At 33.8% G+C, this 122,683-nt stretch overlaps 11 protein-coding genes, 1 long non-coding RNA gene and 2 other non-coding genes across 29 annotated transcripts; 8 read left to right on the plus strand and 6 right to left on the minus strand.

The window, feature by feature from the left end:
* The first annotated feature begins 4,592 nt into the window (after positions 1–4,592).
* On the plus strand, positions 4,593–6,879 carry LOC109182060 (myb-related protein 306). The gene is made up of 3 exons (XM_019332084.1): positions 4,593–4,853; positions 5,069–5,198; positions 5,831–6,879. The coding sequence occupies exons 1-3, from the start codon at positions 4,721–4,723 to the stop codon at positions 6,501–6,503; spliced, it is 936 nt and encodes a 311-aa protein (XP_019187629.1). The 5' UTR covers positions 4,593–4,720; the 3' UTR covers positions 6,504–6,879.
* A 16,287-nt stretch (positions 6,880–23,166) lies between these two features.
* TRNAA-UGC lies at positions 23,167–23,239 on the minus strand. Its single transcript has one exon. It is a non-coding gene; the product is annotated as a tRNA-Ala (tRNA).
* An 81-nt stretch (positions 23,240–23,320) lies between these two features.
* Positions 23,321–23,392, minus strand: TRNAM-CAU. Its single transcript has one exon. It is a non-coding gene; the product is annotated as a tRNA-Met (tRNA).
* Positions 23,393–26,899: 3,507 nt separating this feature from the next.
* LOC109181011 (ankyrin repeat and protein kinase domain-containing protein 1-like) lies at positions 26,900–28,968 on the plus strand. 3 transcript variants are annotated; one of them, XM_019330760.1, is made up of 2 exons: positions 26,900–28,625; positions 28,662–28,968. In XM_019330760.1, exons 1-2 carry the CDS (start codon positions 27,130–27,132, stop codon positions 28,777–28,779), a joined length of 1,614 nt encoding a protein of 537 aa, XP_019186305.1. In that variant the 5' UTR covers positions 26,900–27,129; the 3' UTR covers positions 28,780–28,968. The 3 variants fall into 3 exon arrangements, with proteins under 3 accessions (XP_019186305.1, XP_019186304.1, XP_019186303.1); XM_019330759.1 differs by having other exon boundaries at positions 26,900–28,619; positions 28,656–28,968; XM_019330758.1 differs by having other exon boundaries at positions 26,900–28,968.
* A 6,053-nt stretch (positions 28,969–35,021) lies between these two features.
* Positions 35,022–39,467, plus strand: LOC109182089 (5-methyltetrahydropteroyltriglutamate--homocysteine methyltransferase-like). The gene is made up of 12 exons (XM_019332137.1): positions 35,022–35,165; positions 35,996–36,349; positions 36,444–36,531; positions 36,668–36,795; positions 36,893–37,284; positions 37,369–37,532; positions 37,689–37,769; positions 37,861–38,027; positions 38,103–38,208; positions 38,314–38,564; positions 38,659–38,860; positions 38,941–39,467. Exons 2-12 carry the CDS (start codon positions 36,000–36,002, stop codon positions 39,307–39,309), a joined length of 2,298 nt encoding a protein of 765 aa, XP_019187682.1. The 5' UTR covers positions 35,022–35,165; positions 35,996–35,999; the 3' UTR covers positions 39,310–39,467.
* A 7,508-nt stretch (positions 39,468–46,975) lies between these two features.
* LOC109181073 lies at positions 46,976–49,773 on the plus strand. Its single transcript, XM_019330828.1, has 4 exons — positions 46,976–47,386; positions 47,732–47,890; positions 48,836–48,967; positions 49,427–49,773. The coding sequence occupies exons 1-4, from the start codon at positions 47,255–47,257 to the stop codon at positions 49,622–49,624; spliced, it is 621 nt and encodes a 206-aa protein (XP_019186373.1). The 5' UTR covers positions 46,976–47,254; the 3' UTR covers positions 49,625–49,773.
* Positions 49,774–56,655: 6,882 nt separating this feature from the next.
* Positions 56,656–62,306, plus strand: LOC109181662 (beta-glucosidase BoGH3B-like). The gene is made up of 9 exons (XM_019331524.1): positions 56,656–56,979; positions 57,166–57,370; positions 57,752–57,842; positions 58,137–58,282; positions 60,410–60,653; positions 60,752–60,856; positions 60,946–61,128; positions 61,315–61,516; positions 61,677–62,306. The coding sequence occupies exons 1-9, from the start codon at positions 56,748–56,750 to the stop codon at positions 62,159–62,161; spliced, it is 1,893 nt and encodes a 630-aa protein (XP_019187069.1). The 5' UTR covers positions 56,656–56,747; the 3' UTR covers positions 62,162–62,306.
* Positions 62,307–64,937: 2,631 nt separating this feature from the next.
* LOC109181667 lies at positions 64,938–89,947 on the plus strand. Its single transcript, XR_002054245.1, has 3 exons — positions 64,938–65,171; positions 84,120–84,123; positions 89,711–89,947. It is a non-coding gene; the product is annotated as an uncharacterized LOC109181667 (long non-coding RNA).
* Positions 69,818–72,648, minus strand: LOC109181665 (DNA ligase 1-like). Of its 6 annotated transcripts, none has more exons than XM_019331538.1 (3): positions 72,501–72,648; positions 70,787–71,420; positions 69,818–70,693 (listed from the first exon to the last, which is right to left on the minus strand). In XM_019331538.1, the coding sequence occupies exons 2-3, from the start codon at positions 71,333–71,335 to the stop codon at positions 70,022–70,024; spliced, it is 1,221 nt and encodes a 406-aa protein (XP_019187083.1). In that variant the 5' UTR covers positions 71,336–71,420; positions 72,501–72,648; the 3' UTR covers positions 69,818–70,021. The 6 variants fall into 6 exon arrangements, with proteins under 6 accessions (XP_019187083.1, XP_019187082.1, XP_019187084.1 ...); XM_019331537.1 differs by having other exon boundaries at positions 69,818–70,661; positions 70,755–71,420; XM_019331539.1 differs by having other exon boundaries at positions 69,818–70,588; positions 70,694–71,420.
* LOC109181664 (probable glycosyltransferase At5g03795) lies at positions 76,537–82,481 on the minus strand. 5 transcript variants are annotated; one of them, XM_019331533.1, is made up of 2 exons: positions 82,058–82,481; positions 76,537–77,777 (listed from the first exon to the last, which is right to left on the minus strand). In XM_019331533.1, exons 1-2 carry the CDS (start codon positions 82,431–82,433, stop codon positions 76,726–76,728), a joined length of 1,428 nt encoding a protein of 475 aa, XP_019187078.1. In that variant the 5' UTR covers positions 82,434–82,481; the 3' UTR covers positions 76,537–76,725. The 5 variants fall into 5 exon arrangements, with proteins under 5 accessions (XP_019187078.1, XP_019187077.1, XP_019187075.1 ...); XM_019331532.1 differs by having other exon boundaries at positions 76,537–77,780; XM_019331530.1 differs by having other exon boundaries at positions 76,537–77,783; positions 82,055–82,481.
* LOC109181663 (light-mediated development protein DET1) lies at positions 86,278–92,611 on the minus strand. Of its 3 annotated transcripts, XM_019331525.1 has the most exons (12): positions 92,388–92,611; positions 92,120–92,278; positions 91,508–91,941; positions 91,189–91,418; positions 89,964–90,088; positions 88,814–88,882; positions 88,645–88,701; positions 88,215–88,295; positions 87,939–88,103; positions 87,732–87,827; positions 86,744–86,852; positions 86,278–86,624 (listed from the first exon to the last, which is right to left on the minus strand). In XM_019331525.1, exons 2-12 carry the CDS (start codon positions 92,189–92,191, stop codon positions 86,455–86,457), a joined length of 1,608 nt encoding a protein of 535 aa, XP_019187070.1. In that variant the 5' UTR covers positions 92,192–92,278; positions 92,388–92,611; the 3' UTR covers positions 86,278–86,454. The 3 variants fall into 3 exon arrangements, with proteins under 3 accessions (XP_019187070.1, XP_019187072.1, XP_019187073.1); XM_019331527.1 differs by having other exon boundaries at positions 89,964–90,086; positions 91,190–91,418; positions 92,120–92,611; XM_019331528.1 differs by lacking the exon at positions 88,645–88,701 and having other exon boundaries at positions 92,120–92,611.
* Positions 92,612–97,100: 4,489 nt separating this feature from the next.
* LOC109182237 (probable galacturonosyltransferase 7) lies at positions 97,101–103,935 on the plus strand. 2 transcript variants are annotated; one of them, XM_019332350.1, is made up of 10 exons: positions 97,101–97,506; positions 97,956–97,987; positions 98,113–98,169; positions 98,333–98,392; positions 100,015–100,063; positions 100,265–100,311; positions 100,410–100,708; positions 101,651–102,008; positions 102,103–102,642; positions 103,096–103,935. In XM_019332350.1, the coding sequence occupies exons 1-10, from the start codon at positions 97,356–97,358 to the stop codon at positions 103,360–103,362; spliced, it is 1,860 nt and encodes a 619-aa protein (XP_019187895.1). In that variant the 5' UTR covers positions 97,101–97,355; the 3' UTR covers positions 103,363–103,935. The 2 variants fall into 2 exon arrangements, with proteins under 2 accessions (XP_019187895.1, XP_019187896.1); XM_019332351.1 differs by lacking the exon at positions 98,333–98,392.
* A 468-nt stretch (positions 103,936–104,403) lies between these two features.
* On the minus strand, positions 104,404–110,717 carry LOC109181943. 2 transcript variants are annotated; one of them, XM_019331923.1, is made up of 15 exons: positions 110,272–110,717; positions 108,856–108,983; positions 108,478–108,610; positions 107,378–107,534; positions 107,218–107,296; positions 106,884–106,924; positions 106,606–106,722; positions 106,373–106,453; positions 106,105–106,167; positions 105,917–105,968; positions 105,685–105,759; positions 105,520–105,567; positions 105,372–105,407; positions 105,220–105,294; positions 104,404–104,697 (listed from the first exon to the last, which is right to left on the minus strand). In XM_019331923.1, the coding sequence occupies exons 1-15, from the start codon at positions 110,429–110,431 to the stop codon at positions 104,623–104,625; spliced, it is 1,320 nt and encodes a 439-aa protein (XP_019187468.1). In that variant the 5' UTR covers positions 110,432–110,717; the 3' UTR covers positions 104,404–104,622. The 2 variants fall into 2 exon arrangements, with proteins under 2 accessions (XP_019187468.1, XP_019187467.1); XM_019331922.1 differs by having other exon boundaries at positions 105,520–105,570.
* A 4,397-nt stretch (positions 110,718–115,114) lies between these two features.
* On the plus strand, positions 115,115–117,187 carry LOC109181157. Its single transcript, XM_019330912.1, has one exon. The coding sequence runs from the start codon at positions 115,115–115,117 to the stop codon at positions 117,185–117,187; it is 2,073 nt and encodes a 690-aa protein (XP_019186457.1).
* Positions 117,188–122,683: the final 5,496 nt, after the last annotated feature.

Consider the following 122,683-nt stretch of genomic DNA (forward strand, 5'->3'; position numbering starts at 1 on the left):
CTTAAATCTTCTTGCCTTAACTGGCCTACAACCCCCCCCCCCCCCCCCCCCCCCCCTCACACACAAAAAGAACCCCTTTTTTCTTCCTTTGTGTTCTTTGGTATGATACAAACTTTACAGTATACGACTGCTAGCAAAATAAAGCTTATGAAATTATCTGTAGTTGATTAATTGACTTATAAAAGATATAAATAGTGTGATGTGTCTCAATTGACCTACAAGTCCTCAAACCTTCTTGCCTTAACTAGCCTTCAACTCCCCTCCCTCCCCCTCCCCCCCCCCACCCACACACACAAACCCCCCCCCCCCCCCCCCTTTTTTTTTTTTTTTTTCTTTAGTTTGATTCGAACTCTACAGTCTACACTATGTGACTGTTAGCAAAGTAAAACTTATGAAACTATTTTTGATCGGTTGACTAGTGGAGGAGATAAATTGCGAGAATTATGTCTTGATTGACCACCTTATTGCTAGCAAAGTAAAGTTTATGAAACTATTTTTGATTGGTTAATTAGTAGAGGAGATAAATCGTGGGATATGCATGTGTCAATTGATCTACGCCTGAAACCTTCTTGCTTTAACTGGCCTGCAACTCCCCCATCATTATTATTATTATTATTATTATTATTATTATTATTATTGGTTCTTTAGTATGATTCGAACTCTACACTTGCCTGTTAGCACACTAAAGTTTATGAAACTATTTTTGATTGGTTGACTAATTGAATTGCGAACCAGAAGCAATATCGAATCATGATTAAGTTAAGATTTTGGCTCTGTTTGGCAAACCTAGCTGAAAAGCTATAAGCTAGGAGCTGAAAACTGAAAAGCTATAAGCTCGGAGCTGAAAACTGAAGAGCTGTTAAGCTGGCTGTTATGATTGAAAGTGTTTGGTAAAATTAACTTTTTGATAAGCTGATAAATGTAAAAAGACTAAAAATGACATCTTTATAAAATTTAATTTTTTTTTGAATGCTACTAGCTCTATTACATTGTAGTATCTGTTCATATACTTTCTCAACCTACTGAAACACAAAGAGCTAATAACGCCTCCACTGAAGCTCGAACTCATAACCTTCCAAATGGAAGTCCAACCCGGATACCATTGGACCACATAGTCCTGGTTTATAAAATTTAAATTAGTTTGTTTACATATTAAAATTTAACATTTTGTCTTTTAAAAAAAAACATTTTGAAATAAAACTATTAGCATAATCATGATCTAGCATCTCATAATGAAGTAGCAATATTGTTGCAAATCTAATAATAATAATAATAATATTAATATTAGTATTTGCGGTGAAAGTTGCGGATAAATTAAAGGAGAAGAGAAAATGGTTTTAATTGAGATGGGTAAATAATGTCATTTTTTAAAAATAATAAGGATAAAGATGAAAAAAAAGTTAGGAAGCTAGGAGCTTATTTTGGGAACATTACCAAACAAAGCTTATAGTTTATTAGTATCTTAAAATAAGCTATAAACTCCTAAATAAGCTCTCTCAAACAGAGCCTTTATAATATTTAACTCTCAAATTACTTGTCTAAATACTTCTTATGTAATCAAATCAACTCTCTTAGTACATGCAAGCACCGTGTAATGAACATTAAAAAGTTATGAAATGTATTCTTATGTAAAATAAACCAAAGCATTTGCATCATTGTATTTTCTTTAATTTTGATCGATAGTCTATTTTAACATCAACTAGGGAAGTTGTACTTGATATTAAATGATCCGTTTCTAATTATTGTATACTTTTTATTGAGTTATTCCATTTTTAATCATAGATTTATGTGACAGTTCATTTTTAATCATGTTTATCAGAACATACACATTTAGTCCTAATATTATTGTGATATGACTATTTTTTATTATTCGTCAACAAAATGTTGAAATGTTGTTAAATACAAAGGCATTTCGATCATTTTTATACAAAGTGAGTTGACCATGTTATATTTTTATGTTTATTTTATTAAAAAATTCGTAATTAAAGATCGAAATGACTTTGTATTTAATGGTATTAAAACTGTTTTGTGGATAGAGGACTAAAAATGTTCATGCCACAATAATACCATGACCAAATGTTGATAAAAAATGACTAAAAGTGACCACCTATAAATCTAGGACCAAAATGGAAATAACTTTTTTTTTTTTAATTCCACATAAAAGTCTTACTATTTTGTCAATTAAATTTAATAATTTATGATAACGTAATTACAAAAAATATGTAGCTTTCTTATAAAAATTAGTTAACATATTTGATATTTCCTAAAAACATAACAATTAAATTTTATGCATTTTTACTCGTTTGGGGAAAAGATTTAAGAATCCACTGCCTCTAGACTACAATACGTTTTTCACCATTCAAGAAATAACTCTTTAAAATCAAAACATATGCCAAATGACACAAAACTAATAATAAATTTATCACCCTTTAAATTATCAAAAAATTTTAAATTGACAAATTATATTGGGGATAGTTCATATATAATGTATATCACTGATAAAAGTTTATTTTTATGTAGTATATGCTAAAAATAAATTTACAGTACACTAAAAATAAATTTATAATACATTGAAAATGAACATTTAGTATATTAACAATGAACATGTATGCCAACGGTCTATCTTGTAACGTGAACCATGGTACATGATATAATAATTGGTTTAAACTTTTTTACTTTTCAAATCATCTCTGAATGGAGTTATAATCTCAACATCGACGGTACCCTAGCTTATTAGTTTTGAGTGCAATAAAAAAAATATTACTTTATTCAATTAATCATATTCATATAGAAGTCAATAAATGTGAAAATTGAACGGCGTGAAATTATTTTTCTCTTTACGTGTATGATATTTTTCGAATAATTTACAACTACACGTCTACACCTCTTTGCTTATTTTATTGGTTTGAAATGATCTTGACTTTATTTTTTTTTTCTCTAAAATCCAACCTACAACATTTTTAAGCTCATGACTTTAGATATTTATTAATGTACATACAACCCTCAAATATAAACCACATATATAAAGAATTAAATAACAATAAATAAAACAAAACAAAACCAGCTCACCCAAAGTAGATCGGGTTGATCTGACGGTCCTTATGTTGCCCCGATCCAAGTGGATAAAAATTCACCGCCAACACTACGAGTAAGTAGCAAGTATTTACTATACCAACTGGCTGCTGCGAAATAATAAAACGAACAGAAAAAAAAGGGAAAAAGAAAAAGAAAAAGAGGTAGTCACGTGATCAAGGGGAGGCGAGTGAAGCAATTCAACTTTCATCGGACATGGGTTGCCCATGTTGACTTTCTTACGCCGCTGCACAAATATCTATTTTTCTAAGTCTGAAAAAAAGTGGTTGAGGGAATATAATGAAATACAACTCTCGTACTAAAAAAAAGTTTATAAGTTTAATTTTTATTTTAATTGAAAATATTTATAAGTTTAATTTTTATAAATATTTTTTTGATTAAATTTGTTACACGTGACGATTTTAATATAATTTATCTCTCTTATTTGATTTGTAAAGTATTGAATAGAACGAACATAATTTACTTAGTGTAAACTCTTGAATAGTGATTATAAATTTTCTTAATTTATCACACAAATATCCACTCTCCAACTTTTTAGATCACATACTAATTAATCTTAAATTACTTAAAATTTAACATTATTATTCAATAATATTATAATTATTTATGATAATATATACTCCGTCTGTGTGTGTAATACTTTAATTTTGAGAGTTTTTCAATGCCATCTTTTAAAATTAAAAGATTCAATTTAATACTACTATCTAGCTAGCTTGTAAATAAATATTCACTAGTACGAATAATTTATTGATCAATTTTTTTTCACATAATTAAGTTTTTTTTTTCAAATGAATCTAAAAATGAAAAATATCATACACGTAAAGGGAAATAATAACCTATATTTTATTTTCCTCAGATTTAATTTTTGTTTTAATTAAACCCCTAAACCACACTTTCTTTTAAGGAGTATCCCAACCACCTTTTAAAATTACTAAGTATACACTCTGAGATAATAACTACCGAATTCTCTAATCATCAACAAGCATAAAATTTTTCACGAAGTTAGTTTATCATCAGTTAATTTTGGCTTATTTGACCATTATTAGCGCTTTGACAATCAATATAAGTGTTTTGTAACAGTTTATTGCTCCAAAACGTTAAAATTAAAAAGGTGGCTCAAAATAACTTTTTTGCCAAAGTCGTTTTACATTAATCAGCTACCAGCACAGCTAATTTACCAAACATTTTTTTTTTTTATAATCAGCTGATACTATCAACTAGTCAACCCAGTAGCACAATCGCCTAACAGCTATTTATCCAATATCCCATATATTAATTTAAAATCTTAAATGAAAAATCTCTAATAATGTTAAGTTGATTACGTGAGTGTAAAGAGGTACCCGGATCGGAGGTAGTAGAGTGGCAGCAGTAATGGTTGAAGATGAGTCATACCCCTCAATCAATAAAAGCCACCCGGCCTGCAGCCTGCGTTATTATCAATTATCACCTCCCTTTTATTTAAAGAACCCACATTTCTAAGTTCACGTCGCTATATATACCAAGCAAAACCCCTTCTTATTACGACTCCCACACCATATATACACCAGAAGTAGCAAGCAAAGCAAAACCCAATAATAATCCGGCCTTAATTTCTCCGGCCTCCCTCTTCTCTTCTCTCGCGGCAGCCATGGGAAGACCTCCCTGCTGCGACAAGATTGGCATCAAGAAAGGCCCATGGACTCCCGAAGAAGACATCATCTTAGTCTCTTACATCCAGGAACACGGCCCCGGCAACTGGCGATCTGTTCCCACCAACACAGGTTATTCATTCATTCATTGTGTGTTAAGTTCTCTAGCTGTTCTGCAGATTCATGCAGACCAACAACGTTTGTGGGTTGGATCTGGCTAAGGTTTTATTTCTTGGGTGTCGTACTGTGATGGGGTTTTTTTTTTTTTAATTTTTTTATTTATTTATTTATTTTTTTTTATGGTGTTTGGTGGGGGAAATAATTGAGATTTGTACGTATGAACTTAGGGCTGTTGAGGTGCAGCAAGAGTTGCAGACTGAGGTGGACGAATTATCTGAGGCCTGGGATCAAAAGAGGCAACTTTACCCCACATGAAGAAGGGATGATCATCCATCTCCAAGCCTTATTGGGTAACAAGTAATGTTTGTTCATATCCTAATAATAGTCATCTTTTTGTGGCTTTTACCATATTTCTTTGGTTTTTGAGTGACGAGGAAATCTATAGTTACTTGAGAGTGAGTATGTATTGGGTAAACTTTAATTTGTATTGTGATTCTAACTAATAAAGGACTACAAGAAGGTAAATTAACTCAGGAAACCGACTGGCACTACTTGAGAGTGTGCATGGGATAAACCCTCCCTCGTGATCTTAGCTGGCAAAGTACCACAAGAAGGTAAACCAGTCTAAAAAATTTGCTACCACCATTTAAGGGTATTTAGGGGTAAACTTCACCTTGTGACCTTAGCCGGAAATAAACCAGTCTAGGAAACCTACAACTACCATTTAAGGTTGTGCAGTGGGTAAACTCAGTCTTGTAACCTTAGTTAATAAAAGACCACAAAAAGATAAACCAACCTAGTTGCCAATAGTTGATCAATTCAAACCAAGAAAGGTAATAGGCCTGGTTGTATTAGAAGTTGTAACCAAACTAACAAGCTAACCAAGTTAGTTGGTTGCCAATTCTACCAGATTTCTTGTATTGTCGGGTACTATGTAAGGTATTGCAGGCTATAGATACATAGATTTGACAGTGTTATGTCATGTATAGGTGGGCAGCCATAGCTTCATACCTTCCACAAAGGACAGACAACGACATCAAGAACTACTGGAACACCCATCTGAAGAAGAAGCTGAAGAAGTTGCAGTCTCCAGGTTCCGAAAACAACGCGCAGATGGGATCAGAGAATTCCCCGACCAGCGCCACATCGTACCACCATCACCATCATCTTGTCTCCAAGAACAGCTTCACCGACAGGCCACAGATCGCCACTTCTTCATCGTCTCTCTACGCCTCGAGCGCGGAGAACATTTCCAGGCTGCTGGAGGGGTGGATGAGAGCTTCATCCTCGTCTTCTTCATCCAAGGGGTTGACGACGGCGACCTCCCACGGCGGCGGCCGGGAGGAGGAGGAGGAAGAAGACGACCAGAACCGCCCGGAGGCGGCGGCGGGCGGCGGATTAGCGGGGAGCAACGACGACAACAATGGGGTGATCCCGAAGGAGGAGTATTTGGATTCTATTCTGACGTTTGGGAGCTTGATGAATGGGATGGAGAGTGGGAATAATAAGCAGAATGTGCAGGAAGGTAATGATAATGATAACCCTCCGCCATTATCGTTTCTTGAGAAATGGCTGTTGGATGAAAGTGCAGCGCAGGTTGAAGAAGAAGAAGATGGAGAGGATCAAGTTGCAGTCATGGAGCTTCCAACAATCTTTTCATGACAATAAAATCAATACTGTTTCATCATCATCACCCCCGACTTGGTAACCCTAGTCAAGAAACCCGACCTGGTAATCCTAGTCGGAAAACCCGACCTGATAACCCTAGTCGGAAAACCTGACTTGGTAACCCTAGTCGGCAAAAGACCCTACTCATCATCATCATCATTTTTCTTTGTCTTTTATAACTGTGAACTAAATGTTGACTTTAATTGCTTGTCTTTCTAGTTGTTTTGTTAGAGATTCTGAAAAAAATGGCAGAATCTCTTCTCTTTACTTCTCTTTATTACTGTAATTTCTTAGATAAAAATCGAGAATCTGGTGCGATTATATTTCAAGTAGACATGCTATTTAAAAAAGAGCATAGTTTACCATCAAATTGTACTATGAACTCTAGTGGATGTAATTTAATTTCTACAATAAAAGTTGCGTTTTGATTCTCTTAATATATTATAAGTACATTCATATATTATTATCACATATAATTGATCTAGCTAGCTAGACTATGCCCTATACTAGATGAATTATTGTATGTACTATGTACAATGTTGGGGTATATATTATTGGAAATTAAATGAAGAGTAAATGTTTGATGTAGTATTATATATAGTGCATAATCTAGTACATTATATTATTAGTGAACTATAAGTTGCCACCTTATTGAAAAGTCAAGTTAAATAAATGTTTCATCAATTTTGGTTTTTTTTTTTTTTTTTTTTTTTTTTTTAATAATAATGTGTATACGATTCTTAGCTGTTGTATTATCTTGTGTATATATGTGGTTATTGCATCACATCAACCACTACTTTATAAATTAAAATGAGAGTTTTATCTAACCAACACTTTATTGATTGAGTTCGTCGCACAATGTCTTCTTAGTGCAATTTATTTTTTAGTGTAATTTGTGCATTATTATACATAAGTTAAGTTTACTTAGTGTATACCCTCTAATAGTAAATACGGGTTTGCTTAATCGTCTAAAAAATTGAAGCTTTAAAGTTGTTCTAGTTGCCAAAATATTCTATTGGAATATAATAATATAATTATACCTTTTACTCTCTACTGAATGTACATTATCTATATAAAATAATGTACTTTTAGTACTCAAATAATATACTTTATGTATAGAAATAATGTACTTTTAATATGTTAAAAATGTACATTTTATTTATGATCCACATAATTGTATGGACCATGATCCATGTAATAATATATGTTTGTTATACATTCTGCGTAGCATATAAATGCCCAAATTTAATAACACTATTAGACACAAACAAATTTTCAACTCACAATTTATGCAACGTACGTTAGTCTATTAACCCAAAAAAAGGGTTGCAATTTTTTTTTCTTTCTTTATTTTTCTCAAATAAATTAATGTATGTGACAAGCTAAGATTTTTTTTTTTTTTTTTTATTATTTTAACGATCACTATATATACTATATATAAAATTTAATTTTTTAATGTTTGCATTGCATGATGGGGGAAGAAAAATTAAATTTGCACCGTGTTTGAGCAGAGCTATTACATTATGAATCACCGATATAATAGAAAGAATAATTATGAGGAAAATAAAGAGTAGAGATGGTGACACTACTCCTATACTAGCATTGAATGAATTGAAAGCTACCATTTAATGAGGACCCCAAATGATATGATCAATTTCGCATACATGTTAGTAATAATGCAATAATTTTGCCCTGCCCCCTACTCCATGCTGCCGTACCTTCCTAACGTAGTCATAGAGTTTTACAACTACACTCAATAATAATTTGTACTAGTATTCCAGCTTCCTCAAACTAATCATAAACCCATCCACAAGACTCTGTCTCTAGAACTAACCACTACAAAGATAAATAGTGAGTTGCGCAATCAATTACGTGTAATCAGACCCTTGCGCAATCAATTACGTGTAATCAGACCCTTGCGCAATCAATTACTTGTAATCAGACCCTAGTCTTCAATCAATTACGTGTAATCAGACCCTAGTCTTCATGTACGCAAGTCTTCATGTGCGCACAAGGAATGAGGAATCTACATCTTCTATCATCCTAAACGTGAGACTCAAAGTTGCACTCCACATTGTCGCATTTAGTTTTACCACTCTCATCCTAAACGTGAGACTCAAAGTTGCACTCCACATTGTCGCATTTAGTTTTACCACTCTCACTCAAGCTAAGTCTCGAACTAGATAGACCCTAACTATATGAAACACTTTTAGGTGGCACCTTACTCTCACTCAAGCTAAGTCTCGAACTAAATAGACCCTAACTATATGAAACACTTTTAGGTGGCACCTTTAAGCCCGTACCATCCTCAGACTAATCTCCGTTCGCACTAATTAAGGGGCACCTTTAAGCTCGTATGTACCAAACAGGCCCTAACTATAGGACTATAGGTGACACCTTTAAGCCCGCTCGTATGTACCAGACAGGCCCTAACTATAGGACTATAGGTGACACCTTTAAGCCCGTACCATACTCAGACTACTAGACATGCCCTAATTATAGGAGGCACCTTTAGGCCCATACCATCCTCAGACTAATCTCCGTTCGCACTGATTAAGGGGCAAAGTGCTGGACAAATTGATTTTTCCATACGAGACGGGGTTCGAACTCCCGACCTCTCTTAAGGGACGAGAGTGCACAGCCACCCACGCCAACCAAAATGGTTAAAAAACTTGTTAGCTTTTATAAGTCAAGAACCAAATTTTATACCAGATTTAGTACTAGTCTATGGCTCTATATGCACACTAAAAGTGACAACATTTTAAAATTAGGTGTTGAATTTAGTCAATTTTAAAGTCAACAACTAAGATTTTTTTTTTTTTTTTTAAACGAACCTAATAAAGGTTAAACTAGCAAAGACACAACTTTTTTTTTTTTTTTTCAAAAAAAAAAAAACTTATACTTGCATATAGTAGCAGTCAAAACGACACTTCTCAATGGCATGATGCTAAATTCAGTTCGGCCCTCCAAACCTTTGTTGAGCAACTTATAACACTGTAACTCAATCGCGTTATTAGTGTGGTTAGAGATAATATTGAGATGGATATAGGTAGGATTTAGGAAGCATGTTAGGAAGGGAATTGAAGGTGAGTAAGAAAGAGTAGTGTCACGAAATTCTTGCTACCGTTTATGGTAAATGCCTTAGTCTCACAAGAAATAAATTAAAGAGGGAAACATGTGATGATAGATCAGCTACGTGCAGTGCCCTTTCCGTTGTGTATATAATTGAGAGGTCATATTCATGTAAGATCCATAAATCAATATAATGGTGCAATATATATGACTATGGAAACTTTAACGTGGCATTAAATTAAAGCTTCAAGTAAATTAAAAAGTGCATTAATGAAAACACCACCCCATTGAGACGACTTGAGAGTAATTCCGGGTAGGTCAAATAATTCTCGACTTTATATAATATGTTTAAGTAACTCAAATCGTTTTCACTTTAGATAACACTTATCGGTTAAGTGAAATGATTGATGAGTTCAAACTTTGTGGAAAAAATAAAAACTTCTGAACGGATGTAGTCTTTTTGACTATTTTGGGGATCTGAAATCCATAACCAAAAAATAGCAGAATTTTGACGTACCAAAGTACGCTGTTAACATGCTAAATTTTGTTAGAAGACCATTAGTGATGAAATTTTCGACGTCTGAAATTATTGGTAAAATTAACATCGCTCGTTAAATCAAAAATCAAAATAATGATGAGTTTTTTAATTTGTTTTTTTTTTTAAAAAAAAAAAAATTAAAATCAATTTTTTAATTAGATGTACCGGTATGTTAGTAGGTAAATTGGAAAGTTATACTACATTGGAAATTCGTTGAGAATTTATAAGAGATTTGTTATAGAATAGAGTACTTTAGAAATCACGTTCGAAATTTGCTATTATTTGATTATTATGATCTTTAATTTGCTATTACTAATTATTCGTTGAAAGTGATTGACAACATCAATTACCGACAAAACTTGTCAAAAAATATTATCACAATTAAGTTAATAAACATGCTCACAAAGTTTTGACTATCAAACTAGTGAACTCTCTTAGATAGGGTTGGATCAGATGGGATCATTTTTGAGAAGAAAAAAAAGAAGATGAAAATGAATATGATAAAAATGTACAACAATACAACATCAACAACAGTGCTTTAATTGATTTAGAGGCGGGCACCATCTTATTAAATAACTACGTACGATTATGCCATTATGGGGTGTGGTTAGGTTGCTAACTTTTAATTATACTTATTAGTCAAGCTAGTGGGAGAAGTAATTAATGCATATAAATTATTTGATGCAATTTTAAAAATAATTTTTTTTCCAAGAGTGTTTTTGAAATATTTAATGATGTACATAAATGCTTAGTGAATGTCAACGTTTGTAGCCTTGTAGGTAACGTTATTGTTTATCAATGTTTAAGTCTTGATTTCGACCAAAAAAAAAATGTTTGTCTTGATTATGTTAATTAAGAATGCCTTGCTGTCGGCTAGATATCCTATTGGCCATTGATTAATATCTTTTAATTTTTAAAAACGAAAGTCTATGACTAAATAAATATGAATCCGTTAACGTTGATGAAATAGGTTAAAATGGAACCAGCTTGGTTGGCTTGAATGGTCGTGCACCCTCCTTCCTTAAGAGAAGTTGGGAGTTCGAATCCCCTCTCATATTGCCTCTTAATTGGGCCGGTCCAGTATGAATAGGGAGTATCTCCTACAATAATTAGGACCTTCTCATGACAGCTAATGATTTGACAAAAAAAAAAAAGGTTAAATTGGTAGGTCGTCATCTAAACTATCTACGTAAAATTTTTCCTATCCTATAAATATGTCTGATTGAATAAGATCATTCTGGTACTATATAAGTGTTCTACTATATTAATTCAGATATAAGAGTGACACATTTTTTTGCGTATTTTGATTTATCAATGGATTGGCACATACACGTTTTCACGTATTTTGATTTATCAATGGAAGGAAACTCACAAGTCACAACTACTACATGAGTATGTGCAATGGGTAAAATCAGATTGGTACATGCACGTTTTCATGTATTTTGATTTATCAATGGAAGGAAACTAACAAGTCACAGCTATTACATGAGGATGTGCAATGGGTAAAATCAATTTATGTGTAATTGTATGTCTAATGGACTTTCAAGCAACTTAGAGGGTGTGGTTGAGTGGATCGAAGGGACTCATCCATCATTAACTAAAGGTCAAGGGTTTGATCTTTTCCCACCTAAATGAGGTGCCTATAATTCAACGAGGGAATTGGCATACATGTGACTTTTTCATATTTCGTTACACTCTTGAAGGACTTGAATTAGCTTGCATCTCTTGCTGAAAAATACTGCATGGACTCTCATTTCTTACTAGCTCTCAACTTTTATTCTATCTCACAAATTTTTGGAGTATACACTTTTTCTGAAATCCACATGATGAAAATATCCCATCATTGTTTACCACATTATAGAGAATTAAAGTGAGGGAATAGAATTTGAAAATATATGTAGTAAAACTCTTTCTTGATAGCCTTCAAGTAAAAAATGTCAAGACTTGATTTGACATTTAAAAAAAAAAATAGCTGGCCTTTTGTTTTAAAAATAAATTATAAGGATATAGAGAAAATATTAGTAATTTTAAATATATTGATTTTGTAGTAGAATCTACCATAAAAAAAGTGAAACAAAATTATAAGGATAAAGAATAGCTGGCCTTTTGTTTTAAAAATAAATTATAAGGATATAGAGAAGATATTAGTAATTTTAAATATATTGATTTTGTAGTAGAATCTACCATAAAAAAAGTGAAACAAAATTATAAGGATAAAGATAGCTTTAGCCTACCCTATGGTTTATATGTGATCAGTTTCGTATGTAGGTTGTCCTTAGCATTTACATTTACCCAAAGAAAACCATTTTATGAGTGGTCGTCAAGAAACCTAGCTAAGGCTGAAGTACCCCTCCAAATATGGTATTGGCAAAGTGAAGTGGAAAATGACATGGAATATATGATATTATTTTTCTTTTGTTTTAATGCCAACTGGCTTGCAAATTTGCTTAAATAGCAAATTTGCAAGCCAGTCTTTTGGCAGCCGAGCAATTGACTTTTTATTTTTTGTTTAATTTTTAATTTTGTTTATTATTATATTTATAATATAATATGAATGTGGGACCCATTTTTTAGAGTGAGATGAATTTGTAGGGATGTAGTGTGAATAGTAGATGATTTGTAAATGGAATGATGTGAAAGTGGGATCTATTTTTGAGAGTGGGAGATCTTTGCAGGAATAAGGACAGCCTAATATCGAAGTGTCAAAGGCAAAGGTCAAAGTGTTAGGTATCTAAGTGGCCCTATATATATACTTCTGAAATTTGAGGTTTCTAATTTTTTTCTTCAATTTATTTCTTAATATTTTATGTTTTGATTATTTGATAGAAGATTACTTAATTATTTTTTCAATATCTAATTACTTATTAAGTGTATTTTTTTCGTGACTATGAAAACCTATAATCACTATTCGAGAATGTGCACTGGAAACTCTGCCTTGTGGACCTAGCCAACAAAGAAAAAATTAATCTAAATTATTCACTCAAACCAAGAAATCTAGTTAATAGCTAGGTTGTTTAGTACATTTTTAAAAAATAAAATTATACTCCGTAGTAAATTCAATCAATTCATAAATATATTAGTAATGAATATAATGACTTTTATTACCATGTCAAGATGTGAAGCTGGTAATTTTATTTATATTTTTTATAAAAAAAAAAAAGAAGAAAAAAAATAGAAGAAAAACCTTTTTTTTATTTTATTTTATTTTATTTTAAATTTAAATCTCTGTCTACTGCATGAGTGCATGGTCGTCTATGAAGCAACAAGTAAATGATTTTGATCCCACTTCATTAAGGCATTAATTAACGCTGCATTAATGAAGTATTTTGAACTCAACTGGCACAAAACTAATATATATATATATATATATATATATATATATATATATATATATATATATATATATATATATATATATATATATATATATATATAATTTGGTTCAAATAATGTAACGCTGGTCTCCCATGCGATCGTGTGAACCCATATAGGTCACTGGATTCGTTCAGATCAACGGTTGAAAATCAATAAGATTGGGAAAACGCAGTTTCATTTTGATAATTTTCTGCATCATGTATATTTCAGTGGTGCACTAAGTGCTGCGGTGTGATGTATTTGTGAGTGCTCTGTGGTGCACTTTTGAGTGAACTATGGTGTATCACAAAGTGTTGGTATGTGGTGCACTAATGAAAAATTAAAAATGCAGTAACATTTTGATAATTTCCTGCACCATGTATATTTCGATGGTGCATTAAGAGCTGGGGTGTTGTGCACATTATGAATGCTCTGTGGTGCACATTTGAGTGAATTGTAGTGTACCACAAAGTGCTACTCTATGGTGCATTAATGGAAAAATGCAGTGACATTTTGATAATTTCTTGTACCATGTATATTTCGGTGGTGCACTAATGAGTGATTTGTGGTGCATTATGAGTTGATGCACTACCAAGATAGGTAAATGGACTTGGCCGCACTACCACACAAAAAGAAAGAACTAACCGCATATAAATCCATTTCAAGTGTGAACCATTGCTATCATGTGAACTTGTGAACCCCACGCACCTTTGAGAGGTGAGATTAGACGGCCAAGATCTGAGGAGTAGTGTAGTGGTGCATCCGATGCAGTTGTACATTGGTGCAGTGATGTGGTGCATTCACTGCTGAAAATCATGGAATTTCCGACCACCTGAAAGTGATCTTAAATCAAGTCGAAAGCCTTGTTCCGACCACTTTTGGTATCCGGAAAAACCTTTGTTGCTATTTTCGACCATTTTTTTTGCTTTCGACTTGATTAAGATCACTTTTTGGTGGTCGAAAATTCCATAATTTCCAACAGTGATTGGTGCAATGATATATTTATTAGGTCATCAAAATCATTATAAATCACAAGACCGAGCAAAATCAACAGTGCATAATTGTACACATGTTCATATATTAACAGAGGTTCTCATGAAGTTTTATCTAACTAATACAAATAGTTGAGTTAAATATAGTTTGTAAATGATAAATAAATAGAAAGTAACGTAAGACATAGCTACGTTGGATGATGTAAAAAACACTGTAATTATTTAACAACATTAATTTATGAATTTAAATAAAAAGTAAGAGTTAAATTCTCTGCTTCTCAAAATGTTTAAAAGTTGTAGACACAATTGAAGTAGTATGCCAAAAGCATGAAGTGATCTACTTTGCAGCCTTCAAATTGGGCTTCACCTTTCAGATTAGTGTGTGGAATCAATTACTATTGGAGTACTGGGGCTTTGCTAAGATAGGTTTAGGTATATTTGAGATATCACATCAGCATATATATATTTGGATGAATTTATGTTAAATGGACAAACTAATATTAATCAACTTGGATGGTGTAGGTAGGAATGGCAATGTGCCCCGTCCCCGACGGGGATTCCCGATCCCCGCCCCGAAAGAGACGGGGATGGGAAAAATTTTCGGGGAACGGGGACGGGGACGGGGACGGGGAATATGTGTGAATCCCCGCCGGGGACAGGGACGGGGACGGGGATACCCCTCCCCGCCCCGCCCCGTCCCGTCCCCGAATAATTATATATATATATATATATATATATATATATATATATATATATATATATATATGTTTTATAATTAATATTAACACAGTATATATATTCTATACTAACAATATACTAATTAATATATATAGAATATATATTGTATATTGTTAGTATAGATATAATTAATTAACACAGTATAAAAATTAGTATATTGTTAGTATAGAATATATATACTGTGTTAATATTAATTATAAAACATATATATATATATATATATATATATATATATATATATATATATATATATATATATATTTCATTACACACATATATATAGTATACTGTTAGTGTGTGTGTGTGTATATATATATATATAGTTAGTTAGTATTTTAATTTTTGAAACTAGTACTTAAATTTTAATTTTTTATTATTAAAAATTAAAATTATTTAACATTTTGAGTAGGAGTTGACGGGGAATGGGGAATCCCCGACCCGTCTAATTCCCCGCGGGGACGGGGATGGGGAACATTTTCAATTCCCTGCCGGGGACGGGGACGGGGACGGGAATGGGGACGGAGTCGCGGGGACGGGGACGGGGAGTATACTCCCCGCCCCGCCCCGCCCCGTTGCCATCCCTAGGTGTAGGTGGTCACACTCTCTTATTCCTTTAGAGATGTAAAGAGTTTGAACTCCTCTCATATGAAAAAATCAATATGGTCAATACTTTATTTTTTAATTAGGTCGACTTAATATGACTGATGAATGATGATTAATCTGAGTATGGTACAAGCTTAAAATTGTCTCCTATAGTTAAGATTATTTTGAGTAAAGAAAAAGTGATACTCATCAGTAATTACTCTTTCCAGATTAATATGTTATGACTACTTTCCCTTTACTTTATTACTTACCCACATTCCCTTTATTAATTGAAATAATGTTAATTTATTACTTTATTACTTACCCACACTCCCTTTATTACTTGAAATGTTAATTTATTGATTTTTAAGTTGGGATATATGCTGACGTGATATCTCAAAAATATTTAATTTTATCTCTTGCTCACTTATATGTGTGTTACTATTGTCTACACGAGTTTAGTTCAATGGTTTAGTAAACAGTATTTGGGAGAAGATAAACTCTTGGAAGATATTTGATACATAAGGAATGTGAAAATTTTACACTTTATTTTTAATTTATTTTTGGTTATGCATAGGAATCACATTTGAATGCATCACACATCATTTACTAATGAGAATTCGGACTATTATATATGATTTGAGTCAAAAATACATGAACTAGCTTAGTTAGTTTTTGTGGTGTAGTTAGAGTTTATATATGTTTATATTAGTTGATATCAAAGTCGATCACATCAGTGAGCTAGATGCATGCTACAACTCGCTCCACCATGCAAATCACTAACAAGAGGCAACAAGGGTAGTACATGACTTTGATATCAACTAATATAAACATATATAGACTCTAACTACACCACAAAAACTAGCTAAGCTAGTTCATGTATTTTTTTTACTCAAATCATATATATTAGTCCGAATTCTCATTAGTAGCACTGCATATCATCGACTAGAGGCACTTGAGACTTGACGAGGACATGCAATCTTAAGGGGCGCATTCCATATCACCTATTGATGAGAACCTAAACTAATATATATTGCTTTAGTCAAATATATACTCATGAGTTAGCTTTTGTAGTATAGTTAGAGACTTAGAGTCCAAATTCGTATCACATTCCCTCTACATCATTAGGTTATATGAGATTGCCCGCACGTGTTTAGCTCAATGGTTCAGTAGGCAATATTTGAAAGAAGAGGTCAATGTTCGAACCTCGACAGTGACAGTGTGAGGATTATGTTCAAATAAAGTGGACATGCAAATCCCTTCTGCGCACTGACATTTAGCCATGTCTACTGAGCCATTGAATCACTGTGATTTACATTCTCCCAAATGCTCTGTCGGACCGGAGTGTGGGGGGCCCTTGAGGTGGAGAAAAAGGTTATATGACATTCTCAAGAATGTTAATTACCTTATATCAATACATTTATTGAGCCAAACATTCCTAATAAAAATTTCAAAGTGCATGCGATTTCAAGAAGTATTACTTTTCTAAGACCTTGTGGTCTAATGGCACTAAGGTTGCACTTTCATATGAGAATATGAAAAATTGTGGGTTTGAATCTTAATGGAGGCGGCATTAACTCTTTGCTACTTTAGTATAGAAGTATTACTTTAATTAACTTCACGTACTTTGACCCTCATAAATCGTACACTGCAAGGACTATTAAAATTATCTATCAACGTGTATTTTTCATCATCCATAACATTATTTGAGCATGTGAGGTCCTTCACCTCATAACTTCAGTGCCCTGTTAGCTACAACACTAACAAGATGATGAGTATCCTTTTTAGCAGTATTAATTACTCGATAATGTATTTGTAGTTGGATTAAGACATCTCATATCAACATAGGGCTAATTAATTATATATAAATATTTATATCCAACTTGTGTATTGTAGGTGGAAATGCTAGTTCAAGAACTCCATCATCATCAATGTAATATAATTAACTCCATTACTTTGACATGTTCAAATCATTTCAATCGCTATTATATCTTTTTCTTATGTGTCTGGTAATGTTTGACAAATGAAAATTAAACAAGGATGGAAGCCAGGAGAGGATTAGATATCGAAAATGAGGCATTTAGTTCATCAGAAGTTTGTAGAACAATTTTTATGTATTATTTAAAAAGTTTTTAAAAAAAAATTAAAACAATCAAAGTCAGTGTCGAGGCCCTAACAATTAATTTTAGCAATAACTTCTTGACCTAATAAGCTGAGACTCAAAATTTTCCTCTAACGACTCTCTAAGTCATGTTAAATCATTTTCTGATTTTCCTTCTATGTTTTTTCTTTTAAAGTTGATAGCAGTATAGCACCAATAAAACCAACAAAAAAAAAAAAAAATCAAAGATTACTAGATTCAACACTTCAACATCGAGTGGCTTGTGGTCCATTGATATTGAATTATTTTCTTATGTGGGAGGTTTAAGTTTCGAGCCTCAGTGTATGGGTATCCCCCTTTAATAAAAAAAATAAAAAACACTTCAACAAGAAAATAACACTTTTGGTCCCTAAATTGTTAAAGTTTCACTTTTAAAAATTTAGTACCTATCAATTGATTTAAACAACTTTAACCCCTTAATTACCTATTACGTTGCACTTCTAGGCCCTAGTGTTATATAATTATCAAACTCTGATCTGTTAGCAAACTTTTCTATGAGACTATTTTTTTCATTTAGAATTAGGGAAAATGGCACTTTTTCCCCCTGAGTTATATACCTATAGCATTTTTTCCCCCTAAATTATTGAAGTGGTTGTTTTCCCCCCCTGAAATGTTAAATGGACATATTTACCCTTAAACTAAATATTTAATTTATTTTTTTCTCCAACAAATTATGACCATAATTTGGTTCAAACTAAACAAACACTAAGCAACCAAACCGAAATATTCCAATTACAATTTAGAATCGAAATTCGATATTTAGAGTTTATTAAAATCGTGAACCAGAACGGACGGTTCATGTTTCGAACTGAAAAAATAAAATACATTTATTGTTGAATTTAGACTATTTTAAAATAAAGACGGTTCAAAGTCGCAAATCAGATCCGGAACCGCCGGTTCATGGTTCAAGATTCAACTTTTTTGATACATAATTTTAATAAATTGACATTTAAATATTGGGTTCTAGATCTTAATCATAACCGTAAACCATTAATTTGATTGCTTTAGTATCCGGTTCAATTCAAATCGAACCGTGGTCATCCCTACGTATACGCAATAATTTGGTGGAGTAATAAAATAAATAAAATGTTTACTTTAAGGGTATAAATGTCAATTTAATATATTAGGGGGAAAAAGCACCACTTTTAGAATAATTGAGGGGGCTAATGTGCTCACCTAAATAATTGAGGGAGAAAAAGTGTTATAAATATATAACTCAGGGGTAAAAAGTGCCATTTTCCCTTTAGAATTAATATCTATGGTTAAAATTTAACTCTCTTCATGTGACCGTGATTTTTAATAGTGAATATTGATTCTAGATTAAAATAATTTTTTTTTTTTTTTTTAAAAAAAAGAAGAAATAGTTCCATATATTAATGGTGTTTGACAATTATATAATATCAGAGACTAAAAATGTAGTATTATGAAAAATAAAGGGGCTAAATTTGTTTAAAATAATTTATAGGTATGGAAAATAAAAGTGTAATATTATAAACAACAAGGGGCTAAATTTTTTTAAATTAATTTTATTTATTTATTTGTTTAAATTAATTTATAGCTATGAAAATTTCTAAAGTGAAATAATTCAAGGTCAAAAGCGTCGTTTTTCCTATTATTTACATACGTCCATACCATACAAATACTTACGATTTTTATTTTATTTTTTATTTTTTTGGGTATAAAGAACTCCCACGCCCCTCCCCCCTAAAAAACTTTAATATTCCATAATCTTACAATGCATTAAACATATATATCTTTTGCCCCCGGAGAGTGTTATTATTTTTTTTTATTATTTTGGAACAATTCAACCGGTCAATTAACCCAATTTTACCTTGTATAAATTCAATATATTTTTTTGCTATGATGCACCTAACCTACCAAAGATCAAAAAAAGGAATGTATAAATTTGACATTGTTATGGACATTAATGTGCAATCATTTAGAATTTTGAAGGCTATTCACGAACTACAATTTACTCCTCCACCAATTTTCATAACCGGAGCAGTGATGAGCTCTTAAGTATTGAATTCAAAAACTTATTAAATATCATTAGTTTTTTTTTTTTTTGAATTAGTTAACCATCATTAAGCCTCACTAATAATTATTAACTAGAGCGGCGGCTTTGACAAAGGCCGTCTTAAATTAATTGAAACTCTCATCAAATAATTTGGCTTTCTTGCTTCCTGCACCTTAATTGTTTTACTATACTTAATTCCAAGTAGTTTAGGTCAATTACATATGTATGTTGACTTGTTCCAACCAGCATTGATTATGGCATATATTGTATCAATAATGTATATGCTTTGAGAAGTAATTAATTAAATGAATAGTAGTCAATGCATCAAAGATTATTAGGTGTATTCATCAATTCGTTAATAAGTTGTATATAGTGTAATTGGGAATAACTCTAACCAAGTTTAATTGGTCAGACGATTGACTTCATAATCACAATGTTTCAAGTTTGATTCTTTATTAGAGCTGTGGCTATACATTTTGAGTCTTGAGAGTAGATATAACCGGCCTACTCCTTCGAAACCGATTATGTCTCGAGGTGTATATACGGTAGCCTTGATTGCAAATTATACCAAGGATAAGATAGTCATATTATATGCTTGCAGCTAATATATTAGAGAAAATTATAATTTATGTCTTTCACAAATATGCCAGTTATCAATGTCACCAATGAAGTATTAGTTGTGTAAATATTGTCTCCTTAATTTTCAAAACGTGACATATATTGTCTCTCCCCTGAATTATTAGTGGTGTAAATAAAGTTACTCGTCATTTTCCTTGTTTGAAGACCACATTTTTTCCTCTATTTTTCTTTCTTCGTGTGTTATCCTTCCGCCGACAACAATGTTTCTCCTTCTTCCTATTAGGGGATGGACAATATATGTTACGTTTAGAAAATTGAGGGGCAACATTTACACCACTAATAATCAATGGTGACATTGATAATTGACATATTTGTGAGAAACATAAATTACAATTTTTCCTAATATATTATGTACTTAATTAGCTTCTGTTAACAGATTATGCGTACCTGTAAATAAATTGAAGATACATAATATGTTAATTGTAATCGATACATAATTTATTAATTAAATGTACATAATATATTAACTATAAGTACATAATACGTTAATAACTAAATATACATATATAATATATTAAGTGCATATACATAATTTAGACCAGATTCACTGCGGATAGGCATAGTAGACTTTATCCACAATATAACAATTGAGCCTCGACTTATTCTTTGTAAATCTTAATTATTATATAATTATTTTATTGGGTCATACCCAATCGGTGTTGACTATATTTATTATACAACAACCCTAACATTATTTATTCAAAATTGGAAGGTCACACATACAGACATATACGCGGTCTTCAGGAAATCAAATCGTGTGTGCTCCTAACGAACGACCTAACAGGAAACATATATGGATATAATAATTATTTTATTATTTTTGTAGACATCATGTTATTTTTTTTAAAATAATAGTTTGACATTTTCAAATTTAAAAAATACTTTTTTATTACTCAATTAATTATCTTGAAGCCTATATAAATAGGGTGATTCAAAGTTGAAAATACCCATCATTCTATTGCATTATTCCTTCTTTCACCTCCAAACCCTAAACCCTAAATCCATAATCCTTAGCTTTAATAGTTTGCTCTGATCTGCTATATTATATTATTGTAGTTGTAGTGAAGAGAAAATGGAGAAGATGAAGCAGAAGATTGGGGGGTCACGTATGGTTCACAAGATTAATGAGAAGCTTCATCTTGGGTTGGAGGATAAGCTACACAAAGATGGAGACCAGAAGGAGAAAGAGCAGGACGATGATGATCATCATGTAGTTGATGATCAAAGTAAGCCCCCGGAGGATGATCAGAAAAGGAAATTAGTTAGGAAGACGGTCAAAAAGATCGTGAAAAAGATTGTTCATCATCGTGGCAATGGAAGGCGTCAGGGAGGGGGAGGGGGAGGGGGATGGGAGGAAGGAGAGGGCGAAGAAGAGGAGGAGGAAGAAGTGGAAGTAGAGGAAGAAGAGGGGGGGTTCGAATTTGAACTTGATTTTGATTTCTAATAGCTAGGTTTATTGTGATTTGATGAACTCAATCTTGGTCAATTTATGTATGTTTATGTAATATGTTTATTTTCAACCTATATGTAATATGTTTATTTTCATGTTTATACATTGGTATATATAAAAGAAACGAATTTGTTTAAGAGTGACCTTGTCATATGCCCAATGGCTCTTAATTATTATTTAGGTGACCACGAATCTTTGTCTAATTATTGCCATCTTATTAGCGTTCTTCAGACCAGCTATCTCACCCAAAAGAGGTGCGTACAATTCAACGAAGGGACTAGTCACTGTGTCCGACAGAGAAAACCCTAGGTATACTCACAAAAAAAAAAAAAAAAAAAATTGAAAAACCTTTCAAATCCCTTTCTCAGCTCCTTCATCTGTCTCACATAACCAGCTTGAAGGTCCAAGAAACTGAGCCATGGTATATATCCAATCCCCGGCTACCATTGAGAAGCAGCCACCTGTCCAGCAACTTCTGCAAACTCACTACGGATGTCGAAGACGAAGTCACGAAGAAGATGAGCTACCTGTAAGAATTTTCTATTAGTATAATATATATTAAGGACTATGTATTAATTAAGTAGCTAGTTGTGGGGTAAGCATATGACTAAGTTAATAAGTGGGTTAATCAGATAATGTGACTTAGATATTTAGATAGATATCCTGCACTCCTACGTACAAACATCAAGAAAACAATAAATTTGTTGGCATGGGCAAGTCAATTGGTACTTATTATAGATTGTGGAAAAGATATAAAAATCTAGTCCGGACATTAACCGTGTGGAGTTATCCATAATGTGGTGGACATGAGCACAAGACATTAATTTTTCTACCTAATGAACGATTATGTCACTGTGATTTACACATCTACTATCGATCTTGTCGAGTGGGTGTTAGGGAAGGGAATTTGGTTTTTGTGGGAAAGAAGTAACACTAAAAACTTATGCTTAATGAATGATGATGTTTGGATGCTGAAAGTAGTCAGCTCAATGTGTTTGACAAAGGAGAGTGGATATCTGGTTTCATGTGCAAGTTTGACGCACAGTAAATAGTGGGTCAAGTTAGATTTTGCATGAATAATAATTTGCAAAATTCAAGTCACAACTGAATTGATTGGAGATGCGGGGGATCGAACCCCGTGCCTCTCGCATGCAAAGCGAGCGCTCTACCATTTGAGCTACATCCCCAATACGAAATATTTTTTTACCAAATTTATAATATATTTTCATTGTTGAACAAGGGAATGGAAAAAAAACCGGAAGCCACTCTATCAGAGCCAGGTTTCGATCCTGGGACCTGTGGGTTATGGGCCCACCACGCTTCCGCTGCGCCACTCTGATTTGTTGACTCTTGGTTACTTATTTTTCTATTTACCGAGTCAGTATAGCAGATTAGCAGCAAGACTCAAGAAATACACCATTCCATCATCAAAGCCACCATCCCTATCGCCTAAACACAATGACAGTACTTTAACATTTGTAAGAACACAAATTTTTAAAAATGGTGAGTCCCCCGTCTCACAGTCGAGTCAAGATAAAAATAGATTTCATAATATATATAATGGAAAATGTAATACTAATCATAAATAAGACAAGTGTATTACTTTTAAATAAAAAAAAGTAATATTTAGAGGTTAAATAGTTATTTATGAGAAAAAATTTAATATTAATCATGATAGATTGTTATTCATGAGAGAAAGTGTAATACTTATAATAACAAATGTAATACTTTCAAATCAAAATGTAATATTATGGATTAAAATGGTCCTCGAGAGTATGTGTAGGAATCAAATCACCTCATCAACGAAGATATGCTACCTGCAAATGACCCAAGATGATTTACCTTATAAAAATGGAATGACTTAATATAATTATAACTTAGGGTGTGTTTGGTTGGTGGGTTTTGCCCATAGGAATAAGTATGAAAGTGATTATTGTTGTTTGGTTGATAGGTTTGTAGAACACTACTATGGGTTTCGAATACCCCATCAATTGAAAAATCCATACCCAAATACAATAAGGGTTTCATTCCCTTATTCATTCTCAAGCACTATTATTAGTAAACATTCTCATTCCACCCTTGTACCAAACATGTTAAATACTTTCACCAAAACCCATTACCATTACCAAGTATTTCATACCCATTCTGATTTCGATTCCTATGTGCGAACCAAACACACCCTTAGAAGTAAAAAGGGTGCATTCATTTTTATTTTTTTTGGTAAATTATTCTTCTGTGTGCTCAAAGATTTAGACATTATAAACTCAAATTTTCTGTAATAACATATAAATTACACAGAAGTGCAATAGAATGGACCAAGAAAATGTTGAGTAATGGTGCATTAATCTTATATACAGAAAATCAGATGGGACAAATTTTGTCTTTTAATGAATGTAGTAAAAATGTTTGCTGATATCATCCTCACCTCAAGTCAACGTCATTGGAATTGATCAATTCAATGGAAAAGCATGCTAGGGCTGCTTGCGCCTATGAAAAATAAAAGTAATAATATATCAACCCTCATTTTTTATTTTCAGTTGAAATGATATGTTTTAATTAATTTAAAAAAATCACTTTTATTTCCTTAACAATAAAATATAATACGTGATAGAGAGTTTTATTTCTTAAGAGTCCACTTAACATTTTTCACTACAAATTAATTATATTATTCTTGAAGAGAATATAAAGGATTCAATATGGGCTGGGATTTGAAGTGGGTTAAGCAGAAGTCTTTTGGAGAATTGGATATTCAGCCCATTAGAAAATAATTCAATGAATTTTTTATTACTATTTATTATTAAATAGATTATGAAGATAAATCAATTTAAAGAATTAGTCGTCAGAAGTCACACTAGGAATGTGTTAGTGCAAATACGAATATTATGGTCCTAACTCCTAACATAAAACTATAGATAGGTTGGATTCAAGCTTACATCTAATTACATGAAATACTAAAAAACAATGTAACAATAGTATTGGAGAAAAAGAAGAGTTTGAATAGCTTAGAACGTAACTCTCAAAGTTATGAATAAAATGTATCCAAATTGTCCATTCGTTTAGTTACAAAAAATAGTATTTATACTTATTATTCTAGGGTTATAATAATCTACAAATGGTGCATGATAAATGAAATAATTACACGTATCATCTTAATTCAATTCTCTCGTGCCTTCCACGACTTCTTTGATACAATATAATCTCAACGCAGAAGTTGCTAAACATAACTAATTCTAACATCATCAAGCCGAACTTCTAGGTCAGTTGTTGAGTTGGGAGTGAGGCCGAATAATAATTTCCCCAGCAGAATGAGTGTTGTGTTGTATAAGTAAAACAATGAAATTAAATTGTTAGGAAGAAGCAATTAAGTTAATGGTGAGATAATCCAACCAACTGTTGTCTACTTGTTTTCATTGTTGTATAGTAGTCTCTTGCATACTGAGACGACAAAAATAATTCTTTGCTGATAATTCCGTAGTCTGACTGTTTCTTGATATTAATACTTTTATTCTTTTAATAATTGGGATGGTTTTTATGCAGATCCAACACAAAATAAGTACAATATAACAGCTAAGGCATGAATATATATATATATATATATATATATATATATATATATATATATATATATATATATATATATATATATTACGTATCAAATGCAAAGGATTGCTAGGTATAAAAAATAAGGTTTAATATCATCCATTGATCTAGTCCAGATCAAGAGTTTAGAATGAAGTTAATTTTTTTAAAAAATTTTGGTGGCATTATGATAATTTTGTGTAAGTAAGTTCATATGATTTTATTTTTGGGTGCATTTTTTTCTTTTTCAGTTCACATTTTTCATTCTTGGAATGTATATTTTATCTCCTTTAGAGCGCAGTTATTTCCTTCGAGTGCACATTATTGTGCCTTGTAGTGTACATTGTTGCCTTTTAGTGCATATTGTTGTGCTTTCCAATGCACAATTTTGGACCAGTGTAAACTTCGCGAATATATTTTGTTTTACATTTTCATTCTCCTAATGCAATGCTCGTCTATGATTTGTGTTGAAAATTCTGTATTGATCAAAAATTAAAGACCAACATACAAATTAGTAAATGCCATTAATGTTGGCATACTAGTAAGACATTGTTATTATATTTTTTACGTGCTTTGGATGATTGAATTTAGTCTTTTTAATAATTAAATTTATAATATAATAAAATTTGTTAGTTGAACAAATCAAAATATAATGTACAAATGATTTGTAAAGGTAATTGCTACAATAACTAAGTAAGAAAAGTTAATTTAGTTCAATAGGTAAGAAAAATTGTTAAATATAAGTAAATATTCTTTAATAATTTTCTGTAAAATCTATGTCGAATAGTATAATGATGATGTGTGATATGATCTATTCTTTTAGATACAATATAATATAATGCTGTGGCTTATGCAATTGAAAGTGACTGTAGAATCAAATATATACTACCATTATTTCTTTATGTATTTTCGCCATTTATTTTATATATAATAAAATACAAAACAAACGGCCCAAAAGAAATTACGAAATAGATTGAGCATAATTTTTGTATTCAAATATCACAAATTTTATTTTAGCTAACATCCTCTTAAATAGTTGAGTCTGTGATATGAGATCTTTCAAGTGCAGTTTACCTCTCTTTCATGTTATTTACGAACTATAACAGATAGAATATAGAAGCACAACGAGTTAATGCCGCTTCTACTGAACTAAAATCCATTACCTCTTATTTGAGAGAGCAACTTCATGCATTGGCTAACAGAGTATGTATAAAGTTAAATTGGATTTTTGTGTGTACAAAAGTGTTTAGAAACTTGAGTTATTAAAAAGAAAAACATACAATAAACTATGTGATTCCTAGTAGTTATACACAAGCCGGACAGCAAATAGAACAAGTCTTCTTTGTACTTCTCACCCCCCATATGTCACTCCATCGTTAAAGCCGGCACCTCTCCTCCGCCTCTTCTCTCTCTCACAGCCGCCGCTCTGTTTGGTGTCAAGAAGTGGCGGAAACACAGAGAAGATAAGAACAGGGAAGTGAGATCACATAGCAGGAAGATGGATAGGCTAATAAGTTTGGAGCCGTCGAATGTAGTCACTGTGAGAATCGAACCCGGGCAGAAATGTTCCGGCGAGTTAACGTTAAGAAACGTCATGTACACCATGCCGGTGGCGTTCCGCCTCCAGCCGCTCAACCGGAGCCGCTACTCCGTCCGGCCGCAGTGCGGGATTATATCGCCGCTCACCGGCGTCACTGTGGAGATTATTTACCATCTCCCTCCCAACGCCGTCGTCCCCGACTCGTTCCCGCACTCCGACGACTCGTTTCTGCTGCATAGCGTCGTGGCTCCCGGCGCCGCCGTTAAGGATCCGGCGTCGACGTTTGATGCGGTTCCGAACGATTGGTTCACTGCGAAGAAGAAGCAGGTGTTTATAGATAGTGGGGTTAGGATCATGTTTGTTGGCTCGGCGGTGTTGGCTCGGCTTGTGGCTAAGGGTTTGATGGATGAGGTTCGGGAAGTGCTTGAGAAGAGTGAGCCGGCTTGGAAGCCGGCGAACGCCATGGATTCCGACGGCCAGACTTTGCTCCATTTGGCTATTGCTCAGAGCCGGCCGGATCTCGTTCAGTTGCTGCTCGAATTCGAGCCGGACATCGAGGCTCGGAGCCGAACCTCAGGTTCGAGCCCGCTTGAAGCGGCGGCAGTTGCGGGGGAGTCGTTGATCGTGGAGATTTTATTGGCGAATAAAGCCAGCACGGAGAGATCGGTTTCGTCTTCGTGGGGCCCGGTTCACCTCGCCGCCGGCAACGGCCACGTGGAAGTGCTAAGGCTTCTTCTACTAAAAGGAGCTAATGTGAACGCACTCACAAAAGACGGAAACACCGCTCTCCACCTTGCCGTTAAAGGAAGAAGACGGGACTGCGCGCGGCTGCTGTTAGCCAGCGGCGCTAGAGCCGACGTCCGAAACGGCGGCGACGGCGACACGCCGCTGCACATCGCCGCCTCCTCGGGAGATGAGCAGATGGTGAGGCTCCTACTCCACAAGGGAGCCGAGAAGAACATCAGAAACAAGTACGGCAAAACGGCGTACGACGTCGCGGCGGAGAACGGCCATGGCCGCCTCTTCGACGCGCTCCGTCTCGGCGACGACCTATGCGCCGCCGCGCGGAACGGCGAGACGCGAATGATCCAGAAGCTTCTGGAGCACGGAGCCAACCTCCACGGGCGAGATCAACACGGATGGACCGCCCTCCACCGAGCAGCCTTCAAAGGGCGCGTGGACGCCGTCCGGGCGCTGATCGAGCAAGGAATCTCCCTCGACGCGCGTGACGAAGACGGATACACCGCCCTGCACTGCGCGGTGGAGGCGGGGCAGGTGGACGTGACGGAGGTGCTGGTGAAGACGGGAGCGGACGTGGAAGCGCGGACGAATAAGGGCGTGACGGCGTTGCAGATCGCGGAGGCGCTGCATTTCTCCGGCATCACCAGGATACTGGTGCAAGGCGGAGCCTACGATAGAGATGGATTCATGAACAAATTCACCTCAAAATCGAACTTCAACAACTCATACATTTCTGCATTTCCATCTGGAAAAGTGTGGAAAGATGAGACTGAAGTTGAGCCAATGATGAAGAAGAAAGTGAGTAGACCGCCAAGATCAGTTCGACGTAGTAGCTTCGATCGCAGTGTTCCATTGGCCGTCGTCTAAAAATCAGATCTGCAGATTAATATTCTATCAACTCCATTGATGATATGTGTGTATATGCATGCATTCACTCATTCAACTAGCAGCTTATTGAATGAATTGAATTCAACAGATTATGCATGGCATTTATGTTGCATTTTAGTGTTGTAATATTTATTTCCACAAAGCAATAATAATATATATGGATTATGTGTATAATATATGGAGATTGGACTTGGTACATATATAAATGATTGTTTAATATACAAATATGTGTTATATTATGTGTTATTATTTTCTAGCTAGTAGCTATTTTAACTAACTTGACTCTTTTTAATTTGGTATATATATGTATCAAAATCAAATTCTACCAAGTCAGAGATGAATTGGGTTACTATAAGTACAATGTGAATAACGCTTGGAGATGAATAGGGTGCTTCAAGGCTAAGAATTGTGAGCAAATATGTGTTTTTTGGTTTTTTTTTTTTTGTTTTTTTTGTTTTTTTTTTTTTGTTTTTGTTTTTTTAAAGTTTACCCCTTCCCATTGATCTAATAATTAATATAATAATACTCTGTAATAATCTAAGCATACTCTTTTCACTTGATACTGACATTATATTGTTATTATTAATTTATTATTTAATCATATATGTAATATTCTTGTTTGAGAAATATCTCAAAATTTGCAATTAGAAAAATGAGGAATTCTATAAGTTTCCAACTTCCAACTAATCAAAGTATCTTCTTAAACTTCACGACCATATTCCAAAATTTGGATTTGGTAAGCAGGCTCTTTCAAGGTTAAACTTGCATAGTTGCATGAATTGACTATATATATATATAATGAAGTTTAATTTGCAACGCCTGGCCTGGCCCGCCGTGAATAACACCAATCATTATACCAAAGGCTATGATCGACATTTTAAGATAAATTATCAATATACGATTCATTTTTAGTATATTACAAATTTATTTTTAATATATTACTTAAAAATAAATTTATGAAAATAACTGTAAATCTAAGTTAATTAAGTTATTGACTTAGTAACATAACTATATAATTAAAAGTTGGACTCTTAATAGGGGTGTTGTATTTGCCTTTAGTATATATATATAGCACGTTGCCTCGATCCTTAGCTTCCTCTTTATTTGGTAAGTAGAGTAGGAGGAGAGAAAATGACCATCTAACGCGCGCTATTGGTTAGCTGGTGAACATGCATGTTCCAGGAAGGAATCACACCAAATTATAACTTAGGGTCCGTTTGGAAAGTAGGAAAATGACTTCTGAAAAATGGTTTCTGGAAAATGAGTCATTTTCCAGAAAACATTTTCCTTTTCCAGTGTTTGGTTGCATTTGGAAAACTGTTTTGGTGTGTTTGGTTCATTTTCTGAAAAATGAGTAGAATAGTATAATTAAATATTTTATTTTGAATTAAAAATTCATTTTATATTTTTAAAACAAAAAAAAAATAAATAAATAAATAAATTGGCTTCCGGCGGAAACCATAGCTATGGTTTCTGGCGGAACTGGGTTCCGCCAGATTTAAAAAAAAAAAAAAATAACGAAAGAGAAAGGCGGAAAACGACTTCCGCCCAAATTTGGCGGAAGTCATTTTCCGCCAAATTGGGCTCATTTTCCCCAGTCAACGGAAAATGTTTTCCGTTGACTGGATTTTCCAGGTGTAGCCAAACACCAAAAATTCAAAAAATGACTTCCAGAAGTCATTTTCCGGGTTTCCAAACATAGCCTTAGGGGGATCAATGATCATTTATTGTTTGCTTAGTGCAATATATATATATGTAACATGTGTCTAGCTACCAACCCAATTATACTGTTGGTCAAAAGTACCCAACACCTACATTATGAAATAGACATTTACCAACCCCTCCACTATCCATGTCTATTTAATATTTAACTACTTCAACACGTTGGCTTAATAAGACATATCCCAACAACTTATAAAGAAATGAGAAAATTAAAGATTATCTAAGTGATCAGGTTTGATTCATACTCAGATAACTAATAAGTCAATTATATATGATCTAACAATAGACATAGGCGACAATTTCACCTGTTTTTCAAGACCATACATCCTACTAGGGATAGCAAGGCTAGGTGTGGTGAATCAAGTTCTATACCACAAATATTACACCTCATAGCGACCCAAAAGTCAACCCCTTATAATGCCTATTAATAGTAGTAATACCCTATTATTTATTCATTTATGAGAGGAAATAGCTGACTTGAACTCCCTAACTATTGAGGAAGCTAAGGACAGTTTCTCTGTTTGAGATACAAAATAAATGACAGACCACCAAATGCCTTATGGTCCACTGGTATCGGTTGCTCTCTTAAGTAGGAGGTGATAAGTTTGAATCTTTGAGGCAAGTAGTGTGTATATGTAGGGTATTCTCTTCCTTATAATAAGGAACTGACGGACCCATTCTTTAATTTGCTCGAGTTATGGTTGCAACTTTGGGTTTCATGTTATATATTATATTGAGTTAATACCCAAAATCGTCTTCGACTATAGTGGTTTTTCTCAATTTCGTCCTAAACGACTTTGGTGACCTAATATCGTCCCAGACTTTTGTGTTTGGCTCAATGTAGTCCCAGACTTTTTGTGTTTTTGCTCAATTTAGTCCCTCATTTGTTATTCTGTCCATTTGGTGTTAAATAAATAGACAATTCAGTAATTTTAATATTGGCATCTCTTTACTCATAGACATGTGAAGTGCGAAATCCCTTTTTTTTTTTTTACGAATTACTCCCAGAATTACTCCTAAAACTGCGAATATAAAATTTGATTTGCAGGTCCGGGAGTAATTCTGGGTGTAATTCGTACAAGAAAGAGGAATTTCGCACTTCACAAGTTGAAAGTAAAGAGAGATCAATATTGACATTATTGAATTGTCCCTTTATTTAACACCAATTTGACGGAATAACAAATGGAGGACTAAATTGAGCGAAACACAAAAGTCTGGGACGATATTAGGTCACCAAAGTCGTTTAGGACGAAATTGAGAAAAACCACTATAGTCGAGGACGATTTTGGATATTAACTCATATTATATTAGTATCGTAATTAATAGTGTTAGGCTGTCATACTGAATTTATTTTATGAGCATGCATTGACAAAATTATTTATTTTATGAGCATGAATGGGTAAAGAGCTATTTTTTAATTTATGATGAATAATTAGTTGTAAATTCATAATTGGAAAATGTTTAGTGCTGTCAACAACTACCCTCCCAACAATTTTAATTTTTAATAATTATTCTTCACGTCATTATTGTGATGAGGAGAATACCAAACACAAGCTACGAATGAACGAGTGACCAGGTAGAGATTCTTAATGAAGCCTCTTATTTGCACGTCTCAAACATCCAACAACTAACAATATTCTTTCAAGATTCCAAACCCAAAAAATATATATATATATTAATTTCTCATATAAAAAAGTAATAAATTTGATTCTTGCTAACACCATTTTGATAAAGTTTATTATACATGATCTTAATTCAATTCCTAGTGTAATTTACATCTCTTATATAACTTGCATTGTTTACTTAGTGCACACCCTCGAATACAAAATATAATGATAAAAGAAATACCTAATAACATATACAACAATACAAAGTATATATCCATAGAAGTGCATAAAATTAAGGATGCTAAAGAATTAAGGTCGATGGTTTGGTAATCCACCTAAGTCAATTTTAAAAATTATAAGAGAAGAAAAGTTGGTTACAATTAGCTGGATGGTCGAATTCTACTTCAATTCAAATGTTAGAACATGATGGGCTTTTAATCCTCTTATTAGGAATATATCCCCTTATTTTTTTAGACACTAATGTATTTTTTACAAGTTAATATATATATATATATATATATATATATATATATATATATATATATATATATATATATATATATATACACTTTTTATTATATGGTTTTGTGACCACACCATTTGGAATGGTAACAGAGATGCCATTACACTACATGGTAGTTGACAAGAATGACATGAATATCTTATTCTAGTAGGAAAATACTTGGTGTACTCCTATTTTATACTCCGAACTTGTACTCCCTCTCACATGTTCTTGATGTAGATACTTTTCTGTGGGCCCACATGATGAAAATAACCAATCCTAGTTTGCCACCTCAGAGAGTAGAAATGAGGGAGTAGAATTTGGAAGTCCATGTAGGAGAACTCATTTTACTATTATTAAAAATGCATAAAATCTTGAAAGTGGTGATCGAGTGACCAAGTAAAACATGATTTTTGTCATTCTTCACCTTCCTCCCGAGGAAATCATTCCTTTCTTACAGTGTGACGAGAATGGCGTAGCTACTAGAAGGATTTATTAATCTCCCGGGGCCTTTGGCTCTTCGCCCCCCCCCCCCCCCCCCCCCCCCTATAGTGATAATTATTAAAGTCATAATTTTAAATGTAGTAAATGATTAAATATAATTATAATAGAATTAATTATATACTAACAATAGTTTAACGCTACAAAAGTAATTTTGTCCGATAAAAATAATATACAATATTTTTAGCACAATATACAACTCAATAAGTTTAGAAGTACATACATAAATCAATGGTACTAAAATGGATCAACTCTTGTAAGTTATTTTATTTAAAAGATTAGATTATAATATATTATAATTTTCAGTCTTAACGTGGTATAGACTTTTTCTATAAAGTAATTCCACTCTAGTTATTAACCATAATAATAGTTTGAATGGGTTAATACCAGTTGGGATCCTAGACTATTAACATTTACTTAATTAGGTCATTTATTTAAAAATTTACTATATAAATTCCCTTGATTAAAATGTTACCTAATTAGGTCCTTTGTTACCATTCTCGTATGTGGACCATCAAATTTAGAGACAAACTTGTGTTTTTTCTCTTCCATGACTTAATCCTTTTATCAGGAACCCATAGTTTTTGCCACTCCAAATATCAGTCTCTCGTTTGTATTGAAGAGATATAAAGGGTTTGAAAAGTATTTTAACCCTGAAGTTGGGAGTTTTGACTTATTTTTGCCCTTAAGTTAAGTGATTCAAGGCTCCAAGATCAAGAAAATGTAAGTTTAATTTAACCAATTTATTGATAAAAAAAATGAAAAAAATAATAATAAAAAAGAAAAATATCCTAAGTATAGTGCAACTGATGATTTCACGCAAATTTTTACCTCAAAATTAACATTTGCGAATCATCCATTTTACTCATGTATATGTAGTCATATCCTTGCCTAATGCTTTACCTTCAAATACTTATTGAGCTATTTATGCGTTGAAATGAGTTCAATGAACGAAGGAATTAGTGATAGAATAAATGTATTAGAAGACAACAAATTAACTTTTACTGCTAAAATTTTATTACAGCAATACTGAATTCGTAATTAAGAACTGAATCTAAAATGATGTCAAATTTTTTGGTAAAATATGATCAAATGATTAATTAATAATTAAATATAAAAATACATTCATCTTAGGATTAAATTTAGAATTAATTCCTTTTCATATTTAATTACCATATGATTTTTTAATAATATTGTTGTTGGTCCCAAAATGTTGAATTCCCAACCTTGAGGGCTCTCCCCGACTCGGCCCAACAGAACATTTGGGATGATGTAAATCATGATAACTCAACTCCCACAAGGAGCCCATTTCATTTTGAGAGGTTGCTCCTACACTGCCGGTGGTAAGATGTACTCGATCCTGTGTCATTGTTCCCAAACTGCACTCCAGTGATCAACTGAGCTGCTTATGCAGGCAACTTTTTTATTTATTATTTGATGAATTAAAGATTAATTAATTCAAAAATATAATTTTTATATAAATAATGTCATGTATATACGGAAAAGAGGAAAATTAAAATTACCCATGGTTATTTCTAGTAATAGGGTGGGGTTTGATTCATGTCACAGATGTTGAATGTTTGGGTGGGTTAAATTTCTTAGAATTTGATATTACGTCTCAAAATTAAATTGTTTCGATATATCTTCTCATGAGTTTAAAGACAGATTCATAGAATTCAGGATAAGATATGAACTCAAATAAGATATTTACCATATATTGTAAATATATTGATAAAAGAGAATAATAATAATAATAATTGTGGACGGACGATATTTTTTAAAACAAATCACGTAAACAGTGAATAATACGTGTAATATTACTGTTACCTATGTTCACCTGCCGATTTATGGGGCCCAGGTAGAGGTAGTGAGATCTACCATTTCACCAACTCCCCTGCCAAATCTCCAGCCTACATAAACCGTTCACTCTCCCTCCTTCAACCTCGCGTCTTCTTCCTATTTGCCCGTCGACCTATCTAAGCGGAAGAACAAGTCACTCCTCAGTCCTTCCCGTTCTATCTTCTCCTATAAAGGTACGCTGCGTCTCCCATGGACTACACGCTTCATTTCTCATAGTATTTCTGTTGCTCAATTCTCTCCGGACTCTCTGCTCAATCTACTTTCTTCTTCTTCATTTGCTTCGTGTTATTCTTCGTCTTGTTGCTGTAAGTATTCACTTGTGATTCAATCTATATAGGTTAGACATTCCGAATTTGTGTTTGATTGATTGATTTTTTGTGCTGCGTTGTAGTAATAGTAAGCTGTCGTGATTTTTTTTGTATTGGAACGATGATGAAACAGTAGATCTGATTTCTGGATAGTTGAATTTCCAGATATAGATCTGGATTGAGTCGTTCCTCTGTGTGGATAGATCTGATGATTAAACGTGTATTCGGCGTCTTGTGAGTATATATAAGCTGCATTAATGTGATTTACCGCCTGCATTGTGCGGTGTATTGTTTTTCGCCTTGTAGTATTGTCAATTTAGATCTCAGGCTTTGGAGTAGAAAATTCTGATGGAGTTGCTGTTCGTTACTTATACTTTGCATGGCGGTTTTGTTCTGTATTTGTCAGCTTTGTCATTTTGCTATATTGTTTGTCACTAGTTTGGATTTCCCATACTATCATTGGAAAACGTTATGCCTTGTAATTGGTGACATTATATTGCTATAATGTCACATGCTATCGTTCAATTGTTGTATAAAATAACAGCTGCCTGCTCTTACTCTGTATTGCCTAGGATCAGAGGAATAATATTTTTTTTGGACCAGTTTAATGTAATATGTCATGATTTTGCATTGAAAGCTTTGAACATTTTGATTACTGGGAAGAGGAGATAATTCTTATTCTATTTCTCGACCAGAAAAATGGCATCTCACATTGTTGGATATCCCCGCATGGGCCCAAAGAGAGAGCTTAAATTTGCTCTTGAGTCTTTCTGGGATGGGAAGAGCAGTGCTGAGGACTTGCAGAAGGTGGCAACAGACCTCAGAGCTTCCATCTGGAAACAGATGGCTAGTGCTGGGACCAAGTACATCCCTAGCAACACCTTCTCTTACTATGATCAGGTGCTTGACACCACTGCTATGCTTGGTGCTGTCCCACCTAGGTACAACTGGACTGGTGGTGAGATTGGACACGACACCTATTTCTCCATGGCCAGAGGAAATGCCTCCGTCCCTGCCATGGAAATGACGAAGTGGTTTGATACCAATTAGTAAGTGATCTGATTGCTTCGTAATAATGTCTTCATTAATCATTAATTACATACCTATTTACTTATGTGCTGATAATTTCATTTCATGATCCAGCCACTTCATTGTCCCTGAGTTGGGCCCTGATGTGAAATTCTCTTATGCTTCTCACAAGGCAGTGAATGAATACAAGGAGGCTAAGGCAGTACGTGATCCACAACTCTAGTCTAGTGTCATTCTTTGATTTTGTGACAATTGTATCACTGCCATTAATTTGCTTATCAAGGAAATTTTAATTAGTTTCTTGACGATCAGTTGTACTTCATCTTTTGCTGGTGCAGCTTGGTGTAGATACTGTTCCAGTTCTTGTTGGACCAGTGTCATACTTGCTGTTATCTAAACCTGCCAAGGGTGTTGAAAAATCATTCGCATTGTTGTCCCTTCTTGACAAGATCCTTCCAATCTACAAGTATGTATGATCTCTGTTTTTTATTAATTTATATGTGGTTAGGAATTAGTTCACATGGCAGCGCTAGCTTGGCATGACATGTTCATCTTAAATACAGGGAAGTTATTACTGAATTGAAAGGAGCTGGTGCTTCTTGGATCCAGTTTGATGAACCAAACCTTGTAATGGACCTTGAGCCTCAACAATTGGAGACATTCACTAAAGCCTACTCTGACTTGGAGTCAACTCTATCTGGTCTTAATGTTCTTATTGAGACATACTTTGCTGATGTTCCTGCTGCGGCATACAAAACCCTCACTTCTTTGAAGGGTGTTACTGCATTTGGTTTTGACTTAGTCCGTGGATCTCAGACCCTTGATTTGATTAAGGGTGGATTTCCTTCTGGCAAGTACTTGTTTGCTGGAGTTGTTGATGGAAGGAACATATGGGCAAATGATCTTGCTGGATCTCTTTCCCTTCTAGGATCTCTTGAGGGCATTGTCGGGAAAGGTATGCTTTCAAAAACATCCTTGAGAATCATTATTAATTTGTTAGTTCACCCTGAATAGTTCTTTTGATTATTTGAATTTTCAGATAAACTTGTTGTTTCTACCTCTTGCTCTCTTCTCCACACTGCCGTTGATCTTGTCAATGAGCCCAAGCTGGATGATGAAATTAAATCATGGCTTGCTTTTGCTGCTCAAAAAGTTGTTGAAGTGAATGCTTTGGCAAAGGCATTGGCTGGTCAGAAGGATGAGGTATAATTCCATATTTAAAAAAAAAAAAATCAAAATCATTTAAAAAGTCAAGATAGTTTTTGCAATATAAATCAGAGAAATTTGGTTACAAACCATATGCATGATTTTTTATTTATAACTTGTGTGACACTGTTTCTGTTTGCCTTGGATTTATAGGCATTCTTCTCTGCCAACGCTAAAGCCCAAGCTTCAAGAAAATCCTCTCCAAGAGTAACAAATGAAGCTGTTCAAAAGGCTGTAAGTGAAGAATCGCAGCTCCTCTGCTTTCTTTCTAGCAATATTTGCAATTAATAGTTTGTACTGATTTACATACTTTTCCTATTCTCAGGCTGCTGGTTTGAAGGGTTCTGACCACCGTCGTGCTACAAATGTTAGTGCTAGACTTGATGCTCAACAAAAGAAACTTAACCTCCCAGTCCTCCCAACCACCACTATTGGGTCATTCCCTCAAACGGTGGAACTTAGAAGAGTTCGTCGTGAATACAAGGCTAAGAAGTGAGTTGTTTTACTAGTTTTTTGCTGTACATCATTGGCATCATTTAAGCCTGTTCTGATAAGATACTTTTTTAGGATCTCTGAGGAGGAGTATGTTAAATCCATCAAGGATGAAATCAGCAAGGTTGTTAAGCTCCAGGAAGAGCTTGATATTGATGTTCTTGTTCATGGAGAGCCTGAGGTAACTTAATGTTATATATGCTTATAATACGTATTGTTTTTCTATTCTTATTTTGCATAGAAAGTTTGTATTTAGTTTCACTAAATTCGGATGTTGAATATGCAGAGGAATGATATGGTTGAGTACTTCGGAGAGCAGCTCTCTGGGTTTGCTTTCACTGCTAACGGTTGGGTTCAATCCTATGGATCTCGATGTGTGAAGCCACCCATCATCTATGGTGATGTTAGCAGGCCCAAGGCAATGACTGTCTTCTGGTCAAGTGAAGCTCAGAGCATGACTAAGCGCCCAATGAAGGGAATGCTTACTGGCCCTGTTACCATTCTCAACTGGTCTTTTGTAAGAAATGACCAGCCAAGGTAACAAAATGGAAGCTAAGGGGAAACTTTTCATTCTATCTATCTATGTAATGTTTTAACTTAATGCTGATTTGGTTTTGCTCCATATTTCCAGAAATGAAACCTGCTATCAAATTGCACTGGCTATTAAGAATGAAGTAGAGGATTTAGAAAAGGCCGGCATCACTGTTATCCAAATTGATGAAGCTGCCTTGAGAGAAGGTTTACCTCTTAGGAAGGCTGAGCATGCTTTCTATTTGAAGTGGGCTGTTCACTCCTTCAGAATCACCAACTGTGGTATCCAGGACACAACCCAGGTGCTCTACCTGTTATTTTTTACATGATAGTTGATAGTTAATAGTTGTTACTTGGGCTCAAGTTCTACTCTACTTTGCAGATTCACACTCACATGTGCTACTCAAACTTCAACGACATTATCCACTCCATCATTGACATGGATGCCGATGTTATCACCATTGAGAACTCACGTTCCGATGAGAAGCTCCTCTCAGTTTTCCGTGAAGGAGTCAAGTACGGTGCTGGTATTGGGCCTGGTGTGTATGACATCCACTCTCCCAGGATACCATCCAAGGAAGAGATTGCAGACAGAGTTAACAAGATGCTTGCAGTGCTCGACACCAACATCCTTTGGGTAAACCCCGACTGTGGTCTCAAGACCCGCAAGTACACTGAGGTGAAACCAGCCCTAGAAAACATGGTGTCTGCTGCCAAGCTCATCCGTACCCAGCTTGCTAGTGCCAAGTGAAATGGCTTTCCCCCATTCCTTTGTTCTTAGATTAATCAAGGATTTCTCTCTATTGCTTTGATTTTCTGTGTTTGGAACGAAACATTTGTGACCTCATGTACGCATAGTATGCTCCAGTATGCTACGCTATATGGTTTAATATGATTTTTTTACGGTTTTGTTTCCTATATGTTGATTCCCTTTTTATTTCTTCACCTTTTTTCCGTATCTCGCCTTAAAAACGAAATATATTTATATTAACCCCCCACCTAAAAAGCAGCAATACCCAAAATTGTAATGTAATTAGGGGATGGGGATACAGCCTAATCCTAATATTAGACTATGATTAGCCTATAAAATGCCTTTTGGCACAACCAATAAAACATCTCTCATCCTCTCTAAGCATCCTTGAGGTCAAGTTGGGATAATTAACACCAACAAAAGTTTGGCTAGTGTTGGGGATATACCCCTTAGCCCATAAGCATTGTCTAGCAAGGATAAGGCGAGCTAAGAAGTTCCGCAACTCGGAATTACTGGCTAAGAGACTTGGTTTGAATGCTTATTTAGGTGACTAAGAGCAACACATCAGTAATGTATTTGTAGAGATTTTTGATCACCATGGTAGTTATCCATTATGATTTTAATAAGAGTTATATGTAAGTTCTAAAACATTAGTAGAAAAAATAGAGCATGATTTTAAGTATTTAGAATGATTATGAGTTTTTAGGTGTTTAATATATTGTGATTTGATAGTATTACTAGTACTTTTCATAAAGAAAATTTTAGATTTAAGTCTTATTCCAATCAGAGTGTAACATAGTAAAACAAAATAATAATAGCGTGTTTAGTTCATGGAATAGGTGGGGAATCATTTCCTATTTAGTTTGTCTTTTCATAGCTGGGAATAACATTCCCGGAAATGAGTTATTCCCTTTGCAAGGGGAATATATATATATATATATATATATATATATATATATATATATATATATATATATATATATATATATATTCCCACCGCCACTAGCCCCACCAGCACCAAACAATAAAATATAATTCCTATTCTATTTCTTACATATTTCAATCCTTATAGAATATTATTTTTATCACCTCAAAATTCATTCCGTGAACAAAACATGCTTGTAAGGGTGGTAAGTGGTGTGAACGCGGTTGATGTGTCTCAAGAATCCTAAGATCTCTTTTGGGGGAAAAAGAGGGGGGACATAACTGGTCAAAGCCATGTAGTTTTGCTTTTTTGATATATAAATTAAATAAAACCACTGCTTTGTAGGCTGGGCTGCATGCTAGCATGTTTTGTATGGAAATCCAGGTGGGGGATCTCCTCTTTGCGTGTAATTTACAGCAAGTGAAAGCACATGAAAGTTGTAGCCAAAACATAGATTTGACATGTGGTTCTCTATCTGTTTCAAGCTTTGGAAAACACAAAAAGTTTTACCCATCAACAATTGATGCCAAAAACAAGATTTGAATGATGGAATGGATGCAACATAATTTTTTTTTTTTTTTTTTTGACAATAATTTTCTTATTCATCACAATTTTAATTTTTATTAATACTCTTTTGATGATTAAATTTATCATATGTTTTTTCTTTAATACAATTTACTTCTTTTATATGATTTGCAAGCTATTAAACAAGTGTGAGATTTACTCGTACATATCCATAAACAACAGCTACGATTTTCCTAGTCATTGAAAAAAAATAGTGCCAATATTAACAGATTAACATTTTATGAGATTAAACGTACAGTACATTTTTACAATATTTGTACCTCCATTGTAATAATAAAACCCTTTCTATATATATATATATATATATATATATATATATATATATATTAAAGCAACCAATGTGGTCATATATTAGAAATAAGCTGAAATAGAGTTAGGAGGGACAGAGTCCCAATACATAACAGAAGAATGATCAAAAGTTGTAGTAGTTAAAGTATGTGCTAATAAATTTTCAGATCTAGGAATAAAATTGATTAAACAGAAATCAAAGGTGGACATGTAGAATCTACAACTATCAATAGCATAGTCAACATACGAACGAACTGGTGCAGAAGAAGACAGATAATGTTGAAGTGTTAAACAATCCGTGAGAAGCTTGATGGGCCGTTCCCCACGTCAATCCCCTGAGCCAGGACAAGGCTTCCTTGCAAGCAATTGCCTCGGCCATCAAAGGTGAGAAGCAATCCGGGAGAACAGCGTTGAAGGCTGCGACAAAGCGTCAGTCGTCGTCATCGAGGAGCACCAGAAAAACAAAAATATCACATTAGCAGATAAATATTACCCTTAGCTTTAAAAAATATTACTCATTATATCATTATATGTCATGTCATATTAAATTTATTAAGATTGAGAAAGTATAGAATATATACTGATATACTACCTTGTAAAGAAAGTGTTTGAAAAAAATATAACTAGTAATCCTATATATAGTATAAACCATATAACATGGATATGGATTAAAGTTCAATTCAATAAGCAAAACTACAAGTGTGTGGGCAAAGAATAAAGCATGATTGGATATACCAAAACATAGTTGTCTATTGACCTTCTCAATTTGAGTCAATTAATTATGACAATCAAGACTAATTTATCTCAATGTAGTTTTTTGTTGGCTAGCGTCACAAAGTGAACTTCACATTCTGATAGCGACTACATGCTTTTCTCTAAATCAAAGACTAAGTACATCAATATCAATAATTTATTGGGAAGCTAAGTCTTTCAACTTTAGTCGAAAGTTCAATTAGGCACCTTAACTTTTAAAGTGCAAGTAAGTCCATAAACATGCAATTTTGATGCATTGAAACCCAAAACCCTAATTGTGACCGGTAATAGAAGGTCACTAGATTCCAGTGACACTCTGATCCAGCTTACACTGACGATGCTCCGAGGATTAATACCGGCAACCGGCGACCGGCGATTTCAAACGGTTGTCGGTCGTCACTTGCCATCTCCAATGGAGATGGCTTATTGTTGCCTTCTCCGGCGACCAGTGGTCGTCGGAGCTGAGAAGGCAATCAACTGCTCGCCTTCTCCGTCAAACAGGTCGTCGATTTTTTCCCAACCATGGCAATCAACGATGATTTAGGGCGGTCATTGGCGGCTAGCTGACGGTGGTCAACAGACAGTTTGTGGTGGTCAATAATATCCTGTTTATCGGTAATCAACAGGTTACTGGTAAATTGAATTTATTTGCTCAACTTTAATAAGTTAACTGCACTTTTTAAAAGTTAATTAGGATCTAATTTTATTTCGTGTAAAATTAAATGGTCTATTTGACCATTTTTCCTATTTTATTTTTAATATATTGAGGATGATAATTGAGCATAAGTTGATGGTGAAGCATGACAATAGGAAAAGTTTTCACCCATACAGGGCGGTGGAGCATGGTAGGTAGCCACAGTCGTGTGTGTGTGTGTATATATATATATATAAAAAGGTATTTTGGTGCGTGCAGTGGTTGTATTCAGTGGTCTCCCACTTTATTAATTTGATAATTGAAGCAAGGAGGGGGTGGGGGTGGGGGGGAGTGACAGTGGCATTGGCATGTCTTTAAAGGCCAAACCCTAACTACAAATGCACTGTCTTTGTCTGTCTGTGCTTAAAGAGCCTTCCTCTACCCAAAAAGCTCAATTTTATGAGAACAAGACAAATCCATCACTCCAAATTTTTTGCATTTCCTCACCTGTCTATCATGTGCTCTCTCTCTCTTCCACATGCACACCTCCACCTCATATGTGGCTAGCTGATGACTATCCCCTTCATAAACAACTTTAATTTTTCTTTCTTTTTTATTTGTTCATAACATCAACCTGCAGTCCCAAGAGGACATGATCTACGAGGTGATAAATCGAGTCTATGATAGGGTTCAAATTCTCACATTCAATTAGAAACGAGTTATAAGTGAATTAAGCTTTTACTCTTTCTTAACATGTTGATTCATTTAAGAAAGAAAAAAAGTATGTATGCATGGATGAATACTTAAATTAATTTTATTTACAGAATAACATTAAAAATGGTCATATCTCAATAAATAACTAAATTGTTTGAACAATCTAAAGAGAATTGATAGTTAATTTCGTTGGCACACAACCATATGACAATATTTTTCCCTCCCTAAAAACTAAGATAATTATTTTTTGAGCAAACTTCAGTTTTAGTCATTCACGAATAGCTATTGAGGTAATATCATATTTAGTCATTCTTATTTAATTTTGAAAATTAATAATGTAATTAGACAAAAGTAAATTAAAATAATAAAAATAGACATATATCTTCTTGTACAATACAATTAAATCATTATTTGCTCATTGTTTTGCCTTTTTCCGTATATATCTTTTTATTGAATGGTCTTGTCATTTCATGTGAGACTGAAAAAGGAAGCACAATAAGCCTTTTTTGTTACGTTATGTGCTTGTTTAGTTGTGTGTGGAAACTTATAAGTAAAGTGCGTGGTATGATATTTTACATTAAAATAAGATTACAAAATTTGAGTTGGTGAAATATGATTATTAATTTATTATATTTGAAGGTCATAAATTTAACTTTTGCTAATATCTTCTTATTCGAGTTAGTCCATCTTTATAGTGCAATTTATTGTTTTATACAAAACTGAAATTTATCTAATACATGCACACTCTTAAATAGTGCTGTAGGTTAGTCAAATTTAAAAATGGTGGAGTATGGAAGAGTGTGGTACAGTATTCGAAGTGGAGAATAGAATAGACGCTCCCGACCATGCTATTTGGTTAGGTATAATGTTGGCCCATTACTTTTAAGCTTTAACCTAGTAAACGATACATACACATATACATACATACATGTAGTGATTGGGAACTTGAATATAAGCTGGATCTGCAGCTAGCTTAGCTTTGCGTGTATAAATTCTACACCATCATTGTAAAATGATATGAGAGAGAGAGAGAAAGAGAGGATTATATTCCATTGAAGAAAGGAAAAGAGGGAGTTTGGAATGAAGACTGATCCAAGATCCATCATTTCCTCGATCTCATATTTCTTCTTCTTCTTGAATTCTTGTTTTCAGTGAATTGAAGATTATAGAGAGAGAGAGAGAGAGACGCCATGGATTGATCTCGGACCAGGCTTCATTCCTCACGCCTCGCTTTCCACTTTACACTCATACATATATACATATATACATGCATCACCACCTCCATCTTCAATTCCCAGGTTTGTTTCTCATCTCCCTTTTTAACAAAATTTTGCTGGGTTAGTTGGGACTTTAATTTTGATTTTTGATTTTTTTTTTTTTTTAGGAAGGGGTTTCTTAGCATTAACTTTGGAGGTTAAAGGTGTTGATTTGGTTGTTGCAAATTCGATTGAGAAAGTAATTTATTGGCCTTCTTAGTTTGAGTCGATCAGCTATGAACAATTTATACAGAATTTATTCCGTGCACATTCTCAGTATAGCTAATCAATCAATGAATACAAAGGTTTTAATAGTAATAATAGAAAATGTGTTGGTGTGTATCCATTTGCTAACTAATTAGGTTTTAATAGTAATAGAAAATGTGTTGGTGTATCCATTTCAGGGCTAACATGTATATTGCTCTTGATTTTTCATACGTTTACAAATTATTTTTTTATTTTACCCTTTTATTTTTCCTTTCTCATTCTAAATTGTAAATGCTATTAAATGTAATAACTTATCTTTAAAAAAAAAAATTGCATTTCTTTTTTGCTCTTTTATATATATATATATATATATATATATATATATATATATATATATATATATATATATATATATATATAGTGCTCATTATAATTTTACGTGTTAGATATTTATTTAATTGTACAATGTGGTACATTTGATTAGTATTTATAGGCCGGGATCATTTCAATAGTGCGTACGAATATAATATCTTTATTTATAGATAGTGTTCCTTGTTAATAAGTCGCTTTACTAGTACTAGTACTAGCTAGAGATAAATGAAAGATACAACACGTACTTCTAAATATAAAGTATATACTTTATTGTGAAATACGGAGTTCTATGTAGTGTAAAGAACCATACGTATTTCAAAAAAAAAGTATGGGGGTGTTTGGTAAATAGATGTTAGATTGTTAGTTGATTGAGGTAATGAGTTTGACTAGTTGATTTCATTAGCTGATTGTAGAAAGATGTCTGGTAAATAGTTGTTAGCTTATAGCTGATTACATGCAAAATGACTTTCTTAAAAAGCTGATCGAAAAAACTGCTTTGAACAGCTTTTAGAATTTTAGCATTTTGGAGCAATAAGTTAGTTGTTACAAAAAACTAATTAATCAAATATTCATATTGATTGTTTAACCAAATCAAACAACTAATAGTGGTCAAACAAGTTAAAATTAGTTGATAAGCTAACTATGCTACTAAACCGGGTCTATATATTTCACTTTATTACATCTCTTTTATTGTTAGAGTCACAAGATAAGCTTCACTTTTAGAGCACATGACACGTCTGATAATAGCGGCCGACTTTTCCTTAAATCAAAGTACAGTAACTAATTGAGACTCCTCCATTGGTTCTTTGTCGGATCCTCCAAGATGATTGGTTGGGCATTCCTTCTCCTAGGCAGGTGATTATTTACTGTGGATTATTAAAAAATAAAAATTACTGTGAATTATTGGCATAATTACGTTTCTTTTGAGCCCGGTCTTCTTCTTTTTTTATGTGATGAGAAAAATTTACAATCACTATTTGTTGGTATACATGAGATAAACCTAGCTCACTCCTATGCCCTAGGTAAACTTCGTACATTTTTTTTTATCCTTGTCAAGTTTTACATTATTTTAAAAATGGTGTACTTTAATATTTTTGAACCAAGTTGTTCTTACGTACACCAACCATTAAGTATTTCGTTAGTTAAGTATTAATTGCTAAAACAATTACGTAATCATATATACCTTGAATAATCACTTACCACAATAATTACGTAATTATTAAATATTATATTAAACCAAATATATTTTACTATAAAGTATCATTTACATATTTATCAATTATAATACTAATCAACACAAATAAACTTGAACAACATTATCAAAATGTTCACAAATAAATAAATCATTTACAATATTTTACATGGACTATTATAAGTACATATAGATAAAATATAATAGATTATATGACTTGTGTCATTTATTATTTATTTATTTATTTATTTGAATCATTTTAATATAATCATAATTTTTACATTGGGCAATTACTCTTGTGCATATAGAGACTAGTGTTTAAATAAATGGCATACATGCATTATGGTCCCATTGGTAAATTTTATCATTCGATTTACGTTATTTTTGTGGTTGGTATATGGCTTTTAAAGATTTAGATTAGGGTAGTCGCACAGACTTAATCAATATAATCACATTTAGGCTTAAGTGAGTATTGAAGAAAAGTGTACTATATTATGCAATTGTACTCTTATACTAGGGACTAGGTCCACCATACGGTCCATACCTATACATGGTGAATCATGTTTATATTATGTACGTGCAGTTAACACATTATGTATAATCAGGTAATAAATTATGTAACTATTACAATTAATAGATATATTATGTATATTTAGTTAACATATTATGTACCCGTCCGCAGGTATATAATATGTTAACTGTTGTCTACTGATATATAATTTGAAACAAATTTGAATGTTGTTTTAGATCAGAATTCAGAATGCAAAATATATTTTTTTTCGTGGTATAGTTGCTATTTGAACATGGATTACGTTACCTTATGCACTTATAGAACTCAAACAATATTATAGTTTACCAAAATGATTGTATGGTTGACCATATATATTTCTTGGCGTGTAGGCTAAGTACTTGATATTAATATTATTTTGCAAAATTATTGATATCATCATAATTAATAGGTAGTATTAAATGGACTCACAGATCGACCATAACATCTTCATTATATTCTACCAAATTCCATGGCCGCAACGGCAACTAGCACCGCCGCCGCGGAAATGATCATAATGTCTAAAATCGAAGCCGCTCATCAATTGATTCACCACGAAAACCATGCCCGTGTCCGCATTGCCGAGAATCTGCAAAGCAGAAAGGTTTAATTTATATAACTACATTCTACATTAATCTTTTCTATTTATAGTATTCTTTCCTTTTCATTGGCCGGCCTTGTACTACAAACCACTAGAATATTCCAAGTTTGATTCCTTATTGTAACTATCTATTAGTTTTATTGGACTGAATCGGTTAATTATAGATAACTTTTAAATTAGTATACTTTTAATAGTTCTTTGTTGGCTAAGGTTACAAGACAAGTTTCACCACAGCACACCTCTGGTATTGATCTTAATTTGTTGGATTATATTTATTAATTATGGTTACTTTTTTTACATTTGTTGGATTATATTTATTAATTATGGTTACTTTTTTTTTTAAAACAGTTGGATCGGGAAAGTTTACTCAGACAGTTAATGTACCTGATACCAATGGAGTTTCGATGTCGGCGGAAGAGGACGACGATGAGAATCCAGTATGCTCAACAGAATCTTTATCAGCTACCCATTCCAACAGAACAACAACTTCATAAAGAACCTGAATCTGTAAGATAATCCGACCAGATCTTCATGTTCTTTATGTTTTTATCTCAATGTCTTTATGAAATTAATTGAGTTAATTCTAGCTGAATTTTTTGTGACAATTTCAAACTTAATCATAGACTATTGTTTTTAATTTTGTCATTTAACATTATCATATTTTGAACACTTTTGGTAACTTTTACGGTGAAAATCTATTTTAGATAATGATATTTTTGTTTTTTCAAATTTTTTTAATTTTTTTTCAATGAATCAATTCTAGCAGATGTCCCTTATCTTTGCTGACAATTCTAAATTTAGTATGTATCAGACAATCTTTTTCTCCATTTAACATCCTAGAGTATCGTATTTGGACACTTTTGGTTCTTCCAATGACTTTCTCAGTGAAACTCTATTTTATAAAAGGGTATTTTTCAATAACAAAGAAGAGATTTTTTTTTTTTCTCTACCACTATAGTATCATAAGCATGAACTAAAACAATAGTGATCATACATTCATACTAAAGCCGACCAGGTGGCAACATCCTGAACCTTCTAATTGTGTTGGAAAATGATTCCTCCGCGTCTGAAGATCCTCATATACTTGGTATCGGCATTAACAAATTAAAGGATGATTTAGTTTCGGGTTGAAGGAGATGAAGACAAGCTGGGTGGGAAAAAAAACATGCGTAGAAAATTAGAAAAAGATTGAAGAGATTAAAAAAAAAAATGCCTAAAATATATTTTCAAGGAAAAAGAAAAAAAAAAAAACGATTGTCTGAGTTGTTAAATGACAACAAAAACGATTGTCTAAAACTTAGTTGAAATTACTATCAAAGATAAAGGACCTCCGATCCGTTGGAATTAATTCATTGAGAAAATAAGAAAAAAAAATTGAAGAGATTGAAAATACTCTTGAAAGGAAGGGATCTCCTCTTGATTTAACTCGAATTAATTTACCTTTTTCATCAGATTAAGACCCTGATTTACAAGATCCGCCATGGGACCAAAAGCATGGTGGAGGAGAAGCGGATTTTGAGAGCCATGAAACATGCACCGGACTTGCACTCGGATAAACAAATCAGGAACAATCATACCATTCAAGTAAGAATTTTTATTTTTTCCAAAAAAAGTTTGATGAATTATATATATGATTAAAGTTTTAAATCCACAACCTTAATCTACAACCTTAATCTCATTTTGGTATTGATGTTGGAACATTTTCTAGGAATTGTTAGGCCCAGTCTTTGTCCGCAGCCCAGCATACCATTAACTGATTAGCACACTGATAAATTTGGCCCAACTTCTCTTTCAGTTTTTTTTTTTTTTTTTTTTTTTTTTTTTTTTTTTTTTTATATTTTAAATTGTAAATCATACGAATATTTAATAGTTAACCTAGCATTTTGGGGCAGTTGGTAAATGAACTGATAATGCAATCCGTAGTCATGTTGAATGGAAATTGCGATAAGATGATCGATCTATAATTCTATTATGTTCTTATGTTACATTTCAATGAAATGGACAAAAATTAATGTTGGGATATGATGTTTGTGTTGTGTGCAGCCAACATTTGATGAAATACAAGCATTGAGGAAACAAAAGAGGGCATATAATGCTAATGTGGAGCAACTAAAAGGACTATTAGAAGCTTCAAATAGGGATATTCTGTCTCTCCAGAATCAATTGGATGACATCAATCGAAAGAAACAGCAAATTTATGAATACATTCTACAACTTAGAAACCTTAACATACACAAATAATCACTAGTATCTTCAATTTGTTAGTTTATTCCATTTTGTGTATAAGCAATGGGCTATATATTTCTCAAGTCTTATTATTGGATCCAACCCAAGAATTTTATGTACTATCCTAAGACACGTTTCAAAATTGAAGGATATGGGTTAGTTGATGATGATGTCTCAAAAGAGGCGAGTGGGTGGAGCATGACTCTTATACTTGAAGATCGCGAGTTTGATTTGTGAGCATATATCCGTTAATGTGTATCCAACTATCAGCTTAAGCTTTTAGTTGAGATGGAGCACATGCTTCAATTTGATTATTGTCAACACACACTTTCGGTTAAATCCGTTGCATAATGTTTTCTTATTGCAATTTACTTATTATGTGTGTGATATGCGAGCTATTACGCAGGAGCAAGATTTACTCAATGTACATCCTAAGATAGCGAATGCGAGTTTCTCTGATAAGAAATTTTTTAAAAAAATGTACATGACAAAAATAAGCAACTATAATGTTCTTAATTATTCAGTTATTTATTTGTTCTCGTAGGGCCCAATATTTTGTATAAATAGAATCTCGGAAGGGAATTTTGCAATATAGGGAGATTCATAGTACAGTTTATCGCCAAACACCTTGTGCTTAGATGATACCTCTATGGATCCCCTGATAAAAAGTCATAGGATTGAATATCGATGGTGGAGTATTAACTCTGTGGGCTGCAATATTTCGAGAAAGTATAGAACAAATACAGTTTATCACTCGCTATGAGTTTTTCTCATCAACTAAAAAAACAGTATAGGACAAATGGATCATGTCCAAAAACCATGTCACCATGGATTAATCTTTTGTAAACATATGTTTGTAAAGTGTCTTTAATGACAATAACACACACCCATGACCCATGCTTCTTATGTTTCATCGATGTTATATACATTTGGAAGTAGGGAAAACTACAGAGGGACCAAACATATATACATAGACCAGCTGCTCCTATGATCACATAATTATACATGAAAGTAAGAATATATTTTGTGTATGTAATCCACATTGCTCCCATGATTCTATCGCTTTGAACCAGGAAACATCCAAACACACCAAAAAAGTGATCGGAGAAACAATATTGTATCAATCTGATCTGTTCGTTCCCATTATGAATTGCCTCCTTGCATACAGCCTAAGTTAAGACAACCTTGTACCCAACAAAAAGTTGCATTTTCAATCAGTTCTGTAAAATCAAGGCACCATTTTTCATCTCTCAAATGTCAACTGTATGTGGCAAAATGCTATAGAAAAAGAGGCAAATAGACCATCAAATTATATATGAAAAATTGAGTTGACCCATTAACTTTAAAATGTTGTAATTAGACACATTATCTAGTTGATTTGATGCAATTAAACTCATAACTTGTCAAATTATTACAATGGATTACATGTCAGTTCTTAATAACAAATAAATTAAAAGTAATTTTATAATATAATCTCCGACGAACTCCGATGCTTCTCTATCCAAGTGGGCAAAGAAGCCTGCTGGCTTCTTTTATAAAAAACAAAATTGATGTTTTTTCTTATTTTTTATTTTTTTATTTAATTTATTACTACGTCAGCAATTTATCCGTTAGGGCTATTTGGTTTAATTGTATCAAATCGACAAGTAAATGTAGGAAATATTACAAACATAATTTCAGAACAATTCAAGCACAAAAAAAAAAAAGAAGCTACAGGTTTATAAATTCGAGTCTTAGCTTGTGATACTCACACTTTCCTTAAAACCTTATTTGCTAACTCCTAATGTACTAGGAGTGTAGTAGCCTAGATTTTCCATGATAAAACGAACTGCGATTTATAATTTGAACACTCAAATAATAAATCCAGCAAACTAGAACAAAGGTATTAACATAGAAATAATCTCTTGTTCAACCAAGAGTGTGGTTAGTTTAGTTTACGTAGGTTGCAGGTGCACACAAAAACACAAAAATAATCTCTTGCTAAATCAAGAGTCTGGTTAGTTTCATTTACGTAGGTTAGAGGTACACACAAATCAAACCTTACGTAGATCAGCTACTCCTGATATGCCTATTTGACCCCTTTTTCCCAAATAATTTTTTTTTTTTTTGGGTTTTTAATTGTCCACAAAGTGACTTTTTTTTTTAATTCAACACTAACAAAACTCAACAATGTAAAAAGTCATTTTTATTAATAATTGAAGGGCAAAAAGTAATAATGTGTAATTCACATTATAAGAAAAATTAAATGTGTCATTTTTTCCTAGAGAATCTATATGTTTTACTTGAGGGATATACCATAAAATTTCTCAAAAATTACATAGATGCAATCATTTTTAACTCACCCCAATCAAACTGCTCAAAATTTAAATCGAAGTCCTACGCTTTCGTCTTAAAATTATTTAGTTTTAAATATTTACCTTTTGACTTCTTCTTATTCAATTTGACTCTTTTTATTTTCAATAATTGTCCGGCTTCTTTTTATAATATCTTCTTATAAGATTAACTCATAATAATATCACCTAATCTATTGATAATCGATAAATATAAATAATTTTTTCTTCTTAAAACTTTATTAATAATGTTGCATGACGATGTAAACATTATAGATAAAGATAGGGATTTTTTTTGGGGGGTACTCTAACTTACTAATAGTATATGTTCAGTGCTCAACATAATGTCATCTCAGTGGGAAAAAAAATATTTTTTTAAAAAATAAAAACAGTTAGTTAGGTTGTCACGTACAATTAAGAAGTTTGGGTTTCTTGCATCTCATCTTTTGAAATTAAACTTATTTTATTTTTTTTATAAATTTATTATCAAATTTTTCAAATTTTATTACTTAATAAAATTGTGGTGGTTTTTCCGGCCTGCTTTTCCGATTTGTTTTATGCCGACGACGTTTGCCATAATTCTCATTTTAGACTCGGTCATAATAAGATGGAACCACTATATACAATGATTATATAATTAATAACAAAATTGTCCCAAAATGGGTGCCCAAGTGGGTACGTAGATCGAGCATGATGTTCATACAAATAAAGATAATGAGTTTGATTTTTGTCAACACTTTTTTAATCGAACCCGTTACCCAAAATCTTTTTAATGCGTTTTACTTCTCATGTGTGACTTATTACATAGGAATAGAGTTTACAATGTACCTTGCCTCAGGTAATGGCACAAAAAAATAACAAAATTGACGTAAGTCATTTTATGTTAACCAATTATACTTTTATCTTTATTTTCTTTAAATGTCTTTTTCTTCAATTCCTTTATTTTGTTTTTATGTGTTTGTTTGTATCGGTTTCTTCTAAATTATTAATTAGAAATAACTTATTTAATAGGAAAACATTGCTAATCGTCTTACATTCAAAATGCTTGATTAAACACCCACCAGTCAAAAGTAATTTGAACAGCATAACGCGAGATGGAGAGTTGTTTTCAAAGACTTTGGTAGAGTACGGATTACTTAAAATTCAATCAACAAAACCATTTAAATTTTATAAAATACAATAGCATTTAGGTCTTCAATTATGAATTTTTTTTCTAAAAAAAAAAGAAAATAAAAAATATAATGGGTTAACTTACTTTGTATTAAAAAAAATTAAAATGCCATTGTATTTCAGGACATTCCAACAATTTTTGTTAACAGAGAACAAAAAATGATCATGTCACAATAATACTAGAACCAAAGATGAATGTTCTGAAAAAGAATTAAATATTACTATCACAAATAAGTCTGGACCAAAAATGAAATTAACTCTTTCAATAAACCAAACCTATCATCCATCAAGATTTAAGACGGGTAGGGAAGGACTCGTGGAGTCGTGGGAGAAGACTCATTAACCATTCTTAGATCGCTTGTCTAAGCGAAGGACAACATATACCCATCCATCCTATTAGCAACTTTTTTTTTTTTTTTTTTTTTTTTTTTTTTTTTTTTTTGTGAAGAAGAAGAAGTTAGCAATTTTGTTTTACCCGGCCTCTATAAACAAGCTAAATGCCTAGAGCCCCTTTATTAGAAATTTAGAATAGCCCATGCTTCAACTTCCGTATTTAATTTGTACAATAATCACAATTATGCGGAGTAGGTGAATACCAACACTTGTAGAATGATGATTTTAAAGGCAATCACCCCTATGGGCAGCTCAACTGATCAGGCAAAAGTTGAAAAGAATGATTTTAAAGACAGACAAACTAAATTAATCAAATAATTGAATTGATAATCACGATATTTCAAATTTAAACTCTTATCAAAATTATCTATTAACTTTTTTATTTGAGATAATAAATTATGAACCATCTAAACTGATTTATTTTATGGCGTTGTTTTTAACTTTAAGATCGGAAGCCAACATCGATTCAGACATCACGGCGTCCATGTTACAGCTAGATTAATAATGCACGTGGAAAGCAGCACAGATTCGGACTTCACGCCGTGGTCTATGTAGCCGCCGCCGATAACTTATCCTCAATAATAATATTCATCTTAATTTATGTATTAGTCACCATAGCCACCAAATCACTCACTTCATGACTTTATGTGTTTAATCGTACGTTTACATGGTTATCATTTATATCTTTTAACAACACCTAGTGTTTAATTAAAATTTGAGGGAAAAGAAATTGTAATTCAGTGCAAAAAGTTACTGGAAACTATTAATTAAGAAGCCGCAGTGTAAGTGTAAGAGTAAGAGCGAGACGGCCGCGAATAAAAAAGAAATTCCCAGCCCACAACTGTCATTCCACCCACGACCGACAGCGATGGATGCTCCCAAGGAACTTATCCAACCCAAATTGCCAATACTTTTGTTGACTTTAAACACAATTCAATGCCTGCAGATCCAAAAGTTATTACGTCCCACGGTTCACATACACCCATCTGAATCGCGATAAAAATAAAAAATAAAAAAAATTATCGTCATTTTTGGTATTTTTTCATGCAATCTACTGCGATACATTTTTATAAGAGGTAATTATCAAAATAATCTCTTGACTATAGTGAAATTATCAATTTGATCCTTGACTATTTTTTTACTAATTAAATTCCTCAACTTTAAAAATCTTAACCAATTTAGGGTTAAACTACCTACGAGGTCCCTGTACTATAACGTTTTGTTTAATTTAGTCCTTATACATTTATTTTGTTCAATTTAGTTCTTGTACTTTCAAAAGTGGTGCAATTGAATACAATAGTTAACGGTGTTAATATTATCGTTAACTTAGGTTACGTGGCGGTGACAATATTTATATTCCTACTCATATATTACTTTATAAATATTTAAAATTAATTATTTTTACCACCAATATATTAAATTAATATGTCCAAAATAAATAATTACAACCGTGTTCCTAATGAGAATTGGACAATTGTCCTTAGTTTCACCACTTTTTAAAGTAGAGGGACTAAATTGAACAGAATAAAGGTTCAAGGACTAAATTGAACAAAACAGTATAGTACAGGGACCTCATATATACTTTGACCCCAATTTGGTCCTCCGTTTGTTTGACCGTTAGTCAACCGTTAACTTGGGACCAAATTGATAATTCGCTATAGTCAAGGGACCATTTTGGTAATTAACTTTAAGGGTGGGCAATTCGGTTCAGTTTTCTCGAACCGAACCGTACCAAACTAGTTAGATTCGTTAATATACCGAACAACCGAATGATAATAGATTCTTGTATACCGAACGGTTCTGTAAAAACTCGAATCGAACTGAATTGTTCGGTAAAAATTGAACCTAACCGAATAGCGTTTGAACTTTGGATTGCTATTTTGTTATATATTAGACTTTTGATATGGACTATGTAAACACCATAACACATAATATAGAACTTTTGATAACAAACCATAAAGAAATCAAATAAAACATTTACGAGAGATACCCGTGAGAATATGAGTTGAACGGCAGAGCAAGCAGCAATAGACTTGGATTTACTTATTTATTTATTTATTTATTATTATTATTATTATTATTATTATTATTATTATTTTTTTTTTACAAAAATCAAATGGTATTCGGTTCAGTTCAATTTTTTACCGAACAATTCGGATGGATTGGATCGGTTTTTATCGAACTGTTCGGTATACAAGAATCCAATATCGTTCGGTTGTTCGGTATATTACCGAACCAAACTAGTTCGGTTTAGTTTGGTACGGTTCGGTTCGAGAAAACTAAACCGAATTGCCCACCCCTAAAGTTAATTACCAAAATAGTCCCTTGACTATAGCGAAATTACCAATTTGGTCTCAAGTTACGGTCAAACAAACGGATGACCAAATTGATTAAGATTTTTAAAGTTGAAGGACTTAATTGGTTAAAAAAATAGTCAAGGACCAAATTGATAATTTCGCTATAGTCAAGGGACCATTTCAGTAATTAATTCTTTTTATAATTTATAATGTATATTATTTTAATTTATAAAATACATTATCTTACCTCACAAATTTCATTATTCTAACACATAATGTACATTATTCTAGTAATAAAATACATTATTTTAACTTATAAAATTTAACATTGCTTTGGACCATGGACTGTAATTTGTCGTGCGGATCAGGCTCAACATTATTTTCAAAGAATGTTCATCATATGCCCTTTGAATCTTCAAACAAATCAAGTGGCTCCTTCAAATTACTATTCAAGATTAAGATGTTTAAAGAAAAAGAGATTAAGACATTTTTATTCTTTATGGACTAGGAACACAAGACAAATTTCACTCATAATGCATCTTTTGATAGTAACTTGATTAGGCGTGAAGACCGATGAAAAGACAAGTCCAGCACCAGATAACTATGAGATTGCTGAGCGAAGGCCTGAAACACTAATTTATACCTCGACCAATAAATTCTGGTGCAGTTATAAATGTCTAATCCTAACAGACTTGTAGCTTTTTAGAAATAAGAATCAAATGATAACAAGTCCGGCTTACATATTTAGTATTAACGATTTTGCTATTAAAATAAAAGATATATTATGGTCATCGTGCAATCATGTTTGCAGAGTATTGGAGGGGCCTTCAATTCACTATAAAATCCCCCCACCATTATCCCTCACTTCCTCCAACATCTTCATTCCACAAAACACTCCCAAGTTAATTTTCACCTACAATCTTGGGAAGATCATATTAATTATCACCAATGCCAAGAGAAACTAAACTCTCCATTAATGGAGTTGCGCTTCTGCTGCTTCTGGTTACCCTCTGCACTGCAGATGCTGGGCCACACATGCTATACAAAGATCCCAAGCAGCCGATTGGCCGCCGAATCAAGGACCTGATGGACAGAATGACCTTAGAAGAAAAAATAGGCCAAATGGTTCAGATTGATCGCACCGTCGCCTCTGCCCAGGTCATGAACAAATACTTCATAGGTACTGCCCTTAATTCCCTCTTCTTTTGTGTTTTCCAACAGCTTATCAGATCAGCTTAAATGTTTTCTTTCTCGTTCTGTATATAACTATCAGCTCAAACTTTTAGTTTAGATGGAGCATGTGTTTTAATTTGGTATCAGAGTCATCTAATAAAAAAGAGACTATGGTCCACGTGTTGAATTGCAGGGAGTGTGTTGAGCGGGGGAGGGAGTGTTCCGGCGAAGAATGCGACGGCGGAGACATGGGTGGATATGGTGAATGATTTCCAGAAGGGTTCGTTGTCGACGCGTCTGGGGATTCCTATGATTTATGGGATTGATGCGGTTCATGGCCACAATAATGTGTACAACGCCACCATTTTTCCTCATAATGTTGCTATGGGAGCAACCAGGCATGTTATTGTTAACTCTCTTGCATTATATTGTCTCCTTATTATTTATTACTCCATACCTAATTACTACCCAAAATCCTCCTAACACAAATCTTGTACCTGAATGGTCACAAGTTCAATTCTTACTTATATCCTTTCAGACAGATCTGTTACACATAATCTTTTTAATATAATTTGTCTCTCCTATGTGACTTTTGAATTATTAAATTGGAGCTGACTTTACTCAGTGTATATCTTCGAGTAATGATCCTATTCTTACTTGGTTCAAATAATATTTTTTCAACCCACATCGAGTTAAAAATTAGCACAAAAGCAGGGATCAGCGATATCACTGAGTAATTTTTTTTTTTTTACTGATAAATATAATGTTTGTACAAGCAGGGATCCTGAACTAGTCAAGAAAGTGGGAGCTGCAACAGCACTTGAAGTCAGAGCTACTGGCATTCCTTATGTTTTTGCTCCTTGTATTGCGGTAATTTTTTTTATTTGATATATAATCATGACGCAAATTAACTTTTTTTAAAAAAATATTTCACTCCTTCAATTATCACTCCATGTTAGCTACTCTTGAATTAAAAAAGTTATTTATTTTTATGAATTACGTGTGAATCGACTGATCTCACCATAAGTTATAAGGAATATGCATATTCAATAAAAAGATGCAATATTAGGGAGTGGCTACTAGACACTAATAATGTTAAGGGGTCACTAGCATGGTTATTAATTTTATGAATTTTCAAAATTTCAATTTCTTATAATGGATCAGGTGTGCCGAGACCCGAGATGGGGAAGATGTTACGAGAGCTATAGTGAAGACCCTAATGTGGTTAGAGAAATGACAGAAATAGTGCCTGGTTTGCAAGGTCAAATCCCTTCTAAGTCTCGACTAGGCGTTCCATACGTTGCTGGAAAGTAAGTTCCTTAGCTTTTGCATGTCTTCTTACTTTTTTTTTTTTTTTTTGGAAAATTTACGTAATAGATTACGTCATTATCTCAATCATAAATTAGGATGTTAAGGATATTGGTTTTCTTTTGTTTTCTTCCTACCAAATTAGTAAGACATTTATATCTAGTAGGTGAGTATTGCAATTTGCAACAGCAAAGTTCCAAGTAGCAAAACGTCACGGCCAGGAATAATTGAATAAAGGAAGAGTGAAAAATCCTCAAAAGATATTTTGATGGAAAATTGAAAAAATTTAAAATACATATGATTAATTATCCATAATGGAGATATTAGACTTTGTTACATGAGTGTCATGGACCATTTGAAGGCAACCTTGTGGACCAGCAATCATAATTATCCATAGTTGAGGGGTCTCTCTTTTTTCTTTTTTTTTTCGTACTTTAATTTACAAAAAATTTGCAGCTGCTATCCAAAGGTGTATTTTGTGTGAAACTTACTTTGTGACCTAATAAATAATAATTAAAAAAATCAGTTTAGATTAGTCATAACTCATTGGCTCAAACCAAGAAAGTCAATAGGTGGCTCTCACAATCCTTATACCATGGACCAAAGTTCACAATGCACCCGGGGCATGTGTATGCATTTGTCTGTGAGTTTTTGAGTCTTGTGTTAGTAATTATGTCTTTTGTTATGAATTTATGTGTCTTGTCACTTGTGTTGTGAAATTATGTGCCTACGAAACACAAATTATATACCTAAATCAGATTTGAAAAATAAGTAAATATATAACATATGTATGTATCTTGTGTTGTGATTTTTTGTATCTTGTGTTATGAAATTATGTACTCCGTATCTTACAAGTATGAATTTTGTATCTCGTCGTTTCGATCCAAGATCCATAATGCTAGGTGGACCCTGATATCATTGAATCAAATTTAGAACCTTGTAATTATCAAGTCACTTGTTCGACCAATTTGACTGGATTGCCATTTGGTCTTGTACTTGTAATATATGTTTTATTTTTCATATTATCCTACATATTTATTCATTGAAAATTTGGAATCACTAATAATATGATATTCCTTTCCCACATTTATACGTTAGAATAACACGGTCCCGTGCATGTTGGGTGCATTGTCACCCCTAAAATAGAAAAGAGTAATACTACAAGTACTTTTACTTTCTATTTTATTTTTTTATTCCATGTTGATGTGTCATCCTTTGATTAATTTAAATAATAAAGTGAGATACTGTTTTTATTTATTGACTTTTATTTATCCAATAAAATTTGTACATGTAACGAAAGTTATACTCCATGAGAGTACATATATCATTTTTCAATAAAAAATGAAATAATAAGAATAATGCAACCAAAGATGCAAGTTTGACCCATGAATTGTGTGAATTGGAATCATGGAAGTATATACAAACAAAAAGAAACCTGCACACAATCACAAAGGTAGTTTTTTTTTTATTTGAAAATTATGATACGAGCCATTATTAAAGTCTACTCCATCTAGAAACTGTCGGGTAGTTGCATGACTATTCAAAGAACATACATAACATGCCACGAAATGAAAACTTAATAATTTGCACAAAAGCTGGAAGTATTGTGTCATTGCTTCAAAGTGGGTACTTAAAAAATGTCTTATTATGTGCTAGTGTTAGTGTCGTATTACTTGTCCTTGTTAAATTCTGGTCTCCGGGTGTAAAAACAATTATGTGTATCTGTTTTAAGAAAGTTGACTTTGGGAGGAAGTGAACCAATTTCAATTCAAAGAAACTAAGTATGACACGGGCCTCAGTGGAGGCGGCATTGACTCTTTGTGTTTCAGTAGGTTGAGAAAGTAGTTATGAACATATACTACATTGTAATAGAGTTAGTAACACTAAAAAAAAAAGTATGACACAGGCCTCGGTATTTCCTATTTTGAACATTCATCGTTGTTTGGTGCTATTTGAACATTAGATTGTTTTCCTCACATTATCTTAGTTTTAGAATAAATTAAATATGCATAAAGCAAAATGTTCTGCCTCATCAACTAAAAGTTTAATTAAACTGATAGTGAGACTATAGAATTATGTTTTATATATTATATGCTCAATACTCGGTTTCATGTTCTGTTCCCGGCCAGGCATAATGTAGCAGCTTGTGCGAAGCACTATGTGGGAGATGGAGGCACCACAAAGGGCATAAATGAGAACAATACAGTGATCACCAGGCATGGCCTGCTTAGCACTCACATGGCTGGCTACTACAATTCTATCATCAAAGGAGTCTCAACAGTCATGATCTCTTACTCAAGCTGGAATGGATTAAAAATGCATGCTAACCATGAAATGATCACTGGTTTCCTTAAAAACACCCTACGTTTCAGGGTAAATATAATCCGGTTTTCATTCTAAACTTAAACATCCCATACTTAAAACTTTTACTAGAAGAAATTAAACCTGAATTGAGTTTATGTTTTTCCCAGGGTTTTGTTATCTCAGACTGGCAGGGTATTGACAGGATTACCTCTCCTCCTCACAAAAACTACACATTTTCCATTGTAACCGGTGTTAATGCTGGCATTGATATGGTTAGTATTATTTCTAGAGCGTAGCTATATATGCCAGACAGATAGAAAAAGACAGATATTATACTGATTAAATTACAATTGTGCTGCAGATTATGGTTCCATTCAACTATACAGAATTTATAGATGGACTAACCTCTCTAGTGAAGAACAACTTTGTCCCGATGAGTCGAATCAACGATGCTGTGAAAAGGATTCTCAGGGTGAAGTTCACCATGGGTCTATTCGAGAACCCGCTTGCTGATTATAGCTTGGTCAAGTACCTAGGAAGTCAGGTGATCGTCATTTCAGTGTATTTACGAAGCAAAATTTACAATCAACTAATGTTATCAACTAGTTATACTCTCTAATTAACCCAATCAGCTAATTAACAGCTATCAGTTAACAGTCATTTACCAAACAGGGCCATAATATGACCTCATTGAGGATGAATCACTAAAAGTTTACCTCTTCTTCAACAGGAGCATAGAGAACTGGCAAGAGAAGCAGTAAGAAAATCCCTAGTTCTGCTCAAGAATGGTGGAAGTGAAAACGAACCGGTATTACCACTTCCAAAGAAGGCGTCGAAAATTTTGGTTGCAGGCACCCACGCTAACAATATTGGGTTCCAGTGTGGAGGCTGGACGATAGAATGGCAAGGGCTCAGTGGTGATATCACAGCCGGTAAGCCTAGTTTCCACCTTCATATATACTTTAGGCATAGTGTTGAGCATATAACTATTAATGTGCAATCCAACTATCAGTTTAGACTTTTAGTTGAGATGAAGCACATGCTTCAATTTGGTATCAGAGCCAGACTAAAGGCGAAACTTTATGCTGACAGGTACCACAATCCTGAAAGCGATACAACAAACTGTTAACCCAAAAACAGAAATCGTATTCGAAGAAAATCCAGATGCTGCATTCGTGAAGGCCACCGAGTTTGATTATGCCATCGTGGTCGTTGGAGAGCCTCCATATGCCGAGACTTTTGGTGACAGTGTGAACTTAACAATTCCAGAACCAGGCCCTAGTATCATGACAAATGTTTGTGGGACTATTAAATGTGTCGTTGTACTTGTCACTGGCCGCCCGGTTGTGATTCAGCCTTATCTTGCTCAAATTGATGCCCTTGTAGCTGCTTGGCTTCCTGGTACTGAAGGCCAAGGTGTTGCTGATGTTTTGTTCGGTGACTATGGGTTTGTTGGCAAGCTTCCTCGTACCTGGTTCAAGACCGTTGATCAGCTCCCCATGAACGTAGGAGATTCGCATTATGACCCACTCTTCCCATTTGGTTATGGCCTCACTACAGAACCTAAAATGAAGTAAAGTAGCTTTTTATATGCAAATATTTGGTAGCTTCAATTCCATCCCATTAAGATTTTGGGTAGCAATAAGCAAATAAGTCAGATATCAATGTCCTTGTATTCCTATATTTCATTAATAATAATATTGTTGGCACTTGTTTTATACATACATACATGGCATGAAAATCCAGTGTATATAACATCCATAAAAACCATTTAGACTGAGGCATTTATTTGTAGATTGTCATCAAACAATCTGTCTAATCCTTCCTTGGGTAAAAAATAATCCTATCTCAACAGCTTGTCAAGTGTCAACACAGGAAAATTCACTGCTGAAAATTATGGAATTTCCGACCACTTGAAAGTGATCTTAAATCAAGTCAAAAGCCTTGTTCCGACCACTTTTGGTATCCGGAAAAACCTTTGTTGCTATTTCCGACCACTTTTTGCTTTTGACTTGATTTAAGATCACTTTCAAGTGATCAGAAATTCCATAATTTCCAGCAATGATTAGTCCACCAGATCAGAGAATAGAATATATAAATCGTGAGATAAATATATTGAAGAATAAGCAACCTGTCTTTCATAGCCTGTATTCAAAGACATGACTACCGCCAATTTGTCATCCGCCTTTGCAATGGAGGTCACATAAAACCTTTTTTTCCAATTTTCTGAAATCCAATGATATGGAAAATTGGTAGAATCCTTAAACATCTGAGATGTATATGGTGAACCTGCAAAAGTTTAGTACTTGTAATGCACTTTGAAGTACATTTGGCCAAAAACACTTTGCCTTGTCCACCGGAACCTAGATGCTGCAAAATCTTATAGCAGAATCCATCAATATTAACCAGCAAGTTCATTAAACAGTAAAGATAATGATAACAACAAAAAGAAAATGGCAACGAACAGGAAGAATCTAAAGCAACTGCAACATTTATTACTATTCACAATTACACAATACTAAGTGCATGCTATTATTTAACATGGTATCAGAGCTCTGATACCAATCACAATTACACATTAAGCAACGACGTTTAGTACTACTATTCACAGTACACAGTAAGTAACGTCTTTTAGTACTAACATCATAACATCATAATCATAATGAACATAATGAACATCAATTCTCAAAAAACATCAATACCTTTCAAAAAAATCACAATCAACATCAAATCTCAGCGCAGAAGACTGCGATCATCCCTCCAAGTGCTCCAATCCACCTGCTCCCTCATTAGTAAAATACTTGAGGAACTTGACTGACTTTACTCACAACATGATTAACTCTATCGCTCCATAGAAAAAATCCGGCCCTCGAAAGTCTCCAGCCCAGACAGGACGAAGAAGAAGAAGAATGAATATGGGATTTCTTAAAAATTATGAAATTTGAAATCTTTAAATCTTGAAGATGAAACCTGTAAATGTGAATGTATGTTGAAGGTTGTTTATGGTTGAGTGGAATAACGGGTTCGTTTGCATACAATTATATAACCCCAACATGAAAACCAGTGTTAAGATCATTCACGCTAGGCAGTGGTGGATGGAGCATGGGGCAGTGGGGGCATAACCCCGACTATTTTTTTTTTTTTGAAAATAACCTCAACTGTTAGTTATTACTGTTAATTACTAATTACCAACTATTAGTTACTAATTGCTAATTGTTAAGTTAACTGTTAAAATTACTATTAAATTTATTAATTGCTAACGGTTAATTACTGTTAATTACTAATTACTTAATTTATTAACTTGATTAGTAATTACTTCAGTAATGATTTATTAAATAATTGCTTAGTGTCATATGTTGAAAAAGATATTTTCAATCAAGTTTCAAATGAATCAGTTCTATAACGATTTCAAAATATGAGAGAGCGTAGATGCGTATTATCCCGTAGTTTATCATAAAACTTGTAACGTAATTTGTAATTTAACAATCTTATTTGTATTTGAACATTTTTTAATTTATTTTCCTTTTGCTTCTTGGCCCCGCTGAAGAAAAATCCTGACGGACTGACGCTAGCAAGGTCGGTTTTTAGATTTTTGTGGCCCCCGTTCTAGTAAATAAATGAGGCCCTACCAAAATCACAATCTTTTTTTTTTTTTTTTTTGATACAAAGAGAAGGACTAAGCCCGTGGAAAGCTCATGTGATATTACAGCCTGTCCTCCGAGAAGGCGCCCACGACTTGGGTCAGCATCAACTCTGTCCTCCCACATTAAACCGTCAACACAATGCGGTTGATCCTCGAGGACACGAGTCCCTAAACCATGGGCCAAAGCAGCCGATGCTAGCTTGTCAGCGACTCTATTCCGCTCCCGCTTGACGTGCTTCAGCTCAAATCTCTTGGATATCTCTAAGAGCACGCACACACAATTGCACCATGTTGCTTCCCCTACCTTTTTCTAAGGCAGGCATTTATACTTCTAATTGTGCCTAGCGAATCACTTTCCACCACTATCTTCGAAGCACCTCGCTTGGCTGCCATTCGAACCCCCACTTGGACAGCCCACTCCTTAGCCTCTTCAACCGAACATGAGCCCACATTGTGCGTGAACCCTATCCATTGTCCTAAACTGTCACGCAACACGTACTCCTCCACACAGCCTGCTAACCTGCTCAGTCCTTTGCAACAACCATCAATGTTCAGCTTCCACTAACCCGCCAGCGGCTTCTCCCAGGCTGCCATTAAGGCCACAACCTAAGCACCCATATATCTGCCTAGAAATATCCAACACATACAACTTACGCACCCCAAATCATAAATCTCATCAACTTAATAATTTTTTGTTTCATCACCCCAGGAAGAAAATGTTATTGTCTTTCATTGGGAAAGGAACAGAAATTAACAATTGAACTCAAACTTGAGTTACTTCCCTGAAGTTTGTGCATATTTTCTGTTTCATTGTAAATTATGTATTCGAATCTTGTGAAAAGACAAACATTAACATGAAACAGGGACTTAATTCCTATAGTACACCAAACACTGAAAGAACTTCCATGCACTGATTAGAGTTCACCAAGATTTTGAAAGAGGAGGTGAGATCTTTTATTAAATCCAATAGATTGTTGAATGTGTCATAAAGTCATAAAAAAAAAACTCAATAATCAGACTAAATTGTTCTGAATCTATCTTACTCCAAAGGAAACACATGGTCCACAACACCAGTAACTTCCCAACTGCCAAAATTTGAAAACTCTTCAACTCCATTTACATCAAATTCTCTGCAAACCTTACTTTTCAAGTTACAAACCAAAATAGAAATTTGCTGATCGTATATACATAACAACACAATTTCCCTAGCATAATTTGTAGCAAAGCGTAGCATTCGCTTTCTACCAATGTTAATCCTTTTACTCCCTTCCAATGGAATGGAGATAGTAATCTTCTCCCAACATTTCTTAGATTTCTCCCAAATCCAAACATTCATGTACCATAGGCCTTGTAGTTTACCAACACCAACCATAGCCAATCGACCTCCATCAACTTCTAGCAATGCAGACTCTAGGAAAAGTAAACTACATGCATCAGCAAACTTTATTGATGAAACTTCATCGGGTAAATTTATCACGGAAAAACTCTCAGAACCAACGTCAAATGCTATTATATGGAATCTAGAAATCATGTCAGGTTTAGTCCACCAATTATTAGTACACCAATTATAGCAATAGATAACGCCGTCAATATAAACATGAGTATTGGAAATGTGACAGCGATTAAAGGGAAAAAAGGGGTAAAAGGCGTGGGAACAGTGTTTTTTATCTCCCTCCATGATTTATCCACTCCTATAGTAAAAACCCAATGCTTATACTCGGGCTCAATGACCTTCCCCATGATCTTCTTGTCAATATTCCTGCAGACTAACCTCAAAACCTTGTATCTTTTAGATTCCGAATCGTACCCCAACAGCAGTGCAAAGGTTTCCTTGGATTGGATTGTTGGAAGGAAAATACGTTGTCCCGTACTAACGTTGCAAGCAGCGACGTTTCCATTGGGTAAGGACACACAAATCAGGCCGTCACAGGAAGAGGAGATTAGATTGGGTTTAGCGTCCAGGTAGGCGACACGGTGGGCTTGGAGCGTTCCCCGGCGGGGGTAGTGGCGGGGGTTTTGTTCTTCGCTGAAATTTAGGGTGTAATATGCACGGGGACCGACGGCGGTGTAGTGCGGTGATCGAGACTGGATAGAGATGAGAACGCCCGTCCTACTGGGAAGTGTCGAGGACAAGCTGCGATGGAGAACGCCAAAGCCCTGATCGGCTATGAGAGCGCAGAAAAATTTAGAAACACACCTGAATCGTACTAGGGATTTAGCAGGAAGCTTGGAGAGGATCTCGACGAGAATGTCTTCAGGTAACGACAACGTTGAAACACCAGCCGTCTTCTTCGATGCGCTCATTGTATCGTATAGGGTTTAGATGCGTGGAGTATTTTTAGGGTTTAGGATGCGTGGAGTTTTTAAGGTATGGCGTCTCAGAATTGATCAAGTTGTATTTAAGCTAAAACTCTCCCTCCAAGGTTGGTTGGAATCAAATTTAAGATTTCAGCTAAAACTCACCCTCCAATGTTGGTTGGAATCAAATTTAAGATTTCCTAATTAACGAGGGATTAGAGTCTTCTACATATTTTTATGTCAGGAGTCTTCTACATATTTTTATGTCAATAGGTAGGTTTAAAAATTAACAGATAAAATATAACAAGCCTTCAATCGACTAGTGGGCACGTGAAAAGTGAGCAGTACGTTTTTGAGCAACTTACCTACATGCTATATATGCAATTATATTTTTTGAGCAATTTACCTACATGCTATATATGCAATTATATTTTTTACAAGAGAGCTATTGATTGTGTTTTTCTTCTCTTTTTTTTTTTAAAGAAAACTAAAATCCATTAATATATATATAGGGATGCACTCCTGTGCGAATAAGTGTCCCGGAGCGAATATACGAATGAATCAGCACGCGACACGTGTCCTCGGTACATGTAAATGTATTATATATATTTATATGTGCAAGTAGTTGGTATATCTATGCAAGTAAAAAGTGCAGGTAAAATCACTTACAAGTGCACCTACTTTCACCTATAAGTGTATGTAATTTTGCCTTATTAACATTCACTGATTTGAGTTCATTCTTGCGGAAGAGTTCAGCGGGTAGTTAGTACTCGCGAAAACCACCCGCAAACATTCATGCACCTATGTGCACCTACTTATAACTATAGGTGCATTTAGTATTAATGATCAGTGTAAATTTTAATTGCACCCATAATACATTTTACATGCGAGTAAATACCACTTTTGGTCTCTTGACTATCATATGTGAAGCACTTTTGGTCCTTGACTATTATTTTTTTCAAATTAGGTGCATGACTTTCTAACTAAGTATCACTTTTGGTCCTCCGGTCTAATTTTTCGACCACATATTACCAGAATTCCAACTGGAAAAATAATATGTTATAATTAGAAGTGTAGTTTGGTCCTTTTAAATTTATTTCATTTTTCTCTTTTATTTTTTTCTTCTTCCCACTTTCTTCCTCAACTCTCCGTTTAGTACACGTGAATTACTTCCTAGTTCCTTCCGTTTTCCTTGGTTTTTGTAACAAAACAAATGAAATAAAATGTCAAATTCAGTACTGATGATGGAAGGAGGACAGATATACTATTCCTTGCAATTTGACATAGAAATTCCCGAACTAACAAATGGATAGTCTAGTTCACAAATTCGATTTATTAAAAAAAAAAAAAAAAAAAAAAAACACTTGTGTTAAATGATTTGACAATTCTCTAATACCATGAAAGGCCTGAAGAATGAGATCAAAACGGGAGTTCCATTTATCAACCTATAAGTAACTTCCCTCAAATGTGTTAGTTGGTGGATTGAGAATGAATTTTCCACAAGTAACTTCATCTCCAATAGAATGGTCACAGTAATATAATCTTCTCCCATTCCTTGATTTATATATTTGCAGACTCAAACAATCTAAATTTTACTCCAACAAAAACACTTAAAATAAAAACACTAAAACCGTTTAAATACTGCAACAAAAAACACTCAAACCTTATAACAAGGAAATTAAAACACTCAGCAATCTAAAAAAAAAACACTCAAGCAAGCTAAGCAATCTGAATCTTAATTACTCTAAGGGAAACACATGGTCCACAAAGTTGTGCATGGTAACTTCCGAAGAGCTAAAAATTGAAAAGTCTTCAACTCCACTAATATCAAATTTTCTCCAAACCTCACTTTTCAAGTTATAAACCAAAATATAAAATTGTTTACAACATAATCTCCCATCATGATTTGTAGCAAAGCGCGGCGCCGCCTTGTTAATAAAAAAAGATCCTAAGATCTTTACCGTCAAGGTTCAGAATGAAGGTCACCCATATTCAAGAACATGATGGCTGGGAAAATAAGTCCGTGACTCAATTAATGGGGAATCTTCAAACTTATGACATGGAAATCCTTGCTGATCACACTAAAAAACGAAAAAACGTAGCCTTTACCACTGAAGAACAGGGTGCTACATCTGATCAAGAGGAACCAGGTGATGATTCAATTGAGTTTTTTAACTAAACAATTTTCTAAAATTTTGAAACAGGTTTCACAAAAGAGTTCCCGAAATAACAAATTTAAAAAATGATCAAGCTCGAATGCATCAAAAAATGGTTCCAAATCTGGCCGTTGTTTAAGACATAATAGAAAACATAGCAAGCAGCATAAGTAACAAGTACATTCTCTTGCAAACTGTGTGATGAATCTGATTGGCTTTGCAACCTCTCCAGAAACTGCTTCATGCCAATATTGACTATGCTAATAGTTCTCTAGATGATAAACGCGAGCATTTTACGTTCTTTTGGGAAACAAAAATTAGCCAAATAAGACAGAGAAGGTTCTTTCAAGAGTTGCAGCCTAATTGACACATATTAGAAGCTTACAGACAAAAGAGGACCATTCCAAACTGCATAATATGTGCAACAGGGTGATTGGCATGTTTAATCATCTAAAGTCTCTTAATACAAATATCTAAAAGTTCAATTTAGAAAGTCACCACATTTTCACCTTTCAATGTAAAAAACATTGGATGCCTACATCCAAGTGGTAGTTCTATAAAAATTTGAAAACAAAAATGAACAAGGGATATAGAAAAACATTACCAATTGTTGGGAGTAAAAGGAGAGAAGCTGCATATGTTGTTGGCTCCATGAACTGTGTGTTGACTCTCACCTGTTCAATAGCATATCCTCTTTGCTATAAAAAAACAAATATTTTCTAAAAAATTACTATTCTTAATGACATAGTGCTCTATATATATGAAACATAATTAAAAGAGAACAAAAAATAAAGCACAAATCATAATCTGCTAACAACAGCCACAATCTTCATGGCAAAAATTAGTTTTACACATTCACACCCTTACACTGATGCAAAAAATCATAGCTTGCTAAATACAATCAAAACCTTTATCTAAAAAAGCATTAGCTTACCTTCTCCACTCTCATGGAGGTGGCAGAGGGAGGGATCACCAAACTATTTGAACTTCTGAAAACAATTTCCTGTTAGAAATTTGGACTTAAAAATTTGTAATATCACTTTCCCCTGATTTTTCTTCTTCTCCACAGGAGAACACTACCCATTTTCCAAGGGAGGTGGAAGGTTTCTTTGGCCAGTTTTAAATGACTGGATTGGTTTAGCAAAACACACACAATCGATGTCTTTATTAATAAAACAGTCCCCATACAACATAGGGCAGGAAACAATTACAAGTCTATAATGTCAGACATCAAAACATTGAAATTTATTTAGATATACATACATGGCATGAAAATCCAGTGTATATAACATCCATAAAAACCATATTCAAATATAAACAGTAGTAATACAATATGCAACCTAATGCTTATCCTCAGTCCCAACAGAAGCCTTCCCTTCAGCTTCTTTTATCTCGGCGAGGGCTGTGTTCTGATCTTCAGCTTCTTTTATCTGTCTCAGGATGTCTGCTCTTTTTTGCTCTAGACTTTCCATTTTGGCATTAATTTTCTCCAGCTTGCTTTTCAGTTTGTCGAGACCTTTGCATTTGTTCTTGTCTTCAAGTTTTCTCTTCTTCTCAGTCTTATCTTTTTTCTCATCCTTGCATTCCTTTTCCTTCTTTTCGACCTTACATATCCCCTCTGCTTCAGTTCCATCTACATGAATCTCTCTTGTGGAGACTTCAGCCCCATGCACTCCATTGTCTACATTGTCCTTGTTCTCTTCTTTATTTTCTCTTTTCTCATCCTTCTCTTCTTTTGATTTTTCCTTGGATTCTCCGTCAGATACATCTTTGTTTTTAGCTTTCTTTTCTTTATCCTTCTTCTCTTTCTTCTTCTTCTCTTCTTTATTATGTGTTTCTTCATCCTTCTCCTCCTTGGATTCTCCCCCTGACACCTCATCTTTGCTCTTCATTTTCTTTTCTTTGTCCTTCTTGTCTTTCTTCTCTTTCTTCTCCTCCTCTCTTTCATCATCCTTCTCTTCTTTCAATTCTCCCTCTGATGTGTCTTTGCTCTTAGTTTTCTTTTCCTTATCCTTCTTGTCTTTCTTCTCTTTCTTGTCTTTCTTCTCCTCTTCTTTCAATTCTCCCTCAGATGTGTCTTTGCTCTTAGTTTTCTTTTCCTTATCCTTCTCTTTTTTGTCTTTCTTTGCTTTGTCCTTTTTTTCTTTATCATGCACTTCCTCATCCTTCTCTTCAGTTACTGGCTCAACAGCTTCACCCTCCGTCTCCTCTTTCTTTTTTGTTCTCTTTTCTGTATCCTTCTCTTTCTTGTGTTTCTTCTCTTCATCTTTCTTCTTAACTTTTCCATCATCTGCTTCCTCATCTTTCTTCTTTTCCTTCTTATCTTTGTGTTTCTTCTCCTTATCCTTCTTATCTTTTCTTGGTTTGTCTTCATCCTGTTCCAGTTCTTCATCCTCTGCATCTTTCTTATCCTTCTCCTTTTTCTTCTTTTTCTTGTCTTCTTCATCTACGTCCTCAACACTTTTCTTCTCTTTCTGCTTTTCCTTCTTGTTAGACTCCTTATGCACATCTTTTTCTTTCTTGTCATCTTTATGCTTAAGATCTTCTTTCTCCACTAATTTGCTCTTCACCTCAATTTCCACCTCAGTCTTTTCTATCTTCTCATCCGATTTGATCTTGCTCTCAACTTTCATATGAATATCTTCTTTTTCCATCCTTTCTTCTCTTAGAAATGGCACAAGTTTTGTCCTCAACTACTCTGGTTACTTTCAGAGCTCTACCTCAGTGTTTCCGCAATATCTGAGGGAGATGAACACAAATGATGATAAAGCTCTATTTTGCAAAAAGAACACAGAAAGTTTGAATGAATTAACAGTACAAAGAAATTAGCAAACAATGAAAAACTTTCATTACAGATAAATAGAATGGTTATTGTATTATGCATTTTTTTCCCATTTTCTTTAATTTTGTGGTGCTTGAATCATACAGGGTGAGAACAACTAAGAACAACTCCAAATCCCTAAACAACATTGAGCATCTCATTTTAACAACAAAATGAACATGTTTCCAAGTTAGAAAGGCCCTCGGGAGTAGCTATTCTTGTAGGTAAATCTCACTCGTACAGTCACACCATCAGTGATTCCAATTTCCAACACAGAGAGTTAAAATCATTTATCTTAGGGAGAAATTACAAGGAATCCAAACAGCTCAAAACACTGCTTTCAGATCTTATATCTGCAGCATTTATTTTTCTAAGCATTTGTATGCAATAATTTCTTTTTTAATGTTGATTTTTACTTGGATTCTGGAGAGTGCACATCCAAACAATTCTTTCATAAATGATTTCAATGCCAGTTCACTACCAAAAACACAGTCTACGTTAACTAAAACTCAGCACAAGACCACAAGTACAGTCTACCTTAACTAAAACTCAGCACAATTACTAAGTATTTGATACCAGTTACTATTCCTATGCTTGAACAGTTGAACCAAACGCCCCTGAACTATTCTCCACTATCATTTCCATTTCCTATTGTTTCCTTTCCCTTAATTTCCAAATCCCTCTTCGGAAACAACAAGTAATGAAAATCCACGGATACGCAAGAAACGAATTATTCAATTTCTTAAGCTGAATTCTACCGCACCAAACTCGCCACCATTCAATCGGACTCAATGATTCCCATATAAATTATTTCGTGCGAAAATTAAAATCACTTCCCATCTGATCTCGGATTTCTGGATCAGATTCTCATCAGAGTATCAAATCAAAACCTCCATCAAATACAGCACGAATGAAATTGATCCGAACAAGGATGAACAAAAAAAAAAAAAAAACAATCAGAATTCGGAATGATGTCTGAAATACGAAATTAAAGTTACCTGCAGGCTGACAGTACGAGCTGAGGCTGAAGAAAAGGATCTGTCTCTACTGTATGAGTGTATGTATGATAAGCTGCAACAAGGCGGGACTGGGACGGCTTTATCTAACACCGAGAAGGCCTTGTTTCCCACGTATCGCTGAATCAGACGCGCAAAGGAAGTTAAAGAAGTTTCCTTTCCTTTCTAGAGAGGTACCTGTTTACGCGTAAAATGTACGTATTGCCCGTGTATAAAATATTCATTACCTTAATTTTTTCATATTTTATCCGTACTACTTCTTATTTATTGGTCAATCTAATTTTTTTTCTTTTTTTATAGTATTTTTACTTGTTTTTAAATTTGATTATTGTGTTTACAATATAGAGAAAAAAAATTTAACGTAGAAATCGAAAGATAAAAATCACATACTTTTTAGACGATGCCAAACCAAATTTTAGTATATTGTAAGTATTTTTGTACATGTGGTATTGTTGTCTGGAGAAAATCTTTTTTTTATAGGATAAGAATTTAGGGGTGTTCAATTGTTAACCGAACTGTTTTAACTGAAATTTTTAAAACTTTAACCGTTTATCGAACTGAATTTTGTATTACCGAATCAATCGGACCGAAGTTTTTTTCAGTTAATTGGTCGATTAACCAAACTTTTTTAAACTAAATTTTTAAATCTTAAAAATAATACCTATAATAATAAATCTAATTAAAATAATACATATAATAATAAATCCATAAGAAAGTATACAAAAATAATATCATAACAACATTACAAATTTATAGGAATTTTACATATTAGATTATATATTTATTTATTTATAAATATATTTATAATTCGGTTAATCCAAGTTTCGCACCGAATTAACCATTAACCGAAATTTTAAAAAACCTTTAACCATTAATCGAACCAAAAAAGTTTGGTTAAAAAACGGTTAATCAAACTTTGTCAGTTTGATCGATTAACCGTAAATTTACCGAAGTTTGCATACCCTATAAGAATTGTAGATGATGAGTAGGGAGGTATTCATCATTCATGGATAATTAATAGGGTAATAATGGGATTAATGGGTGATAAATGGAAAATAATGGGTAATAAAGGGGTAATTAATTGGGACTAATGGGTAATAAAGGGGGTAATTAATTGGGTAACTAATGGGTATTAAAGGGGTAATTAATTGTGGTTTATGGAGGAGTACGTGTTGGGTATCCATCACCCACATTTGGGGTAATTAGTTGGCGTGTTTGGTAAAATAGTTGTTAGCCATTAGTTGATAGCTGTTAGCTGATTGTCTTAATTAGAGGGTATAAATAGTTAATAATATTAGCTGATTGTAAAAAAAGTGTTTTGTGAATTAGCTGTTAGCTAATAGTTGTTTGGTATAATTTCTTTTCATAAAAAGCTAATTGAAAAAGTTGATTGAAGTAACTTTTTGAATTTTAGCATTTTGGAGTTGCAAAAAGCTAATTAACCAAACATTTATATTGATATTTTAACTAAATCAAACAATTAATAGTGGTCAAATAAGCCAAAATTGACCTATAGACCAATTTTTTACAAAACAAAGCCTTAGGTAAGTTTAAATCAATGAAATTCACATCTCATGATATCAAGAAAAATAAATCACACCTAAGGGGTGAGATTTTTTTTTTTTTTTTTTTTTTTTAAACTTATTGAATATCTACTAACTTTATTCAATTACATATTTATTCTTATTTAATACTATCATGTTATAAATCTCTTATAAATATAAGAAATTTGACTCTTCCACCATCACACATTCTTTATCAAAATATTCAAAAACAAAGTTAAAGTTTTCACTTTTTCATATGTAATTTGATTTGTAATATGATTAGATTTGCAGTTATACATATATTATATTTGTGTATGCCTTACGTGTGTACACGTATATTCCTATTCCTGTATATATATATATATATATATATATATATATATATATATATATTCAATGCATGCTACGCAAAAACATATGGCCATATTTATATTTTAAAAAATAACTAACAAATTTTTACTAATTAAAATCTAAATGAAATAAAATTTATTTATTATATTAATTCAATATATAATGTCTAAAAATATTATTATCATTAAAGAATATCACAAAAGATATGATGGATGGATGTGCATGATAAAAGTAATAACGGAAGTTATAACGGTAAGGGTATTTTGTCCAAAAAATTGTATAGCACAACTCTAAAAGCACAATGTACAAAAGGGTTAATTAGCACTAAAAACATGAACATAAATGAGGGATATAATTTTGATTGAGACTTATTATGTTTTTAAATATATTCCTATGTATATGTATGCAGTATTGCATAGTCTCCCAGGTGAAAGATGAGTGAGATATGAGTCGTTGATCTAATCTAGATCAATTGCTAAAATTGAAGGTTTTTTTTTTTTTTTAATGATCTTCCTGCCAACATGCATGCAAATGCAAATAAGCAACTGTCTCAAACTGATGCAGATTATGTTGTTACAAAGTGTATAGTGTTACAAGTTGCACACTTGCACAGTTTGTGTGTGTGTGTGTGTGTATATATATATATATAGAGTAATGATTATATGAGTTCACTTGTTCCCATGAGTCCTGGACAAATCCAATCCATTAAAATGTGAAGATCAGACTTAAAATAAAAAATTATTAAAATCTCATTCCCTGATTTGTTGCACTGTTTTGGCTAAGTAATCAATGGGTAGGGGTAAATTTGGAATGCAAATTACACATTAATCCCAAATTTTGTAGGATTTTAATTATATCTTCTAAAGTGTGCAATGTAATATAAACATTTGTGCAAATTCAATTTGGTGGGGCAACTGGTGCAATAGTTATGCTGTGCAACCGAATGTACCATGCGCATGGTGCATACGGTTTAAAACGACGTCGTTTTGATTAAAAACGCGCGTCCCACTTTAAAAAAAAAAATCAGGTTCGACTCTCAGCAATAGCATTATTGTGGATATATAGTTATGAAATTGTGGTTATATAATTATAAATTTATGGATATTTAGTTCATTCATTGTGGATATTTAGTTCAATCATATATAGTGGATATTTAGTTCATTCATTGTGAATTTTTACTTCATTCATTCATTCATTGTGGATTTTTACTTCATTCATTCATTCATTGTGGATTTTTACTTCATTCATTCACTGTGGATATATAGTTATGAAATTGTGGATATATAGTTATGAAATTGTGGTTATATAGTTATGAATTTATGGATATTTAGTTCATTCATTGTGGATATTTAGTTCAATCATATATTGTGGATATTTAGTTCATTCATTGTGGATTTTTACTTCATTCATTCATTCATTGTGGATTTTTACTTCATTCATTCATTCATTGTGGATTTTTACTTCATTCATTCACTGTGGATATATAGTTATGAAATTGTGGATATATAGTTATGAAATTGTGGTTATATATTTATGAATTTCTGAATATATAAAAATGCTATTGCCGGGAATCGAACTTGATTTCTTCTTTAAGTGGGACGCGCGTTTTTTTAACCAAAACGGCGCCGTTTTGCAACCGTATGCACCTTGCAAGGTGCATTCGGTTGCACAGCATAATTTGCGGCAACTGGTGGCATGTGGAACGAAGGTGTAGACGCCGTCGGGGAATACTATGTTAATTGATGAAAGCCAGTAAAATTTTAGAGTGAAGTCATCATATACTCCTAAAAACATGCAAAATAGCTTTAAATAATATTAAACCAATTTTAAATGCATACACAAATTACGAATCAACCCTTGAAAATAAAACCAAAAAAAAAAAAATCATAAAATCCTAGCCATACATAATGTCAAGATGAATGGGTGTAGATTGTCTACACCAACTCATGGGGAGTGATGGACTCACTTGAATAGTGGTATATATATATATATATATATATATATATATATATATATATATAATTTCTCTTTGAAAATATAGTGACTTGTTTGCTTAAATTTTGTACAACATTTTTTTACATATATATTGATACGTGTAAGTAACACCCCGATAAATCCTCGACTTCATACTTAAACTACTTAATCTTTAAGCAGCACCTTTAATAATATAAAGTTGGTACAACATTATTATTACATTACAATTGTTGCACCTTCAATTCGCTTCTTCAATATATATGCAAGCTAGCATACTAAACCCTACCAAATAACGTGGTAGATAGCACGTACAGTTTTGGGTAAGAAGTAATTATTAATTAATAAACTACTTTTACATGGCTTCTTCGAAGCCACAGCTCGAACATTACCATATGAAACGCATCAAAATCCACCGGAAAATTGTGCCACCGGAAATGCCTCTGCACCTTCACCACATTGCTCTGCAGCTTCACATACTCCTCATGGCTGATCCCTTTAAGGATTTCTTTCAGTTTTGGGATATCCATCGAAGAGACCACCACCGAGAAGCTCTCCCAGTTCAAGGCGTCGGCGAACGGGAGGTCGTAGAAGTCGGCGAGGATCACCGGCACGCAGCCGTAGTAGATGGCGTCGCCGATTCGGGCGGTGTTGATCTCGAAGCCCTTGGCGTGGATGCAGAACTTGCTCCCGAGTAGCGCCTCCGAGTACGGCGTTTTCAGGCGGCTGCGGTGGACGGAAATCTCGGAGTCGTCGCCCCACGCCGCCACGAGGTCCTGCCGCACGCGCGAGTTCAACGCGCCGGCGTAGAACGCTAGGGTTTCCCTCTCTTCCGGCGGTTTTCTCGGCGGATCTCCCGGGCGCGGCCAGATCTGCGGCACGGAGGCGTCCTTGTGCGCCACGTACCCCGGCAGGAAATAGCTGGAGGAGCAAACCACCTGAATCGCGTTCATCTTCACCTCCGCCGCCTTCTCCATCGCCGACCTCCCGACGGAGTGGCAGCAGACGTAGAAATGGTCGGCCCCCGCCGACCGGTTCCAGAACGGGAACTCGCGGCTGACGTACGAAACGTAATCCTTCACGAAATCCTTAATCCCGCCGACGCCCACCCGCTTGTCGTTCCTCAAACCGGCGATCGAGAACGGCAGAAAGAAGAGATGCGCCTCGTTTGGATCGTTGGTGATAAAGTGGCTTCTGAAGATTGATTTCTTGAAGTAGCTTTCGCTGGCGTAGTTGCCGCCGGGCTCGTAGTCCACCGGCAACAGTACGTTGGCGAAACGGTCGTTTTTCTTGTGCGGGTAAACGTATATCTTTAAGGTGCGGTTCATCTCCTCGTACTCCTCGAAAAACAGATCCTTGTCATGAAACACTTCTTGCATGATCATGCTTTTGACTACTGCACAAAATTATTTAAATCAATAATCACCAATTAATTCAGTATATATACGCACTCGACTAAGAGAATGTTGATAAAAGTTAAACTGATAACTTTTAAGTAATATAATCTTGTTACATCTACTTATTCACTATTTCAAAAGTATACTTGATTTAATCTTTGTTCAATTCAACATGGTCTTTACGCAACCTATAAGTTGTTAATTAATCTTTATTGAATTCAAAATGGTCTTTACCCAACCTATAAGTTGTTACATGATGCATGGTAATACATAGGTGATCATGAAAATACACTCTGGTATACAGGTATGAGTAGAATTGGTTATAGTATGGAAGCTCGGGTAATTAAGATCGAGGGTCAGAGGGTCCCGAGCTACTAAGTATCCTAGAAGACAAATCCTCCAATGTCCCCCTCCTCGCATTTACATAGGGAATGGAGGAGCGTCCGGCTTGCCCGCCACATATTCCACATGCATTGAGGAGATCAGTGGCTTTACAAATCAATACACATGGATCGTGATCTGTGACATGCTATTGCTTATCCTCTAGAATAGGAAGTGCTCTAGTCCGAATACTCGATCCAAACTTCAAAGTCGGGACCAGGCTAATATTCAGTGGCAAACTCATATCTCTCCATAGATCAGGTCGGACCTCTTATTAGGTCGGGAAGCGACCTGCTCCGTGCATTAAAACATATCTGATCAGGTGCTCTCTACATATGAGTTGGTAGACCTGAGGTATATTCCCTATCCATAGGATGGAGTTTGATCCAATCAAGTTAGGTAGCAGCTAGGTACGAATACTATCTTACAAGTTCAAAGTTCAACTATATTCAAAATTTCAAGATTGTATTAAGCAATGCCTTATTTAATAATTCAGTTATGTATTAAGATATTTGAATTCAACTCGACGTAGTTACTTTGAGTTACTCAAGTTCAACCTTATACATGAGTTGCACAAATATAAAACTTTTCCTTATTCTCTTATCCGAGTCATCAAGTCAATTCCATCACCCAATATAGACATGCACTACAAAGTATGACAAGAGCTACCCACTTAAGTAGACACTGACTAGTTTGAATTATTCTTTTAGAATTTATCAAAAAGTAGAATACAATGTGAAAAGAACCTTTCAATTTTAATTTCCTTTTATTTTCTATATCTTTTATATGAAATACTAGTTAAATTATATATACATTCTAACTCCAAGACTATGTGGTCTAATGGTATCTAGGTTGGACTTCCATTTAGAAGGTTATGAGTTCGAGCCTTAGTGGAGGCGTTATTGGTTCTTTGTGTTTCAATTGGTTGGAGGCCTTATTGGTTCTTTGTGTTTCAGTAGGTTGAGAAAGTATATGAAGAGTTATTGGTTCTTTGTGTTTCAGTAGGTTGAGAAAGTATATGAAGAGATACTACATAGGGCTACAGATTAATCTCAACTTTTATGCCCATCGAGAAAATGATTAAGGGCTGAAAATTAAAGAAAAAACGCAAGCAACATTTATGACTTTCTGTAATTACAATTGTACATTATGAAACGTACAATTGACAAATTAACACTGTGTTTGTGGATCGGATAACCGATTGTGCATTATTTGAAAACTATTTTCCAAATGAACTATTTAGCGTTTTCAAATGCACAATCATAATTACAGAAATGTCACCATATCTTAAATTGACGAATGAAATTAGTCCACAAGTTCTCACATGAAATTTAATTCTCATTTAAATATGTTTCTATATATATAGTTTGTCATAGTCTCCCATTTTATCCAAATTTTCTATTTTCTTACCCCAAAAAATTTTCTATTTTCTAATCTTACTTATGAATGAGCTTATTTACCCAAATTATCACATTTCTATTTTATTTAACCGAATAAGGATTATGTATCAATCAATCATAAGCATAACCAACAAGAAAGAATACCTAGTTCTGTCTACCTCATCCAAAACCCCACCGGAAATTAAATGTAACTTACGTAAGGTAATAATAAATAATATTTTTTCCTGGATAACAAACTTATATTTAAATTTTATCTCTACAATTATCCCAACTCCTAACTAGACGTGGCCAAAAAACATTGAAAATTTAAAATATCATCCGACACCAACTTACAATATTCTTATATAAAAAGTGACTAAATTCAATCGTCTATTATGGTTCATCAATGGTTGTGCACTTTAGTAAAAAAAAAATATCAATTTTATAATTATTTACAAATTTTAAGAACATATATATATATATATATATATATATATATATATATATATATATATAAAAGGTAATAATAAATAATATTTTTTCCTGGATAACAAATTAAACTTAGATTTAAATTTTATCTCAAATCTACAATCGTCCCAACTCCTAACTAGACGTGCCCAAAAAAACATTGAAAATTTAAAATATCATCCGACACCGACTTACAATATTTCAATATAAAAAGTGAGGACTAAACTCAATCGTCTATTATCGTTCATCAATGGTTGCATACTTTAGTAAAAAAAATTAATTTTATAATTATTTACAAATTTTAAGAGCGCACACACACACACACACACACACACACACACACACACACATATATATATATATATATATATATATATATATATATATATATATATATATACACGCGCGTTCCAAGTAGATGATTCCATAGTTGTATCATATTTCCTGGTCGTCTGTTTCTAACGTTGACGTTGTAGTTTTATGTAACAAGTATTCAAACATGATGAAAGATTCTTTTGTTTCTTTTCTTCCTAAACTACGCAATTTTACTTTTCCCTCTCTCTCTATGTGTGCAAAAATAAATGATAAATAAATAATAATAATAATAAAATGGTCATGCGTATATGAGTTTGGTTTACATGGCTATCCATATGATACATTATAGTAATTTAGTTTATCCTCACGCATGCCTCACTTTCGATAATAAGCTCATATTTTAGGGCATATGCGTTTAAGAAATTAAATTTCCGACTCCATAGTTAAAGGATTCAAATTTCTATCATTTAACTCAACTTTTTTAGCTTTTTTTTTTTTAAATTTTATTATTGAAGATTAAAATCATCAATACCTTCATCACTATATATGAACACTTGATAAGTATTATATCTCTTTCAAATATACTAAATTAATTAATTTTTTAATTTATGTATGATAAATATTATGGAGTATAAAAGAAAATGACATAGTTGGCATCAGTTATATCCAAGTATAGACTCGATTTTATAGTTATTGTCATATATATTTTTTGTACGGCCCCTCAATGGCTCAGTCATTCTTGATTCTCGAATTGAAGTAACAATTTTGGTCCATTTAGACTATTAAAAAAAAAAGTCAATGATGAGGCTTAAATAAGAGGGATGAATATAAAATTTTGATTTTCTTTTGACACAATAATGTAACATTCCGAGTGAGTTTTTTATTTTTAATTTTAAACAAATAAGGAGAATATAAGAAATCAAATTTTCATGATTATTCAAGACCAGCCATTTTAGTTCAAAATTTCGACACAACAATAAGAGCATCATCGGTTTTCCCAAAAAAAAAAAAAAGCATCCTATAGGCATAGATTTTGAAGAGTTTTTACATGTGTGACCCGGAAAGAAAAGATGAGAGGAAGGGAAAATGGAAAAAACAAAACAAAATTTAAAAATAAATAAATAAAGGTGTCAGATTAACGCGCCCAGCAAGCACGTGGAGTCCACGCGCCCGATTGGGCGCTCTTAGTGCATATAACGCTCATCGAGGAGAATGTTCACTTATTTAGTGGGGTCCACATATTTGACAAAAACAAATGTAGTCTGTATGTAAAGGTCAAATTTACTCTCTCTCGTCCACATAAAATTATCAATCACCGGCAAAATCTTCTCCAAAAACAACTATTATAGTTGCCCTAAGTGCTGAAGTCAGTCTATACTTGGTACAACTCGCATATCAAATATGTCATTTTCCTAGTAATATTATATATAATAATAAACTTTATTCAAGAATATTTTACAATTTAATTTAATTTAATTTGCTGGTGGCCATAAGCTCCAGACATGCTATGATGGTGATGAATTTTCTCTCTTTTACTTTTTTTTTTCCTTGAACAAATGGAAAAGGTAGGGAAATATTATTCTCAAATACTTTATACTACAACGTTAATTTCCTCGAAATCGACCTCATAAAAAATAAATACTAAAAATATTCTACATAAACGATATAATTTTAATTTGTATAAATAAATATGAAAAGAAAGAAGACGAGAGATAAATACGGACTTTTCTTACCGGAAGAGTTGACGGCCGTGAACTCTCCTTGCGTGCTTTGACTGATCACGTTAACTGGACGTGGACGAGTACTCGCCGGCGTTGATACTCGCGGGAGATAGTCAGAAAACTCAGCCGCGGCCGGCTGCGACTGGTTAGTAGGCCGTCCGCCGCCGCCACCGGTGGCGGCGGCGGCGGGAGGATTCTGGTACGGGGTGTTGATTATGGAAAACTCGACGGGGGGTTTGACGCGGAGGTGCGTTTGGTTGGGGTGAATCATGAGCAAGACTTTGGAGGTGGAAGCGATATACAAAGTGATGAAAATGGCGGTGGAGAAAGCTAGGGCGGCCGGCACCATTAACGATCCTCTTCCTCCTCCTCTGTGCGAGCCCGCCATTTTTGCAGAGAGAGAGAGAGGAAGGAAATTGAGAGGTTTAATTTGTTTTGCTTACTTGTTCTTTTGGAGAAGTCCATTTTTTTGTTATGTATTATATTCACAGTACAGACTGCGTATAGGCAATTAGGCAAAGTATATAATTAATTGCATCCTATTTATTTTTTTAATATTATTTTACTCTGGTCAAATACCAGCCTCCTTATTTTAGTACTGAAAAATGTAGTTTTAATTAATTTTCAACCCAAAAAGAAAAATTATTGGCTCGAGTGAAAGGGCGATTAATGGTCCTGCTTGAGAACGAACTTATGTATATACGGTAGAGTTTTCTTCGAATGAGAATGAATAAGTCAACTAGATTAGTCTTATCTCACAAGATATTATGCATCCAACTTGCAAAACAAAAAACAAACAAACCAAATTATATAGAGTTAATACCCAAAATCGTCCTCGACTATAGTGGTTTTTCTCAATTTCGTCCTAAACGACTTTGGTGACCTAATATCGTCCCAGACTTTTGTGTTTCGCTCAATTTAGTCCCAGACTTTTGTGTTTTTGCTCAATTTAGTCCCTCATTTGTTATTCTGTCCATTTGGTGTTAAATAAATAGACAATTCAATAATTTTAATATTGGCATCTCTTTACTCATAGACATGGGAACTGCGAAATCCTTTTTTTTTTTACGAATTACTCCCAGAATTACTCCTAAAACTGCGAATATAAAATTTGATTTGCAGGTCCGGGAGTAATTCTGGGTGTAAGTCGTACAAGAAAGAGGAATTTCGCACTTCACAAGTTGAAAGTAAAGAGAGATCAATATTGACATTCCCTTTATTTAACACCAATTTGACAAATAACAAATGGAGGACTAAATTGAGCGAAACTCAAAAGTCTGGGATGATATTAGGTCACCAAAGTCGTTTAGGACGAAATTGAGAAAAACCACTATAGTCGAGGACGATTTTGGGTATTAACTCAAATTATATACAAGGCTTTGAAAAAAGTCACACATATATATAGATAGAGGTGGTGAACCATTCTGGACTATTGATATGATATGATCTGATGGCTCTCATTTCACGTTTATTTTTATCTGTTATTTTAATTTTTTGGGCGGGGGTAATGTGGTAAATTTTGTCATTTTTTCCTTTTTCTTTTGAGTTATTGTAGACGTTTCTTTCCTTGATTCCTTGATTGTTTGATTCTAGGCCGTTATATTTGATAATTTTATTATTTTCGGTCTAGGTTACGATTACGATTCTTCTAGCTTCTGTCTTTGGCCGGCGTGTTTTCATCATTCGTTGGTGAATCTATGATTTTAGGGGGGGGGGGGGGCGGGGGGGGGGGTGCATCATAGGCGGGTGAAATGTGCATTAATGCGTTTAGTGGGATGTGCATGGTAGGACATTAGGTTGTGTTTCAATGCACAATCAAAGAGGTATGTATTGATGCACGACATTCGGTTTAAGATTGAATACACGAAATTCTGTATAGAAATGCCGCACGACCAAAGTAATAAATTACACTTTTCATGTAGTTCGGTGACTAATTTAAAATTTTTTTTCTTTTTTTTTTTTAATAAAAAGTTTTAGTTCAAAGGATCAAATGTGAAAAAATCATGAAAATTTTGCACTAAACGTTGCAAAAACCATACTCAATAAACAAATGTGAATGTGAAATTATAGCTAGTCATGTGACTTCAAATAAAAAATACTCAATTATAAAATTAGTTACACAATTATGCTCTCTAGATATATGCACTACATGATGAACCTCCAAGTACCTCATCTCTCGTTTACAAGACTCAATGAGACCATTCACTTGGACGCTAAGCTAGGAACTTCTCCACCATTTCTATTTATTAATTACCAATAAATTGATTGGTTGATCACAAATTTACCAAACACATACATGTCACTATGTCAGGAAAAAAAAAAATTGTGCTAAAAATAATAATAATAATGGGATGACTGTAGCGTGACATTTGAATTCATAATAATTAATAAGTCAAATTAGACCGCTAATTAATATGAAGTTGACATAATTATATTATGTCGATTAGAAACTCTCCTAATCCTTATTACCGTTTAAGCTTAAAACTATATTTAAATAATAATATAACATTGATTGAGTGATGATGGAAACTCTAGCTAAAAGTTAAAAAAGCTTTGAGTCAAAATTTCTCCTGAATAAGATTTAAATTATGCGTGTAGTATCCAAATCGTACCGAATCTATATTAATCTTACAAAGTTACACTAGTGAACCTAAATAGATGTTGTATGTAAAAATATAATAACAACTAAAAAGTAAAAATAAAAAATAAAAATTTCAAAGTTATGATTAAGTGTAGAAAAATCACTAATTATGCTTCTAATACAAAGGTATTATTACATGTAGTCATGAGACAAAAAATTAAAATTTTACTTGCAATAGGTCCTCACTGTGTATGTATATTGTTATTTAGGGAAAAGAGTTATGTGTGTATACATACACAATACTATATACATTCCATGCAGTGTATATAGTGTGTAGATAGGATTAGACAACAGCAAAACATTATAATTGATGAGTTTAAGATGAAAGTTTGTTAGCAATGTCCTTTTCAAAATTTTGATGTTTCGTTTTTTTTGAGTTGTTTATAAGTTAGTTGCACTTTATTGTTTTTTTAATCTCTTTGACTAGAAATGCATAGTTTGCATTATCTTAGAATCTTCCCCCTTTGTTTTTTATCACAATTTTAATTGCATGGGTCATGGACCACTTACATTATTTAGTTAAATTTTTATCTATTTAATTATTAAATAAATCTGTTTTTTTGGGATAAAGAAAAATCCGCAGCCACTATTCGAAGTGTGTATAGTATTAGGTAAATTTTGTTCGTGTGTAATAGTACGCAAAGCAAGCTCCGCTTCTATTTAATAGTCCGCCCACCACATGTGAGGTAAACCGCACTAGAAAGGCCCCAACCAAGTGAGTATTAGCGAAAAGACCTTCAAATACAAGAATCATGTTCCACCACTTAACTAGTCTTTTTAGAGCGAAATAGATTTATTTTTTAATTCATGATATGGTCACCTAATTCATAAGTACCCATTGGTATTACTACATGAAGGTGAACTTAAGTGGATGTTTGGTTGGATGGAAAAGTTTTTTTATGGAAAATATTTTCCTTACAATGAAGAAAAGTGTTGTCTTTTGGTTTGAAAAATGAATTCTTCAAATTTGAAGAAAATAAAATCCTTGGTTGGACATGAGATTTTGTTCTCCAGTGAAGATAGGAAGAAAAAATGATATGGTTTGACTATTTTACCCTTGTTTTCTTTCTTAATTATATTACTCTTATTAGCAAGCACATTGTGCTCAGCATGTAGTGACTCTTCCATATGGAAAGTCATGAGATCAAGCCTTAGTGGAGGCGGTGTTGACTCTTTATGCTTCAACAGGTTAATAAAGTATGTATGAACAAATACTACAATGTAACAGAGGCAGTAGCTTTCAAAAAAAAATATTACTCTTATTAATTTGTAAGGACATATAGGTCTTTATACTCGTTATTCTTTATAATTCCAAATCTAACCAAACAATAGAATTAATATTCCCAATAAATTTTTTTCACCAACCAAACAATGAAATTCATCTTCCTAGTAATTGCATTTTCATGAAATTTTAATTCCATAAAATATTTTCCACGAACGAAAGAGACCCTAAAAGGTAAATTTAGAAGTGGAAAATGACATTATCACTATATGAGGGTGTTACAAGGTAAATTTAGTTGCACTAAGTAGCTTGTACAGCCAGTTTGGGATTTTACTAATATTATTGGATTATGCTTTGTGCAACATTAGGCAGCAAGGAGTGAAAATTGTGTGCCGCAAATATACATACACTCGGTCAAAATTTCTTAGAACAAAGATGAGAGATCAAATGACAATCTGTCAAGTGATTGTCCAGTTTATGTTGATTCCACACTAACAAAAGGGTATTCCAATGAACAATAGCAGATTAGCAGAAAACATTTTAACACTATCGATCTCGGTCACGATCACGGCCGCCGAAAGCCCGAAAATGAATATTTACAACTGCTTGCTGCAAAAACAGGGTTTGTTGAATCGAAAGCGCCAGGGGAAATATTGGATGGAAGAGAAACGAAGATATCTTCTTTGCCCGTCCATCGGCATTGCCAGCTTCAGGTCCTAATAATCATGGAAGCTCAGTGTATAATAAGAATGTTGAGAAAAAAATTGAAGCATCCAATGACATAGTACTATAGTAGAAGAAAATCAAGAAAACTTTCAAGAGAAACAGTTGGCACCTGCTTTGATTTTGAATTTGAGGTTATTATTATTCACTTGCTGCCTCCTTGAACTGAATTTGATGGGATGATCAGTGGATTGTCTGTGCCGATCGGCTGCTGAGATAAGCTGAACCAGGAGAGCAATCGGGAAGTTAAAGCTTAATGTAACGCAGATCATTAACCGTCGGAATAAACACCCATGACTCTTTCAAAATGGTTAGGGGACATTTAGTTTACGGAAGGTAAGATTCCGGGAGTGTGTTTGTATAGTTAAGACTGTCTGAATGTAATAGTACCTTGAAATTCACTACAGAAATGATATATTGGAATATTTGAAAATAATGTTACGATACCTAAGAAAAGGTAGGTAATCACATCACCTTCATTTTTACCCCATGTTCTTAAATGGCATTACCAGAGGTTATCGCATAACTTAACAAGATTATATAAGACTACCTTGCTCAGATTACCCTAGTAATGTTATATTACTCGAAGTAAACACCCCTTTTGATTTACTTGCAACAAATGGGAGAGCTAAAACAACCAGGGAATAAAGGTTAATGGGTTCTTATTTCCTAAGTTGTTTATGGCAAAGAAAGCAATACACGTAAATGACCACTTATGAGTGATTGATTCATGTTTAGAGCTAAGATATGCTTTAAAATTTTGTCAAGATTACAGAAGAAACTCTCAATTGCTAAAACCATTAACCTGTTTGGTATGGTCCATTACAGAATTTCAGGAATGGGATAGGATTAGATTTTGGACTATTCTTTAGTATTCTCCATAACTTCACACACTTTTTACCATTCCAGGAAGGAATCCATCTATTATTCTATTTCATAAAATATTTTGGTCCATTTTATTTCTCCTTACTGTCAAAAATACATTCAATACTCATTTCTTGTGTAGGATTCAGAGAGAACTAAAATGTTTTTAGAAAACAGCATTACTATACAACTCAAGCATATTTAGCGAGTTGAAGAAAGAGAAATTAGAGTCGAACCTTTTCATCATATCTGAAGAGAGATTGATCAAAATATGGTGAAGGACTCTGAGATTGACAACTGAAAGGTAGAGTTGCCAGCACCTTCTTAACAAACTGTAATTCAAAATCCATGATATGAATATGAATACAGACCCTATTTACCAGATTTGGTAGAGAAAATTAAAACAGGGAAGTAAAACTGAATTGCCATTTTGTGATAATTACCTGAGAAGAGCTACTTGCTTTATTTTTAGTACACCTTAGTTGCTCAAGGGCATGAATATTATTTGAATGAGTAGATATGAAGTTCATATGCAATGAACTTCTTGACGATGCATGAAAGTGATCGCAGAAGAATTCAAACAATGAATAAAGCTCATCAGCTGAATTCTGTGGAAAAAAAAAATGAGGGGTTTCAATCAAATACGGAAGAATCTTTAAACAGAAAGAGAACTCTGAAGAAGAATAGGCAGAATATCCAAAATTTTAACACAAAGATACCTGATAAAAGGCAACTATTTCAGTAGTCTCCATGTTATAAACAGCAAAAAATGCAGGATGGTTATCGGCATTTCGTGACATCTGCAGTGCCGATGTCATTCAATCAGACATGTCTATCCAGACTTCAAATTTAGGCCATAGGCTTTCAAACATTTAGAAGTTGAAGAAAACTCCATCTAGGAGGTATACACAATTACTAGAAAATAAACATGATACACAAATAATTAAATAAAGGATGGTGCATATTCCCAACCTATAGCAATCTATGGCTCTAAATTAAAATCTTCTACTGATAAAAATAAGAATAAAAAGAAGCCAAAGATTAAAAAAGGGAAATGCCTACCTAAAAGGACAGAACCATCAAATGCAGGGGGGCAAGAGTAAAAAAGCAATTGTAAGTATACAGAACACATAGGAAAAGAAATCTCACCCCACCATCAACACTGCCAAACTTGATTAACAGGTGATGTCGGTCCAAAAATTGCACCTTTTTATAAGAATGCAAAATGATGAAAATAAGGAATCAATACGAATAGTTAGAAGTGGATAATTGCATTTAGTAAAGGTCACTAAAATACATAGTAGATTTTGAGGAATACCTTCCAGATTATTAAATCAACATAATCTTGAAAATGGAGGTAGAACTTCTTCTTAAGGCTCTGCATTCTCTGATTACAAAAGATGTAGTCTCAATTAAAGGAGTCACAGAAGTTTAACTGGTATTTTGCAGTAATAAAGTTTACACAGATATTACGTTGCAAGTTGGTGGGAAAAAAAGTCTTTTTGATGAAAGAAAAATACATAGCAAGAAGTACACGTCAGTCAATTACTTCTGTTGCTTATCAAAGAAATGAAAAATAAATAAATAAAATTCAGTCAGTTATTAATCACCATTTCATCTAATTCATAAAAAAAAAAAAAAAAAAAAAAAAAAAAAAAAAAAAAAAAAAAGGGAATCATTAACCAGAAATGGTTTATGTTGCTATTGATGAATTTAATGGAGACAATGGAGTAGGAAACAAATGCAGCACACAAGGGATTACAAAACGAGGGGATGGAGAAGTGATCTTGTTATGGTTGTTGTGAATGGGGTAATGAATTGAGGGAACAAGTGTTGCAGAGTTGTTTAGGAAGGATTCAGCGTTGAGCGTTGTTGTTTTGTTTTATTTTGTTTTTCCTATATTTTTTAGAATTTAAACAAAAATATAAGAGTATTTGTTAATGTTTTTCTTTTCAGGAAATCTATGAAACAGAATAGGTATTTTCCTTATTTCTAAAACAACTTAAAGGCATACAGTGTCTACCTACTTCTCTCCCAGTCAGTCCCCATCCAAACACGCACATACACATATATCATATATGTACCACTCCATTACCCACCACCACATACAACTTACGCACCCCAAATCATAAATCTCATCAACTTTTCTGTACTAATTTTTTGTTTCATACCCCCTGCCCCCCCCCCCCCCCCCACCCCGTCGCGCGGGGAAGAGGAATCATCATATTGATAGGAAGTGAGATCTTTTATTAAATCCAATAGATTGTTGAATGTGTCATAAAAGTCACAACGATATATAATCTACCTTCCACAATCATACAGACAAACAGTTCATAGGAATTCAAGATCTGATACGTTATCCAGATGAAGAAAGGAAGGCAACTTCAAATATCCCACAATATGATAAATGAGAAAGAAATACCCAAATGTCCTGATTGTAATTTAAATAGCATACCACCATCACTTACCATGGTTTGATCTGATTCTTCATTCCATATCCCTCGAAATATGAAGGAAAGCAACCTTTGTTTAAGGACACCCAGGAAAGAAGTTTCTGGAATAGGTTGGTTATTATTAAGATTCCCTCCAACCTGGTGCAATTTACTTCTGTTAGGAATTAGCATTCTGTGAATATCAAGTGCTCTAAACAGAAACCAACACTTGAAAGATTCTAGTGTATTTTTCAAACAAGGGAGAACACATGAAGATGCCAAAAGTAGCAGATAAAAGGAACTCCGTAACATATATCAACAAAATATTACAGCTTGAACAAACTAATTAGGAACCATTAATAACTTATTGGGTGGGAGGAAGAATTAACTTTTTATATTCAGATGCAAGATTCAAGGTTGGGCTTAGTGTGCAAGGAGCCAATATAAGTAGTTTGTGGGAATGGAGATTTGAACAACTAGCTTGCAAAACAAAACTTAAAATGCCAGAGGTTAAAAAGAGACTGCATTTATTTCTTTAACTTATTTAAGCGTCTTTTCTTAATTAAATAAACCTCAAAATTATAAGACTGAAAAATAATAATAATAATAATAATAATAATAATAATAATAATAATAATAATAATAATAATAATAATAATAATAAACTAACTTAAACTTATACCCAAAAATAAAAGTCTGTATGAAAGAAGGGAAAGATCAATTATATGTTGTCCTTTAAATTCTCCAAGTTTTTAATTATTTTTCCAAATTTTAATCATTTCAAAATCAAAAAGCTACTTTCCTTATTGTTTGATTCATTGATTATTCAACTTATAAATGAGATTTGAAATACAATTATGAGGAAAAATCATTTATATTTGTCATGTTTAATGTATTTGAAACAAAAGATAGATAGCGCCCACACTCATTTATATTTATTAATAATTGTGCCCACACTCATCCAAAATCCTGTCTTCGCCCCTGAATTCATCCATCTTTGTTACAGTATTTTATAACAAGTTGCTCAAATTGTATTTCATGTGAATAGTTATCCAACAATTCTTAGAAGTGTATCCTAGGAAATACTGTTTCTACTCTTCCTTCAATATCTCAGGCTCTCAGAGTCTCAGCAATATGCATCATGGCTTCAAACACTAGCTGCCATTCTAGTAAGGAAAATGTGTGTCATTTTATCAATCTAATTTTATACTTATTTTTACAGTATGAAATAAAAAGAAATGTCAAACTGATAGTGTACTTGCCTGGGAGAAAGAATTGAGAAATAGTTCATCATCTTCGTGGCAAAATTCTCCAATGCATCGAACATCTACCAGGTCTCCGGAATCTCTTATCTGAAGAATGTGTATTCTTTGATAGCGAAGGGACAATATTGCTAACAAATTATCATACAAGTATACACCAATATTATGTGCCAAATTAATATAATCATTGCAGAAAACCCTCTCATCAAGTATAGCTCCATCTTCCAATCTAAGTGAATAAGAGCAAGGCACGAGAATAAGCAAGTAAACCAACTAATCAATAAATTATACTTGTCCATTGAGCTGAGAATCATGCACCTCAAAATGTGAAAAGTAATTTTTTCAATTGAAGGGATCCCATGGACTGCTCCAATGACAGAAGGTGCATCCTGAACTTGTGCAGTTGCGGTTGACGTTGCAAAGAGTCCAAATTGGCTGCTCTCCAAGTAGAGAAAAAAATCTTTGCATATAACCTCACCACTGGAAGCAAGTGAAACACTATAAAGCTGGGTGAAGAAGCTCTCAAACTTTTTGGCTTTCGGAGGAAGCTCATGGCCATTGCAATCTTCTTCATTGCATGAAAATGACAACCACGTTGGCCTATAAACAATCAGATCTTGAAGATCTCTGCTGAAGCTAATGAGATACAGACCATCATCAGTGAATTTGCGAAAGGATTGGTCAGGGCACTCCACATCATATACGGTGTAACTTGGAACTATGTCCTCATAAAATAGCCTGGCACGATGAATCTGCAAAATTCATTCATTTTTTGAACGCCAGTCAACATTAAAGGAAACCTAATTTGTTGATTTTTCAGGTCAAATTTGATCATGAACACCAATAACAACAAGCATAACAATCCATCAAACAAATGATTAAAGCATAAAGACAGCATAAGCAACGAGAAGAACAAGAACGGAATCATACGCTAGTTCCAGGAGCAGGAGTGCAAATCTGGCGCTCAAAAATCCTGGCAGTGATATTGTTGCTTCTAAACATCCGTACTGACAGTAATGGCGCGCACGCCAAAGAATTCACGGAGGGGCAACTGCTCTCAGCGCCTCAGGAGCTAGCAACTGCAAAATTCTGCAGAACATTCCCAATTTGAGCTAGCTTTCAGCAAAATCAGTTAAATTAAAATAAAAATCGATGAGTTAAAGCAATGAAGTAGCGGGAATTTCAAATTTGAGAGCACATGTTCAACAATTCCTTCCAACATTCAGCTTGGAACAAGAAGCTGAACATGAAGAAGTAGAAGAAGGAGAAGAAGACGAAGAAACTGTTTAGAATTCAAGAATAAATTCGTAAGGGAAAAAAAATGCTGGGATGGTCGATGAAGAAGACCAGGTCAAGCAGGGATAAAGTAGCGGTTGGGGAAGCTTTGGTGCTGTGGAACTGTGGACGACGAGTTAGGGCAAGAAGCCAAGGAACCATGAATGCATCATTTCTTCTATTCATGTTTGACCCCCATAAAAAAAGAGAAATATATTTTTGCCCCATTAATGTTCAACTTTGCATTTGATGTATGGTTAGGATATCTTTAGGGGGCGTTTGGTTCAGGTTATATAACATAACCAAGGGAATGTAACATTCCAAAACTCAGATTCCTATGTTTGGTTCATATTATCTGAGGGAATCTAACATTCCCAAGGAATGTCACATTCCCTCCACATAGGATTTTGAAGGGAATGTGATTCCCTTCAATTTCTTAGGTTATGTAAGATAACCTTGGTTATGTTAGAGATATTATAGTGTGTGTATAAAAGATAAACCTAAACCAAACATGATTATATAACATACACCAATTTTAACCAAACACAGGAATCTAAGATTCCCAGTAATCTAACATTCCCAGCAATCTAACATTCCCTAAGGTAATCTGACATTCCGTGAACCAAACGACCCCTTAGTTCTTTACTACTTTTCCCATCATGCAATCTTCTCATACTTTCAAAATATCACATCACTAAATTTGTAATATTTACTATTTACTAGAATTGTCAGAACGGTCCCGCAAGACGGGACGAACCAAATCTTGCCCCACGTGGCCAATCATTATACAGTGCACCAGGGCGCACATAGCACTGTGCGCCCCGCATTTCCCAAAATGACGTCGTTTTGTTAAGTTGTTAAAAAAAAATTCCGTTTCGAATGCACATAAATTCATAACAGAATACACATAAACTCATAATAGAATACACATAATCTAACATAATATATTAATACACATAAACTCATAACACAATACACATAAACTTTTAACTGAATACACATAACGGGTTTGGTTAACTGAATACACATAAACACATAACACAATACACATAAAATTTTAACTGAATACACTTAATGAGGTTTGGTATGTTCGGATGGACGGAGTGATGTCAGTATGACGTCAGCATGAAACGCGAACGTTTTGTGCCTGGACGCACATTGCTATGTGCGCCGTATTACACGATATAAATTGCCCCACGTGGCAAGGCGGGCTTAAAAGGCCACCAGAAACTAGTCGCCTTCTCCCGGAAGGCGAATAGATTTGATTGCCTCTCTCCCACCTGAAATGCTCTAGTCGATGGAAAAGGTAACCGGCATTTAGGAGCCAGTAAGTTAGTTGAGAAATATAACGCGATTTACTATCTCTATCTTTGATGATAATATTAGTATGTGGAGTACTTAAATTTGGATTCAAATTTAAAAATCTTAAAAGTGAGAATCACGTGGTCTGCTAGATACACCATTACAAATTTGGATTATTAATTAGTTCGATTAAATTGGAAACTACCTTATATAATATAACTTATGAAAGCACAGCGTTGCATTTTGCCTAATACAAATAAACAATGAGTTACGTGACGATATATAGGGCATGAGTAGGAGTGAAGTCACCTTAACCTGATTGAGGATAAAGTCATCTATTTATCAATTTGGACTAAGTAGTCCCGCCAATATTAAACGTAGATGACACTATATGCCATAATAACTTTAATATGAGTCACATAATGCAAATGGATATTAGCTTATAACCGATCATAAGAGATCAAATGCAGTAATATATTTCAAGTAAAAGATGAAGTTTATTTTGAGTCCTTGATCTAATCAAAATCAACGGCCTATATTGAATATATATTAAAAAATATGCAGTGACAATTTGGTCTTTTTGCGTCTAGGTCAAATTTAAGGTGTGTGGTTTTCCTTCTTAATGTGTATGGTTTTGTGCTTAAGGTGCGTGGTTTCTGTGCTGTGTACTTAAGATGCGTCAATTATTGAAACTCAATGTGCGTCGATCTAAAATTTAGGTGTGTGGCTTTTCATCTTAAGGTGCGTGGTTCCATGCTTAAGGTGCGTCAGTCTAAAGTTTTAGGTGTGTGGTTTTACTTCTTAAGATGTGTGATTTTCCTTCTTAATGTGCGCGATTTGCGTGCTTAACGTGCGTCAGTTGTTACAACTTTAGGTGTGTCGATCTAAAGCTTTAAGCGACTGTTTTTCCTTCTTAAAGTGTGTATTTGTAACACATAAGATGCGTCATTTTTTACAGTTTGCTTCTTTACTGAGGACACGCTTTAAAAAAATTGATTTGAGCCGTTGATCTAGATTTGATCAACGAATCAGATCTTACCCCATCTTTCACCTAGTAGAATCTCCGCACTTGAACCATGCCCTATAATTGATTATGATAATTATTTTAATTAACTAGTAATATTCAAGGTTTGTAATAAAATGGTTGGTAAATTAATTGTTTACATCTAGCGGGTAATATACTATGGAGTAATATGTAATGAGAATTAACAAATACCCTAAGAGGGAGAGGTGGATTAGGATATTAAAAATTAACTAGTATTTGTCCCGTGCGAAGCACGGAAAATATGTTATAAAAATATACCCTATATGAGGTTTATTCATATATAAAATTTTTGTTATTTAATAATTATTATGTGTGAATTCCTATGATAAAATTATGAACATAAATATATTTACAATTAAAATAATATTTAAGGTGCTTGCGAAAATATAAGCGATTATTGGCAAGTTTAAACATAAATAGTTGAATTATATTGCCGAACTTGAATTTTGTAATATGAATAGAGCAAAGTTCCTATCACAATATTTAATTGTGCTAAACATATACTCCGTATAACTTAATAATTTAAATAGACAAGGAAAGATTGAATCAATATTTTATAGTGATTCCACAATACGTAATCCACCACCTAAGGGCGTCTTCCTTAGAATTTCGCCAGCCACTATTTCGATCCATGTTCTTTGGTGGGCACTACTACCAACCTTGACGAACAACTAGTGTCGATAATTCTTTTACAACAAGCATATCGCAACATCCAAAAGATTCACAAATCCTTCTTACAACAAGTTATGAGAAGAAAAAGTATGAATTGTATGTTTCCTCAGTCTCTCAAAGACAAACAAATGTACAAGTTGTAGCTATATAAATTGTGTATATGATTAATAAAGGTTGTAAGCACAAAAGATTCAATATAGTATCTTGAAACCAATGAATGAAACTATTATGAGTTTAAGGCCTTCTAGAGATCAACGGAGTATATATAATAGGGAATGATTTAACAATAAATACCCTTATGTGATTGGTTCGTTAAGAACAGTAAGCTGATGGATAAATTTTAAAGCAATCTCTTCCTTATGATCTGCTGGTACATTTGGCACTCAAGAACCAGAGGATTTGGAATAATGCATGCATTTTTGTGTGTAGTTCACTGACAAATTCGACCCGTATTAATAAAAAACATTGATTTAAAAAAATATCATAAGGCATAGATTTAAAGAAAAAAAATTCCACTAATACATAGACTACGAGAATAAAAGAGATGTACCCACTATTGCAAAAATCGCGCCTAGGCGCTAGGCGCCCGACCTCCTAGGTCGCCTAGGCGTTTTAGGCGCTCTAGGCGGTCCCCAGGCGTCTAGAGGGTCAACATTGGATGTACCCAATGCAATTGTTATGCCATGACTCGGGTCCAGGTCCAAAACGCGCGTATGAAATAACGGTGCCGTTAGTGGCACCGTTTCCTCAACCAATGATATATATATTTTTTGGTGAATATAGACATCAAAATTGTGAATATAAATTTACAAATTGTGTTATACTGTTGATATAAATGTGAATATAGAGTTCAAAAATTGTGAATATAGAGTTCTGCAATTGTGGATATTGAGTTCGTAATTTTGTATATTGAGATATAAAATTATAAATATTCAATTTTAAAATTGTTAATATAGAAGAACGAATTTTGAAAACAAACGACAAGTAAAGAAGTTTTATTTTTTAAAAATAAAAATAAAAATTCAGACGGCGTCGACGCCGTTTTGGACCCGGTCCGCAGCATAATTTGCCTACCCAATGTGGTTCAATCGTTATGCTGTGCATCCGTATGCACCATGCATGGTGCATACAGATGTCAAAACGACGTCTTTTTATTAAAAAACGCGCGTCTCCCCTTAAAAAAATTTAGGTTCGATTCCCAGCAACAACATTATATTGTTCATTTATTTTGGAATTTTAGTTCATAGATTATGGAATTATAGTTCATTGATTATGGAATTATAGTTCATCGATTATGGAATTGTAGTTCATCGATTCTGAAATTTTAGTTTATAGATTATGGAATTTTAGTTCATTCATTCTGTAATTTTTAGTTCATAGATTAGATTATGGAATTATAGTTCATATGTTGTTGCTGGGAATCGAACCTGATTTTTTTTTAAGGGGAGACGCGCGTTTTATTAAAACGACGTCGTTTTTGCTGGTGCATACGGATGCACAGTATAATTTGCCAATGTGGTTGGTGTGTTGGGCCGTGCGGGTTGGGTGTCTGGCCCAATATGAAGATCCGGGTTGCTGGGCCAGTATCCTCTAATTCTCGCTTTCTCGGCACCAACATGGGCACATGGCATCACGGTTCCCTCCTCTCGCTAATCTCCCAGTTGGCGTATTACAACATTCCGTGTTTGATTCCACTCGACGGCGACACCGCCTAGTGCTAAATCCACATCAGTTCATAGAGGGCAACTTTCCGGCTGGATTCCAGGTGACGTGATCCTTCAATGCCTGTTAGATTTGGCCGTGAAGGAGATATTAAAGGTCATTAGGGGACAGTGATAAGGCGCTGGGAGCGAGTGCCAGGAGGAGGAGGAGATGAAGGGCGGTGGACCGCCTTACGCTATTCCGCCGGGGAAGAGGCGGTGGAATTTCCTGGTGATTGCTGTTCTCTGTCTCGTGTTTCTTTCCATGCTCGTGCCTCTTATCTTTTTGCTCGGCCTACACAATGGCTTCCATCCTTCACCCGGTAAGGATTTGGCTCTCGCGTTTTCCATCTTTGGCGTAGATCTGCATTTTTGTAATGCTTAAATTTGCTTTCCGCTGTTGCCTCAACCAAATCGATACTCTCCTTAGTTTATTCTTTGTGATCTGTGGAAAGCATTGCAATTCGGAGTTCTTTAGTTCCATTTACTTTCACTACAGCACAATGGAGCCCTTCTAAAAACATGTTAAAGGAGGGGGGCAACTCTGAGTGACTAAGGTCCAACGGTTCCGCTCAGACATGATTGATGAGGATCCTCATTATGAATTTCAAAGGATCGCATTCCTATCTCATCTCAATGGATAAACAAAATGAAAATGGAAAAGGAAGGACAAATTTGTAGTTTGCAGCTTAGGCTTTGTTGTAGTTTTCAGCTTAGGCTTTGTTGGTGGGAATTTTCACTAACAGTAACACACCTGCTGTTTGATTTGCAGGATATGTTACTGAAAAACAAACTTCATTCACTGTAAGTAGTGTTAATATTTCTGAATGTATTAGCGAAAATGGTTAATAGCTCCTGTATTTTCCTCTTTCTAATAGCTTACTCATTCTTATACTTGTTTCATTTCTTGGGGCTCCTGATCCTACCAGAAAATGGTTCATGTTTATGATCAACCTGAAGCTACTATATCTAGAAACAAATCGAAGGTGGGTACATTTGGCCATGTCTTCATAACCTGTTGATTTTCATTAAAGAAGTACCTTGAACTGCATAGATTCATTTCCTGTTGCATTAAAATACCTACACAGTTATGTGAAAGACTCTAGGGCTATAATTCTCATTGTGCTTATTCTTTATGCATGGTTGCAGGGTGAGCAATCAAGTCATATAGATGATGTTATAAGAAGATTGGAACCTACTTTTCCAAAGGTTTATTGCATATTATATGATGCTTATGAGTTATGACTAAATTTTTGTGTGTTGGGTTATCTATAATTGATTTATGTAGTGTTTTATTTGCTTACCCTTATCTATAGCTTCATGCTTGAAAAACTGTAGTTTGCCCTGGCTGCAAACTTATGGATCAGAATAATGAGTATTTAAAGTTTTTATAAAGAATTTGGGTGCTTAGAATAGAAAGTGTTTGAAAATTAGGCATGAATGAGAAACAGAGCAAAGAAAAGAAAACAGGTGAAAAACAAATGGACTTTTGTGATCATGAGATTGGAGGAATACAACTTTCTCAGATAGATACACAATTTCATAAGTTAAGCACAAAAGTTGGATTTAGAGCCTCACAGTAACCAAATGGATTACTGAAAACCCTAGATAGATGTATTTGCTCTATTATAGTGAGCTTGATGTTAGGTCCAAATTTGAGATTGCGTTTGGTCTTCATCAAATTTTAGTTTTGACCTCAAATGCAATTTGTGGCTTAGATATATTCAATCTCAAATGATACTAGATTTGGGTATAATGATTTAAATGAGACTCCTTATACTCTAAAAGAGTTTACCTCAATGCCTCCTGTTCAACTATATTCATCTGTTATATGAAATGATGTTCCAGCAGTTTTGAGAGTTTTGAAGCTTTATCTTACTTGTTTCTGGTCTTCAAGTTCAAACATGATAGCTGCTATTTAATTTTATACATTTTTTTAGCCCTATTCATTTGGTGCTCTGATTCAGGAAATTGTTTGATGGTTTTCTTTTCATCATATTGTTTTGAGTAAAGTAAAACAAGTGAATGTAACTTGATTTAATAAAGAAACATAGTACCAACATGTCACTATTTGTGTTACAAGAAATTAGTAGAGGCAGTTCTAAACAAGGAAGTTCTCTATAATTGGCCTAAAGAATGAAAATTTATATGAATATTTTCTGGATCCTTCTAGTTTTTATTTTTCAAAAATTCCTATAGAATGAACTTTTTTCTTTTTTAAGAAGAAATAGATTTGCTACTTTCACAAATTTTTTTTTCGGTTGACAGAGGGGCTACTTTTATTGAGTCATTTGAACTACTATTTGGTGGGTTCTTGTGACTCCTATGAATATTTATTCCTTATCTTTTTAAGATGAGGATCTTTTTCTTCTCTTCTCCTTTTGCCAACAGACAGATATTTGTGAAAAAAAAGTCTATGTATCAAGCTCTAAGGTTAACCAGCTGCCTTAATCATTGGTTGCATAGTAGGTCCAAGAAAAGAGAGAAAATGGACAATACGGGGAGTGGGTGTAGAGAAAAATAAGAGTAGAGTGGTCAAAGAGCATTTGCAGTTTTAGAAACAAGACTTGTAGTGGGATGATCCGATACTCTTTCCCTTGGTTTATCCCCACCACATGGAATAATTGTCTTTTTATATCTGAGAATAACTAACTGCCCATCCAGTGTTGATTGTTGAACATTGACCACCTAGACACTATTTGACTAATCCATTACTGAGAAGTGATATGTAACACAAGAACTACATGAGTGCTTTGCTGAATGTTCATTCTTAAGGTTCAATATTTGAACTAGCACATATCATTAACTTTTAACATTACACATGTTTACAGGATTTTCAGAAGAACATTATAAAGGAAGCTGAGAACAAGACTACTATTGGTAGGGTATATCCATCTTAATTAACTGTGTTCTATCTCACTTTGTGTTGTGCAAGTCTTTTTATGTTTCCCTACATTTAACAATCCTTTCCAAATTGCGTCTGCCTAGCTTCTCTCATCTCTTGCCTCCTTGCATAACTATATGGATTGCAGTGTTCTTTATTTTAATTTCATCATTGTACTAATTTGATTTTATTGGTAGGTCCTCCGCTGCCAGTTGCTATGCCTAAAGAACACCCTAAAGAAAATGTATGTATTTCTTGAGTTGCCACCTATTTCTTCTTTGTGAATTCTCTATGAGTTCTTGGAATTGGGTCTGTAAATCATGATCTAGATTTATGTCACAGAGCAACAAGGTTCACAGTAAGGGTGCTGCTGCTGAAAAAGTGAAGGATACTGAGGAGAGTGTAAAGCTTTGTGAATTAAAATATGGGAGCTACTGCTTATGGCGTCAACAAAACAGGGAGAAAGTAAATGATTTTATTGTGAGAAAGATGAAGGACCTATTATATGTGGCTCGGGCTTATTATCCTAGCATTGCAAAGCTTCCAACTCAGGACAAGTTATCACTTGAAATGAAGCAAAATATTCAGGACTTTGAGCGTGTGCTTAGTGAAACTACTGTTGATAAAGATCTTCCCTCAATGTATGTTCAATTATTATTATTATTATTATTATTTTTATCTCTAGACCTATATGCTTATATTTCTAATATTCTCTATGATGGGAATGAAATTTTTTACCTATCATATATGCTTATATTCTGAACTCACTATGAATGAAATGATGTTGCATCCTCTCTTGTTTACTTTAGGAAGGATGTTGATTGTGAATTCATTGTGGTACTATATGTATATGAATGCACTGATTGACACGATTAGATACAAACCAGGACTGCACCATAAATTCCAACCTTTGTGGGTAATTGGGTTTATTGTCTCCAAGATCCATTTTGGGGCTGGCTAGCCTGACTAAGTAGTTTTATCTTTCCAACTTTTACTATCTCCATCTGTTTCTTTTCAGTGTGAAGGAAATATATTCAGTAGTTCAAATTAAGACATTAATTCCTGTTTTTGTTGAATTTTATGTTTAGAAGCAGTTGGGTGCCTTCTGAAACTTTCAACAAACAGTAGGAAGGGGAAGAAGCTGCAGCTGAAATAATTCTTTCAAAGGATGAATATCCTGATTTAGTTAGGACTTTTGTTCTCTTTTTCAGTTTTGTTGGCTATTCTTTCAGGGTTTAAAATGGGCAAGTATAACTAGCCCCTTGGGTTTATTTTACTTGATTTGATTAACAAAAATAGCATTTTTCTATCTACTTGCATTGGATTAAGAATAGCAAGAGAGTTGTGGCTGCCTGAAAAGAACCCAAATAACTCTGTTCTCAAAAAAGGATTTTATTTTTCATGATTAGTCCTCATATTGGGTGATAAATTTACACTTTTTGTAATTGTTAAATAAAAGTTTAGTTATTTTAGTTAAAAAATATTCATGCAATATTGGTTAAGTATTATAGACTGTCACAATACATTTTTTTTGACAAGTAGATTGTCATGTTGCTAAGTCTGCTTTTTGTGTGTTTTACCAGGATTGAAAACAAGCTAGGTAAGATGGAAGCTGTAATTGCGAAAGCAAAAGCTTGTCCTGTGGAATGTGGTAATGTTGACAAGAAATTTAGACAACTAGTGGATCTGACAGAGGATGAAGCTAATTTCCATGCAAAACAGAGTGCTTTCCTCTACCAACTTGCGGTACAAACCATACCAAAGAGTCTCCATTGTCTGTCAATGCGACTTACTGTGGAATATTTTAGATCTTCTCCACTCGATGAGGAGCAGTCTTTGGCAGAGAAATATTTGAATCCTGATTTGCACCATTACATTATATTCTCCAAGAATGTACTTGCATCATCTGCAGTTGTAAACTCTACAGTTCTGCATGCAAAAGTACGTATTTGCTCTCTTATCATTTTCTTGCATTGCTCAACTTATTTTATGCTATTAACCAATTGTTGGTTGGTTTCTTTGTATATATCTTCAGGAAAGTGAGACTCAAGTATTTCATGTTCTGACAGACAGAGAGAATTACTTTGCTATGAAATTATGGTTTTCTCTAAACAAGTATAAGGAAGCAACAGTCCAGGTTTTGAATATAGAGGACCCTAATTTGGATGATGTTAAGGGGACTCCGACGCAGCTCTTGTTGCCTGAGGAATATCGTATTTTCCTTCATAAAGTCGATAAATCATCTACGATTAAAAGAACGGAGTACTTATCCGTGTTTACTCATTCACACTATCTCCTTCCTAAGATTTTTCATTCTTTAAAGAAAGTAGTGGTTTTGGATGATGACATTATTGTCCAAAGAGACTTGTCAGACTTATGGAGAATTAATTTGGGTGGAAAAGTGAATGGTGCTGTACAGGTTTGCTCAGTTAGGCTGGTTGAACTGAAGAACTTTTTAGGTGGCAAGATTTCGGATGAAAAATCTTGTGCTTGGATGTCAGGATTAAATATCATTGATCTTGACAGGTGGCGGGAGCGAGACCTTTCTGGAAAGTTCCAAGGACTTCTGCAAGAGGTTAGTTTCCACTTGTTCCCTTAAAATTAAACTCAAGACATGTATGCTAGAATTTTTTATGTAGTTTTTAAACATTTAAATCTTATACACTAAAATTAAATTAAATTAAATATTACAAAAATTGAATTGTAAATAGCTCGAGTCAAGTCTATCAAGGCATACATTTTAGGATGGAGGGAGTATTACCAACTCTGGTATTCTGTATGTGTATCTTTAAGTTACCTATAAGATAAGCTAGGAGGTAAATTTTACTTGTAAACTACTATTTTATAGTAGCAGATACTATCAAAATCCCAATTTACACTGTCTAGATATATTTACTCTTGATGTAGTTATTACAAGTTTAAAATACAATACTGTCTCTGATCCAACTATAAAGCATGCATTACATACTCTGTATTTTCCTTGAAGTGAATGTTATCTAAGTTTTGCATCTTTGTTCAATGGGTACAGCATTTGAGCACAGAAGAAGGTTTGTCATTGCGTGCCAGCTTGCTTACCTTTCAGGATGAGATTTACGGTCTTGATTACAAATGGGTTTTGTCAGGATTGGGTCATGAATATGGTCTTGATACTAAAGTTGTAAAGAACGCTGGTGTTTTGCATTTTAACGGTAACATGAAACCCTGGCTTGATATGGGCATCCGAGATTACAAAGAATTTTGGAGCAAGTATCTGAACAAGGAAAACCAATTGTTAAGAGATTGCAATGTGAATTAGTAGACTTCTTGATACTCTTAGGTTTCTTTCTCTGCTGAAGTTTCAGTGAAGTAGGGGATCAGAAGTATGCACAAAAATGGCTCTTGTGGATGCGCCCATACCATAGCATTCTCCCAAGCTGAGGGAACTTACAGGCAAAATGTAGCATGATGAATTTGATGCTGTGTGTTTCTATTGTTTTGTTAATAAGGAAAGACGGTTTATTTAACCTCTTGGCAAGTCCAAGACGAGGTGGCAGCTTCATGTGTTAATTCACACCGGTGAGCATAGAGAACATTCAGTGGGAAATTACTTGTGCATGCACCGCACCATCCATCTGTGGCCATAGTTACAAGAAGCAAACCGTGGGTATTCTTTGAACAGGATGATGTTTTTTTCTGTTTGCTCCCTGGAGAATCCCCCCATCTTATTCGTAGGGCAAAGGTGTCAGGCTAAAAGGCCATTTTAATTCCAATAGAGCAAAATTACATAGTTGATGTTTGTGTGTTTTTTTATTCTTATATTGATCCCTTCTGTAAGACACTACAATTTATTCTCAACCAGTAGCAATTCTTTTCCAATTGTTTTAGGCTAGTTGCAGCTTCATTTTGGCTTTAGCTTTCACAATTAAACTCTACTAATATCTAGTATCCCATGTTTTGTAACTCATCAATTTTTAATGCATAGTTTCTTGCCTTTTTCTTCTTTTCTACTTCTTATTTTAGGAATTGAATCAATGTGAATTGAGTTTTGAAAGACTGTGAGAAGGGTTCAATCTAACTCACCCATTTGGCCACTCATTTCAGAGATATATCTCAGTTTTGGTGAGCCTCAAAATGAATGTTTGACATTCTTTTGGCACGTCAGAGGGAATGTTGCAAAATCTTTGGCAACGAATGTCTACCGTACTGATGATCTTTGGCCTCAAAATGAATGTCTAACGAATGTTGCAAAATCTTTGGCCTCAAAATGAATGTTTGACATTCATCATAACTATCATGAATGGTTATCATCATAATGTCCAATATTATTGACACAAAAAATATTTCCAGACAACAAAACTAAGGAAGCCATCAACATATTACTCGAAGAGAGATGGGATGGTATATTTGATTTGATGTTGAATTTTGCATGCGAAATGCTAACATGAATAACCATATTTCTAAATTACAATCGAAGTGAGACAACAAATGGTACAATTTGAAGTTTTTGCATGTATTAACTTGGTACAATTTGGTATGCGAATTACAACTGAGGAATGAAAGTACCGGCAGGCTGCTTTCATCCTTCTAGTTGATTAGCCGAAGCCGATGACTCCACAACTGGAGGTATACAGTCCACCTTGTAACGCAGGACCTACACGGTGAAAAACAAAATGGTAAGAGTATACCAATAGGGTGAGAACAAGTTGTCACTCTAATCTCTATACATACACATGCTGCATAAACACACAAATATGATAGCATGTTTGTACCAGGTACAACCAAAAAAACTTTTGGGTTGTACCGGGTATTGAGCAGACATCCATTTATTATTATTATTTTTATTTTAACAATCCAAGTTTCACAACCTATGAAGCTGCCTCCCGCCCATGAGAAGGTAAATCGAGCTAATCTAGCTTTGAGACTCAACACCAAATTATACACTAAGGAGCTTCTCCCAAACCAAAACAACAAATGTTCGGAGCAGGGATTGAACCCCACCCTGCCGTTAGAAGTAAATCTTAAGTGAACTTCTCATCCACTAAACTATGCCTAGGGGCACAAGCATCCATTTTTTGTTGTATCCTCTGTGTGTGTGTGTGTGTCTGTGTTCCATATTCTAAAGCTTCAAGACTGATAAGTTTGTGGCAATAGATGGATGCAATATTTCAGGTACCTTGCTGAAGAATGATGAATAAGAATTGTCCCATACGAGTTTGTAATTTCCAGCCATGCATGTGCAGAAGTTGCCCTGTAAGAGAACCAATAAGAATGGTGAGAACACAAAATTACGACACAAAAAACATGTAGTTGAAAGCAATAACTTACTTGATCAGATTCATAGCGTCTGTAAGGTAAGATTGGCTGTATTGCAATGACCAAGAATACATGGAAAAAACAAAGCAATTGAAGTCACGAATCATAAACAGAAAGAAATTGTTCTGATGAAACAAGAAAGGTAATGGAATAGTAATACCGTCTTCTTTCCAGAAGAATCTTCATACTCCATGCTAAAACCAATATCCTGCTGAAAATTTTGGTACATCAATGTAAGCATTGACTAGCTACTATCATAGATTAAAAAATCATCAAAGAATGCAGAGAAAACTGAAGGAAAAGAATTTCAAAGCATTGATGATACCAAATTCAGTCTCCCTTGGATCAATGAGAAATCCCAAGCAATATAAGAATTTATGTCTTCAACCGTCAATGAAACCTGAAAAAAGTAGGCCAATAACATGACTACGAATCATCAATTAAAGCAACTCTTTCTAGCCCAGACAAAAGATTAGGTAGTAACATGAGGTGCAGCAGTATGAAAATAAGCAACATGTATCAAACATCAAAGCTCTTTTATCAACAAAGAAGCTGACCTCGTGTGTTTTTCCTGCTGCAACACTTACTTCCTGGTATTCTTCATTTTTACTGCACCCAATAACGATTTAACCACAGTTAATTTTCAGAAACAAACCTGAGAAGTTTTGAATTGTATATTTAGTCCAAATCCTAACTCCTAAGTGTTCAGATGATAACATAAAGGAGTAAAGGACCGCAAACACACCTGGCCTCTATTGCACCAGCATCCTCAGCAGTAATAAAAAATGGAGCATTTACAAATACATTACTGAAAAAGGATATGAAAGTACATTTAAATAGGCAGAAAATGAAAAGAAAAAAAAAAGGATATCCAATAAATTTGCTGAATCTTTTCCTAAGCACATCAGGCAAAAAAAAAATAGTAAGGGGTACAGAAAGCATGAAATCCAATTTTGTATTTTAAAAAAAAAAAAAAAAAAAAAAAAAAACACACACACAAAGCGTAATATTACCCAATAAATTTGATGAACCTTTCAAACTCAGATACATAGACATCCACTGCTTTTTCCAGAACAGGTATTTGATTCCCTTGTCTGCTCAGATAATAAGAACAAAACGACTTAGTAGCCCATCACAATCACATCACAAGCAAGGGAATAACATGTTCTTAAGATAAAGTTAAATTACAATAAAATTTAAATTTAAATTTAAATCTTAAAAATTACAGAATCTTAGTAAATCTCACAGTTTTCCCGCTTCAAGGTGCTGCCATAGCAGAGATAGAAAAAGTCGAATGTTGAGTGCCATTTTGGTAAGGCTGTACAAAGGTGGACCATAACGATGTCGCTGCTCTTCCATTGGCCTGGTGTTAAAATAGAGTATTAGACTTCAAAAATAAGGAGAGAAGAATTGCTAATGGGTTCATAGATCAATTGCATATGGACCCAAGTAATAGAAGATTATGAACAGATTTTCAAAAAATAATAAGGTAAAAGGTAGTCAGAATTGAGGAAAAATAAATACCCTTCATCATCATTTATCTGTCGAACAAAATCCAGCAACACCTGCACCATAGTGTCATATGATAAAGTAAATAACTATTATTGACAAGACTCCATCAACAGTATCAGCAAGTAAAACATGCCTAGCATGTCAATCTTCAGAAAGGAAGTAATTAAACAAAGTAATGCTGGATAATTCAGACTGCTGTGCCATGAGGCATCCATGACACAAGGAATTGGAATAAGGAAAAAATATATACCATGGAAAAAGCATTCTGCTATAGGAAATCAAAATGTATACTTGGGTCAGAATTATAAATCAAGGCCTAGGCTGTATCCAGTAAATTTTGACATACTTGTGGTACTCCAACTAAATATTTCACCAGCGTCTTATAAACACCCGTTGCAGAACCCAGCTGAGCTAATTGCTTCCGTCTATAAGAAGTTAAATTCATCAGTGGTTAGACCATGTCACAGAGTGTAAAAAGAACAACATTTTACCAAACCAATTTTTACCGTTCCATCTGTTGATTCCATAATAGAGCATATTGTTCACGTATACTTCCACCAGAGTTAATTAAAGCTTCGACTGCAGCCTGCTTATTTCTCTCAGAACGCTCTTTCTGTTGTCTAATTAGTGTACCACGGAAGTCTTGAGGCAGGTAAGTCATAACTGCAGATATAATCAGAGAAACCAGAGTAAGTGCCAAATTTAACCCTGTTGCATAAATCATCAAGATTGCTATATGTATGGAACAAAGTCCTAATGAACACAACAAGACTTGAAGACTTCATGAAAAAAAATAGCAGACCAAATTAACTTGGAGTGCAATTTAACTAAAAGACTTCACTACACCTCTAGTCATGATGTGAACTACCAAACTCCTCTACCTTCATAATAAAATCAGTAAAACAACAGGCAATGATTACTAAAACATATAAAATATGAAAGTCAATGATGTGAATTGTTGCTGCTTCTCTAGTTAGTTTCACAATTGACTTGTTAGCATACATGTTTGACATTCTCTTAAATGAGCATGTTGTTATATATACCTGATAGCTTTCAAATAATCTGCAGCTAATATTATCTTGCTAGTTATAGTGTTGTACAAGTATAAAACACTGGTTCTCCCTTGAGCTTGATGAAGATCTTGGCAGTGAGGAAACCAGCAGTGGCTCTAGGTTTCCACAACTATTGAAAGAAATTTTTTTTCTTTATTATTTGATTTAATACATTAAATATTTATAAATATTTTTGAAATAGATAAATATTGACATTGCATGTCCACATCAATATATTTTAAACAGTTAGCGCAACGTTAGTGGTCACATAAGCAATTTTAACAGTTATAGTTAATGTCTTAATGACATTAAATTTTTCTTTATTTTATCAATTTCAAGAGTATAGAGAATAAATTAACCAAAATTTTAGTAGAGGGGCTAAATTGAACAAAGTAATTTAGTACAGGGACCTCTGACATACTTTGACCTGCTAATTATTATTGATGAGTTCACACAGCTTATAGTAATTGCTAACAAGTTAATCAATATATACACACTAAGTGTGTGTGTGATAGTTTATACATGTGCACAAAGTATTACATCAACCAACCAACCTGTGTTGAATACATGTTCAGAATTCCTGGCTTGGAAAGTTACCAATACTTCCAATGCACTTTCAAATTTTTCTTTTAACCGCAAGAGGACAGCACCAAGTTCAGCATCTTGAGCTGTTGATTGTTGCTGAAGCTGAAATATAAAGGGAAAAGAAACACATTTCTATTAAGCCTATGGAAAATTCAAGAATTTCAAGGTTGTTAATAAACTGATTTGGTAAAGTTAGTGATCACTATAACTGACGCATGAATTTCTAAGCATTGCCTTGAAACTATAAACAAACTTAAATACAGAACATCAATAATTCAACACAGCCAGAACTTAAGACAAGGTCAATAGAACTGAAACTTAAAATCATAAAGCCGTGTTTCTCACACCATTGTAGGCCAATTGGATCTTTTCAACAAGAAAAGTATTTCTTCAATCTGTTCCCGGTTTTTCCACATGTTCTCATCAATTTTGTGGGGTGGCGTACTTTCTGCTTCGTGCACCAATAAACTTTCTCCTATCAAAACATCAAATTCAAATGATGAGTTAGCACACATCCATAACCACAACATATTACAAAATAGGCAAATATGGAAGTTACTATAATACAAAGTGATCCTTCCATAAATCAATAGTCTGGAGAAATTACATATAAAAACTGCTGGCATGAATTTGAAAGAAAGGGGGGAGGATTTGCAAGCACTTCATCACACCCCATGTTCAACATAAACCCAGACTTGCTAAACTTTCTTATAGTATCGATCCTTCAAAAAGATAAGCATAATGCAAGAACTAGAAGAGACAGCTCATGAATCAGGCATGCAATATTAGTGTCATTATTTGAAGCAAATTTGTTATGGAGCATTTTCTTTCTTTCTTTGAGACAAACATGTCATCAGATCTAGATCTGATGAAGGAGAGGAAGGGTACTGTCCATAGACAAGTTCCTATAAACAAACATGGAGGCTACACCTATCCCCCTCCAGCTGAACCCAGTTGACAATTTCAGTTAACTAACTTTAAAGTTTAAAGCATGATTATGATGGGCAGTCTCAAAATGTAAACTGGACCCCTGAAACTCACACCTATGATGCTCAACTCACCTCAGAAATGCAAAATATTCTATTTAAAAACTATTAACAATTCATTGGTTGGGATGGCAGAACTCCACAGGGATCTAGTCATCTAGTCCAAGATCAGAGAAGCCTTTGACTCTTTTCCACAGTAGTACCAATGGGTCAGAGATGTCCTAGTTATTGACTTATGGCCTTCAAGTTAGCAATCCCAAAAAAGAAATTTGTCAATGGTAACTAGATACAGAGAGGAGCAAACATAAAGTTCATCGCACCAGGGTCAGAGTGAGCAGAGATCAAGGATCCATACTACACAATCACCTACCTACCCCCTTAAAACAAGAGTTTTTAGTATATCTATACAAACAATCAAAAACATCCACAAATATTTCCCCCACATTACCTACATTACACCAAGCTGAGCATTAACACATCTGCTTCAATCCCATGACCAATAGTTATGCTAAATGTGACCGACACTATTCTTCTAATAATGACTAGCCCAAGGGCAACCACAGTAAGCAGTTAACATTTGCAAATAATCAGTTATCGTATTAGCCCATTCATCATAAACTACACGCTTAATCTACACCAAACAGGAATTCAGCATAACATCAAGTCACAGAAAAGTTCACAACCATACTAAAAGAGTAGTAACGGCAGCAACCTATAGAAATAACTGAACTAGTAAATTAGCAGAAAATCGTCGAAATGAACATCCATAGTCCATACCTTCGCTCAAAGTACGCCCTTGCTGCAGATCACGGGCCATGGACCGAATTTCATCGCACAGACGAGAGACCTCATCGGAGAGAGGAGGAAACTGATGTTTGTCGTAGTAAGAAGCCAGAAAAGCCCTGGTGATCGGCACAAGCCCCTCCGTTGACGCCATGCTGTAGATTTCCCTCGAGCAGTAGCCGGGAGTATCTACAACTTCGTCCGGCGACGGAATGCGGAATGCGGAATCGGCCGGAAAGTCCGCCGGAGAAGCAAAAGGAGCGATGCAGAGATGAATTTATTGCGGGAGAAGTAACGCAGAAGCAACAGGAGCGAGAGCTGGGCCCGGGAGTAGAAGAAACTCACGAAACGAGAAAAGGAAAGGCGAATGGGAATTTTGTGAGGGTTTATTCTTTTCTCCCACGCAGACAAAGCAAAGGGGTGCAGGAAGAGTAAAATTTGACTGAAATAGATAAAAGTTTGAATCCTATTTATAATAATTTTATTAAAAAGATATATGTATAAATTTGGTCTTATAGATTCTTCTTTTTTCTACAATTTGTCACCAAAAACTACATAAACTATTCGTGTTGGCTATATAGGTTGTGAGATCAATCCATTCATAATAATCAATACATAAAATGAGTAATTTAAAAAATGTCACTACTTTTTTTTTACTATTTAATGTAACAATATATAATTATATTTGATTAATTTATAGATTCATTTTTTGTAGAACTTAGATGGGTCAAAAAGTCTCATCTATTATTAATAATTGCTCAATTCACACCTTAAACTAAAATAATACTCCGTATCTAATTCGACACATTTACTTTTAAAATTTTGTTCACCTAATATTTGCTTCAGGTTTCTCCAGGTAACCCTTACACAATGCTGACATGGAATTTAAATAAAAATAATTTTGTTGACTTGGTTTAATTTTTGACCTTTAAGCCCATTCAACCCCATAGTGACCAAAGACCCAGTTATCAACACCAACCCGACAACACTCTTCTTGATTTCAGTCAAATCCTCGAGAGCTTGAGAAGGATCATGCATGGTGAATGCAAGTAGGTTCAGTGCAAACATAAACTTTCTTCTTCACCCCCTTGCTTGATCTATGTCTCAGCTTCCATGACAGATTGTGACCCTTTTTGTGAAGCTGTAAATTTTGATCTCTCTTAAACCAATGGTTGCATATTTCACAAACAAATCTGTTTGCAGTAATCACCTTTGCATCGGGATCTTGAAAACTCAAAAAGGTACAAATTTTCAAAAATTAATTTTTCTAATTTTAGTAAATCGAATACTTAGCTTTAAAGTCAAACAGATTACCTGGCATTCCAAGAAAGTTTCGCTTTGTCTTGCTTATAAAGGAGCTACTTAATTGCTAGATGAAGAGACGTTGGCTTCATCAGAACCGGTGGAGTCATTCACGACGGAAGACTTATCGGCATCGATCGACATGACAATGCATATGTTTCACTGTCCTTTAGAGTTGCTCATGGTCATCCACTGTTTGTGGCTGCAGAAAGAAATGCTCAATATTGCCTATATTGCCTTCACTGAAGCTCGAACCCGCAACCTCCCCTATGAGGGAACAACTTGGTGCTATTGGACCACAAAGTCCTTGGCAATAGATCATATGGACTATTTGATCCTTTAGTCTTCATTTTTTTTAAAACTCATGATAAGATTTGTCCAATTCATGATAACTAATTACTAAAATGAACTTTAGTTGTTACGTAATATGGTGAAATAAGTTTTGATTCTTGTAGCAATACCTCATTTTGATGGTATTAAATGTTTATACAAAATAATTAAGTTATTTTTATAGTTGTTTCTCTGATTCCTCTGTGGTATGGAAGTATTGAAATAATAATGTGTCGAAATAGTCTTAAAATATTGGTCTAGTGGATGAGAATGTTCATTTAAGATTTGGTTCTAGTAGCATGATGGGAGTTTGATTCATATTACGAACATTGAGGGTTTGAGTTGACCCATTTTTGCAAATGAGTATACACTTTGATGTTAGTTTTAAAAGTATATTGATTTGATTTACCTCATCATGAGTCTTTGGACGGCTTTATGGCTTCAAGGTATGGTATGGGTGTCTAGTAAAGCTAGGGATAACAATTTCAATTCGCGTCATAGGTATCCATCCAAACCCACCCAATATGGATAATTATTTTTTATTATTATTATTTTTTTTGTGATAGTGGTGGTGGATCAATGGTGTGCCTTAAAAAATAAAACCCACAATGAGTTGGATTGGATTAAAATTTTATGTACAAAATCCGTCTAGAATCTCATTGACCCACCATAAATAAATAAATAAACACACACACACACACACACACACACACACACATATATATATATAGAGAGAGAGAGAGAGAGAGAAGTAATATGTAGTTAATTATAAATTTTTCTATATATTTTGCTAACTTTTTACTATTTTTAGTTATAAACTAATAAATTTATTTTTAAAAATTTAACAATTTAGTTATTATATTTGAATATTTTTTTTTATTTTATGTTTGAGGCCCTGTTTGGTAAAAAATTAACTTATAAGTCAATTTTGGCCTATTTGACCACTATTAATTGTTTGATTTAGTTAAAATATCAATATAAATGTTTGGTTAATTAGCTTTTTGCAACTCCAAAAAGCTAAAATTCAAAAAGCTACTTCAAGCAACTTTTTCAATAAGCTTTTTGAAAGAAGAAATTATACCAAACAACTATCAGCTAACAACTAATTTACCAAACACTTTTCTACAATCAGCTAATGTTATCAACTATTTATACCCTCTAATTAACACAATCAGCTAACAGCTAACATCCATTTTACCAAACAGGGCCTTAATATATTTAGTGAATTTTATTTTTTATTATATGTAAATAATTTAAATTATATTTTAATTTATTTAATACAATTATAAGTGGTGGGTACCTTTATTGACACCTGCACTCGGTCAGGCAGGGTGACCAAGTTTTGTAAAAGTTCACTCAATGTCGATCGGATGAGAAATAGATGAATAAAGTATAAAATGGGTCGAGTTATTGATGTAGCGTACCCCAATCCACTCATTACCCAATATCCATTGTCATTCCTAAATGAAGCATAATAACATGAGTTAAAAAAAAATAATTAAAAAAATTTGTGTCGAACTATTTTCTTATAGTCTAAATGTTTTATAGTCCACTGTATCGTTGTGACACACGACCTAGGAGGATGTGTAGTGCACATGACGCTTTGCTTCTAACTACAATTTAGTTGTAGAGGTGTTGAGTTTAGACTACGAAAGAATTAGTGGATGTTTGGTTAAAATATGAAAATTCACCTAAGAGGTCCGATCTAGTTATATGATGATTAGTGTATTAAAATAGTTTTTATGTTTAGAATTAAATTAGATATTAACATTGAGGCTTTTCAGTTTAGATTGAACTCTTTGTGTGCATAAATGTACAATTTAGTATTGAATTTTGAAATTATATTGTCTCGATTTATCTCTTCATAAACATAGAGACAATTTATAAGATCAATGATATAGTCTGACGCAATTATAAATTTTGAGTTATAAACCAAAAAAAAAAAAATTAAAAGAAGTAGTACGGTACGATGTACTAAAATTGGTTACGTGATTGTGTACAAAATAGAAGTTTTTTTTAATGCTACTAGCTCAATTACAATGTAGTATCTGTTCATATACTTTCTCAACCTACTGAAACACAAAGAGCTAATAACGCCTCCACTGAGACTCGAACTTACAATCTTCCAAATGGAAGTCAACAAATAAGTCACTTTTTAATTTGAAAAATGTTATAGGCTAATCTCCTTCTTTGGCTATATCTCCTACCTAAATTTGTATAAACTAGTCCTTTTGGACTAATTCATCCTAGAGATGACAATTCAACCCGCTCACGACGGGAAAAACCGATCCCCGCCCCGACGGGGGCAGGTTCGAGGATTTTTTAGGGGAAGGGGGGCGGGGATGGGGGAATTTCCCAATCCCCGCCGGGGACGGGGAGGGCATTCGCCGCCCCAATCCCGATCCCTGCCCCGTCCCCGAATCCCCGTTAAATTAAATATATATATATATATATATATATATATATATATATATATATATATATATATATATAAAGTAATTAATAGCTAATTTTAAAATATATAAAAAGTTAACTATATATTTTCCTGAGATTATATATTGAAATTATATGTAGTTAATCCTCTTAGTGTGCGGAATGAATCCGGGATTCTATCAGCATTTCTGGAGTGTTGTGGGGGATGAGGTTACACGTTTTATAACAGATTCTTTAAATTCATGTGTCTTCCCAGAGGGATTAAATGATACTAATATAGTGTTAATCCCTAAGAAAACACTACCTGAGACAGTTGCAGATATGAGGCCAATTGCGTTAAGCAATGTTGTTTACAGGATAATGGCGCAGATGATTGCAAATAGGATGAAACCGTTGATGGGAGGAATAATCTCAGAGTCCCAGAGTGCTTTTATCCCGGGGCGTTTAATTACAGATAATATCTTGGTAGCAACGGAAGTGGGGCACTATTTACATAGAAAACAGTGTGGCCGTGCGGGGTGGAGTGCACTAAAACTGGATATGTCAAAAGCTTATGACAGAATGGAATGGCCTTTCTTGAGGAGGATGATAGATGACTGTTATGGGTTTTGATGATCACTGGATTCGTCTTATTATGTTGTGTGTTACCACAGTAAGATATTCAATTGTGGTAAATGGGGAGGTGGGTGGATGTGTAACCCCAACTCGTGGGCTCAGGCAGGGAGATCCTCTTTCTCCCTACTTATTTATTATTTGTGCGGAGGGACTTTCAATGTTATTGCAGAGAGCACAGATAGATAGGGCTATACATGGATGTAGGGTGGCCAGAGGGGCACCACCGGTCTCACACTTGTTTTTTGCAGATGACAGTCTGTTGTTTTTCAAAGCGAATATTCAGGAAGCAGCTGTTATTAAGCAGTGCCTAATTAGATATGAGAAATTGTCTGGCCAAATGGTGAACTTTAATAAATCAAGTATTTGTTTTAGCAGAAATACCCAGATGGCGCAGAGAGAGCAGGTGGCGTGGTGTTTGGGAGTGGAACTGGCATCCAATTTTGGAAAATATCTTGGGCTTCCTTCCTTTATAGGAAGAAATAAAAGGGCTGTATTTGCATATATAGAAGATAAAATCAGGCAGAGAATTGGATCATGGAACAAAAAATTGCTCTCACAGGCTGGGAAGGAGGTGCTCTTAAAAAGTGTGGCTCAGTCTATCCCTACTTTTTCTATGAGTGTTTTTTTGTTGCCTGAATCAGTGTGTTTGTCTATACAGCGTATTATGAACAAATATTGGTGGGGGACAGGTACAGATCGTGGAATACATTGGAAAGCTTGGGATAAATTATGTATCCCTAAAAAATATGGAGGGTTAGGATTTAAGGACCTTCGTGCATTTAATCTGGCCATGCTAGGAAAACAGGCATGGAGATTTCTTACGGAACCCACCACTTTGGTAGCAAGGATTTATAAGGCTCGATACTATCCTACGACCACTTTTGTTGATGCTACCATAGGGAATAACCCAAGTCACTGCTGGCGTAGTATTATGGCCACCCATGATCTAGTCTGCGCCGGGGTGCGCAGAAGGATTGGAAACGGTAGGGATACATTGATATGGGGACATCCTTGGTTATCTGATGATCCTAGCCCTTTGGTTCAAACACACATGCCTGCGGAGTTACGAGGGGCATTAGTGAGTGGCCTGATAGATCAAGATACAGGTACCTGGGATCCACATATTCTTAATGATTTATTTATTCCTGAGGATGTGACCCGAATCTCAAGAATACCGGTAAGCCCAGATTATGATGACACATGGTATTGGATGGGGGACACACAAGGAGTATACACGGTCAAGAATGCCTATAGGCGAATTATGGGAGATTATTCTGACAACCCAGGGACTTTTGATAAATGGGTTACATTGTGGAAATTACGAGTACCACCCAAATGGAAAATCTTTCTATGGAGGGCTGTGTCTGGCATACTACCCACCACTGATAATTTAATTATTAAACGAGTGGAGGTGGATCCTATATGCCTCATGTGTGGCACTACACATGAGAATATTATGCATGCACTGATTCTATGTGATTACTCTAAAATGGTTTGGAATATTTCGGGATTACCTGTCACGAATATTCTGACTAATCATTTCCAATCATGGTTCATAGGCGTGCTGGACTCGTTGACGGAAGGGCAGGTACGGCTGGCTGTTGAGATTCTATATTATTTGTGGCTAGCAAGGAACTCGGCATTATGGGAAAGAAGCTTTCCACGGCCCACATCCACGGTGAGGAGGGCGGTGATGGCCGAGGAAGCCTTCACCAGGCTGGGACGTGCGAGTTACCAGCCTCATGCCACCGTGTTGCCGGAGAGCGACCCACACGACCGGCCCAGGTGTTACTTCGACGCGGGCTACAGACAATACACGGGAGAAGCGACATACGGAGTTGTGCTACTCAATCACGAAGGAGTGTTTATGGCGGCCACGGCAGGAACGTTACCGAGTGCTTTTTCACCTATTATGGCAGAAGCTCTAGCCTGCAAGGAAGCTCTATCATGGCTTAAGGGCCGCGATACACAGATGGTTGATCTACTCACAGATTGTATGGAGTTGCGAAACATGGTAACATCAAGAGGTACCGGAACTCGATCTTATGTTGGGGTCATTGTGGACCAGTGCAGGACAACTATGTCATTATTTACTTCTTGTTCTTTACATTATATTTCCAGAGCTGTTAATATGCATGCTCATACACTAGCTTCGTTAGCTTTCGATCAGGACCATCCTATGTACTGGGATGTAATCCCTCCAGACTCTATTACTATGTTCGTTCATTAATATACCAAGTTACTTGGCTTTCAAAAAAAAAAATCCTCTTAGTGTGCAAGATAAAAAAAAAATATTTTTTTTTTAAAATTAAGTAGTAAGTAATTTTAAAATAAGCAAACTAAGAGGATAATCTCAGTAGGTAATCCTCTTACTGTATATTTTAATCCTCTTCAGGAAACTTGAGAATGTTGAGATTATATGTAGTTAATCCTTTTAGTTTGCTTATTTAGCTTGTTTCCAATATAATAATTTTAAAATTTGTCGATAATTTATGTAATTGCTGTAGTTAATCTTCTGTAATATGATAATATTAGTAGCTTGTTTTAAGTATATGAATTTTTTATAATATTAACTTTTTAATAGGCATAAATAAAAAATGGGGCGGGGAAAATCTCCGCAGGGACGGGGTCACGGGGATGGGGAATAATTCCCCATCCCCGCCGGGGAACGGGGCGGGGACGGGAAATGGGGAGACATTTCGGGGGCGGGGACGGGCCCGCCCCGTTGCCATCCCTAATTCATCCTCTCATGGCATCACTATCCCGGTCGAATTGGATTGGATTTGTTCATATTTGATTGATCTCGTCAGTGCAATTTTAGTTCAATTATAAAATTGTAATTTTTATTTTATAAATTTTTGATGTTTTAAAACTCGCATAAAGTTGTAAGTTTTTTATATATCATTTTACATATCACTAGTTGAGTAATTGTTATTCTTTAGAAAACATCGCTTTGGTTTGTGATTTCACTATAAAGTAAAATTTAATCTCGTCACTTTGTTATGCTTTTTCGCTTTAAAAAATTTGTCCAATATTTGATCTAATTTCCTTTTGGACTTGTAATATTAAGTTAAGTCTAATATATATATATATATATATATATATATAATATACTATATGAGTTTGATTCCTTTCTCAAAAGTAATAGAACCAAATACTCTTTAATTTATATGTATTGTACGTAACAATGCATATAATATATTTAATTAATGAAAATTTTTAATAGTTTATTATAAGTAACATATATTGCATGATAATAATTTTAATATACTTTAATTTAGCCACCTATCGAAATCATTCAAAGAATCGTCGCTACAGAGTTACTTAATGTTTAAGCCATATGTGTCCCCATACGATTGGTAATGATCTTTAACTATCAAATCATGTTTGCATTAAGATAAAGAAAAATAATAAAAAATAACCTGACAAATTTAGTAAGTTAACTAGGTAGGCATGCTCCTTAGCTTGTTCGGTTACACCTTAATATCATATTTGGTTCACGAAATAAATTTTAAAGGAATATAAATAATATTGGGTGAATGCAGTTTGTATAAACAGACTAGTATGAAGATGAACAATGTTGTACTGGGAAGTACGTATTTACTGCAGGCTGGTTTGTGTAAATCAACGAAAGGAAGAAAACAAAGGTCTTGTGTTGTGTTATATTAACACTACTATACCTTAACGACCAGGGTAATCGCATGCTCTCAACGGGTTACACAGAACAACAGGATTGCACATGTAATCTCTAGCTCAGACCAGAAGACACATAAGAAAGAAGGTGATTATGTTCAAATGAAAACAAAGAAGAAGGTTGTTTATATACTGTGAAATATAACTGCCTTCCTCTTACCAGTCACAATTATGGAGTGAAACATGCAGCACAAAAATAAGGGCAAAAAGTTAACCACACCACACCTCGCACGTGAACCAAGCAAGCGGGCTGCGGTGAGGCACACATAGTTCCCTTTTTTTCCCTCTCCATAACTCTTCAAGGTTTTCAAGAAGGGTTGAGGTATATAAGGAAAGTAAAAGTGAGTTAATAAATTAATGTGGGATAACAAATAAGGACAAACCTCAATAAAAGTCTTTGCCTTTAAATGTTTTTCCAACAAATAATATTTCATAGAAAATAAAATAGAAGAATTTATTCCTTCAAAAAAAAAAAAGAATTTATATTCTATTTTTGGTTTATTGATTGAATAAATTTTATAAATTATATTATAATGTTTGTTTGCTTCAAAAAGTATAAATATAATAATTTTCAAAAAACATAAATATCTTTATATTGAATGTTATATATATATATATATATATATATATATATATATATATATATATATATATGTGTGTGTGTGTGTGTGTGTGTGTGTGTGTGTGTGTGTGTGTGTGTGAGAACAACAACATTATTATTATTAGGAATAAGGGTCAAATAAGCCACTCAACTACACACCAAACTGTAATTAGGCCATCAAATTCAAAAAAAATAGAATTCGGTCCCTGAACAATACAAATTCATACAATTAGATCCAAAATAACTTGTTTACCTTACATGACGGTTATCAATTAAAAAAAAAAATTAAATAAAATAAATAAATAAATAATTATATATATATATATATATAGAAGAGCGCTCATATGCGGCGGGGTCTTACGGTGCGGCGGTGCGGTCAAATTCTAGAATACACCAACAGTGTTAACAATATGCACCAACAATGTAATAAAAACACACCCCAATGAAATGTAATAAAACATCACAAAATACACCACAGACTCAAAAAAACACACCATATAACTCACCACCTCCAATGGTGTATTTCCGAACAGTGTATGGTGTTTTTACTCACACCTAATGGTGTGTGTTTGGTGATGCAGGGCTCTGTTTACTCTGTTTTGTGTGGTGTATTTCCTAACGTTGATGATGCATATTTGGTGAACTATTGGTGTTGCCGCACCGTAAGACACTGCCGCACCTGAACCCGCCTCTCTCTCTCTCTCTCTCTCTCTATATATATATATATATATATATATATATATATATATATATATATATATATATATATATATATAACGAACAGAATTGCCATTTGTTCTAGTTTTTTTTTTTTAATTATTTATTTTATTTAATATTATTTTAAAAAAATTATTTGTAAAATCGGTAACCTCCACGTCAGCACAGTTTCAGGTAAACAAATCATTTTGGGTCTAATTGTATTTGTGTTGTTCAGAGACTCAATTACATTTCTTTTTTAGTTGGATGACCTAATTGCAGTTTGGTGTGCAGTTACATGGCGTATTTGACCCTTATTCCTTATTACTATAACATACATTTATAATACCTACAAAAAAAAAAGTATTAATTTTGGCAACTTACACATCAACAATAATCCTTTATATAATAAAGCTATATGGTTTGTGAAATAATTAATATTACAATTAATACCACAACATCTTTTATTATTAAAAAAAAAAAACACAACATTTAAAAAATAAAATAGCTATATATTATATAATCATATAAAAAATATAATTTTGAAAAATAAAATAGATATATATTATATAATTATATAAAAAATGTGTTCAATTAGAGTTTAAATTTACACATACAAAATTTAAAATTTGCTTTCCAAATATAATTATCTTAGTTATTATTCGTATTGTGAAAATTGTAATATAGATGAAATACAATTAAGAATAAATCAATGTAATTATGTAAATTCTCTCTATAAGTTTATTTGAATATGCACATAATTAGAGATTATATTAACCATACAAAATTTTAATTTTAATTTTAATATTAATTTTAATTGTAATTTTGTATTCTATAAAAATAATAAATACTTGACCAGTGGAAGCTCAAAAATATTATTATATTAAATAATTTAAAATATTTTTGTTTTTCTATTTTTTATTTATATTTATAATAACATAATTTTTTTCCGTGCATCGCGCGGGTGAATTACTAGTATACATAAACATAATAAAAACAACAACAATAATATTAATAAATTTGTATTACTACTATTAATGAACTTATATAATAAATGCATATACTTAATTAATTATAAATCATATATGCGCGCACACACATGAAATAAAAAATAAGTATGTGTGTTACAGGTGTTGGTTTTATTATTATTAAAAAAAAAATCATGATAACTAATGAATAACTAATAGCAGGGGCCTCTATAAACTAAGAATGGGCATTCTTTAGGCAAAAAGAATAGCTCATTGAGAATGTGCACCAATAACTGCTCTTCCCAAGCTCATTGCCATATTAGAAGTGAAAATTATTGATCCATGTAATATGATCCAACCTTAAATTATACGGAGTATATAACTATTGGTTATGGAGGAATTGAAGTTAAAGTCAATCCATCTATATATATACTAAATTATATAAGAGTCAATATTGTGAAGGTTCTAATGGACATATAAAATATATTGGTGTAATCACGTACATTAATAAGTTATATATTTTAATTTATTTGTTGTACATTGATAATATATTTTTAAATTTAATCTTTTTTTTTTTTACTTTTCCCTTATGTGCAAATTTTAGTAACATAATAAATTCACTTATTATTATTATTATTATTGAATTGACTTATTATAGTATGTTTTTAAAAACTTTTAATAATAATAATAATTATTATTTTTTTGAATGCTACTGACTCTAGTACATTGTAGTATCTGTTCATATACTTTCTCAACCTACTGACTCTATTACACGCCTCCACTGAGGCTCGAACTCACAACCTGACCAACCCGGGTACCATTAGACCACATAGTCCTGGAAATAATAATAATAATAATAATAATAATAATAATAATAATAATAATAATAATAATAATAATAATAATAATAATAATAATAATAATAATAATAATAATAATAATAATAATAATAATAATTATAATTATAATAATAATTATAATAATAATAATATAATAATAATAATAATAATAATAATAATAATAATAATAATTATTATTATTATTATTATTATTATTATTATTATTATTGTAACTTTATAAACATGTAATTGTGATTTTATAAACTACAAATTTATGAACGTGTAATATTGACTTTATAAATCTATGACAATAAATTTATGAATTTTTTGTTGTGACTTTATAAACATACAATGGTCAATTAATGAACTTATGGTAATGACTTTATAAATATGTAAATTTATGAAAAAAAATTAATATGTGTATCGTTTAAAAGATTTAAAATAGAGTTTTTAAATAGTTTATTATTATACATTAATTTTATGTGTACTAAATAACAAAGGACAAAAAAATTGAAGTTAGAAAAATAGAAATAACAGTCATGTTGTTACATGTATCATGATTTAATTATTGATGGCTTCCAAACAAGTTGATTGGATAGTTTGTTTGGCAAACAAAAAATGTTAAGTTCGATTTTGCATGAGATGTCAACCTAGAATAATTTACCTTATTATGATTATCATGTGAGTTTTACTTGAAGTTTACATTCGTGTAGCAGTTATGATATTTTTTCTATAAATTAAAATAATATAAACTTTTCAGTCAAGTTGGTAATCACAAGGTTACAAGTTTTACTCATAATAACAGAAACAATCTATCAGTCATTTTGGTTGGTAATTCTTTGTCAAGTAGTATCACAAGACGGGATCTCCTATTGGTCCTTCATGGTTAATGATTATTTGTTTGTGACTATGAATTTTTCTCGTCACAC

Source organism: Ipomoea nil, unplaced genomic scaffold, assembly GCF_001879475.1.
Source record: "Ipomoea nil cultivar Tokyo-kokei standard unplaced genomic scaffold, Asagao_1.1 scaffold1043, whole genome shotgun sequence".
NCBI classification, from domain to species: domain Eukaryota; kingdom Viridiplantae; phylum Streptophyta; class Magnoliopsida; order Solanales; family Convolvulaceae; genus Ipomoea; species Ipomoea nil.

Coding starts and splice junctions, on each gene's coding strand:
- LOC109182060 (XM_019332084.1), top strand. CDS start 4,721: ATGGGAAGACCTCCCTGCTGCGACAAGATTGGCATCAAGAAAGGCCCA. Junction 4,854..5,068: donor ATCTGTTCCCACCAACACAG/GTTATTCATTCA, acceptor GTATGAACTTAG/GGCTGTTGAGGTGCAGCAAG. Junction 5,199..5,830: donor CAAGCCTTATTGGGTAACAA/GTAATGTTTGTT, acceptor TGTCATGTATAG/GTGGGCAGCCATAGCTTCAT.
- LOC109181011 (XM_019330758.1), top strand. CDS start 27,130: ATGGATAGGCTAATAAGTTTGGAGCCGTCGAATGTAGTCACTGTGAGA.
- LOC109182089 (XM_019332137.1), top strand. CDS start 36,000: ATGGCATCTCACATTGTTGGATATCCCCGCATGGGCCCAAAGAGAGAG. Junction 36,350..36,443: donor AAGTGGTTTGATACCAATTA/GTAAGTGATCTG, acceptor TTCATGATCCAG/CCACTTCATTGTCCCTGAGT. Junction 37,770..37,860: donor ATGAAGCTGTTCAAAAGGCT/GTAAGTGAAGAA, acceptor TCCTATTCTCAG/GCTGCTGGTTTGAAGGGTTC.
- LOC109181073 (XM_019330828.1), top strand. CDS start 47,255: ATGGCCGCAACGGCAACTAGCACCGCCGCCGCGGAAATGATCATAATG. Junction 47,387..47,731: donor AGAATCTGCAAAGCAGAAAG/GTTTAATTTATA, acceptor TTTTTAAAACAG/TTGGATCGGGAAAGTTTACT. Junction 47,891..48,835: donor TTCATAAAGAACCTGAATCT/GTAAGATAATCC, acceptor CTTTTTCATCAG/ATTAAGACCCTGATTTACAA.
- LOC109181662 (XM_019331524.1), top strand. CDS start 56,748: ATGCCAAGAGAAACTAAACTCTCCATTAATGGAGTTGCGCTTCTGCTG. Junction 57,843..58,136: donor TTTTTGCTCCTTGTATTGCG/GTAATTTTTTTT, acceptor ATAATGGATCAG/GTGTGCCGAGACCCGAGATG. Junction 60,857..60,945: donor TTAATGCTGGCATTGATATG/GTTAGTATTATT, acceptor ATTGTGCTGCAG/ATTATGGTTCCATTCAACTA.
- LOC109181665 (XM_019331534.1), bottom strand. CDS start 71,335: ATGGAAAAAGAAGATATTCATATGAAAGTTGAGAGCAAGATCAAATCG.
- LOC109181664 (XM_019331529.1), bottom strand. CDS start 82,433: ATGGCGGGCTCGCACAGAGGAGGAGGAAGAGGATCGTTAATGGTGCCG. Junction 77,781..82,048: donor CAACTCTTCCGGTAAGAAAA/GTCCGTATTTAT, acceptor AATTTTGTGCAG/TAGTCAAAAGCATGATCATG.
- LOC109181663 (XM_019331525.1), bottom strand. CDS start 92,191: ATGTTTAGAAGCAACAATATCACTGCCAGGATTTTTGAGCGCCAGATT. Junction 86,853..87,731: donor TCTTCAGATATGATGAAAAG/GTTCGACTCTAA, acceptor CTCCTGGTTCAG/CTTATCTCAGCAGCCGATCG. Junction 86,625..86,743: donor CAAATTCAAAATCAAAGCAG/GTGCCAACTGTT, acceptor CATGATTATTAG/GACCTGAAGCTGGCAATGCC.
- LOC109182237 (XM_019332350.1), top strand. CDS start 97,356: ATGAAGGGCGGTGGACCGCCTTACGCTATTCCGCCGGGGAAGAGGCGG. Junction 98,170..98,332: donor TATCTAGAAACAAATCGAAG/GTGGGTACATTT, acceptor GCATGGTTGCAG/GGTGAGCAATCAAGTCATAT. Junction 100,709..101,650: donor GATAAAGATCTTCCCTCAAT/GTATGTTCAATT, acceptor GTGTTTTACCAG/GATTGAAAACAAGCTAGGTA.
- LOC109181943 (XM_019331922.1), bottom strand. CDS start 110,431: ATGGCGTCAACGGAGGGGCTTGTGCCGATCACCAGGGCTTTTCTGGCT. Junction 105,571..105,684: donor TCCAAGGGAGACTGAATTTG/GTATCATCAATG, acceptor CAAAATTTTCAG/CAGGATATTGGTTTTAGCAT. Junction 105,408..105,519: donor ATTCTTCTGGAAAGAAGACG/GTATTACTATTC, acceptor ATTGCAATACAG/CCAATCTTACCTTACAGACG.
- LOC109181157 (XM_019330912.1), top strand. CDS start 115,115: ATGTTATTGCAGAGAGCACAGATAGATAGGGCTATACATGGATGTAGG.